The sequence below is a fragment of the Sarcophilus harrisii genome, chromosome 1, assembly GCF_902635505.1.
Source record: "Sarcophilus harrisii chromosome 1, mSarHar1.11, whole genome shotgun sequence".
Taxonomy (NCBI): Eukaryota; Metazoa; Chordata; class Mammalia; order Dasyuromorphia; family Dasyuridae; genus Sarcophilus; species Sarcophilus harrisii.
Window position 1 is genome coordinate 437,572,917 of NC_045426.1, and position 144,179 is coordinate 437,717,095.

General features: G+C 34.6%; 1 protein-coding gene across 2 annotated transcripts; it reads right to left on the reverse strand.

Annotated features, from left to right (window-relative positions):
• Window positions 1-63,265: 63,265 nt before the first annotated feature.
• Window positions 63,266-107,293, reverse strand: ZBTB10 (zinc finger and BTB domain containing 10). 2 transcript variants are annotated; one of them, XM_031946230.1, is made up of 6 exons: window positions 106,182-107,293; window positions 97,465-98,383; window positions 79,032-79,130; window positions 65,987-66,163; window positions 65,050-65,222; window positions 63,266-64,760 (listed from the first exon to the last, which is right to left on the reverse strand). In XM_031946230.1, the coding sequence occupies exons 1-6, from the start codon at window positions 107,187-107,189 to the stop codon at window positions 64,455-64,457; spliced, it is 2,682 nt and encodes an 893-aa protein (XP_031802090.1). In that variant the 5' UTR covers window positions 107,190-107,293; the 3' UTR covers window positions 63,266-64,454. The 2 variants fall into 2 exon arrangements, with proteins under 2 accessions (XP_031802090.1, XP_023351723.2); XM_023495955.2 differs by lacking the exon at window positions 106,182-107,293 and adding an exon at window positions 100,107-100,351.
• Between the last annotated feature and the right edge of the window lie 36,886 nt (window positions 107,294-144,179).

Here is a 144,179-nt window from a genome sequence, read left to right on the forward strand (position 1 = left end):
ATTTTAAGCCAGTCACAGGAAGAAATAGGCAGCAAGATTATACTAGTGGGGGACCTCAATTTTTCCCCACTCAGAATCAGACAAATATAACCACAAAATAAACAAGAAAGAAGCTAGAGAGGTTAACAGAATCCTAGAAAACCTAGATATGATAGACCTCTGGAGGACAGAAAGGAAGACACATTTTTCTCGGCAGTACATGGTATCTTCATAAAAACTGACCATGTATTAGGGCATAAAAACCTTATAATCAAATGCAGAAAGGCAGAAATAATAAATGCTTTCTTTTCAGGCCATTATGCAATAAAAATTATAGTCAATAAAGGAACAGGGAAAGATAGACTAAAAATCAATTGGAAATTAAATAATCTAATTCTAAAAAAATGAGTGAATCAAACAACTAATCACAAAAACAATCCATAATTTCATCCAAGAGAATGATAATAATGAAACAACATACTAAAATCTATGGAATGCAGCCAAAGCAGTTCCTAGGGAAAATTTTTTATCTCTAAATAGTTACATGAATAAAATAGAGAAAGAGGAGATCAATAAATTGGTTAGGCAACTTTAAAAAAAGCTAGAAAAAGAACAAATTAAAAATCCCTGATTAAAATATCAAATTAGAAATTCTGAAACTCAAAGGAGAGATTAATAAAATTGAAATTAAGAAAACTATTGAACTAATAAATGAAACTAAGAGATGGTTTTATGAAATAACCAAGAAAATAGATAAACCTTTGGTTAATTTGATTAGAAAAAAGAAAGAAAAAAAAAAAAACAAATCATCAGAGTCAAAAATGAAAAGGGTAGACTTACCACCAATGATAAAGAAATTGAAGTAATAATGAGGAGCTATTTTGCCCAATTATATAGCAGAAAGTCTGACAATCTAACTGAAATGGATGAATATTTACAAAAATGCAAATTGTCCTGATTAACAGAAGAGGAAATAAATTACTTAAATAGTCCCATTTTAGAAAAAGAAATTGAACAAGTCATTAATGAACTCCCTAGGAAAAAATCTCCAAGGCCAGATGGATGCATAAGTGAATTTTATCGAATATTTAAAGAACAATTAATTCCAATACTATATAAATATTTGGGAAAATAGGAAAAGAAGGAATCCTGCCAAGTTTCTTCTATGTGGTACCAATAACTAAACCAGGAAGAGCTAACACAGAGAAAGAAAATTACAGACCTATCTTCCTAATGTCTATTGATGCAAATATTTTTATAAAATATTAGCAAAGAGATTACAACAACCTATTAACAGGATAATGCATTATGAACAAATGGGATTTACACCAGGAATGCAGGGCTAGTTCAATACCAGGAAAACTATTAACATAATCAACCATATCAGTAACAAAACCAACAGAAATCATATAATAATCTCAATAGATGCAAAAAAAAAAAAAAAGCTTTTGGCAAAATATAGCACCCATTCCTATTAAAAACACTATGGAGCACAGGGACAAAGTGAGCTTTCCTTAAAATGATAAGCAGCATCTATCTAAAACCAACAACAAGCATTATTTGTAATGGAGAATTTGTAATTTGTAATGTAATGAACCCATTCCCAATAAGATCAGGAGTAAGACAAGAATACCCATTATCACCACTATTATTCAACATTGTACTAAAAATGTTGGTTTTAGCAATAAGAAAAGAAAAAGAAATTTTAAAAATTAGAATACGTAATGAGGAAATAAAACTATCATTCTTTACAGATGATATGATGTATTATATATTAGGACATAAAAACCTTAAAAGAATTCTAGAAAATATCCAAAAATCTACTGGAAACAATTAACAACTTTAGCAAAGTTGCAGGATAGAAAATTAACCAACACAAATTATCAGCATTTCTATATGTTACTGAGAAAGCCCATTAGCAAGAGACAGAGAAAGTCCATTTAAAATAACTGTAGATAAAATAAAATACTTTGGAGTCTACTTACCAAGACAAACCCAAGAACTAAATGAACACAATTACAAAACACTTAAAACACAAATAAAGTCAATTTATATTAACTTTAATACAAAAATAAATAAAAGTTTTCAGAGCTAAACAATTGTAAAAATACCAATTGCTCATGGATAGGCTGAGGTAATAAAATAAAAATGACAATTCTGCTTAAATTGATCTACTTTTTCAGTGCTATAATAATCAAAATGCCAAAAAATTATTTTATAGAACTAGAAAAAATAACAAAATTCATCTTCAAGAAAAAAGGTCAAGAATATTAAGGAAATTAATGAAAAAAAAAATACAAAGGACGGTAGCTTAATAGTACCAACCCTAAAACTATATTATAAAACAGCAGTCATCAAAACCATTTGATACTGGCTAAGAAATAAGAGTTTTAGGAAAATATAGTTAAATAATTACTCATTCACATAATGGCTGATCAAACCAATCAAAATGCTCTAACCAGGTTAATCACAAATAATCCATGTGAACATTGGGAGGTGGATTCTCTAAATTTGCACATCTCACATTTCTTTTGAACTGCTGAAATTCTGCCTTGCTCATAGAGCACAGTGCGTTCTGGGCAGGCTATGCTGGGCAGTACTATGCCAGTGTCTCCCATCTCTCATAATCAATTCCAGTTATTCAAGAGACCTTGAGTGTATCCTTGTATCACTTCTTCTGACCACCATGTTATGTGGGAGTGTCCCCATAAAACAGTCTTTTAGACAAACATAGTTTGGGCATCCCAACAATGGGGCTAACCTATCAGAATTGGGCTCTCTACATTGGAGTTTGAATGGTTAGCAGTTTAGTTCAAGATAAGACCTCCAGGTTTAATACTTTATTCTGCTAACTGATCTTCAGAATCTTCCTATTAAAATTCAAATGAAAGTGATTCAGCTTCCTGCAGTGAGGTCAGAATAATATCTCTGTAGACCTTCAGTTTGTCAGTCAGTCCGTCCTCTCCCACACTTTCCTTCAGAGGTAAGTTGAACTTTCCTACAGTATTCACAATTCCTCCATTCCCAATTCATGCACAAGATATCACCCTAGTGTAATTCAAATGTGAGTCAAGACAGCATACTTTTTGCGTGAGCAAAGGAAAAATATTAACTTTTAACCTCTGGACCCAAGATTCTTCCTCTGGAAAATGAAAAAGATTAATTAACTAAATGACCTTTACAAACTTTTATGATTTTGTGTTTTTGTTGTAATACTCTACCCACAATAATTAAGTTCATTTTGTTCCTTCCTCTTCAACTTATTTCTTATATCTTCAATTTATCTAAGATCAAAAGTTCTGAATTTAGTCACCATCCCTGAGTCCCTAACATTTAGATTCTTTGCCGGACTTTACATTTATATTTGTCTCTTGTTACCTCTTGCAGCACAGGCAAAATTTAGTTTACTGGAAATGGTTGGATAATGAAAGAATAGATTATGTTATAATGTCTGGACAAAGAGAAGACTAGAACAGATGGGTCCAACTCCAAGCTGAATGCTTTCTAAACCAGAGTAAAATGTAACTGAGAAATTTTTAACACAATAAATTAAAATGCAATCAATCAACATTTGTTGTTCAGTTGTGTCTAACTCGTCATGACCCCATTTCAGATTTCCTTAGGAAAAATACTGGAATAGTTTGTCATGTCCTTCTCTACAGTTCATTTTTACAGCTGAGGAAACTGAGGAAAACAAGTTTAAGTGTGCCCAGGGTCACTCAACTACTAAGTGTCTGAAGCCAGATTTGAACTCAGGAAAATGAGTCCTCTTGACTTCAGGCCCAATGGTCTTTGCACTATGGCACCAGCTAGCTGCCCTCAACAAGTCAACATACAGCATAGGTTTAGGTACAAACCTAAGTGTTAACATCTATCACTTCTCTAGAATACCTTTTGAGCAGTGACAACAAATTCAAAAATCTCAAAGCCCAGGATACCTCTGGAGCAATGGTGTTAAACTCAAATAGAAACATATCACTCTGGCTAACACACTGAGTTAGAAAAGTATAAATTAACATTGTCAAGGTTGTATTTTTATTTATTTTGTTAAACATTTTCCAACCACATTTGAATCCTGGGGCTCTCCAGAGTTTTGTTGCCTGCCTATGGGGCCTGGGCCTGCTGGCTGCAAGTTTGACATCTCTGCTCTGCAGGAAAGAGAAGTAGCAGGAAGAGCTGACTTTTCCTTTAGGACTTCCTGAAATACCAAGTTTTGTCTAATCTCACAAATTCAGACTCAGAATTGCTGCTTCCAGTTCTGAGATAGTTTTTTCCTTTTTGTACAAATTGCTTAGGACTTGACACAGTCTCTCATACAATGGCTTAGGATGATTCAGGGAGATTTTACAATTGCTGTTCACATTCAGATCTGATTGTTTTATTCAATAAAAAATTGTTCTTTCCTAATTAAGGAGTCACACCTAAATTGATGTGGTTTTAACTCCACCCTCACAGTACAATGGTCTCAGTCTTCTTAAAGGCACTTTTTGCTATACTCTGCTGAAAGGAAACTGAACATGAAACACAAAGATAGAAACAATAATTGAATTCATGAAAAAAAAATTACTATTTGCCAAGCACTCTGACTCTGAGAATATAGATACAAAAAAGAGTACTTTCCCTCAGAGCTTTGAGTCACATAATCAGTAAATTTCTGAGGCTGAATTTGAACTGATTTTCTCCTTAACTCCAGGGCCAGTGCTCTATACATTTCACCAACTAGCTGCCTATTTGATAAATTATAAGAATAGTGAGTGGAACCATGTTGGAAACAGATTGATAAAACACTTTCAAGTAGTAATAGTTGATTTGGTTATAGCAGCATAAAGGGGTTGAGAGGAAGGGCAAGCCACAGTGACATGGTGACTTGTGGAGAGATGACCAGGAGTGAGCTGAAATTTGGCTGCTGCCCAGACCTACACATATTTCACGGCTACAGAAACAACTGTCATTGTGGGGAAGGGCAATCTATCTAGGTGTAGAAGGGTTAAATTCTCCAGGGCTTGGTAGATTTAATTTCCAAAGGCAACAACAGATTCAAAGATAATATAATTTGTTATAACCTTCCTAAAAGTTGATGTGAGGGAAGAGGAAATCAATTAATGAGAATGATATTTATACATTAACTTATCAATTCCATCTTCTTTTTCTATAAATGATCCACAAGTGGGGAGTTTACAAGAGTAGTATGTGCATCTTACCATAGAGATTCCATTGACTTAGTTAGCAGTCATCAGACAGTGGGAAAAATCTATTGATAATAAAAAACGTTTCACTTTTCTATGATTTAAAGCTTATAAAGCACTTTTCTCATTCTTGGAAATCATCCTATTTTATTCTTAGTGGGTAATGATGGCATATGAACCTATGGTTTCATTTGATAAATGTGGAGAAGTCCCAAATAAGAAAACTTCCTGTACCAATACTAATTAGTATCTACTCTGGAATTTAAGAGTCTTAGGAAGTTGCCCAGAGTACTAGAGATTAATTGACTTGCCAAGGATCACAGGGGCAGCATGTATCAGACTGGATTTGTGGATTTGATCCCAGGTGTTCTTGACTATAACTCAGTGGCTTATTCCATGACTTTTATTATTCCCATTTTACAGGTATACTTTGAGATACAAAAAGGGTAACTTTCCCACAATTATAGTTAGCTAACTGACAAAGCTAGAGACCAAATTCAATGAGTCTGATTCTTTGTCCCCAGTTCCTTCTTTTTTGAGAAAGAGAAGGGGAAGAAGGGGGGAGGAAGAAAAGGAGGAGAGAGGGAAGGAAGGGAGGGAAGGAGGAAAAAAGAAAGAGTAAATGGGAGAGAAATTTAGTGTGGTATAGTGGGTAAATAAAGTGATATGACAAAAGGCATAAATGTTATAAATGATAAAGTTGTCAAACTGTGCATACCCTTTGATCCAGCAGTGTTTCTATTGGAATTGTATCCCAAAGAAATATTAAAGAAGGGAAAGAGACCTGTGTGTGCAAAAGTGTTTGTGGCAGCCCTGTTTGTAGTGGCTAGAAACTGGAAACTGAGTGGATGCCCATCAATTGGAAAATGGCTGGGTAAATTATGGTATATGAATGTTATGGAATAGTATTGTTCTGTAAGAAATGACCAGCAGGATGAATACAAAGAGGCTTGAAGAGACTTACATGAACTGATGCTAAGTGAAATGAGCAGGACCAGGAGATCATTATACACTTTAACAACAATACTCTATGAGGATCAATTCTGATGGAAGTGGCTATCTTCAGCAATGAGAGGATCCAAAACAGTTTCAATTGATCAGGGATGAACAGAACTAGCTAGATCCAGCAAAAGAACACTAGGAAATGAGTGTGGACCACAACATAGCATTTGCACTCTTTCTGCTGCTGTTTGCTTACATTTTTGTTTTTCCTAATACCTAAACCTAACCTAAAAAGGTTATTTTTACCTTCTTTCTAAATCCGATTTTTCTTGTGCAACAAGATAACTATAAATATGTATACATATATTGTATTTAACATATACTTAAAAAAAACTCTTAAGTGATGCATAAATGTAGGTATTACTAACAATATCCCACATGAAATGTTGCATTACTTAATAAACATTTTTTCCTGTGTTTCTGAATTATTAGAACCAAATCACGAAGTATTGTGAGGAGTGAAGTTTAAGATTATGGATCTTTCTATTAGTTTCCAATAGGTTGGGCTTTAGTGACTATGTCAAAACTGCTCACATCTGATTCTGTCTGGTTAATACCAGTTTCACCTGGTCCTAATCAGTTCAATTCAGTTTAATCCAGTCCAAACTGGTTTAATCTGATTCAGATCCAGTCCAAACTGGTTTAATCTGATTCAGATCCAGGGCAAACTGGTTAAACCCTTCCCAAAATGATTTTATATACTGAAAGAAATACTAAAATTCAGTTAGATGCTAGTGAAAATTAAGATATAATTTTTTTCCCTCATCTAAATTCATAGACCTCCTTAGGTCTATCCATATAATCTTTCTTGTTGATTCATAGACCTCAGATTAAGCACCATTGTTTTAGGCCTTACCTCTTTTAGGAATCTGAGAAAGTCCAGAGGATTAGTAGGGACTTGGTTCACTTAATTTTCATAATAATTAGAGAAAACTTTGTCAAATTTATGACCTACTCTATCCCTGAAGCTCAATATTAGCTTTACCAGATAGCACTGTCTTTTTCTTTTTCTTTTTTTTAATTGAAGAGATTAGGAAAACTAAAGGACCAATATTTAAATTATACCATAACTGCTTCCTCAAATTTTTTAAAGTTATCTTCTTCAGGTCTTCAGTTCTGCTTAACAAAAAACAAAAATAAAAAATCAAAACATTTAAAAACACCAGGTGGTTCAATGAGCTTGCTAATGCATTGCTTCCCTTGTCACAGAATTCACATCTAGTCATTTGAGGTCAGGTTTCTTTTTTTTCCTACCAAGTTCTTCGCAAGTACTCAACTCTTGATTTTCTAAATGTTCTTTGTCTTTCATGACACTTAATCTTTTGATGGATGTGTAAACGTCATCAGTGTGAGTGTTTCCTTCATTTTCTTAAACTGGAAAGATCAAAATGCCTGCATGCTGTGGAGGTGGAAATAGCAAGCTGTCTTTCTTCTTCACGGGATGGGGAGAAATACACATTTTAGCATTGTATAATCCTGAAAAGTATGTCCATTTGTTGCCTATCAATGGTAAAAATTCTGTAGAAAATCTGATTCCCTCCCTGAGGAATTTGGGTTTCGAATTTGGGGCCCAGAGATCCTGGATTTCTTTTCCCAGAGAGTGGCCAGAAAGGGTTTAGAGGTGCCAAATAGATCCGTGGACAATAAAACAATGGCAAGCCTGTCTTCCAGCTCCCGACCGTGCGTTGGGAGGAAGTATTCGGAGCAGAAGGGAGATCCCATCCTTAGATAAACAAGGTAATTTTACAAGAAGCAACGGCCTATTGGGAACTTGTTTTATGATCACGCTAGGCTTGATGAGGTCAAGGTAATTTACAGAATGAACAACATCCAAAAAAAAAAAAAAAAAGTTCAGCAAAACTATTTCCCCCTCAAACCCAAAAGTTTTTTAGAATGCTGAGAATTCCGATATAAACCGAAAAAAATGCAGATAGGTTTTGTTCCTCTTTTATCTACCTCCTCCCTTCGCTTTCTGCCCTGGGGCCGAATGGATGCCCAGACTGCCAGTTTGGAAGTCTCTAACTGGAAAGGAGAGTCTTTCGTCCAATTCGGTCAAACTTTCCTCCTACCCCCATCGCAGGGCCAGGTGAAAGCTTAATTAGCTCAACAAGTTCTCTACAAGTTATTAGCACCTTGTTAAGTAGAACAGCTCTCTTTTCTGGAGGAAATGAAGTTTCTTTGTGATGTTTTAAAAGTAAGAAACTACTTGCTTTCTTATGTTGTTATCGGTAATTGACTGTAAGTTACTCGAGGGCAATTTTCCTCCACACCCCACCTCGCTAACCTCCCAAGAAGAAACCTTGCAAATTATTGGGGGTGGGGTGTAAGCAAGGGAGAGGGAGGTGACTCGAAATCTCTTGAGTAAAGAAATCCTGGCTTATGGAAACGCCCTTCCGGAATTCCGATCACTCATTTACAATCTTTGGACTCTAAGAGATTAAATCACTTAAGTGTCCGGGGTCTTCAGGCTTGTGTCTAACTCAAACTTCCTTTTTTCGTACACATTTTAGATAGCCTAGTGTAGTCTCTTTTTAAATGTTTTACTTGTGAATTTCAACAAACATTGCACTATACAAAAAAGAACAAGAGACTTGCATAAGGCTAAATAGAATAAAATATATATCATATATAAAATTCTTGCAAACTTTAAAGTGCTAATATAAGTGCTAAGTGAAATTTTGTTATGTGCAATTTAAGTTCAATATATATGGTATATAAATGCATTTATAAATATGCAGCATGTCCCAAAAAGCTTAATGTAATTTTAAGCTATGAAAATTTCATATATATATGCATGCATATATATTCAGTTTAACAAAGTAGTAACACAACTTATATTTGTTTCTCCTACAAATTTTTACCTGTAAAATGTTTCTCAAAGTTTTGGAGTCTGGAAATTTTCAGATGTTTTACCCTTACTTTTTCCATCCCCCCCCCCCCTCCTCTTTATCTCCATCCTCCCCCCTTCCACTGATACCAGTGATTCCTAACTTATTCAGAATTTTAATGGCACATTTGTAAAGAGTGGGTGGTGGTGAAGTTTTTCGATCTCTAAAGCAGTAAAGTTAGAAAGGGAGGAAAAGGATTGAGTTTTTGGAGAGGATTTTTTGGAATTTTAAAAGTAATTAAATGATTACTGAGTTTCAATCTATAAAATGTTTCTTTTCAATCACTATGGCTTAAAATACTTTATTGTGGCTTCATAAACTTTTTCTTTTTAATTTGAAGTTATCTTCATTGAAGTTTGTAATTTGGATTTCTGAAATAATTAATTCTGTGCTGGTAGCAAAGTTCATACTGAGGTGGCTTTTAAAATTCAGCAGATTGTCTTCTTTTTATTATTATTATTTTTTAAATGTTAGGGTTGCTTTTAACATCAGTCTTACTTTTTGCCTAGTGCATATAAGTTCAGCCAATGTTTTATTGTTCATTGTTGAATATCTCTTCATTAAGAGATTTTTGGAAAATTCATCAAATCCAATAATGAATTATTTCTTCATAATCCACTTGAAATGACTCCTGCTAAAATATAAGAAAATGTAAAGTTGACAGTGATTCACATCTCAGTTTCTAAAGTATTCTTTTCTGAAGTTACAGAGACCAGAGACACAGAGACAAAAAGAGAGACAGACACCGAGATAGAGACAGAGACAGAGACAAGCAAAGGAGTAGGCTGAATTTGGGGGGATTTTCATAGAGTTAAAGGGGGAGAAGTAGGATAGATGATACAGAGAGAAGGTAATGTTAACTTCAGAAATCTCTCAGAAAGCCTCCTACTTGGTTTTCTCAACTCCATTCTGTCCTGTCTCTGATAATCATTCTCCTATACAGTTTTCTATCATATTCCAAACTAACATCTTAAGAGTGGCTCCTGATTCTTGCTTGGGAGTTTAAAACTAAACTCCTTGGTCAGACTTAGTGCCCTCAAACTCTTCCTCCAATTCTGCATCCAGGCAACTAAATGTCACAGTGCATATGAATAATGGACTTTGGGTCAGGAAGACCTGGCCTAAATCCAGCTTCAGACACTCATTAGCTGTGTGAAACTCTGAGCAAGTGATTTTACTTCTGTCTGATTCAGTTTCCTCATCTACAGGAGAAATAACAACAGCACCTATCTCATAGGATTAAAATGCTATAGAAATACTATTAATAATAACAACTATGTTGATGCAACTAAGTCTGCACCAAAGACTTAAAGACTTTTTTTGGGGGGGGAGGGGGGCTGAGGCAATGGGGTTACGTGACTTGCCCAGGGTCACACAGCTAGGAAGTATTAAATGCCTGAAGTCAGATTTGATCCTCCTGAGTTCAGGACTAGTGCTCTATTTATTATACCACCTAGCTGCCCTTTGCACCAAAGACTTGTAAGTCAGCCTCATCTTGCTGCCACAACTGGAAAAAGAGTAGTACGGGTCATTGCCTTTGTGATGACACTCTCTTACCCCTACTCCAGCCAAAGGTACTACAGACCTATCAAATACAGACCTTGTGAGTACTTGTGAGTAACTTGTGAGTAATTGTTTCTTTGGCTTGTGATTTTTTTCATCCATTGTAGTTCTTTTATTTTTAATACCTATCAACTCTCTGTCCATCCAGCTCAGGGGATGTAGACAAATAAGGATACAGAAGCATCCTGATTCCTAATCTTTTATAAATGTCACAAATCCCTTTGGCAGTCTGAAATTCAGAATAATATTTTTAAATGCATAAAATACACAGGATCCCAAAGGAAACTAGTTACATCACAATATATTTAACAAAAAACAAAAAAAATTATTAAAAAATTAAAATCCACAGACCCCAGATTAAGCATTTTCTCCACATAAAAGTAAATTTCTTGAAGGCAAGGAACAGTTTCAATTTTTTCCGATTTGTATTCTGTGTGCTCCCCTCCACCCACCATACTGGAACAGAGTAGACATTTAATAAATGCTTGTTAATTTAATTTAATAATATTGTTAATATTATCTTTTGTTAGAGGTTATTCCATACTTAGAAAATCGGGGGTGGGGGGGTGGGGAGGGAGGCAAGCAGGAACCTTTTTCAGATTATATAGTAATCTCTTTAGGAGATGGAGTGAGCCATGGAGCTACAGTAGAATTTGAGAAGAGGCCAGCAGAATTTGTTTTCTGTTGTTACCCATGGGCTATCTTTATGCACAAATGCAAATCATATCCATACCTGTGCCTTAGAGGGAGCTTGGATAAGGATCATTTTAATCTTTTCTTGCTTAAGAAGTCCAATGGTTGGGCAGCTAGGTGGCGAAGTGGGTAGAGCACCAACCTGGAAGTCAGGAGGACCTGAGTTCAAATACGACCTCAGACACTTAACACGTCCTAGTTATGTGACCCTGGGCAAGTCACTTAACCCCAATATGCCTCAGCCAAAACAAAACAAAACAAAAGAAGAAACCCAATGGTTTTAGGCTTACATTGTCATTTTTCTTCTCCCCAGCTCCCAATGCTCTCCCTACCTTTTTCTCATCCATCACCTTTTTCATAACTATCTTAAGACTCATTTCCTCTAGGATACCCTCTTGCCTAACCTCTTATTCATTCCTCTCATGCACTGACGTATAAATGGGAATGGGAATACATTTCCCATAAAGACAAAATTGAAAACCATCTGTGCCCCATGGAGCTTCTATTCTACTGGGGTAGAAGAAAACAAGATAGATAGATGCTAATTATATTCAATGAAGTAGGAAATAGTTATTTTCCCCATTTAATAGATGAGGAAATTGAAGCAGATATGGATGAAATGACTGGCCCAAGTTTATATAGCTAATAAGTGTCTGAGATCATTTGAACTTAGAATTTCCTGACTTCAGGCCCAATAATTTCACCACCCTGCTGACTCCCTAAAGAAGAGAATTTAGACATCAATTTACAGGTGAAAAAATTTAGGGGAAGGAAATAAAGTGACTTATTCAAGAACAGACACCAAATAAAAGAATTAGGACTTGAATCCAAGTTCTGATTTCAAATCCAGTACTTTTCTGCTTATATTTGAATCTAACGACTAGCACAGTACCAGCTGAAGAAGTTCCCTCTATGTCAGAAAGCCTTCCCTAATCCGACATCCAGCCAAGGACAAGGCAAGTAAATGCAGAGAAGCTCAGCACCACAAGTTGTATATCTAGTGGTTAATTTTGGCCACAAGCAACTCACAATAGTCTATTAGGGTGTAGAAGGGATTGAGATCAGTACCAATGGAGGGAGTAGCATATAAATGAAAGCACAAATCCCTGAAGGAAAGTTAATTATTGCTTAAACAATTTTGAAAGACACAAGAAGTCTGACTGGGTGCTATGACCAACTGTTAATCTAAGGGACTAGAGATGAAACATGCTATTTATCATCTGACGGAGCAGTGATAGTCTCAATATACAGAATAATGAACACACATTTTTGGACATGGGCAATTGACTATGCTTATTTGTTAGAATTATAGTTTTTCTTTTTTTTTCTCATAGGGGAGAGGGAGTTTTACATGAATAGAAGAGAACAGAACGATGGTCAGAAAGAAATAGACAAACAGGACTAGTCAAAGTAACATATTGAATTTATTACATTCGTTTTTCAGAGAGCAAGTTGTACATAATTGAGTGGTGATTTCTCCTCTATTCCTTTTTATGTTCTCCTTTGTATATAGATGTTCTAAGTATATGTATATTTGGAAAGTAATATATAATATATACACACATATATATAGATAGATATAATTACTTTAAAATGTTTATCTAGGAAAAAATGTTTTTCCTAGAAGAACATGCTTTTTTAGCTCCTTTAGTAGATAATAGACTTCTTGAGGAGAAAACTTTTGTCTTTTATCTTTGTAGCTCCCAGAGTACATAACCCAGGGCTTCAAATATAGCAAGTAATCAACAAATATATGTTGAGCTATATTATCTGATTGTGTTCCTTAAGGATATGGTACACAGTTTGAATGACTTCATCAGGATTGGTTTGACTTGTTACTTGTTTTATGTATTTGTATCTTGCCTTTTAAATTAATCATTAAGCACCTAGAGGCAGTGGATTATAGCTTCTATTAATTAAATAACACACTTATGGAGCACTAAGATTTACAAGAAATTCAGCTCATCATGTAAGACTAGTTTTGGATTCTATATGGCTTGAACTCAATTACACCTGCCTCTGACACTTGACAGCTGTATGATCTTTGGAAAGCAACTTGAAGAATCCCTGCAGTTGACAGTTCTGTAAGACTTTGAATTGGAAATGAGGTAACAAGAATAACTAACAGGGAGTGATACCCAAAGTAAGGAATAGTAAGAGAACACCTAGTTACTTATATTAAATTCAAGTCACCTGTCCCAGATCAACTACATTCTCAAGTACTAAGAGAGATATGACTCATGAGCCACTGTGGGTGACATTTGAAAGATTTTCGAAAATGGATGGAGAAAGGCAAATGTCCCAACTTTCAAAAAAGGGAACAGAACAGAAACTAAAGTGTTGGGTTTGATTACTTGATGAAATTTCAGAATGGATCATTAAAGAAATGGTTGGCAAAGGATCTATCTACAAAGGGAAATATTGATTACAGAGAGCCAACATAGTTTCATCAAAATTAGGTCTTGTCAAATTTATCTCATGGCTCTTTTAAACTAACAGATGAGTCAGTCAGTGAACAAGAATTTATTATACACTTACTGAATGCCAGGTACTGGGTGAAGCTGGGTACAATATATATATATTAAAGGAAATTACATTGTAATGGGAGAAAACACATAATAAGTAGCTGAGAAATGAGAGTGATCAGGAGGGAAAGAGAATAAGTGGCAAAGTGGGGGCAAGAATACAGATTGTGGCCTCCTGAGAAAAGAAGATATGGCTTACCTGGCCACCTTTCTTGGAAAAGTGGAAGTTTTGGGAGGAGCCATCCAACCAGAGGGTAGTGCATAGGCAAAGGGTACTTCGGATGGGTGAATTCCAGTGTTGAAAAATCTTCTGGAGTTGATAGATGAATCCAGATTGAAGCCTGGTAATAAATTAAGGTGAGAATGCTGAAAACACAATTTACCAAGATTTTAGCAAAGCTTTCATCAAGTTTTTTATAATATCTCATACTATCTTTGTGGAGAGAAGATAGAGATGTGTACTAAATAATAATACAATTAGATGAATTCAAAACTAATTGCCTGGGCAGACTCAAAGAGTAGTTGCCAATGATTCAGTTTCAATGAGTCAGAGGTCTTCAGTGGAGGGTTCTAGGGATAAGTGCTTGGCCCCAAGCTATTTAACATTTTTATCATTAACTTAAAATAAAAATATGGCATTTTTTTAAACTCAGAAAATTTGCAGATTATACAAAGTTTGGAGGGATAGCTAAAATATTAGATAATAGAAACATGATCCCCAAAGGTCTTTACAGGTTAAAGTATTGGGCTGAATCTATTAAGATGTAATTCAATAGGAATATAAAGCCACATTAAAAAAAAAAAAAAAAAAAAAACCTTACAAGTATAAGATATGGAAAGCACATATATTAATTTTTTTTTCCTCAATAGTATTGTATTTTTCTAATTGCATGTAAAGATAATTTTCAACATTCATTTTTATAAGATTTTGAATTCCAAATTTTTTTCTCTCTTCTTTTCCTTATCTTTCCCCTCCCTCAGATAGCAAGCAATATGATATAGGTTATACATGCACAATCATTTTAAATGTGTTCCCATATTTATCCAATTGTGAACAAAATCAGAAAAAAGAGGGGAAAAAAAGCAAATTGCATAAAACAAAGTGAAAATATTATGCCTCGATTCATATTCAGACTCCATAATTCTCTCTGGATACAAATAACATTTTCCATCCCAAGTCAACTGGAATTGTCTATTGAATGCATTCCTGAGAACTTAGTTTATCATAGTTGATTATCACATAATCTTGCTGTTACTGTGCAGTGTTCTCTTGGTTTTACTCATTTCACTCAACTTTAGCTCATATAAGTCTTTCCAGGTTTCTCTGAAGTCAACCTGCTTATTGTTTCTTTCTTTCTTTTTATTAATTAAAGCTTTTTGTTTTCTTTCTTTTTTTTTTTTGTAAGCAATCTTTGGATGAACATTTTTTTTTTTTTTTTTTGGTTTTTGTTTTTTTTTTAATTTAATAGCCTTTTATTTACAGGATATATACATGGGTAACTTTACAGCATTAACAATTGCCAAACCTCTTGTTCCAATTTTTCACCTCTTACCCCCCCACCCCCTCCCCTAGATGGCAGGATGACCAGTAGATGTTAAATATATTAAAATATAAATTAGATACACAATCAGTATACATGACCAAAACGTTATTTTGCTGTACAAAAAGAATCAGACTCTGAAATATTGTACAATTAGCTTGTGAAGGAAATAAAAAATGCAGGTGTGCATAAATATAGGGATTGGGAATTCAATGTAATGGTTTTTAGTCATCTCCCAGAGTTCTTTTTCTGGGCATAGCTAGTTCAGTTCATTACTGCTCCATTAGAAATGATTTTGTTGATCTCGGTGCTGAGGATGGCCTGATCCATCAGAACTGGTCATCATATAGTATTGTTGTTGAAGTATATAATGATCTCCTGGTCCTGCTCATTTCACTCAAGCTTTTTGTTTTCAAAACACATACATGGATAATGTTTCAACATTAACCCTTGCAAAACCTTGTATTCTAATTTTCCTCTGCTCCCTCCCCCTCACCTAGATGGCAAGTAATCTATGTTAAACATGATAAAAATATATGTTAAATCCAATAGATGCATACATATTTATACAATTTATACAATTCTTGATGCACAAGAAAAATCAAATCAAAAAGGAAAAAAAAAACTGAGAAAGAAATCAAAATGCAAGCAAACAACAATAGAAAGAGTGAAAATATTATGTTGTGATCTACACTCAGTTCCCACAGGCCTCTCTAGTTGTAGATGGCTCTCTTCATCACAAGATCACTGGAACTGGCCTGAATCATCTCATTGTTGAAAAGAGCCACATCCATTAGAATTGATCATCACATAATCTTCTTGTTGCCGTGTACAATGATCTCCTGGTCCTGCTCATTTCACTCAGCATCAGTTCATGTAAGTCTCTCCAGGCCTTTCTGAAATCATCCTGCTGATTATTTCTTACAGAAGAATAATATTCCATAATATTCATATACCACAATTTACTCAGCTATTCTCTAATTGACGAGCCTCTACTCAGTTTCTGATTCCTTGCCAACAAAAAAAGACTTGCTACAATTGTTTTTGCATATGTGGGTCCTTTCTCCTCTTTTACGATCTTTTTGGCGTACAAACCCAATAATGGCACTCGTGGATCAAAGGGTATACACAGTTTGATAGTTCCCCAAGTTATTCCCCAACAAGCTGGATCAGTTCACAACTCCACCAACAATGCATAAGTGTCCCATTTAGGGAAAACACATTTTGACAGTATTGTTTCAAGGGGAAAAGAGGGAAGCAGTGGTTTTTAGTGGGCCACAAGTCAACATCATGGTCTGGCAGTCATAAAAGCTAAGGTGATCTTGGGTAGAATTAATAAGGACATGGGCTCCCAAGCATACTTCTGTGTAATATTGGACAAGTCATTTAACCTCTGTTTGCCTTAATTTCCTCATCTGTAAAATAGGGAAAATAACAGTGTCTTCATTTACTCACAAGGTTGTTGTGAAGATCAAATGCTGTAATATTTATAAGTGCTTGGCACAATGCCTGACACAGAATAGATATTCTATAAATGTTTATTCTCTTCCCCCTAATTCAAGAAATGGTAGATCGTCTTCCTTAGAGGTCTTTCAAGCATAAGCTAGATGGCCATCTGTCACATGATTTTAGTAGGGATTGTGTTAGAATTCTTACAAGGTGCTAAGTCACTAGAATTGATAGAGACAATAATTATCTAATTTAATATGGTACTTAACAGTTCTCTAGTTCACTAATGAACTTAGTACTTATTAGAGTTCACACCTTTCACACCTTTAAGATTCACACCTTTAAGAGAGCATATATAAACTAGGAGCCTCAACCAGGATTGAGTCCAGGAGATTCACAAGTCTAAGAAACAAGTCCACTCTCAGAGACAGAGTCAGATTCATTCCATATTCCACCATTGTGCTGGCTGGAGACTTGGAGGGAGCTAGAGGCTGAAGCTGGAGAGGCAAAGGACTAGCAGCAGGAGCTCTCAGAACCAAGGAGAAAGAAAGGCCTCTATTAAAGTTAACCAGGCTATTTTGAAGGAGAAAATAAAGGATTATCCTTTAACTACTGGCTGCATTCAGGGTGATTACACTGAACTGCAACTAAGGCTGCCTTTAGAAGCCCCCCCAAGAAACTGCTCCCAGAGAACATTATAATTTAGAGAAGAACATTATAGGATTGCTTTTAGTATGGCTTGAACTAGAGACCCAATGTAGTCTCTTTCATCTCAGATTCTATGAGGTACAAATAGATAGTTCCCTAAAGGTAGTTACACTTCAAGGAAGTCACAGATTCTGACCAAAAAAAAAAAAAAATCTCCACAATAAGACTCTGAGGTACATCCTACAGATATCGTAATTATTACCCCCATTTTATTAATGAAGAAAATGAGGCTGAGACAGACCAATTTTTGTATAGTTACATAATTAGTGTTTTCCCTGTTTCTCCTGACTTTGAACTTTCAAAGAATTTCAGCCTTTTGAGGATGTCTTTTTTATCCCCCAGAGGGTAATAGGCATTTAGTCAATTCCTTAGGCTTTGACAACAAAACCTGTTTTGAAACTTCAGGCTTTGGCTTTATCTTTCTTTGTAAGGGAGCATAACTTGACTGATGCATAAGAAATAATAACTAGCATAACTTATAGGCTTACAGGTTATAGATGGTTTAGTTTTGCATGAATACAGTATAATTTCACAGAGACAAAAAAAAAGCCTGAAATATTTTCATGTAAAAAATCATGACTATTCTCCTTAATAATGATAGCATAAAATTCCATATATTGATCATGTCAGCCTTTGGCCCACCCTAAGAGTACATCTAATTATGTTTGAAGGAATCATAGCATACTCAAAAGAAGTCTCAAAACAAGGGGGACTTTCTGACTCTAGCCCAGCCCCCTATCCACTACTCCCACTGAGCTGCCTGCAGAGCAGAGAGCTCCTTCTAAGCTTCTATTTAAGACTAGCCTAGTGCCTAGTATATAGAATGGATAGCTAGGTGACATAATGGATAAAATGCCAGGCCTTAAGTCACCAAAATTCATCTTCCTTGGGTCCAAATCTGGCATCAGATCCAGTCGTGTGACCCTGCACAAATCACTCAACCTTGTTTGCCTCAGTTTCCTCAGCTGTAAAATAAGCTGGAGAAGGAAACAGCAAACCATTTCAGTGTCCTTCCCAAGAAAACCCCAAATGAGTCATAGAGTCAGACTAAAAAAGACTAAAATGATTGAACAACTCATGCTCTTCCCCTCAACCCCCAAAGAATTTATCATGCACTGAGGCAGAAGGTGAAGGGATAAAACATGGAAATATTTAACAGGGAGCTGCTGCTTTTAATGGAATCTCTCCAGTGAAGCTTCTGGCACTGTGATGAGGTGAGATACATTCTATTCATTGGAGACAATTCCAAAACATGAGACTCCTATGGAGCTTTGACTGAAATCAGGTGGTAAAAATTTGGAAAAGAAAGAAGAGAATGGTAGAGGTGGTAGGAAAAGTTAAATTAGTTAGAAAGGGGAAGAAGGATGGAGAGGCAACTGGCATGAGGTATTAGATAATAATAAGTTCATATTTATTTAGAATTGCTTTTGCTCTTAGCAATGAATAACAATAATAACTCACATTTATTTAGCATGTTAAGGTTCAAAAAGTACTACACATTTATAAATAGTATTTCATTTGATCTTTATCAAATCCTGCATAGTGTGGAGGGACTTGGAGTCCTCACCTCAGTTCAAATCTTTCCTCTAACACTATTAATTATGTCAATAATGGCAGTCAATTAGCCTCTATTAACTTGTTTTCTCATCTATAAAATGTGGGTAATGCCTGTTGAACTGATTTAGAAAATGCTATATAAAACACATTGCAAAATATGTAAACTTCTCGCTAAATATCAGTTATTATTAGTGAGCCTGTCATGAGAGGACATGCAAGTTACAAACTGTAGTTGAAGCAAAAATACAGAAAACACTCATTCTATGTTTCCAATGAACAGAATGGATATCTTACCTCAACCCAAACCTAGACAAAATCCTGAAGACTTTGCAGACTTGTTAAGAGGCTTTAGTATATGACAGCCTGACATGAGAAGTTAATAGTTTACATGAATTATTAAGAGGTGGGGAAACCAAACAGTAATTTTCTCACCCTTTACACAAATGCTAATAAGATAGTTACCTTATAGTTTTTCTATGGTATTCCATAAAGGGTCTCTGGAAATATAGTTCATTTGTTCATGGTAGGCAGATAATTATTCTACTACTTGTTATTTACATTGATTTTATGTCAATGCTTTTGTTATTGGATTTATGGTCTTATAATAGATTATGGTAAAGGATAGGGGCTCAAGTCATAATATAAAACCAAAAAACTAAAACACCCACATTGAACCTGAGAAAAGTAGCAAAATTATAGTCACTTATAACTTTTATCCAAGTTAATATGTTAAGTGCATCTGAGAGAAATGAGAGATTTGGGCATTTCTTCTTACTGGAGCACCCAGGATGATTTCATGGAAGAGAATGTGGGTCTTTAAGGCAAGCTAGTACAGCGTAGGACCAGATCAGAGAATGATAAATAACTCCATTTTGTTAAAAACTGAAGGAAGGGAAGTAATATAAGTAGTGAGCTCACTGCCACTGGACATAGTCAAGCTGAAGGTAAAATCATGTCAGATTATATATATATTTTGGTATTGGCAAGAATGTTGACCTAAATAACCATGGAAATATCTTGCTACTCTAAGGGCCCAGGAATATCCCAAAATTAAAGAAGGATAGGGCATCATAATCCTGCCCCCAAAGAAGTTGTCTATCCCTATACCGTCATCCTTTAATGAGTCAGAATTAGCAATGAAGTGCATAAAACAATCAGGAGGTCTAATAAGGAGTTTATATGTTAGAATCATAGGATTATGAAGTTGGAGTTGAAAGGAAACATAGAAGTCAGAGTTCTAACCAATGAATAAATCTCTCACCTAGGAAGGAAAATGATGTCAACTAATTCCTGCCATTCCTTTTTCCCTAAGTTTTGTTTTTAGAGGAAATAATTGAAGTCTGTAAATCCTTTGACATGCAAATGACATGAAAGAGTTCTGAAGGATAAAATGTCAATTTTCAATAAATTGCATTATATAGTACAATAGGCTGTCTTTCATACTTGGAATATAATTCTCCCTGGTCTCTGTCTCTTAGAATTCCTAACTCCTTTCAAGAGTTAGCTCATGTGTACAAAATCCTAACTGTGTCAGTTAACCTTTTCTCCCTCCTCATTTTGGATTATAATGAGCTGTAGTCCTGACACTAATACTAACAATATGGCATATAACAAGAGGGATGAGGAAAAAAATTAAAATGGTATACTCAGCCCTCATCTGGAATCTTGGGAAAGCTGTCTCATCTGGATATCAGCTGCTTCTGGATCCATACTAGACAAACCTTGAGGTACCTGAGGGAACCTGCTCAGGAGCAGGAGTTTTCTTCAGTTTGGCAGCTATAAGATTAATCAACAGGTCCTGGGTGGGGTCCTTAAAAAAAAAAAAAAAAAACTCCTTGCATCACTTTGGATCTGAATTTCTAGTCAGTATAACATAGGTCTATAATTAAGAGTCTCCAAACAACACATGGGGATGATCGGTTTTTCAGCCCCAAGGACTAAATTCAAACAATGCAATAAAGTTTTCCCCATAATTGCATCATAATTACATTAAGTATAGATCAAATGATTTAGAGATCTCATAATGGATTAGTTCTGAGAAGGGAGATTTGCATTTCACCAAGGTAACCAAAAAAACTTAAACATCACCAGTATTAACTGACATTGTCTCTTTGTATCCTCATAACCCATTTTCAGTGTCTATTTAACCAGCACATTTTGAATCTTCATGCAGTTATCAGGTCTCTAAGTACCTTTTCTTAAATAATATGCTTGTTTTCAAGACAGGTTTAAAAAGGATCTAGTTCTTTAATTCCAAATTTAGAGGTTAGTACAATAATTTAAATTTGGTTCTCCAATTTTGAAACTTAAGAGAATTTCAGTTTATATACTATTTGCTGTTTCTATACTTACCTAAATCCTGTATCTGATATAAGAATCTTTTTAAAAAAAAATTATGATCTACCTTTCTATTTCTATAGTTCATGTGTTTGTTTTGGCAAATACACTTGTGGTATTTCATACTATCTTGAGTTATATGAAATGGTACATCTCTTAGTACCTCTTCTTGCAGAGTTGTGTTTGTGATACACACACACACACACACACACACACACACACATACACATTGTCTGCAAAAAAAAATGGTTTTATTACTGCATTCCTATTTTGATTCCTTCTATTTCTTTTTCTTCTCTTATTCTAGGATTTCCTTTCTTTTCTTTTCTTTTCCCTGAAGCAATTGGGATTAAGTGACTTGCCTGTCAAGGTAAGGAAGTATTGTCTGAGGCTGGATTTGAACGCAGGTCCTCCTGACTTCAAGGCCAGCACTCTATCCACTGCACTATCTAGCTGCCCCTATTCTAGGATTTCAATACAATACTGAATAATACTTAGGCATCCTTGTTTTACATCTGATCTTACTAGGAAGGCTTTTAGATTATCCCAATTACAAATAATTCTTGCTGATAGTTTTAGATAAATATGCTCTTTATCTAAGGTTAAGGAAAAACCCATTTATACTTATATTTTCAAATGTTTTTAATAGAGATATATGTATTTTATCAAAAGCTTTTTCTGCATTTATTGATATAATTCTATGTATTATTATTATTGATATAATCAATTGTTAATAGTTTTAAACCATCTCTGAATTCCTGGTATAAATCCCACTTGGTCATACAATATTATCTTTGTAATATATTGTGATCTTTTGGCTAGTGTTTTATTTAGGATTTTTGTTTCCATATTCATTAATTGGGCTATAATTTTCTTTCTCTGTTTTTACTTTTCATGGTTTTAGGTATCAATACAACATTTTGTTTTATAAAAGGAGATTAGTAGGATCCTTTCTTTGCCTATTATTCCAAATAATTTATTTAATATTGGAATTATTTGGTCTTTAAATGTTAGATAGAATTCATTCATAAATCTTCTGGTTCTATTGCCTTTATTAAGGAAGCTCATTGAAAATTATCAGTTATTTAAAAATGAAAAAATAATTTCACTTCCTTTACTATTATCAATACAATTTATGTGTAAAATCCTTAATTATTAAATCTTAATTCAATTTTTAGAACTTATTACTAAAACATATTCAAAGCCTGAATTTCCATGACTGATAAATTTGGAAGCCAATCATCTACATCTGTATATAGCTCTTAAAGAAAACAATCTAATCCTGTCATTTTTTCAAAATTTACAACTCCATTTAATTAAAAATCTTTTACATTACATCTTTGCCTTATTATCTTGTCCAATCATTTTCCCCTTAGGTGGACATAATCCCTGTATTATAATTTGACCATAAATATAAGATGAAATTGTAAGATTTTCACACTTGCATTGTAATTATAGTAATTCAGAGATGTTCTGGTATCAATCTATTATTTAGTAGATTTAGTATTACACTTATAAATCAAGAATTTTTCTATTAAAAATCAAGAAATTTTATATAAAAAGAGGGACATACCACTTGCATTTTTGTTTTCCTTCTCAGGTTATTTTTACCTTATTTCTAAATCTGATTTTTCTTGTGCAGCAAGATACCTATATAAATATGTATACATATATTGAATTTAACATATACTTTAACATATTTTACTTGTATTAGTCTACCTGACAACTGGGGGGAGGGAGAGAACCCAAATTCTCCCATTTGGGGAGAAAGAAGGGAAAAGTTGGAACAGAAGGTTTTGCAAGGGTCAATGCTGAAAAATTACCCATGCATATATCTTATAAATAAAAAGCTATAATTAAAAAAAGGGATATAGTTATAGCAATGTCATATATTATAACAGAGGAAAAACTCCCTTAGCTCTGTTTGATTCAAGGCATGAGTCATATCTGACCGCCAATAATATAGTCACAGAGTGCTAAAAGCAAAGCTCAGGATTAACCAAATGGGACTTTTCTTTTTCAGAAAGAAAATAAACAGAGTCATGAGGATTGTACCTAAGTTGTGCCTAAGTCATTCTCCAAACTTTTCCCAGGCACAAACATTCATCTTTGGCAGTTCCCAGACTGCAGCATATGCCATTTTCTACTCTTAGCTGCATGACAATTCATACAGCTATTCCTAGTTCAGACAACTAAAGCTCAAACAAGAGTAAATTACAATCCCAAGAATGTTTACCTCAAATAGCAAAATTTAACTAATCACAACTTAAAGTTTGAATATCTTTCCTGATGTTTCCCTAACAGTTTCATTAATTCTTTACTTATAAATTAAAACTACTCATAATCTGGGATTTCAGGCATATGGTAAATACCTGATAGTTGACTTATCATTAATATGCTGAAGTTACAGCTTTAAACCACCTTTATACACATTAATAATAGCCAAGAATTTTCAAATAAAAATTCACTAATGTAGTAAACTTATTATTTTATTATCATTATTATGCATTTTATGACAAAGTAAACCTCATTAAATATTTAATAGTTTTCAAACATCTATTTTTTAATCACATCCTTTTAAAAGCCTAATTCAAAATCTAATAGCATCCTTTTTGTCTAACAGCATTTCTGTTACAATGGTCTTTCAAATTTACAATATAAGAAAGTTTAAAAATATAATAATAAAACAAACAATAAACTTCAGATGACATCAATCGCATTTCCAAATTATCATGTATAAAAAATCATTAATCTTTATTTTAATGCCTTTAACATTTTAAAACAACTTTAGAGTTATCAGGTATAGAACAATATTCAATTAAAAAATAATAATAACATAGTGCTTAGCAAATGCCAGCCACTTTTATAATTATATCATTTTGATCCTCACAACAACCCTGGGAGGTTATTATTTTTCTTTTTATAGATCAGGAAACTGGGGCAAACAGAGATAAAACAACTTGTTATATAGCTAATAAGTTTCTGCAACTGAAAAAGCTAACCTGGCTGCCTTTCCTCCTTCCTCCATACTTCATATACTTGCAGGTGTTGCCAGAGGTTCAGGACCTTCCCAGACAGCAACTAGCTGAGCCTGCACTGGAGGCCCTGGAGCTTTGAATTTCATGGTTGAAAGGACAGAATGTAATTCAAGTTTACTACATCTTTCCAGCATTTTAAAATCACCTTTATTTGGGAATTTGATCTGGGATAAAAAGGGTTAACAGAGAAAGAGGGACTCTGACATGGATGAATTACAGGAGTTCTCTGGTTTAATCCATTATTCAAGTTAACAAAATGTTGCTATAAAGTGCAAACTGTTTCTCTCTTTTTTTTTTTTCCTTTTTTCACTCTGATATTACTTCCAAATAGTCGTTTTCCTTCATTTCCTTAGAACAATGAAGCTATTAATCTCATCGTTTACTTTCAAAACTTTTAAAAATGTAGTCCTTCTTTTTCCTTAAAACAAATTTTATAGAGTCTATCCCAAAATTTGCTAAGATATTTCAGAAGAAAGTGAGTTCCTGGAATTGCTCAAAGCCTCAGAGCATTCTCCTGCAATTTTAAAACTCCTTAATCTGCTAAAATGTTTTTAATGGTTCTACAAACTTTGACAATCTGACTTTATTTCTATAATTCCAACTTGGCCAATGTCAAAATGACAGGGGAAAAAGTGTCTTATGTTTTTTTCTCTTTCCTTATAATCTAATCTCCCACTAAAAGGCTAAAGTTAGGAGTTAGTCCTGCTTGCTGGGACTTTTGTTGCAAGTATTAAAGTTCATTTATCTTTTCCAGTGTTCCAAATTCTCTGGCTATATATAACCCTTAGACATTTTTCTGGCTGATTGCATTTTAAATCTTTCAGGATAACAGAATCTAGCTCACAACACAAACATGACCCAGACATTTTATAAAGACAAGAGACAGAATGACAAGACAGAACTGGTTCGGCTAAGCCATATGAGTTACTGAAGCATATAGTCAGATACACAATTACAATTTTACAGAAGCTCTTAGAGAGGCCCCAAATTCACCGAGGCAGGCAGAGAGACCAAGTAACAGAGGTATGCATTTAAAGGATATCCTTACCAGGGAGACCCTGGATGAACCAGGTCATGGGAAGGGCCGTACTTTTTTTGCTCACAAAGAATGTCAAGCTCAACCAAAATGGGAGCCCAGGAAATTGGAGCAGGATGAAGGGCAGAAGACTCATGGGAGGAAGGATTATGGAAAAATAAATCTCCGATGGCACCTCAAACATTTCCACTGGTATCAGAGAGTCCAATGACCCACTTCCATGTCCAATCCTACTTGGGATATCAATTAAAATGTCAAGCAGACCAGAACGAGCCTCTAACCTGTAGATGGCTGAAGGTGAACAGAACAAGCCAGAGATAGGCGAGTCAGGACACAAACAGAAGTTTAATTTCAAAGTGAGAAAAATGGTTTACAAGCAAACATACAGGTACCAGAGCCCTGCCCCTAATAGGAGACAGTGTAGGGATATTCCAATACTCACATCTATGGATACACAGTGAGCTATGACCTTGATAGTGAGGGATAACAACAATTTGATTCATAACAGGGCATTGTGATCAGAAACAATTTTGGAATTTTGCTGTGGCTGAAATCATCCAGAGTGACTGCAAAGAATTACTGTTATGTCGAGCTCAAGACAGCCTATAACTCAGGAAAGCAGGGTAACCCCTAATATCTTGACACTTTTTATCCCTACCATATACCGTAGTGCCATGAGTGTAATAAGTGACTCCTTATTGGATTCGATTGGATTTTGTCACATGTCATGGGGGGAGAGGAAGAGAAATGCACCTAGTGCTTTTTGTTGCTGTTGGTGGTCATGCTTTGGGGGGAGTATGGGCTGTTCAGGGAGGGCTAGCACCTCTGGTGTATGGGCTATGGAGCCCTTTTCTAGGGGTGAGCATACCTGTTGCTCTCACCTGTTGCTCAGAGAAGCTGCAATATATACATAGCCACCACACCCCACTAAGAATAAAATTTCAGGAGATGGGCTAAATCAGGTTGAGGGTAACCAAAAGTCTTCCAATCTGTAGAATGGATAGATGAGAAGAGTTCGTTCCAAAAGTCTTAGAGCTGAAGCAGCATTGTGAGTATAGAGCTTAGTCAGATCATCCATCGCAGCCCTGATCGTCTTCAGTTGTCTTGATTTTTGTATTGTCTTTGATGACTCTGGAAGAGAGAGTTAGGCTGATGATTTTGTGCAACTCTGCCTCACTTCAATCCAATTCACACTCATCAAGACATCACCCCATGATGTCATTAGTCCACTTAAAAGCAAAGGACAAACAATAATCCTGCCCATGTGGGGTAAAATTAAATCAGGTGTTTTGTTTTTGTTTTTTTTTTGGGGGGGTGATTTTTGATTCAGTGACCCATCTCATAGGCTGTATGTATGTAGATAGAAAGATCCACAATTTGGTGAAGAGGATATTGGGCTTTAGAGGCAAAGGGTGGGAGTTCAAAACCCAGGAATGATTTCTACTGCCTGGGGAATGCTGGCCAAGTTACTTAGTCTACCTTGGTTTCAGTTTCTTCCTCTGTAAAATGAGAAGGTTGGAGTAGACAGTCTCTTACATTCCTTTATCTTCTGGTTCTGTGCTCCTCCGATCTGAGAAAGAATGAGGCTGACAACCTTCTAATGAAAGTCCCCACAGAGCCCAGCTACTTAGAACATAAACAGCTAGATACAGGCACTCTCTCAGTGTACCCCTGCCTGCCATGTGCTAGTGTCTTCCCTCCCTACCTCTATTTCACTCCTTTGTGTTTATTTTATTTTGATTCTATATAGATTTAGATATGCACTTCTCTCCCTTTTTGAATGTAAGCTCCTCAAAAACAGGGCCTGGTTTGATTCTGTTGTTCTGTGCCCAGTTACCTACCACAGTGCCTGAGCTGCCTAATAAATGTATGTTGATGAACTGATGGTTTTAGGTTTTAGGCAACTTCTTCAGTAAAGTCCAAACAAGTCTAGTAGGAATAAGTAAAGGGAGGGATTAATGGAAAATGGAAATTTTCCACACTCTGGGACCGGGATGCATGATAATGCATTATCCACAAGGAAAATGAAAGCCAGCCCAACCCAACAGTTCTTTGATAATCCACTCATCATAAAAGATACATAGCAGGCTATGCACCAGATTCAGTTCCACTGGCTATCATAAGAACTAATGATAAATAGCTACTTCCAGGAGGAAGCAGCAGCTCTTAAAAGCAGGTATGACCAAGCTCAAAAAGCTGGAGAGAATTCCAGTACAGGAATTTTTTGCAGAGAAGCAGAGTTGCCCCAAATCCAGGCAGATACCCAGAAAATGGTGAATTTGGGAACAAAGTACATATGATTTGGCTTCTGGAGTCTGAGTGATAGGAGATGAATCTAGCACAGATGATAGACATCATTTTCCATATAAGGACTCTGTTTTACAAATCGGCTTGACTTCTACATGGTGTACAGAAAATTAAGATCTGGTAATGAGAAAAGAATAAAGTGAGAAGACCAGAAATTTAGCTCTTAATAATGATTTCCCTCTGCATTTATATAGTGATTAAATTAGAAAACATAAAGTTCTTTACAGATCTTAAAGTGCAATATAAATGCTACATTTCTTTTAAAATATTCAATAATTCAAATTATCACCAATTTGTATTCGTCTTCTATTTAGTTCTACTGAGTGTTTTTATTCTACTCTAGCTCATAGCAATATCTCAATTGAGGATTATGAGCTCTTTAACTATTTTTAAGATATGAAATACACTATATAGTGACAACATACACATAGGTAGTATCCCTTCCTAAGGATTTCCCAGCTATCTGGGACTTATTCCCTTTTACAGATGATTTATAACAAAATAAAGTGGTATAAAGTATCATCCAGTAAAGGTTTGAAAGCTTTCACAAAACTCCAAGTCTCCTAATTCCCAATTCACCCAACACATCTCTCCCACTATTTAGAGCAACTGTTTGAACTGACAACATGAAGAATGTGGAGGGAGTCTGAAAATACAAGAGCTATTTAGAAGTGTAAACAAACAAGCATAAATATATGGTCTTATTAATAAGAACATGGAGTCATTCATGTTTCCAGAAGGGTTTCCAAGTATCCTGAGCCAAAGCAAAAAATTCCATAGCCTTGACTCTTTAGCCACAAAGAGAAAGGGAAAACACCTTCTGTTTCATACATATGCTTATTTTAAGTTTCTGTTAATGTCTACTATTAGCTACTGAATTATTATACTGCTGTTCCACTTAACTGATACAAATATTACCTATCTTTCAAGAGTCAGATTAAATCCTACCTATTCTATGAATACTGGCCTTAGTCTATACTCATTCCAAAGAGTTCTATCAACTATCCACATAGGAAATACTATGTGGATGAAAAATGCCTATTGTTGAAACCATGGGCAACTCACAGACTTGATCTATCAGTAAATACATATATATATATATGTGTGTGTGTGTGTGTGTGTGTGTGTGTATGTATGAATATATATATACATACATATAATATATCAGTAAATACTTATGTGTAATATATTCATATGCATGTATATATACATGCAAAATATAAAACATATATATGTCATGTATACACATATATAACAGCAACAGACTTTACACATAACTAATAAACTGGATGCAGATTTAGGATGGTAATGGAATCAAATTAGGGAAATTACACAGTACTTTTTATCAATGATCCAAAGCTTCTCCTGGAACCAAAGGGCTGTAGTTTAACATTTTTTATTATTTTCCCAATGAACAAACATTTATTTTCTCTCCCTTCCACTTGCCCATTTCAATGAATAAATTTTAAGAAAAATAAAATCCTAATTTTTTTTAAATTGCTTTTTTTTTTTTTAACTAGTCTTGAATTTTATGTTAAAGTTGAATTATGCTCACCTGGGGATGGGGAAGAAGAATTGTCCCAAGCTTCAGGCTTTTTTTATACTGTTGTTTCAGAGCTAGTTCTGGGGATCTGAAAGTTTTCAGTGTTTCCAACAGAGTATGATTCTGGGAGAGGTTTAGTCACTGCTCTCCTGATCCACACTCTCAGTCTTTACTTAGAAAGATCTCCTACTACCTTTTGGCCACAAGTGCCTTGGAATTGCAACTAAGGCCCACGTTCCCTTGTGAAGGATCCCCAGAGTATATCTTCTTAGAACTGTAACCTGGAACTGAAACCCAGAATTGCATATAGCCAAGAGAGTTGCCAATTAGTGCCAGTTGAACCCAGTGCCAGCAAAAGGTTCCCTGTAATCTCTGACCAGTTATCCACCCTCTAAACATCTCTGGGCTGAGAGCTCTTGAAGCTACTACTACTACTGCTGCTGCATATAGGCTCCAGACAGGCTGGCACCCCTGTACCATCCTTCCAGCTTTCAAAGTTTTCTTAGGCCAGAAAAATATCTCACCCTGACCTTTGGTTGGCTCTGCTATTCCAGAATTTGATTTGAGAAGTTAAAAAAAAAATTTAGGGGGGGGGGGGGGGGGGGGGGGGGATGGGATGGGGAGAAGGGTGGAATGTTGAGAGAATTCATCTGGGTTGCCTCTACTCTGCCATCTTTTCCTGTAATTCACAATCTCTTCGTGGTGGCAAAGAATTGAAAATTGAGGGAATACTTGTCAATTGGGGAATGACTGAACAAGTTTTAGTGTATGATTGTGATGAAGTACTATTGCCTTGTGGAAAATGATGATGGGAGGGATGGTTTCAGAAAAACATGGCAAAATCTATACAAACTGAAGTGAAAAGAACTGGGAGATAGATGATTATGCATAGTAACAGCAATGTTGTACTGATGATCAACTGTGAAAGACTTGGCTACTTTAATGAATGCAATGATCCAAGACAATTCCAAAAGACTCATGATGAATGCTATCCATCTCCAGAGAGTTTGCTTACTCTGAATATAAACTGAGGTATAATTTTTTCACTTTCTATTTTTTAAAAAAAATATAGGGGCAGCTAGGTAGTGCATTGGATAGAGCATCAGCCCTGAAGTCAGAAGAATTTGAGTTCAAATTTGGCTTCAGGCACTTAACTCTTCCTAGCTGTGTGACCCTGGGCAAGTCACTTAATCCCATTTGTGTCAGAAAAAAAAAAAAGACTAATACGGAAATATGTTTTGCACAATTTCACATGTAGTATTGATCTCATATTGCTTGCCTGCTCAGTAGGTGGAGGAGGGAAGAGGGAAGAAAATATTTTGGACCTTGAAATTTAAAAAGAAAAAAATTTAAACAAAAAACACAAATATTTGTTATAGCAATCATACTACACAAAATCTTTAAAACTTTAATGAATGCAATTACAAACCATGATTCCAGAGGATCAAAGCTGAACATGCTATCTATCTACTGATGGTTAACAGACTTAAGATTCAAAAAGAAACATATACTTTTGATTATGCCAATGTGAGAATTTGTTCTGCTCAACTATGACTTGTCATTGAATTGATTCTACAGTCATTAAAGTTGCTTTTTCTTTATACTGTTGTCATTATATAAATTATCCTCCTAGTTCTTTTAGTGCAGCTATAAAAATATTAATCAGGAATTCTCTTTTGCTCTCCTGAAGTTCCCATCTAGGAAAGTCTCAGAGATTAGAGTATCTCTCTTTTTTGGTAACAACATATCTCAATTCAAAATTTCCTATTTCTTCTTTGTGTTTTACTACCTCTTAATTGCTTTTGAGTAAAATGAAACATACAGATCATCAATTTAAATGGTTAATTAAGCATTTGTCATTAATACTGACTTAAAAGACTATGTGAGCAGAGGATTTTTTTTTTTTTAATTCACTTTAACAAAGCAGAAATAGCTTTGGAATAAGCTCATGCTTTCCCAGGGAAGGAAAAAGAGGGAAAATGTCATTATCTTGGATCTGACCCTCTGGGTAAGTTCAGCAAAGATCTATTCAGATAAGCCTCAATCTGAAGGCAGATATAATAATGAGATACCTCATTGTGATAGTGTTCTCTGCTCTTGCCTCCATGGTAGCTATTTGCCACAGTTTTTGCCTTCCTTGTCTCCCTACTGTGAACTATTTCCTTGGATAACTTGTTTTTGCTCACTACTCCTCAATATGGGTGGTGGTGGGAGAACTTCTGCTTGCTTATCCTAGAGGACATGTAATCTTGGGTCTCCAACACAGCTGTCAATAGCAATGGCAGCTATCTCTCTGGACTCCAACCTGCTCAGCCAGTCTCTCTTCTTTGTCCTCTCCCCAAGTCACCCCATCTGGAGTTGTTTTTTACTCCTCCCTCTTTCCTCTCCTATCTCTTCTCCTTAAGGAATGGGAGGAGATCAGTTCACCTGGGGCTCAAGAGATAAATAAATTCACAGGAATACATGGAAAGGGTTTTGCAAATTTACGCCTCTCTAAACATGTTATAAATTATGAAAGGATGCTTCTTGCTGTAGTAGATAAAAGGCTAGACTTGGAGTCAGGAAAAAATGAGTTTGAAAACCATCCAGATACTTGATAGTTATGTAATTGTATGAGCCTTGCTTGACAAGTCATTTAATATCCCTAAGCCTCAATTTCCTCATCTGTAAAATGGGGAAAAAAATAACTTATCTTATAGGATTATTGTGAAGATCAAATGAGAGAATATTGTAATTATTAGACAGTAAACTCCTGGAAGGCAGAGATTGCCTTTTGCCTTGTGTATGGCACAGTGTCTGGCACCTAGTAAATACTTCATACCTGCTTATTGATTGATTAAAATGCTTTGCAAAACTTAAAGGGCTATCCGGAATGATAGTTGTTATTATTAGTAGTAGTATTACAAGATATTCCACATTTTCACAATCCTCAGTTTACTCTTTTGTAAAATGAGAGGGTTGGACTAAATACTTTCTAAAGTTCCTTCAATCTTTGAAGCCCATGGAATCTTATAGAACATAGACATTGGTTGCATTTAATTTTCTGATGAAAGGGAATCTGACAACTGAAATGATCACCATTTATTTCACTGGGGGAGGGGGAAGGGAAGAAGAAAATTAGGGAGTGAAGGTAATGAAAAAAAAAAAAGGAAAAGAAATTAAAAGAAAAATAAGAGGGTTTTTGGGACATATTTAAATGTCCACAGAGGAGTCCAGAAGGAAATATACAAGGAAGTACTGACTAGCAGCAGGGCAGGTTTGAAAGTAATGGGTTGTTTGTTATATGCAATTTTTTTTTAAAGCAAATAGTACATAATAGAAAGTCACAATTTTCAGGTGCAAACCCCTTTTTGTGTGTATTCTACTTTGTATATAAAAATGCTTCTTTTGGATGGTTTAAATACTTCAAACTTAAATATATAAAGAAGAATATGGTCAAAAGATATATGAACAGAGAATTCTCAGATAAAGAAATTAAAACCTATAGCCATATGAAAAAATACTCTAAGTCACTATTGATTAGAGAAATGCAAATTAAAACAACTCTGAAGTGCCACCTCATTCCTATCAAATTGGCTAAGATGACAAGAAAAGAAAATGATAAATGTTGGAGGGGATGTGAGAAAGCTGAGACACTAATGCATTGTTGATAAAGTTGTGAACTAATCCAAGCATTCTGGAGAGCAATTTGGAACTATACCCAAAGGTATAGACTGTGCATATCTTTTAATCCCTTTGATATTCGGTTTATATTCCAAAGAAATCATAAAAAAGAGAAGAGGACCCATATGTGCAAAAATGTTTGAACTAGCTCTTTTTGTGGTGGCAAAGAATTGAAAAATGAGCAGATGTTCATCAAGTGGAGAATGGCTGAATAAATTATGGCATATGAAGTAATGAAATATTATTCTATAAAAAATGATAAGCTAATTTTAGAAAAATCTGGAAAGAGTTATATGAACTGATGCTAAATGAAACAAATAGAACCAGGGATATACATCCTGTACACAGGGTGTACACAGCACCAGCTGTGCGATAATCAACTATGATAAACTTGGTTCTTCTCAATGATCCAAGGCAATCCCAATAAACTTTGGATGGCAAACACTAGCTACATCGAGAAAGAGAACTTATGGAGATGAATGCAGATCAACACATACTATTTTCACCTTTCTTATCCCTTGGGGTTTTTTCTTCTTCATGGTTTTCTCCTTTTATTATGATTTTTCTCTCCCGATCATGGAAATATGTAAAAAAAAAAAAAAAAAAAAAAAAAAAAAAAAAGTACATGTTTAATCTAAAAAATATATTTTTACATGTAATTGTGGAAAATAAAAACAAATAAAGAAGGAAATGGATCACCAGACTCCATTTATAGAAGAAAAAAAGGCTTTTAGCCCTTAAAGCTTAAAACTGCATTAAGACTTTTGGGGCACGCGCGCGCGCACACACACACACAACTTTGCAAATCAAGTGTTAGGTAAATATTACATTTTAAATTACTATAAATTGATTCATGGTACATACTGGGTAAATCTGTAATAAAAATGTCTTTACTATTAGTCCAATGGCTGCACAGATGTGTGAAACAGGCAACTTAAGATATTTCTTTATTACCCCCTACCCTACTTTATTGAGTAAAAATAAAAATGAAGACTTCACAGCTTCTGAAATTATAGGGCAGGGCAACAGGGAATGCTCTTTTGAGAAATAGGTCTAAAATTTTGATTATTTTGTTGAAATCAATAGAAATTAATTCTGTAACTTAAATTTTATAAGAATAGGATATTTCTGTAACACTACAATTTATGTAATTTTCCACTAGTATTCATCCTATCTTCTTTCCTGAATTAATCAATGAACATTTATTAAAGGCCTACTATACCCTAAGTGCTGTGGATACAAATAGAGGCAAAAGACAGTTCTTATCCTCAGCAGTTTACAATCAAATGGAAGAGACAACATGCAAACAATTGTATACAAAACAAGCTATATACATGGGATCAATAGGATGTAATTAACAGAGGGAAAGTGCTAAGAATTAAGAGGAGTTGAAGAAATCTTCCAGTTTAAGCCAAGATTTTAATTAGGATTTAAAGGAAGGGAATAACAAGAGTATTCAGCCACAAGAAAAACTAACAAAGAGAAAAGTAAAACCTGTGATTAGCCCAATAGTCCTCGCGGACTTTAAACTCACACAGATTTGATCCAGATGGTAACAATGGACCTATAAGAACCAATTTCTCTCTGGCTCGTTGTCCAAACTTGGAGTTGACTCTTAGATTAACAGGATCTTCACCCCCTCTTTGGAAGCACTCAAGGTAGTAAAATATATATGGTTAGAGGATAGCCTCTATTTAATCCTACACAAAAAATATGCAAAAGATTCACACAAACCTATAAACAGGAAAAACAAACAAAACAAACAAACCCAACACTCAAAACTCTCAAAGAACTCAGAATAGTCCATAAACGGTTTCAGTAAACAAATAAATTATTTAAAGGGGCCCATGAATTTCTTTCAGAAAGGAACTATGTAATGGGCTGAGGCTTGAGTTGATGCACTGAGGTCCCAAGCATGTGAGGCTAAATAGTAATTGGGTGGAGGCAGAGAGAGAGACAGGAAAAGAAGCGGAGAGAGATTGGCCTGGGTTCCATGCTAGCAGCTGCTGGTCGTGTGGCTACTGGTCTAGCTAGCTTCTTGACTCAGCTACACACATTGCTATCGCCGATTCTCTTCCACCTCCCATCCTTCTTCACCCACCAAAATCGTCATTTCCTATACAACACATCAGGACTTGCACAGAGAGTGGGCGGGGGCCATTCTTTATCCAATCGTGTATATTAATAGACTATAGTCCAATTACTATTTAGCCTCATGTTCTTGGGACCTCAGTGCATCAACTCAAGCCTCAGCCCATTACAGAACTTGAACTTGGATTTGCTCAGTGGGGCAATTCCTTGATGTTGTTGAATTGTTTCTCACAAGATCCATGATCCAGTTCCTCACAGATTCAAAACTTGGACTCTTCCTACAAGACAAATACACCTTAATCCTGTTGGAACAGGCAGTGTCTTTCCCATTGGGCCCATGTTGTCCTAATCTCTCACAGCAATAGCAAGCTACAAAACAGCAGTCTTTTGCTCTTCCATCCCACAACTTTATTTTAATAAGCCAGTTAAGTCAACAAATACTAATTCAGGATATACTGTCTATCCATTCTGGGAGATTTATATGTATGTGTGTGTGTATGTGTGTGTGTGTGTGTGTGTATATATATATATATATATATATACATATATATATATATATACATATATATATATATGTATATATATATATATATATGAGAAGACTTTGTATATAAAAAAGAGAAGACTTTTCCTGTCCTTAGATCATGCTGCCAGGAAACAATTGAATTGATAAGGCAAATCAGGTGATTTTTTAAATAAGAAACAAGATTGACAAGGCATTAGCTAATATAATTTTTTAAAAAAAGGAAAATGCAAATCCTAATCAGCAAAATTTCTCATGAGAAAGAAGCGATCACAAGAAACATTAAAAAACTAAGAATATTAGGGAATGCTACACATAGATGTAGAGAATTGGAGAATTTATAATAAATAGATCATCTCAAAATATAGCCAAAAGTAAAATAATTTAATTTGGCCAATCTCAGAGAAGAAATAAGACGAAACATCAAAAAATTCTCCAGTAAATAAATATCTAGTCCAGGCATAATACAAAGCAGAATTTTGTTTCTGTTCAAAGATTCTCATAGTAGCATTACATCTAATTACAAAAAAAAAAAAAACAAAAAAAAAAACCTGGAAACAAACTAGAAGTCAATTTTTTGAGGTAATTTTTTATCTCAATAATTTTATCTTGAGAGTTTTCTATGTGTCGGGCGCCATGGTAAATGTTAGGAATACAAAGATGGGTAAAGAATGGTCCCTCACTAGCCGCAATTAATTCATATTCTAAAGGAGGGCACAACCTGCAAATAACTATATAAGTGCAGATATGTTGTGCAAATGGAAAGTAATTGAAAAGAGAGGATATTAGCATTAGAAGAAAGTGGGATTTGAGTATTTTTTTAAAAAATCAAGTCATGGAGGAAAGGAGAAAGAACTCTCCAGACATGGGAGATAGTCCGTGAAAAAGTATTGAACTGGGAGATCAGAATTGTTTATTAGGAATAGAAAGTAATGTGGTGTAGTTGGATAATAGAGGGTGTGGAGGGCAGTCAATGAGAAGATTGAAAAAGTAGGAAGGACCCAGCTTGTAAAGTGTTTTAAATGCCCAACAGAGGACTTTATATTTGATCTCAAAGGAAACTGTATTGAGTTAGGATTGTGGCATATTTAAGCTTGCTTTTTAGGAAAATTACTTTGGTAGTTGAGTGGAAGATAGACTAGAGCAGGAACGGTCAGTTAAAAGGAAGGAAAAAAGGATTAAGCACCTACTATGTGCCAGGAACTATGTTAAGTATTTTACAAATGTTATGTCATTTGAACCTTAATGAGATTCTGGGAGTTAGGTATTTATTATCCCCATTTTAGTTAAGGAAATGAGGTTGAAAGAGGATACATGGCTTGCCCAAAGTCACATACCTATTATCTGAAGCAGGATTTGAAATCAAATCTCCTAGGTTCCAGGGCCATTGCATTATACAGCTACCTTAACTAAAAGGCTTTTACAATTGTTTGGCTAAGGTGTTCCAACACCCAGTATTAGGGATAGTGGCTGTCTTAGTGAGCCCAAAAGAGAGGAGGCAGTAAATTCAGAAAAGAAATTAGGGCTAGAAATCATTTGCATAGATATAATAAACTGAACCCTTAGGAACTAATCAGATCACCAAGTCAAATAGAAGAAAGGTAAAAGAGTAGAGGAGGACCCGGCACAGAACCTTGAGGAAACACTCACAGCTACCAAGCATGACCAACCTGGGGCAGTCAGAAAAGTAGGAGAACCAAGAGATCGAGATTTGGAAAACAGAGTTGGTGTCAAAGCTGCAAAAGTCAAGAAGGATCAACTTTGAGAAAAAGTGTGAGGGGGAGGATTCTGGGAAGATGGCAGAGTAGGTTGGTAAATTTCAAGCTCTCCAGATTTCCCCCACAAACGGAACAAATTTGCGTCTCAGGGTGAACAGACTGTGAAAAATCAAGAAGAAAAAAAAAAGAAAAAGAATATTGCTCTTTCCATGGGGGGAATAAAATGTGATATGTAGTAGAAGTTTAATAAATATTTATTGATTAATTGATCATGGAGAATAGGAGATTTAGCAAAACATTGGGAATGAAGAAGTGTTTGGATTTTCCAAAAAAGAAAACAGAATGGAAATTGCAAGCAAGAGAACAATAAAATTGACTGATTCCTAGAGAAAAAAAAAAAAAAAAAAGAAGAAAGAAAAATCAAGAAGACCTGGGACAAAAGAAGGGTCCTCTTCATACAACCCCAGAAAATCAGAATTAAGACCCGGGGCCGGTATTAACCCTAGTGAAGTGCAAACACCTCCGGGCTAGCTCCCCAGAAACACCAAATAGGGAGCCCTGGAGGCAACTGGCTGTGGCTGAAGCCTCTGCAGCAATCAGAGATTTTCACCTCCATCTCTCCCGATCCTGTGGAATCCAGGTCTGATTCTGGGAAGGCTGAGGGAACCTCGGCTGATTAGGAACGCCCGGTCCAGCTGTGCTACAGAAACATGGCTCTGGGTGATAAGGAACCACCAAACCTGGTAACTGCAGAGGCGGGGGGGGGAGGGACGCTGTGGGCTGTGGGCACTTGCTGGAGGGTGGACTTCTTAGTTTGGGGATCCTAGTCAGTCTCCCCTACCCCAGAATTAGAAGTGCTTACATTAATACTTTTTATTTTAAAAAAAAAATGAACTAGCAAAAAGGAAAGAACCCAATTATAGAAACTTATTATAGGAACAGGTAAGACCAGGGTTCATCTTCAGAGGAGAACACTGAAGTAAAAACAAAACAAAAAAAAAAACCTTCTACCCCTTAGAGTAACATGAAATTGCTTCCTACCCAGAGAGAATTTATAGAACTCAAAAAAGAATTTAATAACCAAATGAGAGGACACGAGGAAAAACTTTGAAAAAATAAAAATAAAAACCATCCATGAAAAACAAGAAGATTGTGGGGGGAAAAAAAAGTTAACCAACTGGAAAAGGAGATACAGAATCTCAAAGATGAAAATAACTCTTTGAAAATTAGAACTGGGCAAGGGGAAACCAGTGAAGCTATGAGAGACCAAGAAATAACAAAACAGATTATAAAAAAATGAAAAATGTGAACATTTTGTGAATGTGAAACTTAAGAAAAATGACAAATCTGGAGAATAGATCAAGAAGAAAAAATAATAATTTTGACTGAAAGATGTGACCAAAAAAAGGACCCTGGCACAATAATTCAAGAATCCAAGAAAATTGTCTTGGAGTGATAGAACATGAAGGGAAAGTTGAAATAGGAAAAAAAACAATCCACCAATCATCACCTCAATGAGATCCTTTATGGAAAAAACATAGGAACATTATTGCCAAATTTTGAAATCTCCAGATCAAAGAGAAAATTTTGCAAGAAACAAGGGGAAAAAAAAAAAAAACCACACTAGAATTGTATAGGATTTATCATCAGCCAAACAAAAGATTGAAGGTACTGGAATCATATCTACCAACAATCAAAAGAAGATCTGTGGCAAAAAAAAATCATATCCAGTAAAATTATCTATAATATTGAATGAGAAAAAAATGGACATTCAATGACCTTACAGATTTTTAGGACTTTCTATCAACCAAACCCAAACTTAATAGAAAATTTAACATTATAAGAGTCACTATCAAAGATCAATTTCAAAAATCTTAACATGGACAAATTGTTTTTTTTTTTTTAACATGGAAAATGTATAATATATATTTAAGATTGACATCAACAATAGGGCAGCTCAAAAGAAAGATTAGGGCAGAGTTAAGGTAAAAATAGTAATTATATCATACAAATGAGGTACAGAGAAAGAATTAGAGGGGGAAGGAGGGGGCTCATAAGTTCTGAAAACCTACTCCCATTAGGAATGGGTTAAATAGGCAAGAGTACATACATACTATGATATCTACACATATATACTATGAAGGGTATAGCAACCTCCAAAATCTATAAAGAAATAAGGGGGGAAGGATGGACGGATAGGGAAAAGACAAGGGAGTGATCCACCAGTGGGGGGAGGTTAAGTAATAGCTAGGCAAGTTAAGGAGCAGATTTAAAGCAAATAGTTGATAGGGAAAAGAAAGATATGTGTGTGTATGTGGGGAAGAGGGGGCTCAGGGTGTGGGGCATGTGTATGTATACATAAATATATCTTTTCTTAACTATATCCTGATTGAGGGAGAGAATGAGGAGGGGGGGAAAAGAATAAAGTAAAAAAGGGGCAGCTAGACAGAGCAATGGATAGAGCACCAGCCCTGAAGTCAGGAGGACCTGAGTTCAAATTTGACTTCAGACATAATACTTCTTGGCTGTGTGATCCTGAGCAAGTCACTTAACCTTTTTACCTCAGAAAAAACAAAGTGAAAAAGATACACAACAGAGAACAAAAGAACAATATACAAAGAAGAAAAGACGGACACTCATGAACACAATTTCTTCTATTAATATACTTTTTTGATCTGATATTTGTTGTTATATATTTTGAATCCTCCCTGATGTTCTACTAGGCACATGACAATGTTCCCTCTTTTGTTTTGTTTCCTTTTCTGTTTTTCTTATTCTCTTTCTTTAAATAAATTTTTGAGGAAAAAAAGAGAAAAAGTCAGTGTACTGGGCAATTAAGCGATCATTTGATCACTAAATGGTGAGGTCAGAAGCCAGACTGCAGAGGATTTAGAAGAATCAAGCACAAAAAGACATAGGTAGCTTTCACTGTAGTGTACTTTCATATCAAAAGAGGGTTGGGATTCCTTTTGGTAGAGTAAAAACAAGACTTAGTTGCTCTGTTTCTCTCATCCAGAGGTATTCCTTCTACTCTGCTGCCTGATGGTGTGTTTTCCTAAACATGACTTCCTCCAGATTGTCTCCCTCACACTTTTCTAAGTTGGATTTCCTTTTATTTCCCTATCTCCATTTATAAACTATCTTATTCTCTGGGTACCAGTTAGTTCACTGCTCACCAGTGCCTGAAATTCCCCACAGTTAAATCCTTGCTCTCTGAAGATTTAGTTAGTATGCTTTCTAACACATTTGTCAAGACCCTTAATAACAATGTTAAAGATGATGCAGTCTAATACTAAACTTTATGGTACCCTATGAGATACTCTTAATCTCACTGCTCAATATGATTCTTCTTCAGTATCCCTGCAGTCTGCAACCTTCAGTGAGCTCTTCACCTTTTGATAGATGATCATATGTGTTGTGGAGTCCACGTGGTAGGAATCTTTATATTAGGCCCTATTAAAGCCTAATGTTTAACCATGACTCTTAGAAAAGGCTGCCTCATAAGACAGTATTTTCTATGGTAGGTGAATTCAGTCATTAGAGAAAGGCTCACTTGACAGCACTCCTTCAAAAGGGAGGTTTTAATTGCTTCCTTTAATTTAAGGCATTGATCCCAGTTAAAAAATCCCTTTGGGAGAGCTGGATAATATTTCAAGCTCTTATTAGACATTAATACTTCATTGTGAATAAATTCGGGGCAGTTCTTGTGAGCACCCTAGAGCTGTTTAAATCCTGCTTTTGACACAACACAAGCTGTTACCCTGGGCAAGTCATGTAACTTCTCAGTAGCTCAGGCAACTCTCTAAGATGATAAATCACAGAGGTGCTACTAATATGTTAGAGGGTTCCTCAGTAGGAATTCTCTATATTCTTGAAATCATAGGTCGAGCCCAAAATCAAAATTAAAAATTTTTGCAAGTTTAGCTATAAAGAAAGTCTAGACATTGGGTATTGAGGGGAAAGGAAGAAAGAAAAAGAGAAGAATGAGAATCTGGAAAATCAGAAACCTTATTTCACAATTTTGCCTGAAGCTGCAGCTGCCTATTAAAACTCTGTAGAAAACATTTACCTTGGTATTCAAGGCCTTCCTCCTTATCTTTTCAACATAATTTCTTATACACATATCCTCTGCTCCAGCCAAATTATTCCAAAGCCTTATTTTCCTTAGAAGCAATATATAAATTTTCTCTTTCACTTTGCTCAAGACATTTCTTAGAAAACTCTTTCTCCCTTCTTTCTACCTAGCCAAATCCTATTCTCCCAGTGACTCAAGTCAAGATTCCCATTTGCTTCATGAGGCCTCCTCTGAACTTATCTGTGGCTTTTCATCACATGCAGCCTTGTGATGTTTTTGGTTTTGAGTTATTGAAAAAATCAGTATGCTACAGTGGAGAGTGCTATGTGAAAGCCTGATTTCAAATGGGCAAATTATTCAGACTCTCCAAGTTTTAGTTTCCTCATGTGTAAGATAAAGATAATAATGCTAGTGGTACCTACCCCACAGTATTTGAAATGCTATACAGATATCAGATACTCTTACACTTTCAACTCATATTATTATATAACTTTTCTTGATCCACAAAAAGCTGCTAAGCAATGAATGTATAAGTAATTTCTTTCTACTCCTCCTCTTCCTTCTCTTCCCTCCTCACCTGGAGTCAGTAAGATAAAAATTCAAATCCAGCCTCAGACATTTATTGGACACACACAAACTCTAATTGCCTCAAGTTTCTTCAGCTTCAAAATGGAGATAACACCTACCTCTCAGTTATTAAGAATATAAAATGAGATAATATTTGTAAAACTGTTTTGTAAACCTCAGAGCACCATGTAAATGCTAGCATTATTATTACTGTAGTTATTATTAACTTATAGCTTCAGACAGTTGCTTAGAGCACTGAGACTGTAAGTGATGTGTCTGTGTCACACAGCCAAGATCCCCATTCTGAGGCAGGCTCCTAATTCTCCAATATACTGCCTCTCTTGGATTTCATAAGACATTTGATTTTCTTAAGCTTTTTTATTTTATGCCCAGGACATAAAAAGCCCAGGCTCAGAAAATAAGACTCATGATTTGTATGTATGTGTGCATTAACAAATATCCCCTTGTTTACATAATAAAAAAAATAGTACTAACAATTTGGCAAAAAGCAAAAACAAAACATAATTCATGAATTTGGTCATTTTTCTTCCCTCGCTGGACTTTAGCCAGAAAAACTTCAAAAGTGAATTTGGATTGAGCCAATTCGTTTTTTGGCTTTCAAGAAACCTGCATTCTGGTGCCTGAGTGACATATTTCATGGAGAAGGAGGCTGAGCTCCCAGAGAAGTGAATTACTTTTCTAGGATCACACAAGAAGTAAGTTGCAGAACTGATTCCAATTCAGGTCCTTTACGACTGTTAATCTAGTACTCATTTCCCATTAGCATACTGCCTTCTATAACGTATATGATTACTTGTTTTTGTTTATGAGAGCAAATGGCAAAGAAGTGAACAGCTTCTGAAGAGACCAGACGATGACAATTCAACAAGTACCTACTGTACCAGCCACAGGGATATGACAAAATGAAAACAGTCCCTGTCCTCAAGGAGGTTATATTCTACTGGAAGTAAAATATGTACATAATTAAACAAATTACAAATATACTCATTCATATACAAAGTAAATATAAGTAAACTCCAAATAACTTTGGAGTACAGGGTATTAATACCTGGGGAAATGAGAAAAGGCTTCCTTAAGAAGGTAGTACTTGAACTAAAATGCCCAGGCCTGAATCTAAGGAATTAATAGTTTTAGGGCCAAGCAAGAGAAGTTATTCCTTATGAAAAGTTTGAGAGAATACAACAGGCTTCTAGGTCATGAGCAGAGCTTACTGGGATAGATCTGAAGCTTGAGTGTTTGTGTCAAGAGAAAGAGTAGGCCTGTTAGAGAAGAGCTGGAAAGATGAATAGGATCACAGAATTTAAAGCTGGAAGGAAAGTTTAAAAGGTCATTTAGTCTAACCCCTTCACTTTACAGATGTATAAACCCAAATAGAAAGACAAAGTCATTTGCTCAAGGTTATCCAAGGTAGAAAAAAGATTTGAACACAGATCTTCTGATTCAAAATCCAGCACATTTTACATTATACTATACTGCCTCTGTGCCATAGATCCAGTGGCATTTCTAATATCTAGGCTGGCATAGAACTCAAGCTAAGTTCCTAGGAAAAAAAAAGATGAACATGTAGAGAGATACCTTACAATCTTGAGGTAAAATACTAGGATTTTGATAGGAAGAAATAATGCTGATTAGAAAGAAGAAATTGCCTAAAAAAGCCAATGTGGATGAATCAGGGCCTCTCTGATCAATTCATATTTAGAAAGAAAAAAGCACCTGAACAAGATGGAAGCAAGGATAAGTATGAAGACAATAGAATAGCATGATCTTATAAGATTGAAGTCAAGATTAAAATATCATACCCTATTGAAGAGATCCCATTTCTAGGCACCCATACAAGGAGGGCAGAGATATACCAGAATATTAATTGTAGCACTTTTTGTTGGAACAAAGACCTGAAAGTATAGTAAGTGCTTGGCAATTGGAAAATAGCTAACAAACTGTGTTACAACATTAATGTAATCGAATACTACTGTGTTATAAAAAATGATAACTGAAGAATTCAGAAAAACATGTGAAGACATATGAACTGATGAAGAATGAAGTCAACAGAACCAGGAACAGTATACATAATGACAACAATGTAAATTGAAAGAACAAAACTAAATGGCATTTAGCACAGTGCCCAACAAAGATTATAAGATGCCTGATAAATGCTAATTTATTTAACTGCTGCACAATTTTAGTGAATTGAGATTTGAGAAAATGCTAAGAAGTCTTCAGCTGAGTTCTGGTGGAATGACTCCTTTATACACGGTATCTACTGAGAGACTATGTTTTAAAGGAAGAAGCCTAGAGTTAGGTCATTTAACTCAATTCCTTGATTTCATAAATGAGGAAGTTGAAGCCCATGGAGATTAAGTATTTGTTCAAGATCATCTAAGCAGAACAACTGGCATTTGAATTTAGAACCTGAATTCCAAGTTTAGAATTCTTTCTACTATTGGAAATGATTTCCAGTCACTACACAGAATATTTATCAAATAATTCTAAATATTTTTAAAGAGACTTAATGACATTTTATGTTAAACAAGAGAAAAAGATAAAATTACATCACAGAAAAGGGGCTTTTTATTTAAGACTATTCTAAGTTATGGCAACAAGATGGCAGAGTAGCAGAATGCAGTACAGTGAGGTTTCTTCCCCTCCCCAAGTCTTTCAGATAGATCCAGAAAATGCAACAGATCAAACCCTGATTGGGGAAGTCCAAAAAAAAAAAAGTCAAGAGTCATTTTTCCAGGACAGGTTTGCAGAGAAAGAAAAGTCTGTGGACAATGGATATCAGGATTGGCCAGGAGTGAGACACAAGGAATCTTTCAGCATCTAGAGCAAGGAACTGTACCAAAATAAAAGAGATGCTAGACCCATTCTGGTATACCTCCAAATCACTACCAGGGCACTATAATTGGAAATTATAGGTGTCAACTAGCAGCACTATTGCCCACAACTCAAAAAATTGAAAAAAAATGTGTTTGAAGCCTAAAGAGGAATAACCAGGGCAGAAATCAAAAAAGCAGCTTGCATTTCTATAATTCTGAACCAGCAGAACTTCTTAACTGGCTGATAGGGACTGAGCCTACCAGCAGTCTACTATTCTTCAGATCCAAAACCAAGTCAGGTATTTGAAGACCTCAGATCTGAGAGATATCAATCAGACTTTATCCCTCACCACATTACTTTGAGAGCACTGAAAGTTTACAAGTCCCTAGAACATCCAATTCTCTGAGAAAGCTACAGTAAAACCAGACCAGATGCATAGAGATTAGTCCTAAAATCAAATCTGAAGCTAGGAAATAGGCTGGAAGAATGAGCAAACCAAGAAAAATCTCACTATAAAAAGTTACTGTGGTAATAGACAATACAAACCTAGAAAAAGGGAGTAACTCCAAAATCTCTACAAAGAAAAATAGTTTAGGAACAAATTTGACAATTCTTGGAGAAATGAATTAAGAGTTAAAAAAAAGTCAACAGCATTTTTATCAATGAAATGAGAGTGCTAGAGGGGGGAAAAATAGAAAAGAAATGAGAACTATGAAAGAAAAAATTGGAAAGAGAACACACAAGCTTGTACAAAACCTTGCCCAACCAACAAACTCTCTAAAATTCAAAATAGACAAATAAAAGTTGATGATTCCATAAGATAAGAAATGTTAAAAGTCAAAAAGCTGGAAAAAAAATAGAAGAAAACGTAAGGTATTCCATAGCAATGACAATTGACCTGGAAAACAGAATGAAGAGAAACAAATTTAAGAATCATAGGACTACCCAAGCACCTAATCAAAATAAGAGCCCAGGCATAATATTTCAAGAACTCTCAAAAGAAACTGTCCAGACCTCTAAGAACCAGAAGTCAAAGTGGAGATATCTACCGATCACCTTCTGAAACTCCCAAATGAAAACTCCCAGGAGTATTATAGCTAAAATCCAGAGCTTCTAAGTCAAAGAAAAAATATTGCAAGCAGACAGAAAGAAAAAAAAAATTCAAGAACTGTGAAGTTAATCAGATTCACACAGGACTTAGATGCCAGCATGATAAAGAGACAGAGAGCTTGGAATATGATATTCCAGGAAGCAAAGGATATACATTTATAGCCAAAAATAACTTACTGAGCAAAACTGAATATAATGTTATAAGGAAAAAATATATTTTAAAAGAAATAAAGAACTTCCAAGCATTTCTAGTGAAAAGCCCAGAGATACATAGAAATGTTAAAGTTCAAACAAGGAAGTTAGGAAAAACATTTTTAAAAAGTAAAGATGGATAAACAATCATAAAGGACTAAACAAGGATAAACCATTTATATTCTAATAAGCGGAGATGATATACATGTGTCCCCCCTCAACTCTATCATTATTAGTGATCAGATGATAGAATCAGATAGAAGGTCTGGAAGTGGTACTAATATTTTGTAATGATCTTGAAAAAGGAAAAAAAAGAAAGAGGGATACAATGGGGGAAATTATAGAAAATTATATCATATAACACAATTAGACATTTTATAAAAAATAAGGGAGATGGGAGGAATGGTTAACACTTGAATTTTTCATCTGAACTGCTCAAAGGAGGGAAGAACGTATACACAGATTGGGTACAAAAATGCATTTTATTCAACAGGGAAATAGGAGGAAGAGGCGAGAAGGGAAATTAGAAGGTTAAATTAAAGAAGGGGTTAGTCAGGCTGTATCAAAAGATGTATAGCTCTATTTGAGCTTGAGTAAAGAATGACAATCTGAAATGTCTAAAGATTGGGGAATGGTTGAATAAGTTACAGGGTGTGTGTGTGAGAGAGAGAGAGAGAGAGATGGATTACTGTTGTTTAGTAAGAAATAATGGAAATAATTTCAGAGACCTGGGAAGATTTACTGAATTGAAATAGAGTAAATGGGAAATTTATTTATCAACAATATGGGGTAAAGACAAGTTTGAAAGAAGTAAAAACTGTGATTAATGTAATCACCAATCATGATTCCAGAGAACTTATGAAATATACAACCTACTACTTTATAGAGAAGTGAAGCATTTAAAGTGAATTTTTTTTTTTTTTTTTTGAGGAGGGGAGGCACAAGGTCAATGTATAAATTTGTTCTGCTTGACTATGATATATGTAACAGAAGTTTTGCTTTTTTCCCTCATTATCAGTTGGTGGTGGTGGGGTAGGTTGGGGAGTGAAGAAAGAGAGTATACTGATTGAAAATGTAAAAAAGAATTTTGCATAGAGAAGCAGCAGGGAATAGTGGTTAGAGAACTCACTATGCTGATGAAATCACAGGTCTAGTTAAAAAAAAATGTTATGTTTATATTAAAAGGAATCTTAAAATTTAAAATTGAGTTTTTAACCAGTTTGGATACATAAGCATTACTTGTTGAACTTGGATCTCTCTTTATACTGTGTTGGAAAAACTGGTTGGAACTGACCATGAAATTAGTAGCAGGTACTTTTATAACAAGTTCCTAAATATAGCCTTGGGGCCATCTTGAACAAGAATTAGTATGAGTCATTTAAAGAGTCTTGCACCTAACAGGAAGAAATTAACATGGTCTTTTCCTGGTAAGGGCAGAATGAAGGACTATGGTTTACATCCATGGCAAGAACAATTGAAAAATCAGCTGAGAGATAGGTATTAGCATGTGTGTGTGTTTTTAAGTGTTTTGGGCATTCACCCAGACTTGTGGCTTTATATCATTCCAGGACTGGGTATGTTCATAGTGGAAACAAAGAAAGGTATTCAAAGTCACTGAAATCTCCACAATACAGAACTGGGAGTTTTCTCTTAAATGCTGCCCCACCCACCTCCACATTTGAAATAACAGCTCCCAGCCAATAAAATACTTTAGAACTGTACTCCTTTGGACCCTTAAAGAGAAGCTGTGTAGAGACTAAAAATGAGACATTATTTAAATTTATCATCACTTGTCAGGATAAGATCTGCATTTCAAGTTTAATCAGAGATAGCACAATCTTTTAGAACTGAGTCCTGAAGTCAAAGCCTCTTTTATCAATCACTGTAATATAATCTTATATGGGCAGGTTGACATAAAAATTAACTTGGTTCAAGGATTATTTTATAACATTATCACTTTTCCCAGGAGGTATTTCTTCTTACTAAAGATAATCTTTCTGCTTGAGCTTTTGATCTCATTCTCTCCAATCTCCTCTAGCACCAGCTCTAGACACATCTCCCCCCGCCCCCCCTCCCATCACTGGCTATTTTCAATATCTGCAAACATGACCAAGTCTCCTCAGAAAAAAAAATTTTCCCTTGTTCATAATACCTAGATATGTCACCTTAATTATATTATTTTTCTCTTCTTAATTGCTAAACAGCTTGAAAAAAATATCTCAAAGATCTAGAGGGATTGAGGTAAGGCATGTAACCTTGAAAAGTGAAGGTATCAGTTCAGGTACCCAAGAAACTGAGGGTGAGACCTAGAAACACTTGATCATCCCACCCCAAAATCTAACAAGTGTGCAGAGCCTGGAAGCTTTAAAACAAAGTCCCAATTTTGGAACAAACTTGAGAAATGAGTAAACCAAATTAATTTTTAAAAATTTGTATCTATATCTTCTTCCTGACTACTTATTACATGGAATATTCTATGACCTTGGTGGTCTTTTCACTCTGTATACTTTTTTTCTTGCAAATTCATTTACCATTAAAGCTGCATCTCCCATCTCAAAGCATATAGACTAAAAATACTTTCTCCTTACTCCTGATTTTATCAAAGCTCCAAAATCTGAATCTCAAACTTTATACAGGCAAGAGTATTAAGTTTGGAATCAGAGGACCCAAGTTCAAATCTTAATGCTACTACTTCCTACTTTTCTGATCTTATGAAAGTCACAATCTCTCTCTGGAACTGTTTCCTCATCTAAAAAAGTCAGACTATATGACACTCTTAAGGTTCTTCCACCAATTATGATCAAATGATCACCTGGATGTTCCACCAATATCTCAAACAATGTTTGAAATCAAATTTACCCTTTCTTTCTAAACTAGCTCCTTGTCCCAACTTTAAGCTAAATAACCATTGTTCAGCCCATTCCCAAAACCTGAAAGCTTTAGGGTCCTCTTTGACCCTTTCCCCACACATCCTATGGATTCTACCATCACATCTCTCCCATCTAGACATTTTTTTCTATTCCTACTGTCACCAATACCATCCTTCTCACCCAGCTCCCTACTGGAAAACTCAAGAGATGCTTCTTTTCTCTGCTCACTCCTCTCTCAAACTGATCCTTAATATTACCAACATTTTTTCCCTTCCTTCTGACAAATTAATATGACCTATAGGCATTTATGAATAAAACTACCTATGAATACAGGTTCCAGCCAAATTGTTTTACTAATTATTTGCCATTTGAAAACATTCCATCTTTGGACCTTTGTACATGGGTTTCTCTATGCCTAGTACATCTCTCTTCTTGACTTCACTTGAATTTTCATCTATTCATTAAAATTCAATTTCACTCAATACTCATTTATTAAGCACCTATAATATACAAAGTGTTGTACTAGATCTTGGATATACAAAAACAAGACATTTCTTGCTCTCTAGGAGCTATTCTAGGAATTAGGGGAGGGGTGGGAAGGAAATGTGCACATACAAGTATAATCCAAGGTAAACTAAGGAGGGAATGGGATGGCTTTAAGGATTCAAGTGGTCCTAAAGATAAAATGAGGAAGTAGTGTTTCTCAGGCATGGGGATGCTTCCCAAATCAAAGGCAGAATATGGACTGTATCACTTTAGCGAATATCAAATGGTACAGTGTCCTGAGAACAATTTTATAAAAGAGAATAGAATTAATATTTAACAGCCGCTGAGTCAAAGAAGATTCAAGAAATAACTGGAATGATGTGATGTCAACAGAAATGGGAAGTCTGGAAGAGGGGCAGACTGGTAGATGGGCCTGCATAGATTACACTGGCACTGTACTAAGCCCTAAAGGAGACAGGAAATGAAGAGGTTCTGATTGGGAATAACATGTCAAGTATGGGGAAAGGTTGTGTGTGGTGTGTGTATTGGGAGGGTGCAACTTGTGCAAAGGCAAAGAGATGGAAAATTATTATTTATGTAAAATAGGAAATCGGCCTATCAGGCTAAAATGGTTAATTTGTGAAAGGGAACAATTGTTAAATCAGTCTGGAAAAACAGATGGGACCCAGATTGTGAAGGGCTTTAAATGGCAGTTCAGAGTTTATCCTAGAGGTAATAAGGAACTACAGCTTTCTGAAAAGAATGATGAGTTCTGACCAGTGCTCAAAGAATGGGGGGAATACATATCTGGAAATGAAATTTTAAATTATATCTTAATTCAGTGATTATTTATTCTTCCTTCATAACAACTTTATTCAATCCAGGTCTAGGCTTGTCAATTTTACCTCCATGTGAAACCAGTCCCCTTGTCTTCTTCAGTTTATCTCTTCTTGCCAGTAGTTCCCACCCCGTTTTTTTTTGTTTTTTTTTTTTTTGCTAAGGCAATTGAGGTTAAGTGCTAGTGTCTGAGACCAGATTTGAACTCAGGTCCTCCTGACTCTCAGAGCTGTTACTCTAACCACTGCACCACTTCACTGCACTCCTTCCCCCCACTTCTTTAATCTATCTTCCCTTTGACTGCCAATTTAATCTTCTTAAAGCACAATTCTTGGTTCCCTATCATCACCATAGAAATTCCTCACTCTGCTATATAATAATCCTCATTGTGTCCAAAATTTGGTAGAATTGTTCCTACCTCCATAGCCCAGATCTTTCTTCCCCTACATCTAGAATGTCCACCCTAGAAATATTTCTTCATTATTATACTCATTTAGTCTTCTCCATACTCAAATCACCTTGCTTTTTATGTATTGCATCCTTCTGTAAAACGTCAATTTCTTGAGGCTGGGATTATTTTTCATTTTGTCTCTGTATCCCCTAAGTCAAGTGCAAGGCTTTGCATGTAGATGTTTAATATTTGTTGAATTAAAGGACTGGGGTAATAAACCTGAGTGACCTGGAGGATAACAGTACACCAAAATGAGAAATAGATTGTGGAATTATAGGAGATAATCAGTATCTGAGGCAATGCCACCTTTTCTATAAAATCTTTTCCTGATATTCCCTCTTGTAAAGAATCTTCCCTAAATTCTTCGTTTTGTATCTTTCTAATACACTAACCATACCAAGTCATTATCAGTTATCTATATAGGTTTGTGTTATCATTCCCTAAGGATAGAAATTGTCCTAAAATTCTTCTATATAATAATGTTTTGCACATAGCGGGCACCTGTTTAAATACTAGCAAGCCTTTAATGGATGCTTATTACCATGTGCAGGAAATAATCATTACCAAGACTGAGATTTGTTTTTCTAACAGGTTGCCCTTGGGCACTGGTATATTTTTTATATAAATTACTGAGAAATCTTATCAGTGGTACTAGCAAAAAAAAAATTTGTTTGGCAAAGCAATCTTCTCTGAGAGAGGAGAGTCACAATCAATACAGAGACAGACAAATTTGGAACAGTTTTAAACCAACACACAATAGGTACAGAAAGGAGTAGTTAAAAAAAAATAATTCCCCAAAAGGCAGGTATTATAATCACCTGACAAAATTTCTATAAAAAAAAAAATAATTCCCCAAAAGGCAGGTATTATAATCACCTGACAAATTTCTATAATCAACTTCAGCACAAAATCTTTTTTTTTTTTTAATAAATTAAATTATACTGAAACACAACATGGTTCTTTCAAATTACCTACATTTAAATTTCTAGATGCTTTGTACCTCAAACATAACTAGGTATGGTTTAAAGAACTGAGCTAAGAGTATCTGTTAAAGTTAGATCAACTGGAAAACGAATGCTGAATTAGTCACTTAAGAGTGGTTCTCAGCAGACAGATTTGAAAATGGGGAACCATCTCAAGTAGTGAAATTCTGGGAAAAAAAATCTTGAACTCCCCAAATAATTTATTCACATTTTTATTCAAAGTTTACAAATCTTAAACCAAATTACAAATATGAATACTGTTAGTAGTAACTGTCCTGTAAAGTATTTGTTTTTTAATCTTGAAATTGACATGTAAGTGTATTTTCATAGCTTATTCTACCCTAGGGACTATAGAATACAGCTGATATGCAGTGACAAATCATTTGTTTACCAGAGAGAAGATGAAGGGTTTCTAATACAGCAAAACAAATATGAGCTAAACTATCCCTAGGTGACTAAAGGATACAATTGTTCACCAAATTTACTGGCTTAAACAAATTAAGCTGGTTTTAGTGACATTCCACAACTTACACTGAAACAAACCAAACATCATGAAACTTATACTTCAACTGCTTATAGATCAGCTCAAAAAAAATTATTTCTTTCTACTTCATGGGATTTTCAGATTTTTATCTGTGTCTACTAACAGACCAATATATTAATAAAGTTTAGACTTACTGATCCATAAAACTTTTGTAAACTCCTGCTCCAAAACTGAAATGTAGATTCCATTTCATACAAAATAGAATTTTTAAACATATATTTAGAAGCTTTTAATTGTAAAGTTCAAAATTAATCAAATTGAATAAATGTTAGTAAATTACATAACATGTATCTAGTCTTTAATCTGCCTAAATCTTCATTTAGTTTTAAAGGTTATTACCAACTTTGGGTATCTATGTATATGAGTGTAGCTGAAAGAATCAAAGCCTTGCTAATATAATTCCTTAACTAGCTATCTCTAAACACATTAGTAAGTAATAAATATGGAGATCAAAGGTGCAAGAATGCTACATAAAAACAAAACATTCACAATGATGGTATAACTTGACTTGGAAGAATACCCAAACTTTAATTTTTAAGCCATTTCTGTCTCATATGCCCAAGTGGTCAAACAAAACAAATCAACACATGGAAATTTATTTTTTCTTCAAAATAAAAAAAGTGCATATATTATTCAGGTTCAGTTCCTAAACATGGTTATTTGAGTTCTGGAACTTAACAGTCACAGGGAATGAAAAGAAAGTGTTTTAAGTTTATGACCTATTGACCTGATGTCAGGGTGCAACTAAAATTTACTTGAATTGTTAAAACATTTCATTTTTTCTACATAGCTGGAAAATTCTGAGGCCACCTACAAATAATGATGTATATTTCAGCAGCCTAAGATTTTGAAATGGATACCAGTGTGGAAGCAAACTTGCTAAGGTTGTATAACAATTACAGTCACAAGAATTTTAAGACAGATGACCACCACTTAATTTAATATGAATCTTCTGAAAGAATAATAGTTTAGACTTTTCAGGGAGAATGAACTGGTGGCTCAATGAGGACATCATTTATATTATCTTTGTGACTCTATATCAGATTTCTAAAAATTTAAGAGTAGTCCTACTAATCCATTTAGAGGGTGATGATAGGCACATACCAAAATTCGTTTAGAACTTAATACAAAAGCTTAAAAATTATTTAACTTGAAAGTAACTTAAGAGTGATAATAAAGAAAAAAATTCTGATTGAATGTTTTTCCTCATTCATCCTGGCACATCTAAAGTAAAAGCATGAACTGCATTATTATGGTAAAATTATATTGCAACTAAGTTAATTAGCTTACAATTTTGAAGATCTGGAGTTAAGTAATAGGTTTTGGTGCCAAAGGACAAAATGAACTTAATATACCCATTGAAGTCATACAAGAATTGCTGTAGGGGCAATTAGCAAATATTCTGGTTGACATTAATTCTACACCTTCAAGTCTTAAAAAGGAAGTCATCAATTCATCTCTTAACTGTCAGATAATCTAGAGTAGACATTAAACAGGGGAAAGGTGATTCTTCTTGCTCCTCTCTTTAAAAATTAAGCAGTTATTTAAATGTAGAAGTTAATTTCCTACCTGTAACCTTGATCTAAGACACTGGTGGACTAGATCACTAATGGTTAACTGGAAAGTTCCTATATTACTCATGTAGAAATTGCCAAAGAATATATTAGACTCTATAAACTCCCCAACATTGGAATCTCATCTGACTTAAATTTAACTCGTCTTCCTGCCCATACAATGTTCTCTACATAGGAGAGGCTTTGGAGATGTTAAATGGCTTGTGGGTTTTTCCCTGTAACTATGTCTCAAGACTACACAAGATTATTTATCAAATATCAATTGTAAGGAGGAAATTTTGACCTAGGGGGTGGGGAGAGGTATAAGTTGCTATAATAAAGCTATTAATCTAGCATAGTGCTTCCCAGGCAGGTGAATTGGGCTGACATGACATAGTTTAAAAAACACTTTCATAGAAACAAAAAGGAGGCATCATGGTTTGATGGAAATAGCATTGGTGTCTGGAAACCAAGATCCAAGTACTGACACTGTGACTTTGGAGAAACTGCTTTACTGTGCAGAACATTAAGGGCTCCTCCTCTAACCTTATTTGTACTGTCAATTTTCTGGTTAAGATTGAAATAGTGGACCACAGGGAGAAAGATTTACCAAGAGAAGCAATCCTAAAGAAACCAAATCAATTCTAAACTGTTGATAAACCCCAGTCACATAATAGTGACTCATTAATGATCAGATTCTTCTATAGATTTTCCTTAAGATTACTATCCTCTCCACTTCAACCCTGGCCAAGTTACCATATGAACACTAAAACTGGTTGTGATCTTTTTGCCTGCATACAGTTGTGTTAGCATTTGGAGAGGCTTTAGCAAGTATGTGGTCAAAACCACTTGGTGACTAATTTAGAAAACAACCATCAAGTAAAAATTCTGAGCATATGGAAAAATAATGCTTAACATTATTCCTACATCATTTATCCATCTATTCATCTGTTAATTTATCTTTGGACTAGACATGATTTTATCAGTACAAGGAAGAATTTCTATCAATGTGGATGAGCATTTCTCTATAATTTGATTTTGGGCTAAATCTAATAACTATAAAGATCACAGTTCCAATTCCATCTCAAAGCAGAATTCAAATTGAGGCCAGGCCCATATTTCCTAAGTCATGCTGCTTCTGCTTCTAAGCTTGTACATATGTAGGTATGGTTATTTTCTTTTCCTGAGGCAATTGGGGTTGTGAGTTGCCAGGACCACACAGGTAGAAAGTGTTAAGTATCTGAGGTCAAATTTGAACTCGGGTCCTCCTGACTCTAGTGCTGGTACTCTACACACAGCGCCACCTAGCTGCCCCAGTATGGCTATTTTTTAGGGTGGCCAAGTAGGTTACAAAATCATGCTTAAAGCTGGAAGTTTTGTCCTTGGTACATACTAGTTGTACAAGTATGAGTATCTTGGGTCCTACCAGGAAATTCTCTAAAATTATTGGTGGATGGAGTTTCAATACCAGGAATTTCTTATTTGAAAAAAATGAACAAGACTATGCCACAATGCTTTTCAGTACCTGAATTGGATGGGAATTTTCTCAGATAGCTTGCTTTGGATGTTACTAATACGATTTTTACTATATATCCCAGATAAGAAATCTACTGTTAATTTACTGGTGACTTCTCTTTATTCTCATATATAAAACCCAGTTATCTTCAAGTGAAGAATGTGCTCAAAAGACTTTTAAGAAAGTGTATTTTGAAGAGTAAAGATAACCCATGAGGGTCCAGAATAGTTCCAAGTAGCAAGGATTTAATTTCCGAAGTTCTTTCACAACTATTGTTTCCGTTTTTCATAGTTTCTCTGATTTTTAGATTCATATTTAAGACACTTTTAGATTCTTGTTATTTGAACAGGTAGAGTAAAAAAGAAACATGCCAACAGGGAAGACGGTATGTACCTGTTTTTATTAAAAAGGGCATTTTTTAAATGTGGATGGCATATACTCCACTCTGAAAGTGGTGACAACTCCACTCAAGCAGTGGTGACAACAAAATAAATTGGAAAAGGGTTATTAGATTAAGGGGAAAAGGTATCCCAATACTTACTGCTTGATGAAAGATTAGTTTGAGTAGTCTTTCCAGTTTATACTACATGTAGCATCTTCTAGAGAAGGGGAAATTTGTCCATGACTTTTTTTCTTGCTTATTTCCAATAAGTAGTTTGATAAAGAAAAATTATGCCTTCTTTCTAAAATAAACTTTATATTTCTGCACAAGAAAAAAAAAATTTTCCATTTTGATATTTCATGTCACACAAAAACAGGTAACATGTTTCTGCCCCAAAAAAGATTACTCATATATTGTCCTTTCAATTATTTTGAGAATACTAGGCAAAATTACTAAAGGAATGAAATTGAATAGGGAAATCATTCTCTGTTATCTTAGGCACTTAGGGCATGATCATTTTTAAAGCCTCTTGAGAAACTTAATTCTTATCCCAAAAATCCCTTTCATCCCCAAGCATTCATAAATAGCAGGGTTGGTGCCAAACCATAAGATTAGGGGGGAGGGGGAGGGGAAGGGGAAGAAAGGAAATAGTTAAGTTTTTAACATAATGCCTGTCATATAATAGGTTGTAGATGCTTAATAAATGTTTCCTTCATTTGTACCTTGTCATTTTTACCTTTCCTTCATTGCACCATGTCAAGTTATTTAGAACTCAATTTCCTTTCTTTGGTCTTTATCTCCAGCACCTAGGTTGCTATTTAACATATCGGTGGTACTTAAAATTAGTATTTTTTGGTTGATATTGAACATCTTTTTTCCATACATAAAATACTCAAAAACAGAAGAGTTAAAAGCCTAGAGGATCATGCTGGAGAAAAGAAATCCCTGAGGTTTCTCTTCATTCATGGAATGACAGCAATGTGAACAAACAGCTAAAGGTTTGGTTGGGTACTAGATTTGTAAGAAATAGCAACAGCTATCAAGAAAAATAAGTGATTCAGCAACCAATAAAATAATTAGATTTTGAAAAACACTTCATTGGATTATGTGGAGATACCCATAGGTCTTAAGTATTAAACACTATTAATAAAAAGGGGGAGAAGGGGAAGAGAGAGTGGCAGTCAATAACAATATAATAGGATCTGAAAGTGCAGAAATGTATTTATATTTCTTTCCCAAAACTGTTAAAGGCCCTTAACTAAAGCACTAAGAAAGTCATTCTTTAAAGTCACATTTTTTCTATTAAAATTAAGAACCATGCTAAAGAAGCATCAGTTGAAGAAACAGGGAATGTTTAGCTTGAGGAAGGCATTTAGAAGAAATAGAGTATCTTCAAGTATTTGAAAGGCTATCATATTGAAGAACCATTGAGTCTTTCTCTGTTTGGCACCAAGAAAACAGAACTTGGAACAATGGTTAGATGTTGCTGAGAGGTGGAATGAGCTGCCAGTTGCTTTTCCCACAACTGGATCTTTTAAGTAGTTTGCATAGTTTTGGGCAATTATAGGGGCATAGATTGGAGATAGCTTCCAAGTCCCTTCAAACTGATTTTGTATGGTCAATTTACAAACAAGAAACAACTCAATAATTTATTAATTTCCTAAGACTGAAGTCTAATAATATAAAATATGATGGCATGAAAAATAAAATCCTGTTGGGAGAATTAGTGTTACTTCTACATATGTATCACAACAGTTTTAGGTTAAAATCATCCATGTAGACATCTTTCAATTGCCATGTGAAACTAGACTCAATCATTCTCAGTGTCAAAAAGTTTGATTAAGATATCAACAGATTTTAGGGTTAGAACTTACTAATAATAATCTATGAAAACATTGCTGTATATAGTGTTCCACATACCTAACCCTCTCATTTTCAATGATGAATAGTTTTTCATATTTCACCATATATAAAATATAAATACCAATGACTTAAACATTGAAGTTGTAATTATGAAGTCTCTAATCCAGTTCTGCTACAAATTGGTGGTCAAGGAAGTAATATAACACTCTGGAGGGACCTCAGTTTAAATATAAAACTGGGGATTACAGAATATAGGAACAGAGTCACAACTAAAGAGAACTCAAAAGCCATGAAATGGAATGCCTTCATTTTAGATATTAGGAAGTCAAGACCCAGGGACATTAAATTTGCCAAAACACATACAAATAAGCACTAGAGGCAGGATTTGAACTCGGGCTCTGGTTCTCGAGTCAATTTTTTCTCCATTATAGCACCCATCTTCTGATAGTCTCAGGTTACATAGATTTTCTTGCCCTAAATTATGTTTGTTTTCTTTTGCCACGTGTGTTTGCTGATGAGGTGGCCTAGGATTTTATCAATTGTAGGGTATGCTCAGGGAAGATACTCCTATTAATGTATCCGGTACGCATTATCTGTAAGTTAAGCCAAGATTTGAACCCAGGTCTTTCTGACTCTGCCCTCTCTCAACCTTGCTATTCAAACCAATTAAGTTTGAATAGTTATGCTTAAATTACTTAAAAACCCCAAAGACATTGTTGTACTGATATCCTGTACTAATAAAGAGCTTCATCTCTGAGGTCAAAATAAAAGTTCATTCTACATATTCAATCTGAAGAGAATACTGATTTCTAATAAAGGAAATTGCCTGAGAGAATTGAAAAGTGTTTTATCATAATCCAGCTTCTCTTGATCTACTGAGTTAGCCCAAATGTTAGATAGTCTTTTGTGTGTATAATCAATTGCAACATTAAAAACTGGCATGGAAAAGTTTAGAATTACATTGCTTTACTTCTGAATAAATTGTTTTAAAAAGTTAAAAAATTCCCCCAATTTAAAAATTTGATACATATTTAAGCAATTCACAATGTTGCTAGCAAAGAGCAAAGAAGAATTCATATGAGCTTTTTAAGACTCGATTCTGCTACTGATTTAAGTAAACTTGTGCAAGCTGCTTAAAGGCAAGTACCCTTTTAGGCCCCAATCTTTTTATTTGTGTAAGGAGGGAACATAGATAACCTTTCTATATCCCTGTTCTAGCTTTCAAATTGCTAATAAATCAGGAATCTGATGTGATCAGGAAAATGTTGGTTAATAAGACTTCATAAGTGCTTCCTCCCCCCCCCTTAGGTAATTAATATACTATAAAAAAGTAGATATTAGTTTCTACAATTAGTTTACAAACTTTAGTTTACAATGGATTTTCCTGAGCAACAAAACAACAACAAAAGGATCAGTTAAAAATAGGACTTGTTATTACCACAAAATTAAGTTCAAATATATGGCCAAACTTCATAAATCCCCAAATCTGTGTGTTTGGAATGGGGGTAATCAGAGGCTAGAATACATTTGGCATAGGAACCTTGTCTTCAGATAGTGAAACTGTTGCTGCTGTTAAACATTGGAGGAAATGGCTAACAAAACAAAAAACTATCTTTGAAAAATAAATTTCAAGTACTTTAAAAGTAATCATTAATAAATAACCTACATAGGGTTTTAAAAATCTTCTAAGTACTTTAACATGTTTAAATCCTCATAAATTACTCACTAGGAAATACACCAATATATACTTATGTACACCAAGTTATTCTTATTTTACATGTAAGAAAACTGAGATTTATTGAGATTGACAATTACAACTTCCCATTAAAATACGCCAATTGAGTCTTAGATTGTTAGAGGTAGAGAGGACCTGAGAGATCACTTTAATTAATCAATATATTAGGAAATACTGTTATCCTAATGAATTACTCATGCATTTAAATGTAATAAAAATTACTCAAAAATTAAGTTTTCCTCCTCAATGTATATAATGGGAGAAAAAACACCGAAATGTTAGTCAAAAAAAATTAAAATAAATTCACAAGGCAGGAAGGAGTTTAGTGCTCACAAGTTTGTATTTTAGGTTTGATCAAGAATATCGTGTATTTTCTAAATACACTGACAAAACAGTTTTGGAAGTTTACAAACATGTCTTAAGACACTAGGTAGGTAGATTACAACAAAAAGTTGATTTTTGTAAAAGATCTTCCAGAAGAACTTTTACAAACAATAGCATTTAAAAGAACATGTTTTTATGTTTACAGTGTTTAAAACAGATATTCCCCCATTTTAATAATTGCTCACACATCCATCCATCCTCCCCGCTCCAAAACTTTGTTGTTCAATTCATAAATTAAAGGACCCTGATAGTATAAAACTCAAGAGCTATTAAACAGTCCTTTTAAAAGTAGGCTTGTCCCTAACTTTGAAAATATTGGAATTATTCAAATGAAGAGAGGGACAAAGTTGAAATGAAGAGCATCACACATTAAATACTACAGAGACTAGTTTTTTTTTAAAAATTGTATTTATACCAATAATTATACCATAGTTAAGGATCTGGGTGACTGAATGGCACAGGAAAAAGTATCTCTGGTTCTCCAGTTGAAATCCAGCCTTCATAACATGAAAGTGGGGCATTTGATTAGTAATCAGTATTAATTGGGCCAGGTAACAAATACTTATCAGAAGAAAATAATGAAAATTGAAGTATTTGGGGTGAGAATGAATCTTCTACCCTCATAGCAAAGACTGATAGGATAGGAAGGGTTCACTGTTGTTTTGAAGTAAAATTGAGTCTTCAGGGCTTTTAATTTATCATCTTTCACTGAGAAAAATTCAGATAATATAGAGGGTAAATTAACTTTATGGGGGAAAGAGGGAAAGAGAAGTAAAAGCTAAATCCTTCATGTCACATTCAGAAATCACTACTACATTTAGACTTACTTCATGCACTTATATCAGCATGGGCTTATGGGTAACCAACTGAACAAAGTGAAAACTCTACAAGTCAGCCTTAACAAACAAAAAAAAATCATGATAGAATTGTTTTTAATATATAATTTTATAAAATATTAAACCTTTAAATAACTTTGCCAAGCATACATCATTGTAAATCTCTTTAAAACTGCGCTTACAGTTAATTGTTCTTTAACTAGGTGTAGATGAAAGTTCAAATTAACCTTAAAGATGTGTATCTCTTCTTCTTTGCAATTCATCTCACACCTCTCCTGCTCTTTTCAGGTCATCCTACAACTTTATTAATAGAAACTAATTTTACAGTGCTTAACATTTCCCCCTCACTCTTTATTTTCTGTTTCTTTCAATTCTCATAGCTATCCTTTCATTCTTCCTGGGTTCATTCCTAGTCTCTCCCTTACCAATGACTATTAGATATTTCCCAAAATTTCCAACTTCCCTTCTTTTTTTTTAGTAATCCTTTCCTAACAAAGGCATTTCATTTTTAGCTTAAAAGTAATATTACTAGAATGTGGAAAAATAGTATAATAACTGGCACATAATAATGATGACCGATGACTACAATAATGTTAAGACCAAAGTAGAAATAATTTTTGTGAAGTATGAACTGAACACTTGATCTTAATTTTTAGTAGATATTTTGTGGGTGTGTCCATTTCCTATGGAATGGATACATAATGTTTTATGCTCTTCACTCCATTAGATTATTTTTCTTTAATTTCAATAAAATTGAACCTTTTAATTTTGCTCTTGGCTCCTTAACAGACATAAATTACTATTCCATTGATAGTGCCTTATGGACAGAGAAGTTTTTAGAATTTTTGAACAAAAACAACTTCCTTAAATTGCACTGCAAGTTGATAAAGGAATACTTATCAAAATAGAATCCTCCAGTAGTATAACTTAGTACTAAGTGATTTAAAAAATGAGACCTAGAAAGGGAAAGGTGCCCCCTCTAAGATCAAAAGGTAAAATAAGTTAGGCAGTCAGCAAGTAGAAAAATCTGTCAATTCCATTTTCTGTTGTAAAATTATTACTTTTAAGAAATAATTTTTATAGGCTGTAGCTAATATATTCAGGAATATAAACACTTTTCCTTTGGATTACCTTTCTTGAAACAAATATTAAAAGTATCAAATGTCAACCTGACCAAGAATAAAGCCAATCTGTCATAACAGAAAAGGCAGTAGATAATCAATTATAAAATATTTAAATTATCAGTAACAATCCATCTATATTAAACCTCGCTTTCAAATTATAACCGAAACAAAAGCACAACAATTCTGTAGTGTACCAAGTGTATATTTCAATTTACTGTATGCAATCTAACAACAAATTTGGTCATAATTTACCAGATATACATAAATGATTTAAGTAGTAAAAGAAGATTCACTTTCAAGAGAATAAGTTCATACCTTGAGAAAAAAGTTAAAGTACATTAAGAATGAAAAGCCAGGTCCAGTTTCTATGCAGTAAGTGAGCTGTAGTCTAATAAAGCAGATTTAGGTGATTTTCAGATATATAGCTTTCTTTTTAATATATATATATATATTTATATATATAGACAGATCTACCAATTGTAAACTATGGTTTTTCTTTAAGAGGGGATAAATGGGATGGAAAAAAATCTTTATACTATTACTTACATATTCACAAAGCAGAACATTTACGTTTAAAATACTTTTTCATTCATATTATCTTTGCCCTACTAATTTCTACTTTGGACCCCACCAAAATTACACATTACTCATTTCAGTCTAGAACAATGAGAATAGGATGTATGCTTCAGATTAAAAGAAAAATGAAATCAAATCTAGCCATTTGTCAGGTATACAGTGATGCAGTAGCTACCAATGAAACAATTAGATGAAGGATGCATTTTAATAACCATATAACTGTAGTTTATCTCGGTTTCATCCAGCAGAAACATCAGTGTCTAACATTAAACCATCATTCTACTGAAATAAGGGACAATGATAAAGCTTGTCTCTTAAAATACACATCAACTTTGATCAGATGGAGCACCAAAAGATTATGACAGATTATGTCTGTCAAAGCATACTTCAAAACTTTTCCACACAACTAGCATAATTTAGTTACCCGATATTATAAAATAGGAAAATTGTCATTTTTATACTTAAAGTTGAAAATATGGTGACGTTCTTATTCTTATACAGTACTATCACAATGACCTAGCTAAGTGTTACTGGTAAATGCTGTGCATATTAATCTTGTGGCATATTAATCCATCATGTCAAATGTTCTTGGTGTCCAATGATCAGTTAATTCATCTGCTACTAGGCAACAATATGTTGATAAGTTTAACTTAATAATACAGTACCCTTTTCTATCCTGAGGAACCTTAAATCAAAAGTATACCACAATAAATTTGAAATTATGTTAATGGTTTTTCTTCTTAAAGATTCAATTTCAAATTTTCATGCTCCCCAAAGTGCCCCCTAACTGCAATATGCTGAAATAGGCACAGATTATGTGAATAAGTTACAGGTAGAAAGAATAAATACAATAGCAGAATGTGTCTTTTTCTTTTTAAAAAAGGTACTGAGAACTAAGTTAAAAATCAATCATTTACCATAATTCTAAAAACACTCAATGGCCCAGAAAATGTGAAACAAAAAAACAAAAAAACAAAAAAAAAAAAAGAAGAAAGCAATTTGTTGTGTTAATTTTAATGATGAAAAAGGGCACAGGAAGTAAAAATAACCTGATGTTTGACTTATACTGCTTATAACAAACTAACCAAATTGGACACACAGGATAAATTAAAAAACAAATCATGTGGCTTAATAATTCTATGACTCTCTATTAGAAATTTATGCCTTTTATAGAGGACTGAGGTATATACACTGGCCAGATAGGAAGGGTAGTACAGGAGGGAGAAAGAAAGGGAGGTGGGAAGAGGGTAGCTAACAAACAGTGCCAAGGTAACAGATACCAAAAACTAGACGGACATGTCAGAAAACGTCATATAGTAACCATTTATCAAATTAAACTAAAGCAGCAGGAGAAAGTTACTTATAATCAATCATTTTAGTGGTATTTTGTCAACTTCATTGGAAAACAAAGTTAACTTCAGCAACATCATTCCACATCTCATGAAGTAGTGAAGTTTTTGCAATTTAAACTGTCTGAAGGGAAGAAGGGAAAGGGGGAGTCAGTTAAGCTCATTCCAATAAATAACCTCTCCAGTTCTTGTAAAGGGACACACAGGAACAAAGAGCCGGGAAACCATAATATCAATACCAAAAGAAATGTTTTAAGTTATGTAGCAACTGAAATTGGACAACTGAAAAAAGTTGAACCACTGGGGGACCAGAGTCCCTCACAGAAAATGTTTTACTTTTTCTTTTTAAAAAATTTGTTTAAAAATAAAAAATAGAAACAAAACTCTACTAGCACAAACTAGCCTGAGTGGTTTGATGACAGTGTGATTGGGTCTGAGGAAGTTACTTCTGTACTTCCATATATTTTTTTCCCCATTCATGGTGACAAGTAAAACATGAATGTAAAAACACTACAAGGACAGTTACTATGCTTTTAATATGACTCAAATAGCTACTGTATATCCTATAAATAATAAAAAATATTTTTACTTTGATAACTGATTGGAGATGTGAGTACTCTGTATAATTCAACCAAAAGGTTGTTTGCTGTACAGTCCTGTGCAAATATAAAAATTTAGTAATATTTTTTGCTATAAGGCTTTGACCCTACAGTTTTCACAGCAACATAACTACCATCCAGCATGTACCATATTTTGCAAGCCTTCAGTTCAAGAATTCAAATTGTCAATTCATATTATGTCCAACTGCAGCATCCTTGAGGAGTATGCTAGGTCAGTTAATCATCTAATGACATACAAACATCCCCTGATTCGTCCCATCGAGATGGATCAGTCTGTTCTTCTCCATCATCAACCAACTCTTCATCAGCTTCTCCTGCTTCATTCTCCTCATACTCTTCATCTCTAGTGAAATCTGTGTCCTGCACCTGGTCTACACCTTCTTGACCTCCTGGTTGTGATTTATCAGTACATTCTACACATACTCCATAACGTCGAGATCCATGTCTTATTCCAACACTGGCTGCTAACATGAATATCTTCTTACACACCATACATTTATATTTTTTATCCTTTTTATGCACCTGATTAAGAAAAAAAGTTTAAAAAATATGTTGATGTACAGAAGAATATTTAAATAGGTAAGAGAATACTAATTATACATATTAAATTACATATCCAGGAAGTAGGCAAACACCATTGCTTGTAGTTCTACATAAAGTGGTCCAATTCTTATTTCAATTCTTATTCAAGACTACATAAATAAATCTATGGCAATTACTTTTCTCAGATGATTTAAAAATACTTCAAAAACCTCACAAATATTAAACAAATAATATTACATTTTTAAAATCAGTGTAAGAAATTACTTACCAGGGAATGTCTTTTTACATGTTCTCTTCGAGTAAACAATTTCCCACAGATATCACAGCTAAATGATCTCACTCCTGTATGAATGAGCAAGTGTCTTTTTAGTGTTCGTCTGTATTTGGCTACATAGTTGCAATGAGGGCATTTTAACTTGTTCATGATTATAGATGATTCACCTTTTAGGGAAAAAAAAAGACCAAACAGAGCCAACATGAAAGATATTAATGAGTTATTAACGCTAAAAAAGGAAAAAAAAAAAAAATCAGCCAAGTTCCAAACTTCTTTTCAAATCCACTTCTCAAATTACTAACAATAAGAAAAATGGGCAGACCACTTCTTCATTGCCCACTGCTGTTGCTGTGCACCATATGAATAGTGTAATGATCCCCAAAACAGGAAAGGAGGAGAAGGGCTATGTACTTAACTTCATACACATAGTAGGTAATCAGGTTTTAAAAAAAAAAGCAGTTGTTTACTTGCCTACCCCATTACTTTGATAAAGGATTCTTCTATACATGATTTATTTCAATGTTGCTGTCATTTTAAAACCGAAAAGGGTGTGTGTGTGTGTAAAATCCTCAAACCTTTTCTTTTGAGAAAATTTATCAAGAACCAGCTGCCCATTTTTCTATCATATTTGCTAACTTTATAAGGGACTTTACGAAAACAAAATGCCCTGTAAACTTCTAAGTACAAAAAATTTGAGACAAATTTCAATGTTCAGAATATTAAGGTTTTCTCCAGTAACTGAAATGATAAAGTCTACTATGCAAAGTGGTTCTCAGTTCTTAGAGTATGAGATTGTGTACAGGGGGAAGTGAAAATTGGGCAATTACATGCTAAGAGTTTAAGCAAAAATTTTATATGAAAAATTTCAGGACCTAAAAATGTGGCTGAAATAATTTTTAAAATTCTTGAAAATACTATTGGTTTTACTTGCCATTTTCCCAAGCTTCTTGTTTTGGCCAAGATTCCGGCAACAATCCATACTTGAAATCATTTGAAGTACCCGGCAACAATCCATACTTGAAATCATTTGAAGTACCCGGCAACAATCCATACTTGAAATCATTTGAAGTACCCGGCAACAATCCATACTTGAAATCATTTGAAGGACCTATTACAAATTAAAAGCTTTTTTTTAACCTTTAAATATTTTATTTGCAGTAAATTTTTTTATTGAAATTTTACTATTGTACACGAGTAAACAAAGCATCATAATTGTGATAGAGTAAGATGGGCTCTTGCAATTTTATTCCAAATGTTATATTTCTCTGAATTTATGTACCCATTATGTACCCATATGTACCCATGTTCTGAGTCAGTAATGTTAGAGAAATTCAAAAATATTGTTTGAAAAATAATTATCTCTGCATTTCAAACAACTTTTCAATCTAGCAGAGATCATAAGCTACTGTCTAGAGGTATAAATACAAAGTCCTAATAGGCTAGGGGATGGTATGTATCTTCAGAGAAATGCAATTATAAAAAGTCAATGATATCATTCTATTTAGAAACACAATGATGCTTATTGGCTTTTTGCTGGAGATTGAATATTGATAGCTGTGGCCATCTGACTCATTACTAGAATAATCTGTTCAATAAATGAAGAAAACTATATTCCTGAAATGATTCAGCAAACTCTCCTACAGTTGCACCACATAGGCGCATGTATTCTGCTTTTCTAGTGTACTCCATCACCAAAGAGGGCATATATTTAAGAAAACTGCCTAAGGATTTCAAATACATATTGCCAGGGAGGAGGGGGAGAGCAGGGGGAAAGAGGGAAAAAAAAAAAAAAAAAAAAAAAAAAAAGATATAATTTATAAGGCACCAAGAAATGGCTCACCAAGAATGAAATGAGATTTAACAAGCTCCAGTTTATCAGGGTGCTGTTAATTGATTTAAATTACAGTATGTTTGGGTTTAATCTATCTAGATTAATAGATGGCAGAGTGGCAAGGAATTCAAGCCTAAATGCAAGATACCATTTAAAACTAGTAGAATACTACTCCTACTATCAGTCTCATGTCACTAACATGAATGTAAGCTAGAAAGCTTAGTAGATTCCCAAGCACCGAGTCATAAAGCAAAGAACAGGGAGAAATTTTGACCTCCTAGTCTCTCAGGAGGGCAGTAATTATTTCTTCTATTTCTTGTGCTTTCTGCCACTGTTTGTCATGGGATGTTTTCAATGAATATAATACTGGATGATAGTGATACTTGAACTAAAGAATGATTTTTATGCTCTGCCTTTTATGATGACAGATATGTTTTCTTTTTTAAAGATAAGGGTAAAGTCCAAGATTTTATTTCATTCATGTGAGGAACTCCAGGAATGTATACTTGTCCACAAATGAATAGGGGCATCTTAGCTGATAAATCTCAGACTTGCCTAGGGCACTGAAAATAAGTGATTTGCCCATGGTCACATAGCTAATAAGTGTCAGAGGCAGAACTTGAATTCTAGTATTCTTCCTAACTCCAAGGTCAGTACTCAATATCCATAAAATTTTTAAATAAAATCATAAAATCAGTTAAAATTAGATACAATCTCTAGTAAGAAAATTTTAGAGGTCAATCTGCTGGCTACCCCTAGATTATAGAGAGGAAAACTAGATCAAGGCCCAAGCCCACTTCTGTTAGCTGCTCATCTTGGGCAAGAAAAGATTTGTAAGTAGTGATACAATTATATCAATCAAACTGAATGCTCTAAAATGAATTATAGTGACCAAACCTTTAATATCAAAAGATATAATAAAAAAAGAACATTAGTTCCTTTCCTTAAGTTTATGGACATGCAGTAAAAAAGATGTAACAATAAAATTGATTCAAAAACTGAATGTAAATATTACTGAGGGAGAAGCAAGGTCCTTTGTTACTGAACTATTTTCTTTAGAAAAATAGGTCCAAAAGAAGCAGAATTTCATAAACGTGTGTAAAGGGACAGAAAATACTATTATCTTTTAAAAAATATGCTTGTTTGTTGTCAATTCTTCTGATTCTATCTTGTCAAAGTTTCTGATCCCATGTTTTTCTATGTTTCAATGTTTCTGTTGGTGATTGAAAAAAAAAAAAGAACAAACTAATACCTTCCTTTTATGAACAGTATAAAGAATTGCGATATTATAAAGATATTCTTCTATCTATATCCTCTAGTTTCTCCCTCCCTTCACATCTTCCCAGTGTTTCACAAATTCCCATAAGTCATCTACAATAAGGGTATTGGTTTTATAAGAAAATATTCTTATTTTGTGAGTAAAGGGAGCGGACTAAATAAGGACACAAAAAATTAATTCAAGCATTGACCAGTAAAGAACTGGCATCAAATAACCCAAGCTGTTTTACAAGGCATGGAAAGTATGAAAATTTAAAAGTTGCTTATATTTTCCAATAACTTATTGCCAAGTAAACCAAATGAAATATTTATATTTTATCTAGTACTCTTTTTTCCCTCAACTTATGAATTATTATTGCCTCATCTCCTGTAAAGGACTATAGAATCCTCTATATGCTTTTGGAATTTAAAAAAATCGAAACAAAACAAACTGCTAAATTTAAATGGATTACAATCCCAATACTGACTTAGATCTGCATTCAGCTACTATTATAGAGTACCATTATAATGGTACCTTCTCCCCTTCCCCATTCTTTAATAGCAAAGATAACACTTTTTACCTTAAACTATACCACAAAAGAAAAACCACAAGAATGACGGAAACAAGCTAATATAAACTTAAAACACAGGACTCCAAGAAACTTTTAACAAGTTTAAAAATGATTAGATAGATTGGTAGATTAGAATATCTACTATACAAAAGAATTTGAAATGATATACTGGAATTTTTCAAAAAATGAAATCTGTTCTAAAGAGTAAGATATGATGCATAATTCTAAACATAGAATCCCAGTTTTCCATTGCCTCATTCCACTTGGGGGGAGATGAGCTCTAGCATTAAGATGGCTAATCCTTCTTTAGGGTTTCTTGGCTTGAGGGAATTTTCCATTTCTGCGTACCTTAATAAATACTTATTTGTATTACTTAAAAAAAAAGAAAAAAAAAACCCACTTTTCACTCTACAGTTTAATACTATGACTTAACAATGATAACTGTCTTCACTTGAGCTAATAATGGAACAAGTAAACCTGAAAATTAAAAATTCTTAGATGAAGTACACTTCATTTGCTACCTCTTAAATTAAACAGAGAGAGAGAGTGTGTGTGTGTGTGTCTGTCTGTCTGTCTTACACATTTATTATTAATTCACAGCAAAGTAACTGATTTTAAAATCCCTAACAAAAACCAAGTATCAATTTGACTCAGGAATGTCCTTATTTCACAGCCTTCCAGGTAATAAACAATGAACTGATGCCAAACCACTTAATACCACAAACTATTAAACTTTTCAAAAATACATCATTACTGGGAGTCTCTAGGCTAAAAATGCCAGATTTTACAACAGAACATTCCTTCACAAGGAACCAGAGAAGCAATGTCCTAATAAGTTTTAGAGGCAGATTAATCAGGTATTAAGACTACCTAGCTAATCTATTGTTTTGTTTTTTTTTAAACAATATCTGTATTATTATTATACCTCGCAGTACTTATATTCCAAATAATTTAAAAGAATTCTGATGATTTCCATTTTTCAATGTGATTGTATGACATTCCACCAATCACCCTTATACAGTAAAGTATACTAACAATTGTGACTTAGAAACTCTGACAATGGCCAACCAATATTCCAGGGGATGAAATATGGTGCCCACCCACTTCTAGAGGGGTCAAAGATTCAAGAATGTATTTTCAGGGTGGAAAAGTTATTGAGGTTATTGGATTTTTGTTTTTGGTCACAGCCAATGCAGGGGCTTTTCTTTCTTTCTCATAATTAAAGAAGTAGGGAGAGGAAGAATGGAATCGAAAAAGAAAAAAAACAAGATGTTTTCTATGGGCAAAAAAAAAAAAAAAAATTATAAAGCACCGGAGACTTCTAGATGGGTTGTCTCAAGAGGAGGCAGGAAGACCAACTTCCCCATACCTACCTTCAGGAACTTTAAGATATAGATGAGACTAAATAATGATAAAGAAAACCAAAGAGGAACTACAGTAAGTTATTTCTTCAACCCTACAACTATACCCAAAGGTCAGCTAGAAATCCAGCCAAAGAGAATTAGGAGAGTATCTACCCCAAGGCTTCCTCTTAGGATAGGAAATCTGAGCATCAGTACCAACAATTGATACAAAGTACAATAGACCTTTGAGACTCAGCACTCTATACCTTAAAAGACTGGGAAGAGGACAGGAGGAGAGAGAAAGAAAAAAAGGGAAAGGAAGAGGAGAAAAGAGAGTGGCACAGCTGAGGCACTAACCTTGGGAAGCAGAAGTAGCTGAAGTAATTTAAAAGACCCAGGATAAGATAAAGCAGAGCTGACCAACCTCACCAAAAGGCCAGGGTAGGACAGGTATTTCTTTCTTAGAAATTCAGTTAAAAGGCCAATATTGGAGAGATTGAGTAAATCAAAGAAAATACCATTATTTAAAAAAAAAAAAATCTATGCAAATCAAAAGGAGAGTAACTTCTTAATAAATGAAGCAGTCTGACTCAAAAAGGAAAAGCAGACTTTCTACAAGGACTGAAATAACAGCTATAGACTAAATAACAGAAGAAAAATTAGCTAAGAAAGTTATGCAGTAAATTTTACCAATGAAATAACTTGAAAACAGAAATAGACCAAATCAGTGTGAGACTTCAGAAATACTACAACAAAAGCAAGACTGAAAATCCATCCATCCATCATCCATTATCTAAATACCTGACTGAAAAACAGGTCAAAAACAACTGTCTTAAGAATTCAGAACTTCAAGAATCAATTGAAAAGCCATATATATTTTAAAATCCTACACAAAAACTAGAAGGCCAAAGAAAGAACCTTCTCCTGAAAGAAAGGAACATCAAATAAAATTCAAAGTTCGTGTTAAAAAACAAAATACTGCAAACCATCCAGAAAAAGTAGTTTAAATACTAAGGAATACAGGATCCTTTCTGCTTGGTTTTTGAATTCAGTATTCCAAGAATAATTTAGCAACACTGAAAAATGGAAACAAAACAATTCAGAAAAACCTAGAAAGTAAATTTAAGCAATTATATATAAATTATATATATATATATTATATAATTATAATTATGCATGCTGAAGTGTTAAGATTTCTAATAGGAAGAGAAAAAACAAGTGTCCCTTTTAAGACCTCAAACTAAAAACAAACGTAGCTGAGAGGCAAAGGTATAAGCATGTTAGTTTTTAAGAAGGGAAAGATAATAAAAGATAATAATTAGCGAACATAAGTACACAAACAAGGAGCAAGAAGGAATGGGCATCAGATGAACCTCATTTTTACCTGAAATAAATACAATACACAGAACATTAAGTAGAAATATATCAACCTGGGATCAAGCTAGGAAAACAAGTATGGATGGTGGATTGGTAAAAGGTGGTAACAATCAACAAACAAAACAAGCTGCTTGATGATGATGGGGATATTAAGAGGGGGAAAAAGAAGAGACCTTAGACATTTGGGGAATAGATGAATAAACTGGTTTATGAATCTAGTGGATTATCATCATGCAGCAGAATTCTGCATCAGTTGCAGTGACGTGAACAGGAGCAGAAGTATATACAAAGACAACAATTTAGTCCTATACTACAGTTCTAATCAATACTGTGACCAGTCATTTTCTCTAGAGGACCTGGAATTTCAAATTATTTTCCAGACAGCTGGACCAATTCACTACTCCAACAAATAGTGTATTAATGTGCTTGTTTGTTCCAGAGTTCTTTTATTTCATTTTCTCCTGCCAATGACTACAAAAAAATTGGAGCTCAGCAGACTATTAAAAGCTGTTAAAAGAATAATGGTGTTTGTGGGTTTGATTTTTTTTTTTGGTGGGGAATGGGGCAGAAAGAATGTATATGTATATGTTTATACACACATACACTCAAATATATATTTATGCATATATTTATGTATATGATTGTCTTCTTTGTCAAAACTTAACAGAATTAAGGCTTATTAAGACACTTTTTTTTCAATAAAATTCCATGAAACAACTTATATTAAAAAAAAAAAAAAAACTTCAGAGAAAGGAAGGACTGACTAATGAAAGCATGAAACTGCAACCAACTTTTTGTAAGGACAATGATGATCATTCCACCTGCTTATAAACTATCTAAAACTATAAAACTAGGATTCTTAGTAGCAAACCTGGGTTCCAGTGCAAACTTTGCTATTAACTGTAATGATAATTTGCTTGCTAATTTATCTCTGGGACATAGTTTTCTCATCTGCCAAAATGGACAAAATCTGATTCTATCACATACTTTTTCTCCAAAGACAGCACTAACACTCCTAGTCAAGGCCAAAGTTTTGATTCACTACAAAAAAGAAGTTAAAACTGTTGTCTCTACTGAATGATTGGTGCCAAAAATTCTCCTACAATGATTAAAATTCTAAAGGTAAAAGATTAAAAAAATATTAACTTCATTTACTTCCAAGTTTTCCTTTGAGTTTTTTCCTTTTCATCTAAGTTAACTTTGCCAACTCCAGTAAAATCAGGGAACACTCTGAGAGGGGATTACTCAAAATGGGAATGTGTAGATATGGCCAAAGTATTAATATTTATGGCCAAAGTGTTAATATTTATATCATATTGGGCACTTTCAATTGGGGGGTGGCAGGATGGGTATGTGGATAGATTTCAGGTGCAATGACTGCCCAAGAATCCAATCTCCCATTTAATAAATATTTTAATTTCCTCAAACTCACAATGCTATGATACAATAAAAAGAATTGATTTTGTTAATTTAAATACTACCAAAGATTTAAAAATGAAGTTTTATTTCTTAAATCTTAATCAAAAAACTTGTGTTTTAAGAGCTGCAGTTCTCTACTCTTCACTTAAATACCAGACTTAAAATATTCACCACCAGGATTCATATTGATAGTAGAATGTGAATCTCATACTTCAATTTCTGTCCTATTCCTGATTGGTTTTACTCAACTAGCAAAAACTTCACCTTTTTATTTACTAATTTTAACCCATTCCTTTATAGTCTAAGCTTTATGTTTTGTCATAGTGTAGAGTGACAGCAGTACACAGGAAAAGTTATCCACTATAGCAAAATATAAAATGAAAAGAACTATTTGCTAATTTGGATAACTTTCTAATTCCACTCTGTCTTTTCAGAAAGGTTAATGGATTCATTGGGTTCAGCAATGAAACCAGAAGTGCAATGTCAGGAAATAAAGTAGAACCCACAGAATTTAATTCACTCAACACACAAAAGATAAGGAAAAGTGAAAAAGAATGGTAAGCTTCACCTCAATTACCCATCACCAATGCTGTACAAGTGAAAAATCATGTTTTCTATATTAAGAACTGAATGTGCTAGAGAACATCCTTTCTTAGCACTGAATTCTTATTTTCTCTTTAACTTAAATTGAAACTGTAATTTTTACCTGTAGATAGATAGTGGATCCACTGATGCTTAGAAGTAGGTCTCTGAGAATGTTATTTGTTCCTGAAGGAACCACTTCATGTTTAGCTGTTTTAAGGTTTATACAAATGCTTTTCTTTATGACAGTCTTGTAATGTAGGGAGTACACACATATATGCTATGATTCACATTTTATTATAAGAAAACTGGAGTTCATAAAAGTCTAAATGAAGTAGCCAGTCATAAAACTATTGGTAGCACAGTTTACATGTTAAAGGGTTAAGAAATACATAAACAGTATAATATATAGTAGCCCAATCTGAGGCTACTCCTTTGCCTAAGGAGAAAATCAGGCAGGCCATAATTCCAGGCAATGGGTTGAGGTGGAGGTGGAGGTAGATAGGACTTTCTACTCAGTTTGTAGTATTGTAGCAAAAGATGTACAATAAAGATGACACTTTACTTGGTTGTCTGTTGAATTGGGATTTGAAGGGTTGCAACTAGTGTATTATCATGAAGTAATACAACATGTCAATTATATTTTCAAAACAAATATTGTAACTTGAAACACATGACTGACTGTACATGGTTCAGTTTACCTGAACCATTTTTTGTTCATTTTTCACCATGTCTATCATAATTCATCCCTTTCTCTGGAAGTCAGATTAAAATTATTTATCCATAGCAACTTATTTCTAAACAAGTTCTTTTTGATCACAATTAAAATTCCTTGTTTGTTTAATTGATCATTCCGAATTTTCTCCGAATCCTATCATTTAAGGCACTTCCTAGCACAGATTAATATGCAAAACTGTCTCAGAGAGTCAAGTCCCTTAACTATGATATGAATGAATTCTTAGTCCATAATATGAAAAGTTTTGCTTAACTGTACTATTACTACTTAATAAAAATAAAATCTACTATTAAGGAATGGTTAACTTGGGAGGGGAAGGAGAAAGGATATTTGGGGGTTACATGTGAGATATAAAAACAAAAAGTTATCAATAATAGATACCCTTAAAAATTATACAAAAGATTTTGGCTTTCTGAAGCAAAGCTTAAAATATAAAAATTATGGGCTTCTTGGCAAATATTGTTGTATAGAACTTTGCTTTTTGAAGCAAGAGGTTTGTTGATTTTTTTTAAAATCTGAAAACAGAGGAGCCAGGAAGAAAGTTATCCATATTGATCTGCTAAGAGAGCTTTAATATGGTAGCATAGAATTAACAGGAAGAAACACATTTAGGAGGCAGAAGATGAGGCTAAAAACACAGGCAAAACAGGTAGGAAGATTAAGCATCAATCAGCTAGGGCTCTATTCAAAAATTAACTATGGTAGTTATACTTTATCTTTGGAACTGTCTAGCTTCCATTTTAAATAAAATCAATTAATGAAAATCCAACTTACCTTCTCTCCCTCCTACCTCTTAACAGAAAAAAAACAAAACCTTTGTAACAAGCTTGCATAGTAAAATGAAACAAATCCCCACATTGGCCCAAGACCAAGAAATGTTCTAGTGTGTATTGAGACCATTATGTCAATGGGTTGCATGCTTCATCACAGCATCACTATTTTTAAAAAGCATTTTATTTTTAAATAAATATAGGTAAATATAGGTATAAATAAGATGAATCCTTGAAACTGAAACTCAGATCTAATTAACATGAGTAACATATCTGAGTGTCACAAGGGCTGATAAGAGAATAAATGTGTATTACTGGCTAAAAAGTCCTATCCAAGTTGTTATTTTAGCTGTTTCATACTACATTGGGTGTTTCAAGTTGTTTCTGGACTAAAGCTGAGATCTGCTCAGCTTTAATTTATACTACACTCAATTTAAAATCATAGTGGAAGGAGAACCTGAAAACAAGAGAGGGGACCAATAAATTCCCCAGCAGAGAAAACTCAAAAAGGAAGCAATTAAACCCACATTTTCAGTTTTATAGTATAGATACAAATCTGTAAAGTGAAGCTAATAGACACCCGACCACAAGGAAATACATAGATAATACAAGTAGTTCTAGAAGAGAATTTCTAATGTCTAAAATTAACAAAAGAGAACAAAGTAGTTAAAATCTCACAAGAGGAAGTTCTTAAACTAGAGAGGAGATAATTTAGGTAAAGACTGAGGGAGAAACAAGCAATATTATTGTGGGAATGAATAAGCTTGGATTAAAAGAACAAGTACAAAAAGAATTAAACAATAAACAATTCACAGAACAGAAACAAACTATAAATGAATCAAAGAAAAAAAATTTAAAAGTAAAATGAAATAAAGGCAAAAATTATGAGTTACATAAACTCTGTGCAAAAATAGAAGATATACTGCCCCTATTTGGCATAAATATAAAAAGCTTTCATCAAAATACAGCATGCATTTATATAAATTTTTAAAGAATTAAAAAGAACATTAAAATAATTAAAATTAAAAGAAACTAAAAGAAATGAGACAAAAAAAAAAAAAAAAAAAAAAAGAGCCAAACACTCCAACAAATTGTTTTCAAAAATAGAGATGAGTGGCACACTATCTCATTCCTATTCAGATGTTCTTGATATGATACTTGAACTAAGGGAAAATAAAGCAGAAAAAGAAAATTATACATCAATACCAGGAAATTTTATTTTAAAATATGGAATAAGATATTAGCCAATCACACTAAAGGAATATTGACCAGCTTATTCACTATCATCAGGTTGGACAGATAATCAGGAAATGTAGACATAGTTCAATTAAGGAAAACTATACTGTTAATGGACTATGTTGCTAAAAAAAAAAAAAAAAATCATATTATAATCCACACAGAAAGCCTTTTATCAAAATATATCATGCATTTATATTTATTCTTAAAATTTAAGGAACAAACTTACTGTGATAAAACAGTATTAGTTAAAATAAAAATAATAATAAACAGTAATTGTAACTGAAGATTAAAGCTAATGAAAGAAAATCCCTTTGTTACCTGTAAGATTTGATATAAAATTCAAGAAATGGTGGTGAGATGAGGGGAAAAAATACTTAAGCAATTAGATATAAGTAAAATTATCAGTATTTTCTAGAAGCAATACTGTGGTTTCCTTAAGAGAATCCCAAAGACACAATATAAAACAAGTTCTTAAGGAAATTTCAAAAACTGTTGGAAGTATCTCTCATGACCAAAACCTCCCTCAAAATAAAGAGAGCTGCCAAAATTGGGACTTGTCCAAGTCCTCTTAAAATTTCAGAGTCCATTTCAAAGGATTTGGAGAAAATGCTGAGATATATAGATATAGATATTTCCATATCATATAGATATGGAAGTCCCTTCCAAGAGAGATGTCAAACTCAAGAATGAAATTCTACCATCAAAAAATACAATCCCAATTAAGAAAAATATTATGTTCCTTCTTTATTTACAAGAAGAATGATCTTTGGACTGGGAAGGATATAATAAAAATGTCTCGAGTTAAAACCTAAGCTAAATGAGGTCAAACCTAGATGCCTTCAATGAATTTAACAACTCTCCAGGCCCAAACTCCATTCTAGCATACTGGGTGATGAAGAGGGGGGAAGGAGAAAGGGAACAAACAAACTGGTAGATAGACTACTGAAATGCAAGGATCTTTTTCTCAAAGTATGTTAAGGAACACTAGAATAAGCCAGTTTTAGAAAATATATACGGTTCAATTTGAAAGAGAAAGAGATGGGGAGGAGGGAGAAAGAAAAAAGAAAAGGGAAAGGAAAATGAGCCAACACATATGCCAATGATTATAGAGAGAGTCTGTGGATATTTAGAAAAGTTAAAAGTTATAAGTGCTAACACAGCTTCATCAAGAGGTACTTAATTAGTTAAGGGTCCAACAGAATTCTACATGTTAAAATAACAAAAGAAATGACCTTTTAAAGAATGTTAATCAAGTGTAAATAACTAATAATTTTCCCCCTGACAGATATCAGTATGTACCAGGTGGTCAAAAAAGCACTTTGACCAACAATTTTACTTCCAATTTTGCTCCTGTATGTAGCCCTAGAGGAAATCACTATCCCTGCCTCCCCTCCCTAACACTACTACAAAACTTCTATCGATATTCAAGAAATTCCAAGTACCCTGGAACAGCTGGAACCTCTATGACATATAGTATTATTGGCATGATCTAGTGGAAAGATTTCCACCAGAATGGAACTCCTCTAAAAGTAAGCAGAGAGCAATGATTTATCAAATTATGCACGAGAGCTATCCTATCAGATTCTTGTTCTGCCTTAAATTTCCTCCTTGGTTTTGAAAATAAAATAAAATAAGCATATAACTACTTCCACTACCAATCCTTCACAGGGTTATAAGTACTACAAAGAGATGGTACATGTAAATTGCTTTAGAACACTTAGTCAAAAAGCTTCTAAGCAAAAAAAAAAAAAAAAAAAAAAAAAAAAAAAAAAAGTCCCCAAAACAGGAACTACTATAAAGGAATAACCCTAATTGTAAGATGGCTCACAATTCTCAAAGTCAGCAGAGCACAAGGCATGATCATGACAGGTCTTACACCCAGATGAAAAGGATTCTATTTTGGACCTTACAATGGACTATATGGCAACTAATGGTGCTTATTCCAGTTGAAAGACTTTCATCAATAGGTGTTCATCACCAAGTAATGAATTTTTTGGCCAGAACAACTCTGGAAGAACTTGGAGTGTAAAGTCATATCACAACAGGTTGTAAAAAGCAACTTGGAAACTTATGCATATATCCTGCTCTATTAAAGCACTATAGTGCTTTATCATAGCATAGAGTTGACCTCTTGGTTCCTGAAGGGTGAGTTTGGCAAGCTCTAGGCAAGTGCTTTCTAAGCTAAAAATATATATTATGTCTTCTACTATCTGAAGTTCAAGGAGTTACATTAGAAGTTTTTACTCAGAATTTATTTTATTATACTAATGAAATTAGAAAAGCTGTATTTAAATACAATTTTTTTTTCTGGTATGATTGAAAAATTACTCCTGTCTAATCTACTTCTAGTTCATCTCTTTCAAAAACAATTTCTATAAAGTATTTCATTATAGTACAGTACTGCCTTTGCACAAAGCTTTTTTCTTATAAATCTGCATAACTACCAAAAACTGTTCTGGACACCTCATTGGATTTCAATGATTTAACACTGGTTGAGTCACCCTAACTTCTAGACAACATTTGATAAATCACTGACTCTGTAAACAAAATTACCTGCATCTAAAACAGCACAAAATTCAGAATGCTTTTAAATATTCAGAGAAATTAAATTGCTAAATATAACAGTGACTCTATATAGTAAAATATTATATGACCACCTGCAAATATAGTTATAGTTATAAGGATGACTAGGATTATAAAGGTAAAAAAAAAAAAAAAGCAAACATATCACAGATCAGAGACATATCCAAGTTATTTAATCTCCCTTCCTCTCTGATCTATATGATTCTTATCTTTCAAATTCTCTTCAAAATTCATCTTCAAAATATTCCATCAGCACCTAGTACCTACCAGCATCACCTCCGTCTTGACTTGAGTTAGCTTCAGCCAGCAAACCTGAATTCATGTTTCTATCACAGTCAGGCCCTGAAAGTAGAGCACCATCCAAATCTGTAAAGAACATATAGAATATACTATTATTCACAAAATTCACAAAATCTATTATACTCAACACTTTGGAAAGCAACAGGATGGGAGAAGGACCTTGCTGAGGAAGGAAGATTGACATAAATTGAACAATCAATGCCTAAAGACTTATTAAACTCATAGATTGACTGCAACTGGTGTTGACAGGAGAGGTGGATCAGAAGAGTTTATGGATATTACAAAGTCAAAACTGAGCATTATTAGAAGCAATGTATTTTGAACCATGGAAACACACATGACTGTAGGTTGCATTACTATGTATGGCTGAAAAGGTAGATTAGTTTTGAAAGCTAGGCAAAATTGAGAATTACAGAGGCAGCAAGTATTGAAATGTTTAAAACAAAATTCAAAGAAAAAAGAAAAAAATTGAAATTCTTTTAAGGAACTTGGATATGAAAAATTCTAATTCATAACCTTACACAAGAAACTCAGGGACTTCTTCTGGAAGGGACTGTTAAAGCTAAATGTTATTTTATAAGGGAATGTTCCCTAAGTGGAGCAGTGGGAATAAGAATGTAATAAAACATTTATAATATTACCTAATGTGGACTAGACACTGGGTGGTTTTTTTTTTTTGTTTTGTTTTACTTTAACAAATCTCAACATGATTCACAAAGCAATGTACATTAAAATTTTAAAAAGAAAAACTCAAAACATCTCATTTGATCCTTAAATCAACCCTATAAAGTAGGTGCTATTATTATCCTCATTTAACCTTTGAAGAAACTGAGGCAGAGGTTAAATGACTCATCCAGGGCATACAGCTAAATGTTTCAGGCCACCTTTGAACTCAAGGTCTTACTCATTCCAGATATAGTATCCACTGTGCCACCAGCTGCCTCTGGTAGACAAATGTAGTTCTAAGATTTTAGATGTTTAGAGGAAACAGAGGGAAGGAATAGAGAAACAGTTTAACAAATATCTATTAATTAAAGTCTGCATACTATAAATTGCTCATTCTGTGATGATAGAAATTTATTTTTCAAAGATAAAAAACTCAAATTGCTATTTTACAAATACTTAACTAGTAATTGACCCTAAGACTTGTGGTCATATTAAGGCCTGGGTAGAATACAATTAAGTCTTTCAATTCTAAAGATTATAGGCTACTTTTGGTTGATCTTCAGACTTTATGAATAAAATCTATTTCCTTGGGATTGAAGTGCTTAATTATATTCTATTAAAGAGATGGGAAGTTAAGGGTGACAAAAGAAAAAAGGGAAAGGAAAAAGTAAGAGCAATATGCCTATTCGCTTAAAATTTTTTTATTTGCTTAAATGTTTAATAATTTGCTTAAAATAAATTTGCTTAAATGTTAAATAATTTGCTTAAATGTAAATAATTTGCTTAAATGTTAAATAATTATTTGCTTAAAATGTTTAGTTTTTTCAATGACTAATGTATTATATATATATATATCACTACAATTAAACTACAATTAAACTATTTTATAATATGAATTATATAATGTATTAATAATTTATTAATATATCACTGTAACGGCTATACATTTATTTTACTTGGTCTTTCATCTATCCTAATCTCCAAGACTGAATATAACAAAGACAACAACTACCCATCTTATGGACAGTATAAAATCCATAAATTAACTTGTTTATTCTCCTAATTGTTGAAAATGGTGAATCCAATAAAATGTTTATTACAAGCATGGCATTGTTTAATAACGGGTCCGATTCTTGCTTTAATATAACTGTAGAAAAGATTACAGGAAGTTTCAAAGAAACTGTAGAAAGAAAACCAAAATATATTCTAAAGATGCTTAGGGGTATGAGAATTAAATTTATCCTTTATTATCATATATTTCCTTTGTATCATAAGCTATTTCAAAACATTGTACCTCATCTTTCTCCACTCCAGTACATACAACACTCAGCTCTCAGAATGATCTTCCTAAAAGTCTAGGTTTGTCCACATCAACACCTTCCCTAGTTCTATCTTACATTTTATTCACTCCTATTTTACACTTGGTTAGTGACACTAGCTTGTTCTTCATTATTTAAGATATTCATCTCCTGACTCCCAGGCATTTTTATTGGCTGCCCCAAATGCCTGGTATCCTCTCATCTCTGCTTTTCTAATCCCATGCTAAAATCTCACTTTCTACAAAAAGTCTTTCCTATTTTTCCTTAAAATGCTAGTATCTTCCCTGACAATTAAGTCCTATTGATTCTGTGTATACAGTCAATTTCCAGCACTTGAGTCTTAACTTTAAAGCAAGCATTCTTGTGATTTTTATAAGTCACTGTTTTCACTTTTACTTTGGCAACTTCCAGAGTTCAAAGCTATGCACAGTAGAAGAGAGGGAGAAAAAAGGCTCATGTTTGTGGAGCTGCTGGTACCCCATTAGGCATATTCATTTAGTCTTGTTTACCCCACTGTGCATTTACTGCATATTTTCATTATTTGCTTTTAAAACTCAAGTTTTGGGGACAGCTAGGTGGCACAATGGATAGAGCACCAGCCCTGAAGTCAGTAGGACCTGAGTTCATGTCTGGCATCAGACACTTAACACTTCCTAGCTATGTGACCCTGAGCAAATCACTTAACCTCAAGTGCCTCAGCAAAAAAAAACAAAAAACAAAAAGAAAACAAACAAACAAAAAAAAAAACGTAAAGGAAAAATAGCAGTAACTGTTGACAATATAAAACACTTGGGAGTTTATCCAAGTAGTCTATCCAAAAAAATAACATTGTAATTATGACTCCAAACAGTGCAAGTTCTTTGAGCCTTAAGCCCAAAGGTGCAAAGTCAGTGATGTGGCTTAATAAGAAATAAACATGTTAGATAAACTGGAATGTCTTTAGTCACTGTAGGCCCATGAGTTTGGAATCAAGTCATAATTTGGTGTATCTGCAAAAAAGAGTCAAGTATAAAGTATGAAATGAATTTAATTGAGATCTTAGCACAATTTATCTCAAGGGACACAATTCTAGAGAATTACTAGCAAGAAAAAATGTTTTGCATGTTGCCAGTTTTATTTTATGTACTGGATTTTATGGGTGATTTCATGATTACTGTGTTAGGCAATAAAGAATTGAATGCATAAAAGTATTTTCAACAACATTGAACCCAAAACTCCTACTTCCCTTAAGTTCAATGTAACAATATTTAAGTTTTTGACCTTCATGTAATTTTCTATTAATATTAATTAAATTTATATATTATATATATATAAATAAATATAAATATAAATTAAAATTAATAACTCAAGAAAGTTGAGGATTGACTCAGGGATTTGACATGGGGTTGGGATGGGATGGGGGTACATAGACAACTATAATTTAAGGAATTAAAAGAGGGCAAAGGAGATATACTAAGCACTCTAGGATAGAGAATACTCATGGCCTGCAAAAGTCCAGTAGATTGGAAACAGATTAAAAATGTCGGTTGGAAATGTTAAAATAAAATAAAAATACCTTATGACATAGATAATGTTAATTTGAGGTTTTCTGAAGTAATAAATAGCTCTGACATAGCTGTTCTAGGAAAACCTAACTTTTAGCTAGGGAGTAGAGGGGCTAGAAGAGAATAGAAAACTTTATAGGATTCACAATGTCTCAAAGAGGTTCCCAAGAATAACCTTGAAAATAGAGCTGGAGCTCTAGAAGCCTTGAGTGTGAAATCCAGATCCACCAATTATTATCTACTTTTATCAAATGAAATAATAGCTGTGAATTGCTTTTGAAAACCTTAAAATGTCACATAAATGAGCTATATTACCACCTGTATAAACTTGAGGGAAATCATTGACTCCCTGAATTCTTTGTACACTGAGAGTATTGAACTAATCAACCCCTTTTAAAGCTCCCTTCCAGTTCTAAATCTATGATCTTATAATTGATAGTAAGGAAAAGAGGGATTATATTCTAGACATGAAAAGACCATACCTGAAGGCAGCCATACCCAAAGGCAACCACTTCCCATTTTTTTTTTTGAAAACATGGCCTTATGATCCAATTATCATTAAGATCATAGGATTTAAGCTGAAAGGGAGTTTCAAAATCTTTTTGTGTAAGATATGGAGAAATGAAATCAAGATTCAAACCTTGGTACTGCAGTTCAAAACCTACTGCTCTACCACTGACTCTTGACCTGCCAGTAGATTGGACAGATTAAAATGTCAGTTGAAAATGTTAAATAAAATAAAAATACCATATGACATACATAATGTCATTCTTCAGATGTCAGGATCCTTCTTAAAAATATATTAGCCAGAAAACAACATATCCTAGATCTACCAGAACAGACAATATATCCTAAAATTTAATCACATCATATTGATCTGACAGGCAATTAAACCACTAAGACTTTTCCTAGTGGTCAAATTTGTAAAGATAATTTATCTATTATTTCCCACTGAGTCATCTGCAAGGCTGATTAAGCATGCTTTCTATTCTGTCATGCAAATCACAAACCAAAATTAAAGAGTTTTTGTGACAACTCCCCCTCCTCCACTATCAGCAAGACTCAGAACCCTTAATCAGCTCTCTTGGGTGATTCTATTTACATGGCCATCTAATGGTATTTATTAAACAGTTTATGTTTCAGTACATTTACCATATGAATTACCAAATACTTTGTTATGATCAAGATATAAAACATGTAAATCATAGCAGTACTAAATATCTGAAATATAGTATTTCTTTTGATCTCAATATTTTGAGGTAATATTACCATTTTAATGGGGAAACTAAAGCTGAAAGACTGATTTGTTTATTATAATATTTTAATATTAATTGTAAAAAGTGCTCAGCACCTGTAAAAAAATATGATACCTAGTGCCATATAAATGCTTATTACATTCTCTTCTCTGCCCCTCTTCCCACAACCAGAATGTAATGTAATGTAATGTAGCTCATCTCACAAGTGATATTAAAACGCAGGTCCAATGCTTTCCACTATACCACTGTGCTACGTAATACATTGCTCTCATCTGGAAATCTATCCAGCTTCTCAAGAAGCTCAGGTTCATTCTGAAGGAATAAATTCATGATAAACTTCTACTTTAAATTGCTGCATCATTAATAACAGACATGGGTTCAAATTCTGATGTGTGATCTTGCTAGTTATACCCTCCACTAGATTTCAGTTTCTGCAGTTATTTCTAAGAGACAAGTCTTTAGGTGAACTCTAGTTCTAGATCTATGATCCTATGAACAACCACATGTTTAGCAGAGAAGTATCCGTACTAATCATGTCAAGCAGCAACAATGATACTGTCTCAATTCAAATTCTATCTATATGTTAATCAAAAAAAAAAAAAAAAAAGTTCTCAGAACTTAAAACCCAAAGGCAAATTCAGATGGCTTTTCAGCAGAGAGAGATAAAGTTTTTTTTTTTTTTTTGGGGGGGGGGAGGTAGGAGGAGAAATATCATTGATTTTACTAAGTCCTAGATTTCCTAATGATTTAAAAAATTGGGAGTTGGGAATCTTCTGGTACAATGAAAAAAAAAAAAAAAAAACCACTGGGCTCTAATTTCTGGGGGTTCAAACCTCAAGACATCTTACTTGTGGGACCTTGGGCAAATCACTAATCACTAATCAGTAAAGTGGAGAGGTTGAATTAGATTGGTCCTTAGTTCGAACTGTCCAAGTCAGTTGAATGGTTTGCATATATTAGTAAGATGCAAATTCTACAAACTATAGTTATTTTTCTGAGACAATATAGTCTCGTTGAAATGTACAAATATTTGAGTGTAAACTAAATAAGCATATATAAACTAAACAAATGGACAATCCCCACAATTTTTCACAAATACTATTAATTACGGAATATTTTGTCCTAAATGTAGTATTTTGGCAAGACAAGGGTGGATGGGGTGGTTTAAGTTCAATGTCAAAGAAATACAGAATTTAGTTTTAACCATATTTATCCCACCACAATACATTGAGGTTAGTAATTCTAACAAAAGGTAGAATTTGCAAAGTGTAAGCCAATACTTAGTATCCCCAGCAGATAGCCAATCCTGTCTGTATACAGTAAGCTTCTTTTTAAAAACTAAAATCTTGATCAAAGTTGGAGACAAGTAAACATGGTATAGGACTGAACTGGCAGTCCCAGTCCACACTTGGCTACTTGATATATGTGCGACTTGTCTAGTGTTTTACAAGAGTGATAATCCCAACCTATCCCACAAGACTGAGGGAAGGATTACAGTTAAGACACAAAGGAAAGAGCTTAAAAAATTGTTATATATTATAGAAATTGATCTATATTACTACTACATAATTTCGAATCCTAACAATTCACCTAAAATTTACAACTCCCTAAATACTATTTTAGGTAAAGACTACAAAAAGCAGTAAAACTAAACTATCGTTGTCAACAAGTTCAGTCTCAACTAACCCCCATGAATACCAATACTGCTAAGTCTCTAATACAGCACTTCTGCATTTATAAAATCATAAATTCATTTCAGATTCAAACACACTGATGCATCTAACAGAAGTGATTAGGTAACCAATCATTCACCTAACAAAGGAGTGATATTTGGGTTGTGTTTTTTTAAAAACTGCTGTTGATTAGATGCTCCAACTTGACATAAGAATGAAAGGATAAACAGTATCCAATATAAAACCTGTTTTTATGATATAATCTTCAAGTGATGGAAAATGAAGGTAGAGATAATAATACATCTACTGGACATTTATAAATGACCATAGATATAAAGCTGAAAAAAAGCCTTTTAGGTCATCAAGTTCAACTTTTCTCATTTTATAGATGAGAAAATGAAAATAGCTGGCAAGTGACTGAGGCAGAATACAAACTCAGGTTTAAGAGTTTGCAGGGCAGAATGCAAACCCTAGCACTATCAGCAAATAGCCACTAGCTATTTGAGAAGGGATATTTCTACTTCCCATGAGGACTTTAATTCCACTTCTCTAGATGCTAGTGCATCTCCAAGTTGATTCCTTACTAGGAAGGAAAATCCAAATCTCTAAAAATTTTCTTCTATAAAGAAATCATCAACAAACTAAACATCCAAAACAACAAAAACCAAAAACAAAACCCAAAAAACAAAAATACCTCAGAACAATGCCCAACTTCACCTCCCAGCAAAACATCAAAATATAAATCCTGAATAAAATTAACAAAAACTAAAAACAAACAAACAAACAAAAATACTCCAAATGAATAAGCAAAAAGCTATGAAGTAGCATAAAACAAAACCAAAAAAAGCCACTAGCTAACAACTTGATTAAAAAAAGTTACCAATAGCAAAAATAAGTTAATAATCCAAGAGTCAGAATGAAAAGTTAGGCAGAAAGAAATCAGTGAAATGATCATACAAAGAAAATTAGTAAACAAAAATTAAATACCAAAATAGAGATCTTAAAAAAATTCAAGGCAAAACCCAAAAACAATGGATTTATAAATAAAAGCCAGGTTTTTTTTTTAAACCTTATAATCAGTACCAAATGAAAAAAGATAATTTTACAACCAATAAAGAATTAAGATAAATTTATTTAAAAGTTTATGCCAACAAAACTTAAATTACTTATTAAAAGAATGGGAAATAGTTGTACTATTAGTCCTACTCAAATTTCTATGACACAAATATGAACTTGGTACTTAAGCCGAAAACAGACAACTAAAAACTAATAAACATCCCAATAGAAGCCAAATTTTTAAATAAGGATAGTCACAAAAGATTACACACACACACACACGTGTGTGTGTGTGTGTATACTGTGACCAGACTAGATTTATATATACCATCTCAGTAACTAGCTGATTTTTAGACAAACTATGAATATTAAAAAATAGTCATATCAATAGATATAGAAAAAACTTCTGACAATATATAGCACTCATTCCAGTTAAAAACACTAGAATACAAGAAAACAGTAAAAGTACAACTTATTAATTAGGTATTTAGGTTAAAACCACAAGTCAGTATTATCAGTGACAATAAGCTATACATATGCCCTTTCCAATACGATCAGTGTAGATCTAGGATGTCCGGTTTCACCATTACTATTCAATATAATGCTAGAAATGCTAGCTGTAACAATAAGAAATGTAAAGAATAAGCATACTAAAAGTAAATACAAACATCACTTTTTCTGCATGAGATGATAATTTTGGCAAAGTTGAAGGATAGAATATAAAGCCACATAAATCATAATACAACTACTACCATATGAATACAATTACAAAATACTCTTTACACACATGCAGATCAAAATAATTGGATTAGTATTATTGTTCAATGATATGAATATCCAATATTAGTAAAAATGACATTATCTAAATTAATTTACTTATTCAGTGCCACAGAAACCAAAACCATCAAAAAAATTACTTGACAAAACTAGAAAATTCACATAAAAAACAGATCAAAAATCTTAAAGAGGGGAGCATGGAAGAAGGAAAGAGGCCTTTCAAAGCATCACATCTCATACTATACTATTACTAGTAGTAATTATCAAAACAATCTGGCAATACAAGAAAAATCAACGGAACAGATTAGGCACACAATGTACAGAGGCAAACAACTAATATAGCCTAATAAGGTCTGATAATCCAAAGATCCCAGTTTCTAAGGCAAAAGCTTATTCGATAAAAACTGTTGGGAAAACTAGGAAACAGTCTGGCAGAAAGGTTTAGAACTTCCCATTATTTTTTATATGAACATAAAGGGTAACATTATAATCAAATTAGAAAAGCATAGAAGAAATTACCTGTCACATTTATGGATAAGGAGAGTTCATAACCAAAAATGTTAGAGCGGCTCACAGGCTAGGTAAGATAGACAACCTCAAGTAAAATTCAAAAGCTTGTACATAAGCAAAACCAAATTCATTATGTTATAAGAGGAAAACTGGCAGAAAATTTCTCCGAGTTCTCATTTCTAAGATATTTAGAAAACTGATAAAAAACAGGTAACATGTATATAAAACTATGGTGTAGTTAAAAAGAGATTTTCTTTGGACATGATAATTTAAAAAGGCTTTCTTTTTTCTCCTAATATTTAACAACCTTTCTAAAGCAAAAATATAAAAGTAAGAGGACCATCTCAGCCTATCTTAAGGCAGAAAAAGGATCAGGGAAAATAAAAACGAAACACAGCAGTCCTGATTTCAGCAGTCCAGAAATCAAAATATGCCTTGAAGAGGTGACGAACAGTTAATTTTCATATTAAAATACAAGTATCTTGGTTTTCATTTTAATGAACCTATTTAGTGAATTTAAAGAGACACCAGGAAGCAATGTCAGAGAAGAAAAGAAAAAGATAAAACTGGAATCCAAAACATTTTAAGTGCATTTCATAGTTTTACCCAGGTTCTAGCCTCCACATAGCCTATGCTATTACGTTTGTGGACCTTCTATAAAATAAAATACTCTCATTAGTCTCAGATTATTCTCCTTCAAAACTAAGGGGGGGGGGGGGAGAGAGAAATCAATTTATCTGTTATTTTCAATTGTGGCTTTTACATAGAAAAATTTACTGCTACCACTTTTTGCCCACGCAAAAATACAATCTATTATCTCAGTGTTATTCATATCATAAAGATTTTCAAACTGTTGAAATTTCATATTGGATATATTATACTGAACACTTAATGATTATAGAAATAATGGAGTGTTTGGGTTAATGATTGTAAATGTGACCACATTTACAGTCTAACTATACCAAATATTTTCCACTCTTAAAAAAGAGTTTAGAAAGTGGGTTAAGTTACACCAGCTGTATACAAAGGACCAGAGCCTCAGCAGAGGCCAGGATGGTAAATTTGAATTTTTATCTCTCTAAGCAGTTAACAAGGATGCTTTATCTTTAAAGACACCCTTTCACAGTAAGCTAAGTGAAACCAAGATTTTTCACTGCTTAAGGAGACTTATTAAGCATCATTTTATTATCTACCATGTCAGGGTAGATTTTTTTAAATGAATTGTTGAAACAATTATTTTGTTTAAAGTGTGGCTTAAGTGCTTTTTATTTTTTTAAAATTATATAGGAATATGAATTATAATTATTTTTGCCAATACATTTATAACCATAAAATAACAGTATACACTGAAAATGCATATCCATGTTTTTCTGTGACACATAAAACCATCTTAAAAATTTTTTTTTTCTGGTGATACTATAAGACTAAGAATTAGGGAATATCGTAAATCTTCAAGATTTAAAACTGACAAAAGGCATAGAGAAATGGTTAGTGAGTTTAAATGAGCTGTAACATTACCAACAATGTTTAGCAGGTAAGAAATACTAAGTATCATACAGGAAATCTATGATCAGAAAAAGATGATCCCACTCAGATGAACCGTGAGACAACAGTTGAATAAAAGTCCTGCAGAGAAGAACCATGTTGGCTAAGAGAAGAGAGGTAACAATCACAAGGTGTGGGAAAGGGTTGAGTTATATACAACTGTAGAGAAAAACCATAGCTACAAAATATGTGTCCACTTGGCTTAATTTGGAAGCTGGTGACTGATTCACTATATCTACAGGCTTTTTTAAGTAAATTACTTTCTCCATAGTTCCTATCTTACAGGTACAGAGCTGTGTTATTTTGATCTTAGTGCAGATAATTTCAGAGGGGAACAAAACACATAGGATTTATTTAACTTAAGCATGAAGAAATGTCACCATATTTAAGAATTACTTGTTCATTATTTTCTAAATTTTGCTTTAACCTTTTTTAACATTCACCCCAAAATGGCAAAATCTAAACATAAAATTCTTTCCCTACTCAGATTAAATTTTCTTCTCTCAGCCCAACTATGTCAACGCTCAGGAAAGGATATATATTTTCCTCAGTAACTCGGCAACATTTTATATTCCAGACTACTATATCCCCCATGAAGGTAGTCTCTCCATTCTCCCACTCACCCCATATGTGTTTATATAGATCACCCTAAAATAGAATCTAGTACAGAGTAGCCACTTTAAATGCCTTTTTATTCATTTATTCCTACAAATGGGCTCTTGGTAAGGCTCACTTAAAAACACTAATAAAAAAAAAATCTAATTACATCTAGCCCTAGAGTACAAAGACTCCTTGGTGAATAAATTAATATTTAGGTAAGGTTTACAAACTTTACATAAGCGAAGTATTGTTGGTATTATTTACAGATGAGGAGGAAAAAAGATCAAAACTATCCCAAAGCTAATATAAAAGGTAGAATTTGAATTTAATTCCAAGTCGAGTTTATTCCACTACTACAAAGAGCTGTCAACACAGGAACACAAACAGTCCTGAGGCAGTCTGCTTCAAGCAGCAAATCGATAAAGTCCCCAAGCCTACCTAGCCTCCAGCTATTCTCTCCACACAGTCAGAGCTATTATTTCAGTGTGGAAGAAAAATACAGTCAACAAGCATCTATTAAATATTTTCCAAGTGCCAAATGCAATATAACAAGCAATGAAAATGACAGAAAAAAAAATCAAAACATTCCTATCCTTGAGGAGCTTCACATAGAATAGGTATGAATGCAAAGTAGCCTTAAAAAAGCAAGGCCTCAGTACCTGTGGATCAGGAAAGGCTTCCTGTAAGGGGTGGCGTATGAGCTAGGAAAGATAGGAATCCTAAAGGGGGTGGGAGGGGGAGAGAGGATAAGGAAAGAGGATTTCAGGCATTGAGATAATAGCAAGTGGAACAGTACTGACAGCTAGGTAGCTCAGTCTATGGATTGTTGGACTTGAATCAGGAACATCTGAATTTAATCTGCCTGAGATGCTATAACCCTGCCTGACAAGTTCTCTCTCTCAGCTTCCTCATTCTGTAAAATGAGGATAACAGCAGCATCTATCAACCAGGAATGCGATGAAGGATCAAATGAGATGGTGTTTGCAATCCATAGAAATGCTGTTATTTATTGTTGCTGGATTGTACAGTGCAAAAGGGAAGTAATATACAAGAAAGGAAAGACAGGAAAGGGTAAATTGAGAACTTTAAATGCCAAACACAGGAGTTTATTTGAACTTAGAGTAGTAAAAGGGAACCATTGAATTTTATTGGTCATATCTTTGCTTTAAACACTTTGGTAAGACTGGAAAGGTAAAATGAATTGTGGAAAAGCCTTGAGAGAAGGAAATTAGATAAGGGAATATAATGCTATAATTTAGGCAAAAGTTACATTTAGATGTAGAATAACACAAATTAAAGTTATATCAAGTCCACTAATGACTTATTTAATCAAGGCATAAACACAAATAACTTAACCAAAACAAATATTCTAGCCAATCTGATAGGTCCAAACGGGAAAGTCTTTTGAGGATGTGTTCAGCAATGGATTATTTGTCTTATGTGTTCTTTATCAAACAGTACCAGGTGACACTTTCTGGTCTTCAGAAACTCAAAAGATGTTCTTTATTAAGGGAAAAAGGATCCACAATGTTGAAATGAGACTTCATCAAATTAAATATAATCAAAGAACAATGCAGAATTTAATTTTAAAAATTCAAGTCAACTTTGAATTAGGTAGTTTCTTTAATCTTTCTAAACAAGGTAGCCATCAAGCCAATTATATGTATTCATTACCACTTACAGCAAGCAGGCAACATAGAACTTATGTATCAGTCAGCTTCCTGATGTGTTTCAGGTAAGGCTTTCTCTAGCTTGACTCTTGGCTCAGGCCCAAATCTCAGCTCCTCTTCTAGGCCATCTCACATCAATGCTCCCAAGCAAAATTGATAGCTTGGGGCTAATGGCACAAATGTGGTAAAGGAAGATTTTTTTTTTTTAAAGTAGAGAAAATGAGGAGGAATAAAAAGGGTAGGTGACCATGAGAGCATGTCCTGTGCCTAAAGACAAGACTGATAGGTTAGTGTGGCTGATAAAATAGCTCTGAAGGAATTTCAAAAATGTTTTAAGTGGCTACTTGAAGGACAACACTTTTTGGTGTATTTCTAACATGTCCTGTTATGAGAAAAAAATTAATATTAATTTTATGATCCCAATCCATGTTTTAAAAATGCTCTAAAGCATCACTGTTAAGTCATTTCAATCATATGGGACAATTCATGACTCCATTTTGGGGTTTTCTTGGCATTTTCTTTTCTAGCTCACTTTACAGATGAGGCAATGAGGCAAATTGGGTTAAGTGACTTGCCCAGAATCACAAAGCTAGTTAAGTGTCCAAGTCTGGATTTGAACTCAGGAAGAGTCTTTCTGACCACAAGCCCAGTGTTGTAACTACTGTGCCACCTACATGATCCAAGGTACTATTACTCTAATCATATTTTTACTCCACTGTTAAAATCTTGTACATTAAGGATTCTATCAAGCAGAGAGAAAGGAGTGTATATAACCCAGCCACATGGAACTTTTGGGGTAAAGTCAGTCAGGAAATGAAATGTTATTTCTAAGAGCAGGTAGCAAGCCAATTTGATTTGGAGATAGTGAGTATGAAGAACACACCAAAGAAAATTAACCAATGAAGTAATTTAAATGTCAGAAAAGGATTTCCTATTTCTCCAAGGAAAAAAAAGGAGTCCCAAAATGTTGTAACAAGGTTATTCTGTTTTTCAGGAATACTGATTCACTTAGGAAACATAGTTTGGAAAATGAAGAGCCTGTAGAAAAGGAAACCAATTAGGTTATTGCAAATATCCTGGCTAAAAGATATGGGAGCCTGAACTGTAACAGAGGATAAGGGAGTGGAGAGATGTGACAGATACTGCAGAGAAGTTTAAAACTGTAGGAATAAATATGAAAATTAAAGAAAAGGAAATGAGCCAAACAATATAAGATTGTGAACTTGCATGTGAATGGAGAGATCTTGGTATAGTAAATGGTAAATTCAATGCTATATAAAGTTAAACTTGACCACCAATTCAAACCAAAGTTTTGAGACAAATACTTAATAATTAGCACCTACCTTCATCAAATAAAAAAAAAAAGTGCTGAACAATGCTGATGAAATAGCAATTAAAAACAAAACAAAACAAAACAGTATGTTTCTGCTTTCTGTATACCTGATATATGCAACTGTTAATATTTGCTATAGAGTTTAGATTATTAATCTATTTAGATTATTATTTAAATGGATTAACAAGCTTTAGCTAAATGGGAGGAGAGAACATTTTATTAAGAATCTATTATGTGCCAGTTTCTGTGCTACAAAGTATTTTACACATTTTTTATTTGATGAAGGTAGGTGCTAATTATGCCCATTTTACAGTTGGGCAAGAGGCCTTGCCCAAGATCATCAATCTAATATGTAGCTGAGATCAGATATAGGTCTTTCAATAATAGGTCCAGGGCTCTATCCACTATTTCTCCACTCTCTTTACCAAGGTGGAAGGGGAAGGGGAAGAGACCTATGTAACTACATTAACCAATTTTTAGAGTAGTAAAACATAACAAAGATCAATTAAACACAGTTTACTCTAGTAAAAAACCATACTCCTAGAGACATTCTCTTGCCTCAACAAGTACACTATGAGATTGAGGTAGGCAGCAGTTTAATCACTAGCTCTGTCCCACCCTCTCTAACATATCTAGCCACAGAAGACTGAGGAATGGGGAGGGCGTGGCAAAGCCTCACCAAGATAATTTCAATTCTGTCTAATGCAGCTTCCCTTTTTTAAAAAAATTTTCTTAATTTATTGATTTAATTTTTAAAACTGAGTTCCAAAATCTCCTTAATGTTTCCCATATTCATCAAGAAGGCAGTGATAACTATACATCGTGAAATGTTGCACTTCAAAAGGATGAAAAAATTTATATACATATAGACCACCCAAACAATATTGCTGTTACTGTATACAACAATTACCTGCGTCTCCTCACTTTATTCCCCAACTGATGGGCATCCCCCTCAATTTACAATTCTTTCCCATCACAAAAAGAGCTGCTACACCTGCATCTTTGATTTCCTTCACAAGCTAATTGTACAATAATTCAGAGTCTGATTCTTTTTGTACAGCAAAATAATGTTTTGGTCATGTATACTTATTGTGTATCTAAGTTATATTTTAATATATTTAACATCTACTGGTCATCCTGCCATTTAGGGGAGGGGGTGGGGGGGGTAAGAGGTGAAAAATTGGAACAAGAGGTTTGGCAATTGTTAATGCTGTAAAGTTACCCATGTATATATCCTGTAAATTAAAGGCTATTAAATAAAAAAAAAAAAAAAAAAGAAAAAAAAAAAAAAAGAGCTGCTATAAATATTTTTGTACATAGTTATTTTTTCCTTTTTATTTTATCTTTTTAGTGATATTGCTGGGTCAAAAAGTAAACACAACTTTATAGCTCTTTGGCATAGTTCCAAAACATTCTTAAGAATGGTTATACCAATTCACAATTCCAGTAACAGTGCATCAGTGTCCCCATTTTTACACATTTCCTCCATCGTGTCTTTTTCCTTTTTTCTACCATGTTTGCCCATCTGATGGATGTGAGGTGGTTATCTCAAGAGTTGTTTTAATTTGCATTTTTCTAATCAATAGTGATAGGACACTTTTTAATATAATTCTAGATAGCTTTGTACCATTTTTACTTTACAAATACTTATTTGTCCACTAAAATCCCTTTAAAATAACTTTACAAAAATTCTATTTCTCAAAGTTTTAAAATAATAAACCCCCCTTTTTCATTAACCTAAGAGTAATGTATATACTGTAGAGGTAGAGCTTAATCTAAAAATGTTCACCTCTACTTGTAATAAGTGAAAAAATTTAAGAGCAGTTTAAAGAAAACCAATATGTAAAAGTAAAATTCCAAATCTTCCAATTTCTATATCAATAATTCATCTGTAATTGTTCTCTCAAATATATCAAGGTAGATTTTAACTATAATTAGGAAATTTTAGAATTCCAAAAAAATCCAGTCTTTAAATAGAAAGACACTTAAAACTTTTCTATTTTTAATGCCTATAATTATCCTTAGTTCTAGAAGGGACCTCCCCCCCCCCAAAAAAAAAAAATACAACCTCCTCAAAGTATTTTTCCCCCCTGGTTGTTAGCACCTACAGAGATAAAAAGAGTAGCAAATTCACCAATTTGTGTATCTATTAAAAGGATAAAGCTCATAAACAGAATAAAGTCTCATTTGGAAGCCAAATGCTGGTCAGATCATGTCTGAAATGCTATATTCAATTATGGAAGCCACATTCTAAGAATACTGACAGCAGCATGGTGAGATAAAAAGAATCCTAAATATGGTGCCCCAAAGTCTAGCTTTCTATTTTGCTCATTGGTCTGGATATCTGTCTGAAACTGAGGGGTCAAGGATTTCCAGCTATATGGAAGCTTAAAGAACATAGTGGAACCCCCTCATTATTTAACAGATGTAACAAAATGCTCTGATCAAAGTTACATAAGAGTCAGAATCTGAAATTTATCCCAGACTCTTCTTCCTCCAAATTCATCATTTTTTTAGAGTAGATGGAACTCTAGGTCCCTTTCAGCTCAAAAATCTAGGCTACTAAGAACCTAGTGAACTTTCAAATTTACAACTATCATTTTGAAAACTTTATTTTGGGTTTAGCTATGGGATAACAGAGGGCTGAAAATAAATGTAACCCCAGTTATGCCTATTTAAGAACCAAATGTAGGAATTAATGCTGTTTAGCATTAATCAATTAATAAATTGATAAAATTTGATAAATTGATAAACTGAAAGAAATCATGTGGAAGACCACTTTTCTTTTTTTGCTTATTGCTTAGGTATTGGAAGAAGAAAGGAGACACCAGGATTCCAATTCTAATCTTCTGTCCCTAAGCAAGTCTCTGACTCACTGGGCTCAGTTTACGATTCTTTGATCTTCATCTAAAAAATATGTATGGGGGAAGGAGGAGACCAAATAACATGTAAGATTCATCTAAATTAAACCACTTAACAGAAAGCCAGTAATAACAAAAAATTATAATAGCTATAATTTAACACTTATTTTATTTGATCACCATAAAAGATGTTACCATTGTTGCTATTCCTACCTCAGATTTAGAGATTAAATGGATTGCCTATGTCCACATAGTTTATAAGCACTAGAATATCTAGCTCTTTCCTTATTTCAAAACCAACTTTTTTAAAACACTGGGCACAATGCCTGACAGAGCAAGTGATATAAATGCTTACTGCCATCATCAATACCAGCAAAGTCACTTTTTTATCTTTCTACCATTAATACACTTCTAATTGTCAAGACTGCCTATATTAGGCTGGTGGAAAAAATTTCACTTTCTTTTGAAAAAAACAAAAAACTATAGGTTTCTATTGCTCAAAATAGCACCTAAAAATTAGTTCATACCCTTAACAAAACAGAAAGTTGTAGAGCAGAAAGTATTTGTTATATATAGTCAATGCAAAGTACAAAAGAAAAACAACCATTTCACAAAAAATGGTGTTTTGCCCCTTGGGGAAACTAAAGAGCAAGCCTCTTTACTAATAGAAAGACAATATTAGCATGGTCACTGCAGGTATGTTAATGTTGCCACTGGCAACCAGATTTCTCAAGCCTATCATACATGCAGCAAGTCACAATTCTTTGAGGCAACATAAGCATTAAATCATATCTGACAGTGGTGGACAACTCTGAGGCATACATAGGAAACCTCAAAGCCACTGGGCTGCTTCTTCAAATAAACCGGAATTAGGAACAGATAGTGTTGCAAAGGAAACTCAACCAAAAATCTTTCTATAGAAAAGGCTTTGCTCTTGCTTCACACCTCACACCTCTCTCCTTACTTCCCTACAAAAAAGGAATAAAAATCCCACTCTACAATTTGCTAATTTCTATCCAGAAGGCAAGAAAATGTTGCCCATATGGCCCTAAAAAATTTCAAGCCTAAGACATACCTGGGAGGAAAAGTAGGAGAGACATCTAGATCTTCTAATTCTATGAAGTACTGAGTTTAAACAAACTCAATTTAATTTCTAATCTTCCTATCATATATACTGCAGTTAACAAATTTCTAAAGTGGTCTAAAGATAATTGAAGTAATTTCAACAGAAAAGTCAAATTATTTATATTAGTTGTTAAATATGTATTAGCATTGGCTGATAGCTCTGGATCAAGTTGGAAGAATTAACTAAGGGAAATCCAAAACTCAATATAAACTACATTTCTACTTCCATATTAAACTGTCTAAAAGCACAAAAGCAAACAGGGAGGAAAGGGAGGAAAGTCTTTCTAGAATACTTTTTAAAAATTTAACCAAATAAGTCATTTACAGATGCATTTACAATAGTATACTAATACTCAATTCACAACTTCATTAAAATACACAATATAAACAATATATTTTTCAATTAAAAATAGAATAAAAAAAGCTTTCAAAATTCAGAAATCCAAAGAATTAGAAGATAGTTACCTGGCTCTTCCTTAATAAATTGCAAATCCTCTTCTTGGTAAGAAGCAGATGTCTGCATCACTGAGCAATCTTCCAAGTTCTCTTCATTATTAGGTGGTATATTATAAATAAATCTTTTTGTAGTTTGGTTTTTTCTCCTTGCTTTGCCAGTTTCTTGAATTCCTTGTGATCCCATGTCATTCCAAACAAATACTTTTGATTGACCATGGGATTCACTCTCAGCCGTTTCAGGTGAACTATCCTGGACCCAACTACAGTCATTCATTTGGTAGTTTTCTATTTGGCCCTCATCAATACTGCAACCATCATTTTCACTTTTTATACTACTTGCCAAATTCGTAAGATTTCGAGTTGCCCAAAATCTGGCAACCTTCTGATCCCTTGATGAAGGCAGACCATCTCTACTAATAGATCTTCGGTTATAGTCCACAACTACAGACTCTGGAGCTTCTGATTTTATGCTTATATTTAAGGCATCTTTAATAAAATTGCGGCAAGATTGAACAACTTCAGTCATCTGAAGGTAGCTGGCCACTGACATTACTTCAATGGCATTTTGGCTAGTAAGCACCAGATTACCAGAATATAAGAAGTCCAAGATGACTGAAAAACCTTGAACTGCAGCAACATCTAAATGGGTAACAGTGGTTTGGTTACGGTTTTCTTTGTTTGGAAGGTTTTCTTTGTTTGTAAAGCAATATAGAGTCTTGAAATAACGGCTGCCTGCAACCAGGATGTTCTTGTGAGCTCTGAAAACTCGTCCGCTCACCACAATGTCGACATCACAAAGAATGCCTTTCTTCCTCTGCTCATTCAGTTCTTGAAGAAGTTGATAACAGTAAGAGTTCTCATTTGGCCGACTGTTATAATCACAGTATCCCTCTTCATTAGTCGATTCTGATGGTATACCTTCTGATTCCTGTAATAAGAAAAACAAATATGAATGATATTAATTTCCTAAAGTTCCAATGCTACCTTGAATAAAATGAATAATCTGCAGTGCTGCTAATCTTTTTAAAGAAAAACTGACCAACTTGTTCATAGTAACCACACTTGGAAAGTGGAATGGAAATTCTTTCAGAAGGAAGTGAGGAAGAAAAGGGAAAAAAAAAAGATATTCTCTCCCTAAGGAAAAACAAAACAAAAAACAAAAAACAAAATCCGAGTTCCAATATTCCTAATAACGCTGAATATGGGCCTAATTTCAGGAAACTACTAGAAAGGAGCATATCAAGCTTCAGATACAGTAGGGCATTTTAAGGAACTCAATTCATGATTTTAAATTCTTTTACCATTCACAAAGATTATGAACCAGTTGTCCAAAGGTATTCTTTTTTCCATTTCAACACCCCCTCCCCCCATTTTTTTCCTCAAGGCAATCCTATACAGTAGCTTAAATAGCATTATCCATGTTTTACAGGTGTGGAAACTAAGCTAAGTATCAGAGCTAAAAACCCAACCCAAGAATCCTAACTTTAATCCTAGTATTTTTTTCTATTATACCCACTTGACAAATGGAATTTCTTTATTTTTATTTTTCCCCATTTGTAAACTTGCTTTAATCTGAGAATAAGATTTAAACTTGTATTTCTGGATGAACAGCCAGCACAAATAAACCTTACACCATTTAAAAAATTCTCAGCATTTAGAACAGCATTCTAATACCTAATTCACAGCTTTTCCTAATTAATAGATATAAAAGAATGAGAAAACTTTTGCTGCCTATTATAAACCTTATAAATTCTCTTTACATTGTTATTCTCCATTTAAGAGGCATACTGTCAAAGTGGAAAGAAAGAATTTAAATCAGAACAGAAGTGGGTTCAAAATCTCATGTATCTACAAGTCAAATCACAGCTGAGTTTCAGTTGCCTCATCTAAGAAACAGGAATAATATCTGTAGTACTTGATACAGATAGGTCAGATAATATTAAAGCACTTTTATAACTCCTTCAAGTATTATATAATAGATTGATGTACTTAATCTGAAATCAATAATTCTTAGCTTCAGTTAAAAACTTTTGCATAGCTTTTGATAAAACTGACCTCCCTCCCAAAATAGAACTTTACTCATAAGAATTCATCTTCTTTTTCAAAAAGAATTAAAAAAAAAAAAAAAAACTAGAAAGATGAAGAAAAAAATGCTATCTCATTTTAAACTAGAAAAAATATTTTTTCTTTTAGCAATATTTTTAGATGTTTACTACGAGGATGAGGAAAGCAATGTTACCAATCCATAAAGGCTGGCCTTGCAATCACAGACTACCAAAATGACTAGAAGGGACCGTCACTGGATCTCTTAGCACCTCTAGCAAGTGCCCAAGACTCCAAGTTAAAAGGTGGAGAGAACCCTCACTCACCAAATAAGTTTTTTATACTAAGACCTGACCCCCCCCCCCTCCAAAAAATCTTGGGGAAAGAAGAACATGAGTTCTAGCATTTCTTCTATGCTCTACATATAAAGGTAAGAATTACTGTCATTCACAGCTAAAAAAAATTGTGCCATATATTTTGGCACATCAAATAGACACAAAGGAAAGTATTCCTGAAGTAAAATTATTTTTTTCATTATCTGGAATAGTTGGTTATCAACAGTTTTAAAGAAGTTTTCATTGCTTTTGTGTTCAATACCTCCTACTCACATTTGAATAGTAGCACTGTGCCATATGTTTGTTATTAGCAGCTGTTAAACATGCCCTTCAATTGAAGCTTGTCAAGTCAAGATGTGTACTCTTGAGGACAAAAACTGGAAGTGCTTTTCCTTTAAATCACGTGTCCCCAAAGAGAAATTTTGAGGATTATATTAAAAGCAAGAATCAGCAATTACATAGCACTATTAAAAAGTGACATTACTTAATAAAAAGAGCACAAATTATCAAATTCTTGATGGAACCTAGAAGAAATTAGAAAATAGACCAATAAATTTTAAAAGGTCAACCAAGCTTTATATTTGTTTTTCATAAAAATTCATGTTAAAGGGGATAAATTCTGAGTAGGAGGATTCTTCTTTAGCCTAAAGTCATCAGTAGGCAGAAGTGGGATTGTGAAAATAATTTTAAGCACAAATATGCCCATGATTAGCCTGTTTCAAGTTTCAAAATAGTTAAAAGAAACATTTATCTAAATTAGATGAACAAGAGCAATGTGAAGACTCAGTTCAGGACTTTCACAAGTGGGCAGAGTATTAGTTTTTAACTTTCTGAGACAAGTATAGTCATGAAAAGAACTAAAAGGAAGAGAGAACAACCCCCCCATCTATCTATATATATATATAAAACATCTATAATATTTCTTACATGTGGTGATCCAGCCTCTGCCAGAACACCATCAGTGCCAAGGATAAGAATAAAGATTACTGAGGTTAAGAGATTAGGTTAATTTATTTGCCTGAAGCCACACAGAAACATTTTGCAATGTCCTTTCACAAGCTTCAAATCCAATGCTATTTCCAATAAATTTTTAGATAACTCAAATTGTTATAAAGTTCTTCCCTATACTAAACTGAAATCTATCTCCTTGCAACTTTTTCACCCAACTGGTTCTATTTCTCCTCTGAAATCAAGCAGGTTTGTCCTAATAGTCCTCTTGTGGTTTGTTTTTGTTTTTTAAAAGCACACAGAGTTCTGTGAATAGATCAACTAATTTAAAGATCCATTTTTAGAAAATTGTGTTAGTTAATTTAAGAAAACCTAGGTTCATAAAGTTTGTGACCTTTTATCATGAGGCCCCTCACAATTAATCTAATATTTACTTCTTATTTTAATGTGGTATTCCAATTAGTAGTTTTGTAATCTGAAATTAATCACAAGAAACTACAAAAGAGTTGCTATTTATGGTAGAAAGACAAGTTTGGGATGTACTTGACTCTGATCTTGGGCTTGCCATTTAGTGTCAATTTCTTCATCTATAAAATGAGGATATTGGACTACATAGACTCTTAAAAGATCTCTTCTACTTCTAGATCCATTTCTTTATTATCTAAGACTTCTTAGGAAATAGGCTTGATGTGGAATTATACCTTTCTATATTTGTTTTGTAATTCTTGAATTTATTGGACAAGCAAATTATTTTGCCTTTCCCAGCTGGGGTCTCTTCAACAGTAAAATGAGGATATACTTGCTTAGTCTAACTCACAGGATTGTAGAAAAAGAACATTATAAAATCTTAAAGCATTATGTAAATGGATGGTACTATCAATTACCTAACCTCACAGGGGTGGTATAAAAATCAAATGAGAAGTACTTTGGAAGTTAGAATCATTACAGAATATCACTAACTATATATCAACTATATGTTTTGCACTATTTTTTGCTTTAAAAATCTAATTTAAACTTTTATCACTTAATTATTATTACTTCTGTGACTGGGAGTAACCAAAGGAAGGAATAGCCAATGGTAAGAATCTAACAGAGTTCCTACAACTCACCCACTTAAAAGCATCTTAATAAAACTAAAACCTGAGAATGCATATGAAAGGTAAAGAAATAATTCCCTAAGAATTATGTTACATAAACAAAACAATCTGTAGCAGCAATCTGAAGAAACACATACACACAACCCCCTACCTCTGAAACTAAACTACGTGCATGCTGTCCTTATGCCCAGTAGAGACAATGTCTTGCAAACAGGTGCTATGAGGGTTCCAGCTATATAGTACTATTTTTCTGCAACAAAACCATAAAGTGTCTTTTGATTTCTAACTAATCAAAACTAAAATTTCCCCACCATCCAAAAAACCCAAGACCACATCATTCCAACTGTTTACCCAATTTGTATCCAAATAATTTGGGCAACAGAGTAGAAAGATCACAAATTCTGCTCTCCCTCCCACCCCCCCAATCCTGGCTAAAATAAAATTTAGGTTAGATTCTGCTTCCTCCCACAAAGGAAGGAGAATCCAAATAGCAAAACTGAGTTTTTGTTTTGTTTTCTCTTCCTACAAACTAAAGGTAGTGATGGCCAGGAAAATCCTTAAAATATGGAGTGATATAAAGTAGGTCTAAATCCTGAAAAATTAATTACACTAAATAATCATGGAATGATTTAATGACTGCTTTAAGTTCAATGAAAATAAGTTTAAAGCAAGCCTTCCAGCACATTTATTTATTTGATGGCAAACTTTTCTAATAGGTATTATCTATACTTGCCAAAGAATAACTTCAAACTACATATTCCAAGTTAAAAATATTGTTTGTTTCATAGTTGTTTAAAGGTTTTTTTATAGATTACAAAAAGTTAGATACTTTATTGTCCTCAACCTAGATTTCTAAGCATAAGCATATTTGCAATGTATAGTAATAGACCCTTTTAAAAATCATAACTGAAGACACCCTTTGGTTTCAAATGTTGACAAGTAACAATAAATTCCCCCAAACCAGATGGATGCATAGTATAGTATGTCAGTGTATGTATATGGTGTATCAATTGAAGACTTTAGAAGTCAAACAACTTGCCCAAGATCACAGTGCTACTTAATGGTACCTCTCAATTAGGAGTCTCTCAGTCTTCCTTTCTACACTACACAGCTATAAAATAAAGAGAACACTGCTTACACATACAGAAATTATGTTCTAATATTTCCAAAATTCAAAAAATTAACTGGAGAAATTTTCAGTCCTAAGTTAGAAGGCAGGAGATAAAACCTTAATAGTAATCATGTTCCTACCACCTGTATCTTCCAATGCCTTATTATGAACTTGAAAGCAGCAGAGGCTTGAGTAGCATTAACAGGAAAGACTAAATACTAGGAAATACTAAAAATTATTTTTAAAAAATTATTTCAGTCTGAATAAATACATAAATACGACGCTGGGGCTAGAAAATTTAAATAGTCAAATAGGCTTTTTAAGCAAGCTACAACTTTTAACTCTTTCTCCCTCTTACTCCCTGGGTAAGGATCTAGGGATCTCTCACTTTGTTTCAAATTTGTACAGTTCAAGGGTTGGGAACCATTTATGACAAATGAAAGGGAAAAGCTGACATCTGCTTTGCTTCAACCACCATTCAGCTCTGATTCTGATGTAATATTAACAAAAGCAAATAGGAGAAGAATCACTGGTCTGATCTGTCAATTAAATGTCTGAAAATACTAACTAAATTTGACTGTTTTGTCAATTATTTGTAATAAACATAAAAGGAAACTGCCTTAATTTCCACTTTCAAAATTTTCAAACTAAAAAACTTGCCAAAGTTATATAAAAACTTTTTGCTATTTTCAAACAATCATTTTACCTCATAAAATCCTTCAAAATACATACTAAGAATTAACTTTGGCCTTTATGAAAATAGTCACCTATGGGCAAGCACAATACTGCATATGATGTGTAGGGATGGAAAAACTACTCAGAAGTTTAGGATAAGAAATGAAGCCAATTTAAACACCTGGAAAAACCTGGAGTAACATGAATAGACTCGGACCTCCCACAATAACCAGTTCTCACTTTTGACTACAGTACTGCCTTATAAAGAAGCAATTAGCAGCCCAATTTTGCATTTAACCTAAAATAATGGTGTGAAACCTGTCAGAAGTTTGCAATTTGTTAACAATAAATTATTTAGGTGAATTCTGACAACCCAAGCAGTCTTTAGGCATGAGGATAGGCATTCTATCCTATAAAGGGGCAACATTCCCTGGTTCTGGTACAGGAATAAAATAGGTCACAGCCAGAAGCAATCAAGAATTAGACAAGGAAGCACTAATTCAAGACTGATAAGACTATACCCCCCAAAAGTACATTCTATGGAAAACAAAGTACTAAGAATGCATTGTACTCGAGAACAATACAGGGCTACATACACTCTACCACACAAATGTGTGGTACATAAAAGTATGCCAAAATGTAGATGTATGAGCTCCCAAGATCTTAAAAAGTGAAAAGGAGCATCTAGTTACTCCCTCAGGGGGTTGGTCCAAGGGTTCTTAACGTTTTTTTTTGGGGGGGGGGGGGGGGAGGCAGAGAGAGGTCACAGATCCCTTTTCAAAATGTTAAGGATATAAAATAGCATTTCAAGCAAACAAGACTTAAATTAGTTTTTAAATTACTAGTTCCTAGAGCCTGTCAAGAACTCCTGATTTAGCTCAACCCCATCATTTTATAAATGAAGACTAAGATCCAGAAAAATTCAGTGATTTGCCCAAGGTTACAAAAGTACCCGAGACAAAAATTTGAACCTTCTTTTCCCTATCTCCAAATTCAATTCTGTACCATATCAAGTACTAAAAAATTTTAATTTTGAAGTATTAGACTAGGAGTGTTGGGAGACCCGATATTAGTTTTCTGATTCTGAGCTCTGTGATCTTGAGCAGATCATCTCGGTTTAACTTCAGTAAAATAAAGAAATTGGACAATATTTTCTCGGTTTAACTTCAGTAAAATAAAGAAATTGGACAATATTTTCTATAATCTACTAAGGCCTCTTAATAAAAAAAGAATGAATTTCAAGGTTTTGATTCTATACAGAGGTTCACCAGAGCCAACTAATATTTCTGTCAACATTATATGCCATCTCTTGGTAAAAAGCTTAGTAACTCTACTACAGTTAGGCTACACTAACTTATTTGGTTACTTAAAGACTACACAGTAAGTAGAAATTTTTACTTCTGATTGACTCCTGTGCTGTTATCATTAAGAGCCTCAGAAACTACAAAATGAGATCTCTAAATCACTTCAATTCACTGCACTGACAAGAATAATTACATCTGAGAGAGTAGTACATTTGTATAATTTAGTGACGTTTTGACAACCGCCTCTAAAGATGAATTCTACCTACTAAGTGAAACACATGGGTTATACCAGATCAAGATGACATGTCAGAACTTCCAAATGTCTATACTGTACTGTTTTGACTCCTGTAATAATTTCATGCAGCTCAATACCACACAAAACTGGTCTATACATGAATTATGTCCATTAGCAAATTATTAATTACTTTGAAAACGAAAATGTTGAAGTCAATAGCTATTGACTTCATCTGCTCATACCATCCAACTGGGATATCTAATAGGCAATGTTTAAAAGCTATTTTACAACAAGTTTAAGAAAAAGAACATCGCCCAGAGATAAAGCCTGTAAACAAGATTTCTTTAAAGCAAAGGAGATGAGTGGGGGAAAAAAAAAATTCACTAGTCAGAAACAAAGTACTTTAGTCGAAAGAACCCCTAATACAATCTGTTCAAAATTTCAAATGATCCGGAATACAAAATTACTGAACGGAACATCCTCAAAGTAGAAGCAAAGGCTACCCTTCTCAAATCGGTTACTAAGCTTCAGACATGGCTCAGCATTCAATCTTAATATTAACATTAGTCAGGACCCATAAAGTTACAGGTATATTTTAAATGGGTTGTCAGTGCTGATAAGCTTAGATGAATAAAAATTGCAACTTTTTAAGTGAGAAACTGCAACCTTTAATATGCCTAAGGAAACCTAATCTTGATCCAATCAGATAAGATGCAGCAAAGCAATCTGCTTATTAGTCACAGAAGGTAAAACTGGTCTTTAACGCTAATTCTGCATAACAATTAGAATGGTCAGTCATCCAACAAAGATTGCAAAAACTATTCCAACACCGCTCCCCGAATCCCCAACCCAAAATGGTTCCCCCTCAAAGCCTACAATCAGAAAGACCCTTACACGGAAAACGGGGAGTTCCTGGGGAGAAGAAACCTTCCTGGGTTAAAGGGTCCGCAAAAGTAGAGGGTATGCGCTGTACTGTACCTGCGTGTTGGATTCGTGGAGTCTGTGCTCGGCGGAGAGATGGTGCCTGAGAAGGAGGGCTCTCTTGTAGTTACGAGTCCCCCTCGAAAGCTCATCATGGCCCACTAGGGGCAAGTCCCCACTGCCCCCATCCTCGGGAGTCTTTTGGCACCAGGAGCAGGACATGAGGCCAGTGTCCTGGCAATACTGCAGCCAGGAAAACTCCTTCAGCCAGGAGGTTTGGAAAGAACAGTGCAGCTTCTGCAGGAGGGACTTGGGCCGGGCCAGCGGGAAGTGCTGGACGCTCTCTCCTTCCCCGGCTCCCACGCTGCTGCCCTCCGCCTCATCCCCCCCATCGCCTCCCGACCGCCTGCTGCTGCTGCAGCTGCCGCCTTCCGCCCCGCTGCCGTCGCCCAGACTCGCCCCCTCCTCCTCGTCCTCGCTGCTGTCGCTCAGGGACGCCCCGTCCTGCACCAACTCTTTCCCCTCCAGCACATCCAGCTCGAGGTCCTCGTCCGCCGTCCCCCGCCCATTGAAGTGCCTCGGGGGCCACGCCGAGGCCTCCGCGCTGCCGCCGCTGCCATTGTTATTGAGACCCCCACCACCGCCTCCACGAAAGGCCAGAGTCCGGCGGTTCCTCTCGGGGATCATGGGGCCCCCGGCGCCGCCGCCGCTGCTGCCGCCGCCGCCGCCACCGCCCAGCGAGGCGGGGCCGCCCCCGTCCTGCGCGAGAAGCAAGTCCTTCCCTTCCTCGGCGACGGCGGCGGCGGCGGCGGCGGGGGCAGGGGCGGCCGTGGCGGCGGCGGCCTCCAGGTCTTCGGGTTCCAGGCCCTCCAGTTCCACTTCCTCGTCCGCCCCCCGCCCATTGAGCTGCTGTTGCTGCCGCGGCTGTTGCTGTGGCGGCCAGGCCGAGGCCTCCCCGCCGCCACCGTTATTGTTCGTGGAGCCGCCGCCGCCGCCGCCGCTGCTGGCGGTGACCAGCCCGCCTCCTCGGAACGCCAGCGTCCTGCGGTTCATCTCAGCGAACATGGCGCGCGCCGCCGCAGCCGCCCGGTGCCCCCGGCTCGCGCCCGGTCTCGAGCTCCGTCTCGCGCTCGCTCCGTGCCCCGTCTCGCGCGCTCCCTCTCTTTGCCTCCCCTCCTCCTCCTCCTCCTCCTCTTCCTCCTCCTCCTCCTCCTTCTCCCCCGCCCCCCTCCCACCCACCCACCCACCCCTACCCCCGCCCCTCACGCCCGGGTCTCGCGCTCCTCTTCTCTCCCCCCTCCCTTCCCTCCGGTCTCGCGCTCACGGTCCCTCTCACGCGTCTGGCGCTCGCCTGGCTTCTTCCTTGGGCCGTTCTCCTCCTCCGCCCCCCTCCGTGGCGATTTCGAAAAGCGCTTCGCGGGAAAGGTTAGGGGGCGGGGGGAGGTGGCGGAGGCAGCGGCGGCGGCGGCGGCGGTGACGGTGGTGGTGGCGGCGGCAGTGAAGGAGGAGGCAGTCAAGGGTGCGTGGGGCCTTCAAAGTTGAGAGGCGGAGAATAAGGAGACCCTCCCTTGCCCTCTTCGGCAGGCCAGGGAAAAGAGAGAGCCTTCTCCCGGAGCGCACGAGTCCGGACCCCTCCGCCAGCCTCCGGAGCCGAGAGGACCCACGGCGCGCCGGGCGGCCGGCTTCCACCATATAAAAAACCGACAATGAACCCGGCGGAGCGTTTCCGTCCGACCAGGCCCTGGCGGAGGTCGAATGGCAAATGAACAACGGACTGTGCGCCCACAATGCACCGGGGTAGCAGTAACCGCTGGAGGGGGAGAGGGTGGGGGCCGGGCTGGGGAGGGGGGCTGGGCTTGGGGGGGGGGGGCGCCTGGGGAACGGGAAAGGGGCTGGGCTGGGCCTGTGGGGGGAGCGGAAAGGAAGCCGGACCTGGGGGGGTGGGGTAGGGGCGGGGGTGGAGGAGGTGAGTGGGGCGTGGGAGGTGTCACCCAAGAAGGTGAGAGGATTATTGGGGGCTTGGAGGGAAGGGGGCCTGGTCTGTGAGAAGAGGAGAAAGGCCGGGCTGGGCTCGAGGAACAGCTGGCGAGTGTCAGGTTATGGTGTGTTTTCTCTAGACCAGTCGCACCTCTTCGCCCCGGACTCGCCTCCCTGCAAGCCCATTTCTCCTTTTCTTAAGCCGCGAGCTAAACACCCTAGGACGAAGTGTTTTGAAAATAAATCTCCGCGTAGGGAACCGAGTTAAACAGCCTTTGGCTTTTGGCCCTTAGTGGGTGGGAGTACCCTAAGTAACTGAACTTATTTTCGTCCTTTCACAAAGGCTGGACCGGGCCATGAATTTGGAGTGAGATGATTGCACCATGGACACCTCCTCCTCTGATGCATTGTGTCTGTGTGTGTCTGCGTGTGAGGGAGTGAGGGAGGCAGCACCCCGGGCCCAAGGCAATAATCATTTCACAGAAATGCACCGCCCCGAGTGTCTTATTGCTGTGATGAAATGGAAATTTAAATAAAAGGTCGAACACGTGCGTTCACTGGGAAGTATTGACATGGGTGTTACATCACCGGCAGCCAATCAGATAACTCCAGTTGTGTTTATACTTCTACAACCACCTTGTGAGTATTACAGTATGTCATAACGTTATAAATATTAGGCAGGGTTTTCCCCGGAGTGGGGAGGAGTCAGCTTCTACGGTGTGTGGCACAGAAGATTTTGCATTTAAGATAACAGTCTGCATTTTTAAAAAAAATAACCGCTTGAATGGTTTCACATTACAATCATTCAGAAGTGATTAGAGGGACATATTTGAGATGAAAATAAAGTTACCTTAATATAATATTAGAAAAAGTTTTCCAACTTTATACTCAATTGAGGAATATTATTATAGGTAAAAGTGCTTGTTTAATGTCTAATGTTTAATAAATCGAACTGTGTTTTTAAATGTGAACGCGTTAATTTCACAAAATTTTTTCAAGTAAAATTCTTGTTTCAAATATGAAGTTTGTGGGGTTTTTTTAATCATTTCAAAATGTTGATGTTTTTACTGTTACATTGGCTTAGGGAACTCCCTCTGTAAGTACAGCTCCTACAACTCTTCTGCATTGGCATGTAAGTGTAAGAGTCTTAGCTGGGGTATTAAGAGGTTAATCACTTGTCCTATGTCATCTAGCTAGTAGTTGCTAGCTACTTGAAACTTGAATCTAGGCCTTTTAAAGTTTTAAGTATTTTATCATTGTGGTTGTGAGATTCTTGTCCCATGGCTAGTGTCTTTTTTTTTTTTTTTTTTTTTTTTTTTTTTTTTTTTTTGCAATTTAATTTTTTTGTATTCCCATTTAAAAAATTAAAACAACCTTGTATTATTGAAGTATTTATGAAACATAAAACAATATATTACAAATTTGCTGAAAGAAATTTTATGAATTAGCATTGTTAACTAGCATGTCATTTTCATTGGTTTAGGAAGTCATCTACTAAAAGCAATTTTCGTTTAATACAATGCAATTTCAAGTAGAATGTTTAAATGATATCCATTTTTATTTGGGTCACCTGCTGATCAATAATAAAGATGATTGGTTTAAGAATATAATTTGTGATCGTGGAATTTGAGAGCGTTTTTGGTTCTTGTTTTCCCTTTCTGAATTGGTTAACTGGTTTTTTAAGGTTGACTCCTTGGCATTATCACCATATTCTAGAAATAAACTACATTTTAAGACTATCTGTTTTCATTATTTCGCATGGACAACCATTTAATTTATTAATAGTACATTTCTTTTTCCTTTATTTAAAAAAAATGGCATTTTGCAAAGAAATAGATTGTCTTAAATTTTGTAACTTTTGTCCTTTAGTAACTTTTCCAGAGGCAGGATAATAAGATGAAATTTTGGTTTTATATTTAGTGTGTTCGATGATGAATTTTCCTTTTTTTTTCCCCCAAAAGAAAAAATTTTAGACACTTCTGTGATGTTTTTCGCTGGTAAAAACACCAAAACTTTGATGTTTTTGTAACATGTACATTGCCTTCTACGTATTAAACTTGGATATTTTAGCTAGTCATATGTGATTATCCAGTTGATAGAATGCAAAATCCCCGACTCCTTAGCATCCAGATAGCTCCCCAACACCTTATAAATTTGTTTATATAGAGAGCCAAAAAAGATAATTGTTAATGTTTTTCATTTTGGAAGACCGTGATGAGGTGATGCCAAGACATTCAAGTGAATTTGATTTGGGGGATTGGAGGGAGGGGGACTCTGCAAAGTTACTCCTCCAGAGCCATCGTACTCCAGTGTAAGATACAGTCAGGGCTACCGGAGATGGTTCTGGATGCTATCTGAGAGACCTTGGCCTTTTTTAAGAAGCTAAGGTCTTTAACAGGTCTCAAATTGACTGAGTTAATACCCAATCAGTGGTTAAGGCTAGGTAAGAAAAGAGCCTGAGAATAGTCTGTTTTACCTATTTTAAAAACAAACAAAAATCCATCTGGGAAGGAAGACCCTCAGGGTTTTTGGCCGAAACCGAAACCTTTGCTATTAGCATTCACTCTGAGCCAATCTGGATCCAAACAATGACTAAGTGGGATTTGGCCTAGGACCTATTGTTGATCAATCCACTTGAGAGCCGGAGTGATTGGGACCTAGCCTTTCTGAGTTTGATTTTTAGAAAGGATGATAGAAATGGAGCAAAGGAGGGGTGACATGACATACTCAGTATCTTCTAGTGAGAGAAATCTGATAAGCAAATGGGGATCTCCTGTTCTCTAAGTGGGCACACAGGAATTTCCCCACCTTTTCCAAATTCCTACTAGCAAATAGAGAGCCTCTCTTCTAACCCTTAACCTACATTTCCCTTTGGGGTTCTACCAGATTAAGGAAATTCCCTCTCTACTGGGGAACCCCAGGAAGCTGGGGGAGCCCCACTTTAGATCTAGATGCAAACCACTGGACCCTACTTAAAAACAGTAGATAATGTCAGTAGTTATGGTTCACTGGATGTTTTTTCACATTAAATTTGAGTCTGTTTTGTGTGGTAACTTACTCCACTGCTACACAACTTATATTCACCATTGTTTCTGAATACATTTTAAACTGTAAACCTTTTGGAACTAAATAGCTAAATGCCTTTAAATCTTTTTGAGGTCCCCAAGATCCATTCCTGGGTTTTCTTATCACCATCTTCTTTCACTACAAATAGACACCCTATAGACACAAGCTTACTTGAATCAGAGTGACACTGAATTTTTTCATAATTAATGCTTTTAAGTTTTTTTTTTCTGATAAACTTTGTAGGGCACAGAGTGGTTTATAGAGAGAAAAACTTGTAGAAGTCCTTCATTGTTTAAGATGACAAATTGAAAATCAAACTAAGAAAGGGCAAAGTCTTCTAATAATGGCTTTTATTTGTATAGTATATTATAGATTTCCAAATAATTCTTTCATATATATTATTTGTTCCTCATAGCCCTCTGAAATATAGTAATTTTAATTATTCTCCTTTTTAAAATGAAGAAACAAACTCAGAGATAAGCAATTTAGTCCACAGGAAAAAAACTAATAAGTGGCAGACTCAAAGCTGTGTCTTCTCATGTCTACCTCCCTTTCTACTGTGCCACACTGTATACAAGTAAGTTAGTGGTTAGCACGGTACCTGGCATCTGTTAGATGCTTAATAAATGTTTATTGATTGTTGATTAAATTAGTATAAGTAGAAAACATTTGCATCTCCCAGTTTATAATATGCTTAGCTTTTTCCTTCTTCTTACCTTGCATTATATTAAAATACAGTTAGAAACTTAATACCTTAAAAGTATTTTTCTAAAGCAAATGATGAAGACAGATTGGGGGCCTGATTTGAATACCTAATTGGGCTCCCAAATATATTGGACTAAGGTATCAAAACCATTCACTTTGATGGTGTCCCCTAATTTCCTGTCCTCAGTTGATCTTCCAGTGGACTATTTAAAGCAGCCATAGGTCACCTTGATCCTGCACCGCTATTGCTCAGAATCAACTGGACTGAGCTGTGGTAGCAAGCCCTAGTTTCACTGTTGACCTCCCCATATCTAACCAAACTATCTACAGCTACCATTGCCCTGAAAATTGTCCAGGTACAGGGTAGCACAGAAAGAAAAATCAATTATTAAGTATTGACTAATACACTTCAGAGACAACACAGAGTAACCAGTGACTTTGTCCATAGAATTACTTGCCTTGTCTACTGGGATCCTGTTCTTTGTTGTGAAATTAGGCATTTTTTTCTCTTTTGATTAAAGAGAACAAGGAAAAAGTATATCTTAAACTACTGAATTAAAATGTGTGCTAAATTTTGGTACTATGTATATAACTTTTTGCTGACCAGATTTGTGATTTCATTGGTGTAAGAGAAGCATCGGTTACCAGTAAAGATCTTGCCATTGCTATTCAGCTTTCAGTATTAGAGAGTTGCATGGGGACACTGAGAGATTAGTTGATTTACCCTGGGTCAAACAGCTATTATGTGCCAGAGAGAAAGACTTGTACCTTAATCATCCTGACTCCCAGGCCAGCTTTTTTTTTCTGCTAAGGCCTCATTATGTAATTAAAATATATTAGTAATACTTTGTTACTAATGTCTTTGAGCCACTTCAAGTGAATTACTGACATTATTTAATTCTCACAACAATCACATGAATTATATAAGAGATGGCAATTATCCTCATTTAACAAATTAAGAAACAAAAGCATAGACAGGTTAAGTTAAATGACTTGCCTAAGGTCATTCAATGAGTCAGAAGAGATAAATAGTATATTTATAATGGCTCCAGGTTGCCATTTCAGTGCATCATGTACTAGTGTAAATTGCCTTAGCAATTAAATTACATATTGTATGTTTAAAAGTGTTGCATAATACATGGTTGCTTGCTATATTTTAAATTGCAGAATATCTAAATGTATAATCCTAATTTTCTAAAATTAACACTGTCAGTTTTAGTATCTTGAAATATTTTTTCCTGATCATAATTTAATAAAAAGCTATTTTTTTCTGTTGATATTAATGGGTTTTTGTCAAGTACTTCAGGATCATCTGTTTGTCATCTTAGGGTATGAGAATTCCAGGTATCATTGTTTAAGCTTCATTTTTCAGCTAAATTTTGTCTTTATTCCCTAATTTTAATACACAAAATCTTGAAAAAATTCACCTATGAATTAAAGTTTTGGATTGATTCTGGAATTGAAGGAGGCTATCTTCCAAGATTTTATGTGCCATTCATAATCATCAGATCACAGTTTTAGAATTGGAAGGCATATCAAAGGTTGTGGGAACTAATGAATTAATTTATATTAAGCTACTCAGAAATTCTAAAATCATATGGTAATTTTATTTTTATTATATTTTACAGGAACTCTGCAAAAGCTTTATTTTAGTGGTTATGAAATTAAAAGTAGGAAACACCCTCAAGTTTGATCTCAAGACTACCTCCACATTTTAACCCATCCCAATCTGACTCCATCGTCCATTTCCCTTTTCACCTATTATTGCTTGGAACATTTTAAGAGTCTCCTAACTGATCTTCTAGCTCCTGTTTCTCCTTTGTCTAGTCCATCCTGCCCAAATAATCTCCTTAATAGTAAAAGCTTAATAATGTTACTATCTTGCTCTAAAGCCTTCAGTGCCTCACTCTTCTTACCCACCCCCATTGCCTGCCAATAAAAGTAGAGTCTCCATAACCTGATAATAAAGACCTCCACTATTTTGCATCTGCATTTCTGCCTTCCTTTCAATTTGTTGTATATTACTTTACATATATGTTGTTCATTAAACAAATATAGATTAATAAAACAAATCAGATTATTTTCTTTGTAAAAGTACTTTCAAAATACCTTTTAGCAGCAAGCTTACTTAAACTATAGTTCTCTTTACTGTTTTACATGCAGCATTTATTTAAATTTTGGCTTAAAAAAGTAACTTCATAATAACAAGGTAAGAGAAGTATGTAACTAGATGGTGTATCTGAAAAAGGTCTTATGGTTTTAGTGGACTGCCAATTCAATTAAAGTCAAGAATGGGAAAGAAGATCCAAAAAAGATACTTCAGTCTGAGGCCAAATTGAGAGAGGCATATCAAAAAATAAGAAATCAGTGTGCTGCACTGCTTTGCTAAGGTCAGGCTACAGTTGGAGTACTGTCTTCAATTGTTCATGATTCCTTTTAGGAATCTAGATAACTTGCAGGGAAGGACAATCAGATTAGTTAAGAAATCATACATTCATGCCATAAGAATTACCTTTTAAAAAGTAGCAGTGTTTAATCTGGGTAAGAGAAGGTTTGAGGAGAGGAGGACATGGTGGCTTTATTCTCTTGCTTCTGAGAGCATTGGGTATTACACATATGCTTATATAGCCTATAAAGATACACTTTAATTCTATTCAGTAAACATTTATTAAATTTTTTGTGCTGTTTGACCCCAGCATTGCAGAACTAGGTGTAATTAGTGAGAGTCACAAAAAGCAATTTTGGGCTGAATGCAGGGGAAAACTTGGTGATCACTGGAGTTAGCCAAAAGTCAGTTTCCTTGGCAAGTAGTTAGATTGTTCAGTAGAGGCCTCAAAGACTGGATGATCACTTTTAAGAATTTTTCAGGTTTGCATTAAAGGTTAACCTCAGAGTAAAATAACTCTTCAACCTGCCGTTTAACCCTTCAATTTGGACTCCTTCTCTGGCCCTCCCACTCTCTGAATAGAATATTAGCTCTTTAAGGGTTTGTAGGATTGTAAATTTACAGCTGAAAAAAACTTTTAAGAAGTCATTTAGGCCACCCCTTTCAGTTTATAGGAGAGGAACTGATGCTGGAAGAGGTTAAGTTATTGGCCCAAGATCAAACAGGTAATGAGCAAAGCTAAGATTCAAGGATTGTCTTATTTTTGTCTCTAACTCCAGAGCTTAGCCTAGTTCTTTATGCTGGAAGAAAAGTAATATTTGTTGAATAGAAGTACATCTTTGTAGTGCTCATATGTGTAACTCCCATGTACTCTTTGAAGGAGAAATGTGTGTGTGTGTGTGTGTGTGTGTGTGTGTGTGTGTGTGTATATATATATATATACAATAGGAAAAATAAACTGACAAATCACTTGACAGAAATGTATAAATGTATGTATGTTTGTAAGTATGCTTGCCCATAATAAAGTCTAGGGCTATGAGGATGTATTTTTAAATCTCTTCACTTCTTTAAACAGGACTATCCTAATCTGACTGCTTGTTGTACAAGTTTAAAAAAAAAAATCAAAATCACAGTAGTACATTAAAACATTTTAGGATTTCTCTTTCTGTTGGAATCTTTACAAAGTGTTAAGCCATTGGAGTTGATTTAATCTTTAGAAAGAGTTATTTTTGTCCAGAACTTGAAACAAGGTACTAAGTGGAACTGATTGAACAATGCTTGTGTTCACACCTTTAGAGAGCTCATAAGTATCTAAGTACTCAATGGAGTTCACACATGTAGGGCTTAGTCCGAATTCACACCTCCCTTGAAGTTCTTAGGACCAGAGCGCACTCTCTGGGAGATAACCCAGAATCCCTCTCCCTCCAGAAGGCATAGTTAACCTTTGGGAGATCACATAAATAGTGTGGGAGCTTTTGAAACTTGGGTTTAGTTCTTCTTGTGGGACCTAAGACCTTTCTGTTTTCTGGTTAAAAACTACTCTAACATGACTTTGCTCATTGATTTATTCTCTAATAGTAGATAAAGTGGAAATCAAATTAGCCTCTTCCTTGTATGTAAATTCTGTGCTAAAATTTTTCATTTTTTAGATAATTATAAAGTAGAAGAAACAATAATGGAGATTTAATGTTTAGATTTTTATTAAATTGCATTTTATAACATCACATAACATTTTAAAAATTTATTTTAGTGGGTCTACTGTAAATATTTAGTCTGTGGCTGCTTAGCTCACTTAGTTAAAGCACTGTGCTAATGAGGCCAAGGTCATGGGTTTTATTCCCCCTGTGGGTGAGTTAACTTTGCTTTGTTCCATAGCTGGGGCCTTAACCCTTGCCAGCTGTCTCACAAATGTAAACTCTTGACCATAAAGAGGACCACGTGTGAAATGTGAAAGGACTATGCAGAACCATTTCAAACAGAAATTGTTACTATATTGTAGTAGATAGAGTGCTGGATTTGGAGTGAAAAAATCTTGGACTCTTGCTTATCCTTTTCTCCTTTTTGACATTACTTGATTTTCCTCTTCTTTCTGTTCATTCTCCATCTCCTTTTCTGTTTGTATTGTATCATCCCCTCCATTTTCTGTTCTGTTTGGGGCTTTCTTTTCTCATCAATTGCCATGAGTTCAGTTATCCTACCTATCTATTCTATGCAAGGAAACTATACAGCCTTTATCTCCCTCTTAAATTCCAGGCTCTTTTCTCCAATGTCTGCTAGACATTTCCACTTAGATGTTTCATAGACACTTCAAAACACAATTCATTATCTTTTCCCCCAAAACCGCTTCTGCCCCAGGTTTTCTTATATTTCTGTTGGGAGCATTGTTATCCTTAGGATTATTACTCAAGTGCATGGCTTTAGAGCCATGCTTGAATCTTCACTCTCCTACAGACCAAATCAATTGCCAAAATCCTCTTCATTTTACCTTTCCAATCATCACTCATCCATTGCCACTATTCTTATATGCCATTACCTATTTTATGCCCTTATAACTTCATCTTGACCATAGCAATAGCCTTCTGTTAGTCTCTTCTCCATTTTTCAATCTGTCTTCACACACCTATTCTTAAAACATATTTCTAACTACCTAGTCATATGACCATATCACTTCCATACTTAAATCTTCAATTACTTTGAGAAAATACAAACCCTCTAGCCTGGTTTTTAAAGCCTTTTGCAATCTGGCTTCTATCTTCCTTTTTAACCATACTTCACTTTGCTCAATTCTGCCTCTTAAAATCTCAACTCGGATACTATCTCCTACATGAACTCTTTCCTGATTCAAACCTACTTCATTTCATGCTTTCTCTTCAGAGTGTTTTAAGGGTGTTTTTTATTAACATGTTGTATTACCCCTTTAGAATCAAAGCCCTTGAAGATGACTATTGTCATTTTTGTCTTTTTTTATCCTCAAAGTTCCAGATAGAATCAAGCAGTTAATAGATGGTAGTTGAGTTGAATTACTACTTGTGTGACTTTGAGAAAGTCATTTTACCTCTGTAGACCTCAAGTTTCTTATTTTTGCAAAACGAGGGAAGGTTTTATCTGGAAACACTGTGGTATCAAAACAGATATTAATTAAACTTTTTAAAATGGAGGAGTGGCCTTACTCATTTCAAAGGTTCCTTTTAGCTCTAAATCTATGATCCTAATTTTCTATTGCTCTGAAGATTTTTTTAGATGGTCACATTCTCATATCAGAAAAATAATTCTACAGTGATGCCATCCTACTTGCACCACTAAAGATGAAGTTTTACCAAGTGGGCACAATTAAGAAAATACAATAACTGACACTTCTACTACAGTTTTTGAAGAAATCACCACTGATCTCAGACATAAAGGAGGAATAGCTGTTATAAATATTCCACTGGGCAGAAAAGTATGGAAGGATAAGCATATTGTAAACATATGCCCTATATACAGCTCAGACTGTGGTATCTTCATGTTTTTTAAATACAGTGGGAAAGTCGCTTTTTTTTCTACTAGAGTGGGGTGATAATTTAGAGTTTAGGAGTTCCTGACCAGCTAGGCCAGTCACACTTTTGGTGTGTTGTGCAAAGTTATGCCTCCAGGCCATTAGAATAATGAGGCTCACTGAACAATTCATGTGCATGGAACATTTCCCTATCACCACTCCAATTTTGTAATCCGTCAAAATGTTGATTTTTTTTTAAAGCATCTCAGGATTTTCAGTTCCAACTGGAAGATTGAATAACCAGATTTATATTGCTTTACATCACATACTCAGGCTTACATTTATCTAAACAACTGTTGAGAAAAAATGAGAGCATAACAAGCGAGGGCTATGGTATGGATTTTATGATATGGGAGACATTGGCACAGGACTGCCCAGCATGTCATGCCCTCATCAGAGAAGATGCTGTGCTCTATGAGCAAAGCAGAATTGAATTAACTTATAAAAATATGAGGTGTGCAAAATTAGAGAATCCACTCCAAATGTTCATAGGCTCTATTTGTGTCTGACCTGAACTCATATTGGTATGGTCAGTCATAGATACAAGAACTTGATTCTAACATAATGTCATTTTGATGAGAATAAAGGACAACAACCACTTGTATTGATAGGTGTATTTATGAACCTATAACTACAATATGATATTGGGTGTCACAGAATAAAAGAGTTGGGATAATGGTCCTTATTGCTGAATTAAGTATGAAGACTTACTATGAGTCACTACAGTTAAGGCATACTGAAAAATTGCAAAGGTGGCCTACAACAAACTTTTTGATGTCAAAGCTCTGAGATGGATACAGCCAATACTTGAAAGAAAAACAGGTTAACAATTTATCTGAAAGAACATCAGGTTTTCTTTAGACACAATGCAACACAAATCAACAGTTTGATGTGGTAGCCAAGATAGCTAATTGGATCTTGAGTCATATTAATAAACTATAATGTGCAGAATGACAAAATTCTTCAGTTTCTCCTTGTTCAACAACAGTAATTCACAATTCCTGTAGCATTGACTAAACATTTTAGAAAAAACGTTTTAAACTACCCAGAGAAAAAATTTTACAACATTCTTAATAGTCTTGACAATCCTCACTGTCAAGTTCTTATGTACATCTAACTTAATTCTTTCATGCTGCAATTTTCATTTTGTTGAGTTAAAGAACAGCTGGTTGATAGCCTCCATATAATAACCTTCATGTACTTGAGTACTGTTATTAAGTCTCCTTTTAGTGTTCTGTAATCCAGGCTAAAAAATCGCAGCTCCTATTTTCTAATTCCTTAATCAACTTTGTGATTCTGTTTTGAACACCATCCAGCTTCTACGAATCACTTAAATTGTGAAACCCATTTCTGGAAACTGCTTTGGTAAAATAATTTGCAGTTTAAAAAAAGCTATTTTCTCCATATTATATGTCTATATTGTTCATCTATTCAGCTTTTGCTTTTTCTCTTTTATGGAAGGGAATCCATAAGGAATCACAAAATTTTAATAAACCAAGTTAATTATTCCAGTTTGATATTAGTAAGCTTTTAAGCATACATTTGTATGTTCCTGTTGAATGAGATGTCTGGCACTCCTGAGTTACTGAAATAAGTGCTGCTGTTTTACTTGATGCTAGATGAATTTCAGTTGCTGTAAGATCTGTTCCCTGGCTCTAATCCATCTTTTAGCTTTATAAAACACATTACTTTCCTTTTTGCACAGTATAGTCAACTCAAATTGGCATTCCTCTTCCTCAGCTCCCTGTTTTTGTACTGGCTAACTTTAAAGCTTAGATTGTACTCCCTCACCTCTCCTGTAATCTTCAGTTAACTTCAAAACCCAAATGTCATCCTCTCCAGGAAGCCTTTCCTGAAATTTCCCCAGTTACCATTGGCTTTCTCTGGAAATTATTTTGATCCCTTTTTGTTTAATGTATGTATGTATCTATCCATACACACACACACACACAGGGATTTATCTATATCCGTGTTAATTGACTCCCTCGACACTTTTTTGTCAATTGTCTGGATTATACTTGTTATACTGTTCCTCCCCACTCCCTTCCAGTTCTGTAATTGTGATCAAATAACTTTGGGTGGGTTCTAGAAGTTTTGTTGATGTACTCCCCAGTTCCAATCAAAAGCTAAGTTTCCAAACAAAATACTCATCCCTGGCCACCACATTCTTTTATGTTTTGTCTTTCTCTCCCTATCCTCCTCCCTCCCAATTAGAAAGTCAGTTTCTTAAGAGCAGGGACTGATTTACTATTTGTCTTCAATCTCAGCTCTTGGAATAGTGCATAGCAAAAATAGTAGGTGCTTATTAAGGATTTACTGATTGAGGGTGAAGTAGAGAACGAGATTAAACTCAACTGAACATTTACTAAGTGCATATTCTATATAGAAAAGTTTAAAAAAACATTTTATAGGAAGGCATTGCATACAAAAATAGCTAATACAAAATACATAAAAAATGCATAAGAACATGTGAAAGTGTTATGAGGGAAGGCAAAAGTGATTATGTGGGGAGTCAGTAAAGACCCTGAAAAAGAAGTTTTAATTGGGCTTTAAAGGCTAACTAGCTGACAATTCAAATAGAATAATTAGGGATAGGTAGTGTAGTTTCTTGCCATTTTGGAAAGCATTTTAGAACATATGAATCACTATACCCGTGTCTACTCTTTGACCCAGCAATAACTGCAACTAAGGCAAAAAATTGGAGAAGAATCCATATTTGCAAAAATAATTGTTAGCAATACCTTTTGTGATAACAAAGAACAAGAAACAAAATGAGTACCTATGAATTGTAAACTGTTATGGGCCAGAACTCTGAACTCGAAACAAAGGCTTCTGACAAGGTGCTAACTTAGTGGAATTGATAAAGACAATGGTTGTTTAGCATGATACTTAATAAGTTCTCTAGTTCAGTACATGTACTTAGTACTTACTATAGTTCTACAAGATTCACACCTATGATAACAGAGCATATAAGCTCAGACAAACTCAGCCAGAATCAGAACTGAAGACAAGAGAAGTGGTGGTGCTTCTCCTGCCTCCCCCACAGAAACCAAGACACATTCAGGAGAACCTCAAGAAAGCTGGCCTGGACTTTTAACACCTGGCTGTTCGTGTGGTGATTACATAGAACTGAAATGAAGACTGCTTCCAGAAACCCCAAGGAAACCCAACGAGAGAACATTACAGTAAATCTTTGAACAAAAATTACATATTGGAATAGTATGCCATAAAAAATGACAAGCTACAAATTCAAAGAAGCCTTGGAAGAAGTATAAGAACTGATACAGAATGAAATCAGCAAAACCAGGGAAACAATGTATACAATTGACATCAATAAAATTAAACAGCTTTGAAGGACTTCTGAACTCTTGATTAATTCAATGACTAATCATGGAACTTCAGAAAACTGATTATGAAATAGCTTTCCCACTTGTCAGTGTACTAGAAATGCAGAATGTGACATAGATTTTTAGACATAATGTATGTTTTTTCTTGGCAAAGTTGTATAGGCGAGGGAAGAAGGGAGAACTTGTATGTAATGATGATGCAAAAAAGTAGAACTAAAAAATATCAATGGGATGTATTTTTTTTAATCCATAGAAGAGAAAAAAAAATTCAGAATGTGGCCCAGATAAGCAGGACAGTTTTATTATATTAAATTTGATATTCACTTAAAATTGCTAATTGTGTATAGAATAATAAGTAGTGAAGGGGTGTAGCATGATAAAAAGACTGAGAAAGGAGGGTAGTCCAGATTGTGTAAGATAAATAATTTGAATTTAGTTGGCAATATGCAACTATTGAAAAGTTCCAAGCAGAGGAATGAAAATGTGACCAGCATGATTTTAGACAATGATATTAGATGATGGTGGTAGTAATAGAGAGTATGAATACTAAAGATATGAAGGTAAAATAAAAATGATTAGCTAGTGAGATAAAAATTATTCATATTTTCAAGCATAGAAAGTTGAGTGAAATGGTGCAATACTGAAGTCAGGAGGAAATGCTGGTATGGAGGAAACGATACTGTTCTGGTTAGGACATTCATTTGAAGAGTCAATGGAATATTCAGAAAAACATCAATGGAGGTCTATAATCCAAGAGAATTTAGGGCAGAAGATAGTGTATTTGGAATGATCAGTACAAGGTGATAGTTGAAGAAAGGAGCAAAATGGAATTACCAAAGGAATAAGTATAAAGAGAGAGTGGAAGGATTGAAGATCCTCTAGAACCTTACCATAGAAAGTTGGGAGGGGAATGGACCAGAGGAAACGGAGAAGAAACTCTTAGAAATATAGAACCAAATAAGTGTAATGGCTGTAATCAAGGTTGTAATCAATCTTGCAAGAGAAAATTGTGTAAAAAAAATGTCCAATGTTGCAGAGAGAAAAGATGATCAAGACAAAAAAATACTGTTGAATATAGCAACTAGGTAACCTTAGTTTCAGTCAAATAAGGATGGGAAACATATTGCAAAAAATTGCAGAGAAAGTGAGTGATAAGAAAGCAGAAGCATCTGATATGATTTTCTCAAGAATTTTTCTAATTTAAAGATAGTTAGGGAATAAACATTTGTTGTTTAGTTGTACCAAATTCTTTGTGACCCCACTTGGGGTTTTCTTGGCAAAAATACTGAAATGGTTTGCCATTTCCTTGGGCTTGTTTTGCAGATGAGGACACTGAGACAAACAGGGTTATGTACCAAGGGTCACATGGCTAGTAGAATTTGGGTTTTTCTGACTTCCTGACTTCAGACCTGTCAACCTATTCACTGTGCCACCTAGCTGCCCCTGAACAAGCACTTACGGACCTCCATGTACCAAGCACTATAATAAGGGATTAGATAGGACATTGGGATCTAGGGAAGACCTTTTTATGATTAGAAAGATACAAATATATTTTAAGGCCAAATGAATGCATGAAAAGGGGGTGAACTCATTATTTTTAGTTACTCTTGGTACTTAGGTGTCTGTTAATTTTGCAGAACTGCCATATCAGTTTTGCTTCATGTTGATACCTAAAAAAAGTGCTCAGAGTGCAACTTCAGTATGACTTCAAAGTCAACTAAAATAATGGAAATTGTTGAAATAATGGACAGAAGATAGGAACCACTGAAAAAACCCATTCCACAAAAGATAGCACTTATCTTGCAGCACTGTTACAAAACTCTTGCCTTGACAGCATATTGTCAAATGTTGCATTCATGGATGAAAAAACTAAAACACTGAAAAGACAGTGACAGATTGGAAAAACTTATAGCTGGGTTTCATATAAATGAAAGACCAGAAAATAGAAGAGAGTAAAGACTAAGGGAGGAGAGGGGAGATTTGGTTAGGGAAGATAAGGGGAGCAGCAACTGTCTAAATAGTGTCTGGCATGTCACAGTCCTGCAGTAACATCTACATCAGATATTGTTCAACAGGTTTATTATTGCTATGTCTATATCTTGTGCAAGACAAAAGCCTTCAGATCTGCATTTTAGAGTACTATCATTACAAAGATGTAAAAACAGTGTTGATTGCAACTCAGGTGTACTGAATCAATCAATCATGTAAATAGTATCGTAACTACAAATCTTCCAGATCAGCACACCAAATTAAATATTTCACAGTTTGCTAAAGGGAAGAAATAATAAGGAAGAGAAATATCAAAGCATGCAGTGAAACACAATTAGAATCAAAGGTGTTAGGTTGGCAACAGACTGTTGACATGAATATCTGGTGACTATAGAAGTTATTATAAACTTTTAGTAAAGAAAGGAACGTTTATATGGCACCTGTCAAATGCTTTTTTCAAATGTTATCTCATTTGATCATTACAATAATCCTAGGAAGGAGATACTATTTTTATCTCCATGTTACAACTGAGACAACTGAAGGAAAGTAAGATTTCACACAGCTAGTATCTTGAGGATGGATTTGAACTCAAATCTTCCTAACTCCAGGCCTACCACTCTACCCAGTTAAACTACCAGTTACCTCATTTTTTTAAAATTTACAACCAATAGTCATCCAACAAATCTTTTCTGTATTTCTATTGTTCCTTCATGCTTTCTATTTCTAATTTCAAACTTGAAGCTTGAATAACAGTAATTACTAAAGATGAGAAATCATGAAAAATGTCCAAATAATGAAATTATAGGTTGATAGTCTAATAAGGATTGCTGTGGAGGAGCAAGATTTTTAAAAATTAAAAATTTTTTTTTGCTTTTTTTTCGCTGAGGCAATTGGGGTCATGTGACTTGCCCAGGATTACACAGCTAGGAAGTGATAAGTGAGGCCAGATTTTAATTCAGGTCCTCCTGACTTCAGGGCTGGAGCTAATATTTCTTAAAATGTTTTTTCAATTACATGTAAAATTTTTTAATATTTTGTTATGGAATATTATTGTTCTGTAAAAAATGACCAACAGGATGATTTCAGAAAGGCCTGGAGAGACAGGAACTGATGCTGAGTGAAATGAGCAGGACCAGGAGATCATTATATACTTCAACAATAATACTATGTGATGATCAATTCTGATGGACATGGCTCTCTTAAACAATGAGATGAACCAAATCAGTTCCAATAGAGCAGTAATGAGTTGAACCAGATACACCCAGCAAAAGAACTTTGGGAGATGACTATGAACCACTACATAGAATTTCCAATCCCTCTATTTTTGTCCAGCTGCATTTTTTATTTCCTTCACAGGTTAATTGTACACTATTTCAAAATCCAATTCTTTTTGTACAGCAAAATAACTGTATGGACATGTATACATATATTGTATTTAACATATACTTTAACATATATAACATATATTGGTCAACCTGCCATCTGGGGGAGAAGGGAGAGGGAAGGAGGGAAAAATTGTAACAAAAGGTTTTGCAGTTGTCAATGCTGAAAAATTATCCACGTATATATCTTGTAAATAAAAAGTTATAATAAAAAAAATTTTTTAACATTTTAAAAAATTTTAACTTCCAACTATACATCCTCCCTCCCTTTCGTGCCCCCTCAATTGAGAAGGCAAGCAATTTAATATAGATAATAGTTATGCAGTCATGTAAAACCAATTAACATATTAGTCATGTTGCAAAACAAAACACAGATCAAAACCAAGAAAAATAAAGTTTTAAAAAAATGCTTTGATCTATAATCAGATTCCATTACTTCTATCTCTGGAGGTAGATAATATTTTTTTCATTATGAGACCTTTGGAATTGTATCATTGTAATGCTAGGAACAGCTAAGTCATTCACAATTCATGCAATATTTCTGTTACCATGTAGAGTGTTCTGCTGGTTCTGTTCCTTTTACTTTGTATTAATTCATGTAAGTCTTTTCAGATTTTTCTCCTGCTTATCATTTACTATAGCACATTTTGTTACATTCAAATACTACAATTTGTCTAGTCATTCCCCAATTAATATCCCCTCAATTTCCAATTCTTTGTCACTTCAAAAAGAGCTTCTATGAATATCTTTGTACAAAAAGGTCTTTTTCTTTTTTCTTTTTTAGCATCTGAAATATAGACCTAATTATACTATTGCTGGGCCAAAGGATTTGCACATTTTTATAGCCCTATGGTCATAGTTCCAAATTGCTCTACAGAATAGTTGGATCAGTTCACAATTCCATCAATTGTGCATTAGTGGAGAATGATTAATATTTAACCCACTTTAATCAGATCACAATTTTTTTATTATGATCCTAATAATACTATAAGCCTCTCAAGAAAACAATTTATTTGAGCTTCTTCACTTTATGTGTAGTTGCTATAATTTGTGATAAAAGGCAGCAGTGGCTATTTTTGAAAGATAGGTAATGCTTTGGGCATTACTAGCTTACTAACTCCCTTTAAAAAAAAAATAGAATATATGCAAAGATAGTTTTCAACATTTACCCTTGCAAAATCTTATGTTCCAAATTCTTTTCCCTCTCCTCTATTCTCCCTGCTAGACAGCGAGTAATCCAATATATGTTAAATATGTGCAATTCTAATATACATATTTCTACTTTTATCTTGATGCACAAGAAAAATCAAATCAAAAAGGGAAAAAAGAGAAAGAAAACAAAAAAAAAAAAACAGTGTTCTCTGCGTACAGATGGCTGTCTCTGTCACAAGACTATTGGAACTAGCCTGAATAACCTTGCTGTTGGAAAGAACCACATCCATCAGAATCGATTATCACATTATCTTCTTGTTGCTTGGTTCTACAATGTTCTCTTGGTTCTACTCACTTCAATGTAATATCAGTTCATGTAAGTCTTTCCAGGCCTTTCTGAAATCATCCTGCTGGTTGTTTCTTATAAAATAATAATATTCCATAACATTCATATACCATATAAGTCCCAGTCTTTCAACCATTCTTGTAAAGAATTACATTTCTTGCAGGAAAATAGTAATTCAGTAATACAATCCTCCAAATAAGACTGTCCCATTAATACTGTATGTACTGCAGATACAGCTAAAATTCTTTAAGAAAAAATGAGTTGAAAATGATAAAAGAATTATCTTGCCATACTTTCTAATATAGCAGGTGTCTTTCAATGGACATTAACTATGGGGTCCTAAATTTAATTAGCAGTATTTTGTTCTGCCAAATCAAGAGCACAGTGATATCTTATGTGCTGTATATCTTTCAATTGATTGTGAGGTGGTAAAGATGTAATGCATTGTTGAACATCTTCCTTGCAATCTCAATCTATTATCCCCTCCTTCAGCTAACTTCATCCATAATTCCTTTGATGCTCTCACAATTATGTCATCTACAGTATGGACCTTCTCTCATATATTTGGCCCAAAACAGTTGCTCTCCCAATCTCTGTTTTCAGTAGTGCCATTTTACTTTCACTATAGGCACTTGGTGACTGTGATGTTAGAGTCCATGTGTAGAAGTTTTGCTGTTCTTAATGGAATGAATAACTCATTGAAGTTACTTTTGCAAATCTTACCTATTTTTCTAATGTCCTCTTCCATTGCTGATCCATTTCTTTAGTGAAATCATTGTTTTCACAGCATTTCCAACTTCCAGGCTCTAGAGATTTCTCCTTATTTAGTAGAAATATATACTAATTTCTTTTTTTGTTAATTATTAAAGCTTTTTATTTTCAAAACATATGCACGGATATTTTTTCAACATTGATCCTTACATAGCCATCTGTTCCAAATTTTCCCCTCCTTCCCCCCCACCCCCTCCCCTAGATGGCAAGTAATCCAATATATGTTATACATATTGAAATATATGTTAAATCTAATATATATAAACATATTTGCACAATGATCTTGTTGTACAAGAAAGATCAGATCAAAAAGGAAAGAAAATGAATAACAAAATGCAACTAAACAACAAAAAAAGTGAGAATGTTATGTTATGATCCACATTCAGTTCCCACAGTCCTCTCTCTGGGTGTAGATGGCTCTCTTCATCACAAGATCATTGGAAAAAAGTCACGTCCATCAGAATTGATCATTTTATAATATTATTGTTGCTGTTCTACTAGGTTTTCATCCTTTGTATAATCTTATTTATTCTTAGATAGGTGTGGTTACCCAAAATTCTATTTTTCCATTTGACTTGCCACATTTTGTACCAATATCTTCCACAAATGCACATTACCTCTCCTTACTGTTTCAAAAGACTTTTAATTGGTGTCTCTTCTTCAAGTAAGTCCCTGCTTTAATCCATCCTCTACATCAATGCCAAAGTAATATTCCTAAAATGTAGGTCTGACCACATTACTACCCAAAAGAAGAAATTCCAGTAACCTAATATATTTGGCATTTTGCCATATGTCTCTAGGTTACATTTCCAGATTTTTATATGTTACTATACTTTTTACACTATAAATTCTGATTAAATTGTCATTTACATCTCCTATCTCTATACCACTGCACAGACTCTTAGTTATAGTCAGGGCATGCTGGAGCCAGCTCCATCCAGCTTCCAAGACCAGCTGTTAAATTTTAGTATCTGAGCATTTGCATGGGCTACAAATCAGGGCTTGAATTTTTTGTTGTTGTTGTTGTTGATTGTCTAGATATAAGAGAAAGCAATATAGAAATATTAATAATTAATGTTATAATAATGATGCAGATTACATATAACTTAGGTCAGATTGTTTACCATTTTAGGGACGGGGAACAATATGAAAGAAGAGGAATGAGGGAGAGGGAAGGAGAAATTTTGGAACTCAAAATTTTTTTTATAAAAAATGATGTTAAAATATATATAATTGAAAAAATAAAATACTATTTTAAAAAAATAATGCAGATAAAATTAAAAAGTCATACATATCTCCTATCAGAGAGCTGGTTGTTAAATGTTTGCCATTACTCCTCTGGGACTTACAGGCTTTTCTCCCAGCTTCTGTTATGGATCCTAAGGAATTATTGCATTTTCTTCATCTTAAAATCTTTTTTGAATTGAGGTTCTGTTCCTTAAAATCTTTTATCAGCTGAGTATATGTTTCTGGAAGTGGCCAGGAGGAACTGTTGTGAGCAGCTTTCATTACATTTGTATCCTGGGTACTTAGCATACTTTACACAGTCATCATTTAATAAATGTTTGATTGATTGAAAGGGAATTTAAGTATTATCTAACCCAACTCCTTTATTCTACAGATAAGGAAATTAAAGCCTCAGAAAAGAGAAGTAACTCATTCAAAGTCCCAAAAGGAGGTTTATTGTACTCTTTGTAATTGAGACACAGTCCAATAGAACCCACATCTCATAGATTCACAGACCATTACCACAAGAAGCTGTGTTGTCCAGCTTCTGATTTTACAGAGGAGGAAACAGATACCAGAGTTAGTGTCAGAGAAGAGCCTAGAATCAGTCCTCTTGATTTCTAGGACAGTGCTCATTTAGCCAGATTGCTGAAATTTAGCCTTTTGGGATATGGTCAGGGATTACTTGAAAGCATCATCTTTTCTTGGGTGCCCTTACAGTTTTCATGATTTGGAACTAACAGATGAATGCCTCAGTTTTTTGGTTCCTGTATCCTTTTATTTTGCTTCAAAGCTCCCCCAACCATCTAGGACAGCCTAGCAGCTTTCTCCAATGGGTATTGGGGGTTTGCATCTGCCCCAGCTCCTGATGAAGTTGGATGTGTATGAAAAGCATTCCATTGCTCAAGCTGGCAGTGGTTCTCAAACTTTTGTTCTCAGTATCTTCATGTTGTTAAAAAAAAAAACAAACTATCGAGGATCTGTTCAAAGAGTTTTTGTTCACATGGATTATATTATAGCTATTTACTATATTAGAAATAAAAAATAATTTTGAATTTGTAGACCCTCTGAAAGGGTTTCAGAGACCCCAACAATTCTTTGGACTACACTTTGAGGACCACTGCAAGAGTCTGGGCTACCAGTAGTTACTCTGGGTTGTAATTGGGAAGGTGCCAGGCCTCTGACTCCATTGCCTAGGTAAGAGTTTAGTCACGTTTCCAATGCTCCCATCCTTTTCCCCTCCTTGTCTGGGGAACTTTTATAGCAAGAGCTAAAGCCACAGTGAGTGAAATTTGGGTAGGAGTGCTGCCTTTTGGGCTGTTTTCAGAACATCTACAAAAAGAGAAAAGTTGAAAGAAATACAACAAAGACAGTGTGGTGTGATTGGAAGATAAACTGGCTCTAGGCCCTAGCTTGGCTGCTCACTGCTTTTGTGAATTTAAGGTCTCTGAGTCTTGATTTCCTCATCTGTAAAGTGAGATTTGAACTAGATAATGTCTGTCTGCCAGATTATCTACCTAATGCATTTTATACAATACTACTAACATTAGTCTGTTTAAATTGTATCGACATTTTCTTGCCAGTTATCTTCCTAGCTGGAACAGAGACTTAGCCCTTTTTTGCTCTGTAACTTCTTCCCTTGAGCCCCCACATGCAGATGAAAAACTGCCTACTATATCTAGCCAAGTGTCACTTTCAATCACCTTTGCCTAGCCACCTTGCTACTACATGAGTATCCTCCTCATTATTCCTTTTTTCTCTCCCTTACAATTCTGGAAACGTTCAGATCAATATTATATCGACACAGAAAAGGGCATATTGTATCAATCTACTTCCTGATGATACTTTCACCAAACCTGTAACTTGCCAAACCAAAATACCCATCCCTGGCAACAGCTCCCCTGTAAGTGTCTTACATTACATTACATTAGAATGACAACCATGAACATTGTCTAGTCACACTGGTGATATTCAGAATTGTAGAGACTTTTGATGCCTTTACAAAGACTATAGTTTAGCAGAAGCTTAACTTTTTTCCTATTTTGGTCACATTCTTAGAGAACCAAATGATTCAATTCAATAAATATTTACTAAATACCTACCAGGTGTTAGGTTGGGCACACTGCTAGAATAATTGGAAGGGGATAATTACTACTTTTTGTTTATATTGTTTTCTAGTTTTAAAAAAATCTTGAGAAATTTTTTGTTTGTTTTTAGTGATGTGGTATATTTTTAAAAAGAGTTTTTCTTTTACTTTGTGGCCTGGAATGGGATTGAAAAGGATTTTACAATCCAGAGAAGCTAAGCTTCTTCCAGGCGTGAGGGTAGGGGTGTGTGGAAAGACAGTCATACTCTGTAATGGAGGCGAGAGAAATGGATTCAGGATAGAAATACCTAGGTCCCAGAGGATAATGGAAGATAGAAAAGAAAGATCATAGACTTAAAGACCATATTTTCAGAAATAAAAATTATATAATTTGTCAAAGGATTTTTGTTATTGTTATAATTTATTTATTACAATCAATTTCTATCTTACATATAAGGTAAGTTCCTTAATAGCAGTCTGAAACAATGGCTCTTTTAAAGTATATTTATTTTAAAAAATTTTTTTAAAGAATTGGAGTCAACATTAAGTTGTGCTGGAGTAGAGTAGAATGTTAAAAGTGATTCAGAAAGGGAGAATGATCTATTAGTGCTTTCCCTTTATAAATTAAAGGTAGGGGATAGATAATGCCTAGAAAAACCCTTGGGGGAAACAGAGGGAAGATTCCCCCAAACCCAAACTACTCCTTGTTGACATCCAGAGAAAGAATTTCTACTAAGCCCCACCCAATCACTGATTGTACTTCCTAGAGCTCTAAGCTCATCAATATCCTTTGTGTTTCCCTAAAGGAAAACCATAGATAAGTGACTGAATAGTCTTTGTGTTGTTCTCTTCCCACTCCCTTAATCCACCCCTCAAAAAAAAAAACCCAAAAAAACACAAAGCTTTTACTATTGCTACAATTTAATTAGCTTCTGACAGGATTCTTGGGCTTCTGAAAACCAAGTGAAATTTTCCTTGGTTTTGAAAACAAAAACAAAAACAAATAAATAAACAACTCCCCCCCTCCCCCCCAATAAGACTCTGCCTTCTCTGGAATCTTGTATGTGCAGGTAAAATGATGAGCCTGGATTTTTGTTGGGGCCCTGTAGGTCAAAGGGCTGCTCTAGCCAAACTTGTTTTCCTTATAACAAGCACATAAAATACTAGAGGTCTGTTAAAGGTATAGTTTAGGTTATATCTAAAAGAAAATTCACACCAACAAAGTAAGACTACTGTTGATACAAAAGGTTTCCCCTTGGTATAAGATTCCATTCTACTAAAGGGATTCACACAGGTAAAGGATCAAATGCTATTCTGAAGCTGAAGAGGATTTCAGGAGACATTATTTTATGAGAGAGAAGTAAATATATCTTCCCCCATATAGTTATAGGATCATAAGAGCACAAATTTAGAAGGGAAACAGTTAACCCTAAAGGTCCAAAGGTCACATTAGAGGTAGTAAGTTACAGAGTCAGCATTTGACTCCAAATCCAGGAATTGTCGATTGACTCAATGAATCATAAAAAAAGTCCCACCTTCTTTTCTTAACAATCTTGATTAATTTAACTTGGAAAAATGATTATTAAAACTATTTTAGACCTGGCTAAAAATTTAACATAGTACAATAGAAGTTTAAAAATAGAAGAATCCCCCTGTATGTATATTTTATCATGTATATTTTAGCCTATATTTCTTTCGCTTGTTTGATTATAAAATTTTAAAGATCACTTTTATTCCTTATTCCCATTGTATCTTTACAATTTGTTAGTGCATTTATTAATTTAGTACATATATGTATCTATGTATAATATGAGCATCTATTATTTGCTAAAAACAGAGACTTCAGTTAAATAGTTTACAGTCTAACAGGTCAGGTAACAAATACATAGATAATTTTAATACAAAGTAGAATGGAATGATTAATCAACAAACATTTATTATCTACTATGTGAACTGTCACTGTATTAAGCACTAGGTTTTTATATGTATTTGATATATAAGTATATATTTATTTTTACGTGATGTATGTAAATAAATATGTATACATACATGAGACATTCCTGCCCTCAAGGAACTTAACATTCTAATGTGATGACTAAGGAAGGAAGTTTTAGCCTAAATTAGAGGGACAATAAGCAAAGATATTTCCAGTAGCAGTGGTAAATAATTTCATTATTATTTACTTAGCAAAAAGCAATGTGGGAGAAGGGAATGGTTGTGATGTGGGTCAGTGGCAAGGAGGTTGATAATATATGCATATTGGGTACTCCCTGTTGACTTTTATGGGATGTGAGGCATGGTCTGGAGTTGAATAAATTTAGCTCAATCTCTAAGCAAGAGGACCCAAATCTGAGTGGATTACCTAACTCTGGGGAAGTGTAGTGCCCCAGGGAGAGCAGTAAATGTTTTAAAAAATGTTTATTCCAAATCTTTTCACCCCTTCTATAAGCCATCCAGTGCTTCTCCACTTTCTCAGCTGAGAACCTTGACTCAGACTTCCTTGAAAAAATTAGGTTCTTAGCAAAATAACTATTATGGACATGTATACATATATTGTATTTAACTTATACTTTAACATATTTAATATGTATTGGTCTACCTGCCATCTGGGGGAAGGAGTGAGGGGAAGGAGGGGAAAAGTTGGAACAAAAGGTTTTGCAACTGTCAGTGCTGAAAAATTACCCATGCATATATCTTGTAAATAAAAAGCTACAATAATAAAAAGAAAAAGAAAAAAGAAAAAAATTAGGTTCTTCTCTAAGAGCTTCTACCTCATCATTTCACATCACTTAGGGCTTCCCTGTCTATTTTTCTGCTTTACCCTTGCTTCATGAAGAAGCAGCCCTTTTCCTTGCTAATCTTTGTACATGCATTTTTTATCTATCCCTTTCTGTTTTCCTCATTCTCTCTCTAATCTTTATTCTGTTCCTGTCTACTGTTTACTGTCTGTGACTTTCCATCCTCAAAAAAACCCTCACTTGATCTCACCATTTCTGCTAGCAGTTGATCTTCCTGTATCTCTCTTCCCTTCTTTTCTTAACTCCTGGAGAAGGTGGTTTACACTAGATGTCTCCACTTCCTTGTTTCTCAAATTGATTCTAAACTTTCTTTAATCTTGTTTGCATTTTCATGAGTCAACTAAAACAGATTTCTCCAGAGTCACTAGGAATCTCTTAATTGCTGAAGCTAATGACCTCAAATTACTCTTCCAGTCTTTGACAAGGTTGATCATGATTCTTCTTCTGCATACTCTCTCCTTCCTAGGTGACTTTGTTTGTTCTCAGCCTCCTTTTTGGGTTCTTTCTCAAGATCACACTAACTGTCGGTATCCCCCAAGGCTCTATCCTGGTCTCTCTTGTCTTCTTCCTTTTTCTTAAGTCATTTTGTGATGTCATCAGCTCCTATGGTTTTGGTGATGATCTCTACATATTATTCTCAGATCTTATATGTCCAGCCCTAACCTCCTGTCTTGGCTTGCCAAGTCTCTTTTGAACATCTTGAGCTAGATATGCTGTAGGCACTTGGAACTAAACATAACAAACTAAACTCATTATCTCTTCTGCCCCATCTCAGCCTTTCCCTCTTCCAATTTCCCAATTACTATTGAGAGGCCACTATCCTCCTAGGCACCTGGCCAGGCTTGCTATTTAGGTGTCATCTTGAATTCATTCTCTCTAACTTCTCTTATCCAATCTGTGCCAAATCCTGTTGATATTATCTCTGTAATATTTCTTGTATGTATCTTTCTTCTGACAGTGTCTCCATCTGGGTGCAGGCCCTCATATTTCATGCCTAGACTATTGCAGTAGTCCTGTAGTTAATTTCCCTGCCTCAAACTTCTCCCCACTCTAGTCCATATATTCCATTTATTTAATAAAGTGATCTCTTCCTAAAATGCAGGTCTATCAACTCCTTCCCCTTTTGACCTTTCTAGTCCTTTTATACTTTATTCCCCTCTACTTTCCAATCCACAGACTGGTAATTCCTTTTCACTGGCCATTCCCCATGCTTAGAATTTCTCTCTCTTTGTCTCTGTCTCTCTTTCTCTCTGACTGTGTCTATCTGTCTGTCTGTCTCTCTCTTTTCAGACTTAATTCTACTTTCTATATGAAGCCTTTCGCAGTCTTGCTTGTTCTTTGGGATTACTTCCTCTTTACACAGTATGTCACATATCTATATCTATATGTGTATATGTGTGTATATGTGTGTGTGTGTATATATATATATATATATATATATACACATATATATGTATATATATATGTTCCAGTCCACAAACTATATATATATTTTTTGCATGATTTATTGATATACTAGAATATGCTAGAATAAACTTACCTCTCCTTCTAACTTCTAATTACTGTCGAGGGGAAGGAAATGTATTTAATATGTGCCAGGTACTATATTAAGCACCTTATTAATAAGGTCTGAAAGCATATGAATATAATGGAATATTATTGAACTGCTGCTGATGAGCAAGCAAATTTCAGAAAAATCTGGAAAGACTTACATGAACTGATGCTAAGTGAAGTGAGCAGAACCAAGAGATCATTGTCTACAGTAATAGCAACAATGTATGATGATCAATTATGACTGACTTAGCTTTGTAGTATCATACAATGATTCAAGATAATTCCAAAAGACTCTTGACAGAAAATGCTATCTATATCCAGAAAAAGAACTAATAGAATCTGAATGTATACTGAAGCATATTATTTTCACTTTCTTTGGAGTTTTTGTGCTTTTTTTTCTTTTGTTCTCTTTCTTATTTCATAACATGATGAATGTGGAAATTTGTTTTACATGATTACCCTTGTCTAACCTATATCAGAATGCCATCTTGGAGAGGAAGAAGAAGAAGGAGGGAGAGAAAAAAAAATTGGAACTCAAAAATATTACAAAAAATAAATGTTGAAAATTGTCTTTATATGTAATTGAAAAAAATAAAATATTATTTACAAAAAAAATAAATATATGGAGTCTCAATTTAGGGGTTATCTGTGCTTCTTTATTTACTTTAATTCTACACATCTGCTCTGCTCAGATCACCTCTTCAATACTTTTCACATACATTTCCTTCTCTCAAGGGAACCTCTCTGATTTAGCTAGTCAAAGAAGAATTTATTTTTATAATTTACATATTATATACTAAATTTTATATAATTGAATTTAATTTTATGAACCCATTTTATGTGTCAGGCACTATGCTAAGCATTGGGGATACAAAGAAAGCTAAAAATCTGATCCCTACAACTTACCCTTAAGGAATTCTCATTCTAATGAAGGAGATAACAATCAAATAACTATGTATTTAAAAGGTATAAAATGAGGAAAGGGAAGGTAATATCACCAGGAAGGCTAAACCAGTGAGGAGCTTGGAAAGAAATCTTGTGGAAGGTGGGATTTGAGCTAATTTATTTTTCTTTCATACCTTTCCCCCCACCAAAGAATGTATTTTTTTTCTCTCTCTCTCATGTTCCCCTATGAGGAAAACAAGAAAAATAAAAGTCTTGTTATACATGTGTGTAGTCTAGCAAAACAGATTTCTGAATCGACCTTGTTCAAAAATATATATTTCATTCTGTATCCTGACTCCATCTGCTTTCTATTAGGATGTTGGTATCATGCTTCATCATCAGTTCTCTGGAATCATGGTTAATCAGTGTGATGATTAGAGTTCAGAAATTTTTTAAAGTTGGTTTTCTTACAATGTTGTTAGTATTTAAAGTATTCTGCTTTGGGTCTTCACTCTGTATCAGTTCATACAAGTCTTTCTAGGTTTCTCCAAAATGATTTCTTTCATAATTTCTTATGGTATAGTATTCATATGCTATAATTAACTTAGCTGTTCCCCAATTATGGGTACTCCCCATTTTAAGTTCAAAAAGAGCTAATATAAATATTTTTGTACATAAAAATTCTTGTTCTCTTTGAAATTAGAGGTTTGTTTTAAAATAAGCCTGGAAAGCAAAAGGCAAAAGTGAGGAAAGAGGACATTATAGATGTGGGAAATACCTAGTGAAAAGGCATGCAGCCATGCAAATCAAATTAAAAGCATGATACTTTGTATAACTCAAGATCATAATACAATTGACTTAAAAATACAAAATATCTACAATATCAAGAGAAATAATTAAAAGAAATAGTGCTAAAGGGAGAATAGCACTTCTATTTACCAAATTACATTATAAAACAGATCATCTTAGTTGTTTCTTGAGGAATTTGTATGCAGGTCAAGAAGCAACAGTTAGAACTGAATGTAGAACAACTGATTAATTCAAGATTGGTAAGGAAGTACAAGTCTATATACTGTCACCGTATTTATTTAATTTATATGCAGAAAACGTCATATGAAATGCCAAATTGCTATGAATCAAAATTTGCCAGGGAAAATATAAAAAATCTCAGATGTACAGATGATACCATTCTGATAACAGAAAGTGAAGAAGAATTAAGCCTCTTGATAAAGGTTAAAAGGGAGAGTATAAAATCTAGTATTTTTAAAACAGAGAGGTAAGATCAATGAAACAAATTAGACAAAAGAGAATTAGAAACAATGGGATTCAATAATCCAGTCATATATTGGAAAACATGAAGCACAATAAAAATTGTAGGAAAAATGTAAGACCGTCTGACAGAAATTTGGCTTAGTTCAATACTTTTACCATATTCCACAATATATTCTACATGCATGCATGACTTACCATTAATAGTTATTCTATTGGGCAGCTATATATGGATAGGGAACCAGCTCTGAAGACAGGAGGACCTGAGTTCAAATTAGATCTCAGGCATTTAACTCTTCCTAGCTCTATGGCCCTGGGCAAGTCACTTACCCCCAATTGTCTCGGCAAAAAATAATAATAATAATAATTATACTATTAAAAAAATTAGAAGATCAATAGATTAAATGCCTTTTACAGATATGGACAGAAGATGTATTTTTAGTCAAACAAGGGATTTGAGGCAATTACAGATGATAAAATTGATAACTTCAATTACCTGAAACTGAAAACCTCTATAGAAACAAATGAATTCACCTAAAATAATAAGGAAAGTAGTTATATGGGAAATTTTTGCACTTAATTTCTCTCAGGATTTATTCAACATATATCACAATTACTGTATACACACACACACACACACACACACATGCACACACACACACATATGCACACACACATATACTCAACAATGACCACTGGTTTTGAAAAAGTCATTTTATGCTCAATGCTAAAAAAAGGGCAAGGCCAAGGAATGTTTAAATTAACAAATAATTGTATTCAGCCCACATGCTAGCAAGGCTATGTTTAAGATTTTACAAACTAGGCTTCAGCAATAAGTAAACTAATAATTACCAAAAGTGCAAACTGGTTTTCAAAGAGCAAAGGAACTAGAAACCAAATTGCCAACATTTGCTGCATTATGGAGAAAGCGGGAGAATTCCAGGGGAGGGAAGGGGAACACATTTATTTTTGCTTCATTGACTGTACAAAAGCTTTTGACTATGTGCATCATAAAAAATTGTGGCAAATTTTCAAAGAGATGAGAGTATCAGATCATCTTAGTTGTTTCTTGAGGAATTTGTATGCAGGTCAAGAAGCAACAGTTAGAACCGAATGTAGAGCAACTGATTAGTTCAAGATTGGTAAGGAAGTACAAGTAAAAATTACTGTCACCATATTTATTTAATTTATATGCAGAGAACGTCATATGAAATGCCAAATTGGATGAATCAAAAGCTAGAAATAAATTTGCCAGGGAAAATATAAAAAAATCTCAGATGTACAGATGATACCATTCTGATAGAAGAAAGTGAAGAAGAATTAAGCCTCTTGATAAGGGTTTAAAGTGAGAGTATAAAATCTGGCTTGAAGCTTAATATTAAAAAAAAAAAAAAGAAAAAAAAAAGAAAGAAAACTAAAATCATGGTATCTTGTTTCATCATTTCCTGGCAATTAGAGAAGAAATGGAAGCAGTAGCCAATTTAAATTCTTGGACTCAAAAATCCCTGCAGACAGCAAATGCAGCCCTGAAATCAAAAAGATGGTTGCTCCTTTAGAAGGAAAGCTTTGGCAAATCTTTAGCATACTAAAGGGTAGAAACATTATCTTACTTCCAAAGGTCCATATAATTAATGCTATGGTTTTTCTAGTAGTAATATATAGCTATGAGAGTTGGACTAAGAGGAAAACTGAGTACCATAGAACTGACACTTTCAAATTGTGGTGCTGAAGATTTTAGAGAGTTTCTTGGATAGTAAGGAGATCAAGTCAATACTTAAAGGAACTAATTCTGACTATTCATTGGAAGGACAAATATTAAAGCTGATAACTTATTTTGGCCACCTAATGAGAAGAAAGGATTCATTGGAAAAAGACTGTTGCAGGGAAAATTAAAGGCAAAAGAAGGGGACAGCAGAGGATTAAATATTAATAGTATCAGGGAAGCAACAAATATGCTCTTGGACAGACTTCAGGAATTAGTGGAGGACAGAAAGAGCCTGGAGTGATATGGTCCACAGGATCACAGAGCTGGGCATGACTGAACGACTGAACAACACACATATATATATGATTTTTTTTTTTCCTGAGACAATTGGGATTAAGTGATTTACCCAGGGTCACACAGTTAGGAAGTGTTAAGTGTCAGAGGCCAGATTTGAACTCACATCCTCCTGACTTCAGGGCTCCATATAATGATGAAAAGCCATTTCCTGATAGGGGTAAAAGCATATGAAAAGTTCTCAAAAGAAAAATTGCAAGCTATTATTAACCACATTAAAGAATGCTCTCAATCACTAATAATAAGAGAAATACAAATCAAAACAATCTTGATAATTGACAGATATGCCTAAAGATGGTAAGACTCAATGATGGGCTGTCGGAAGATAGCACAATAATGTGTTGATGAAGTTGTGAATCAACACAACCATTTTGGAAAGCAATTTGGAATTATACATATATATACATACATCTTAAGGAGCTCATTGATAAGAAGAAAGTCTTCATATACAACAAAATATTTATCATAACTTTTTTGTGTGATTGCAAAGAATTGGAAATAAGACTCATCAATTAGGGAATAGCAAATTGTGCTACCTTCGTGTAATTAAATATTATTGTGCTATAAGAAATAACACATGTGATGAATGCAGAGAAGCATGGATAAATCAACTGAGGCAGAGTGAAATAAGGAGAGCCAAGAAAACAATACACACTATGACCACAGCAATGTAAATCAAAAGAAAGAGTCACAAATGCATTTTTAAAAATCAGAAATAAATGTAGCAAAATTATAAAAAATAAGCATGACTCAAAAGAGATATGAAAAGACATTCCCATCTAACCCCTTTGCAGAGGTGAGAGGTCTACAAGTTTTATATACTGTGCATATTTTCAGACTTTTCTGAAAAGTTTAGGTGATTATTTTTCCTTTTTTTTTTTGCTTAAAAATACTATTTCTTATATGGGATGGCTCTCTGGAAAGGAGGAGAGAAAAATATAAGTTAAAAATGACTTATACTTAAAGTATAGAAATAGATAAGACTGGGCTTGAATGGGTCTCCATCTGTACCCACACCAATGAAACAACAGATTTATTGAAATATTGAAGAGAAGTAGTTTCTTGACAATTTTGATGACTGAAAACGTGTCACTTCTAGAAATAGCTTACTCTTCCAAGTATTCTGCATGAGTCACCCTTTGCTTACATTTTTCAAACCTCAGATATGCTAGACTAGAAGTAAGCAATCAAAGCAACTGTGCCAGTGAGTTCTCTCTTCACCATATGCACTTTTCACTCTGACTCGTGTTTGTTTCTTTGCTGGGGTAGATCAGGTAATGGAGTGATGAAAGTGGCTGCAAGAGAGCTTCCATTCTACTAAAGCACATATTTCCTAGGGTGGGACGGTCCAGCGATAAAAGTAGGGAGTGGCATTTTCCTCACCTCCAGTGGACCGTGGAGAAAGCAAGAAGACCTGGTTGGAAATATGATAAGCTGTTCGGTAAGGCAAAAGAAGGCACTTCAAAGTGCCCACAAGGGGCATGGGTTGGGCTATCCCAGAAAAAGCGAAATATTGAGAGTTGTACCAAATGGTCTTTATGGTCCTGGTTAGCTTTGTTAATGTGTCATTTCACTCATGTTGGACTCTTCACAACCCATCTTGGGTTTTTCTAGGCAAAGATACTGTATTGATTAGCCATTTCCTTCTCCAGCTCATTTTACAGATGAGGAAACTGAGGCAAACGGGATTAAGTGATTTGCTCAGGATCACACAGCTAGCAAGTGTATGAAGCTGGATTTGAATTCACAGATTTACTCATTCCACACTCTGTGCACTATTTACTGGACCACCTAGCTGCTCTTGAGTTTTGTTGTCCAGTTATTTCTGACTCTTGATGACTCCATTTCAGGTTTTCCATTTCCTTCTCCAGGTTATTTTACAGATAAAGAAACTGAGGGAAATAGGATTGAGTGACTCACACCGGGTAACACAAATAGTAAGTATCTGAGGTGGGATTTGAGCTCAAGTCTTCCTGACTCCAGATCTTGTGTTCCATCCATTGTGTCACCTTCTATAAATCTATAAATATAAGATTTTTGGCTCCATCTGGTTCCATGTCAGTTCAGGCTCAATTTCCAGAAAATTTGGATATACCTTTTTATGTGACTTTGGACAAATTCCTTTCCCACTTTGGAACATCACTTTCCTCCTCTGTAAAATGTGCATATTGTACTAGATCAAGGTTTTGTAATCTGGGATCCAAATTTTTTTTCTTTTTTTTTTTTTGCTGAGGCAATTGGGGTTAAGTGACTTGCCCAGGATCACACAACTAGGAAGTGCTAAGTGTCTGAGCTCAGATTTGAACTCAGTGCTGGTACCACCTAGCTGCCCCCAATCCACATTTGTGGTTCCTATTTTTTAAAAAAATATTTTGATTTGTATTCTGATATAATTGGTTTTTCTTTATTATTTGCATTTTGTGTATTTGAAAATATGATTCCCCAGACTGCCCACGGAGTCCATGACACACAAAAGACAAAGAACTCTTGAGCTAGATAATTTCTGAGATCCTCTCCATGTATAGCCATAAAGGTTACCATTCCTTCTTCACCCCCAGGCTCCCCATTTAGGTTTGTAAAAAGAAACAATTGACTTTAAAACCTATTTGTCATTAAAAGAAGTTTCTAAGTCCTCAGAGTGTCACACAGAGGTCTTCAGAGATCAAAACATATGCATAGATAATTCTGTAACATTAGTCTTTGCAAAACCTTGTGTTCCAGTTTTTCCCCCCTTCTTCCACCCTTTTCCCCTAGATGGAAAGTAGGCCAACCTATGTTAAACATGGTAGAAATATATATTGAATAAAATATATGCACACATATTTATATAATTATCTTGTTGTACAAAAAAAATCAAACCAGAAAAGAAAATGATGGAGAAAAATGCAAGCAAACAATATAATTTGACAAGAATGACCCTTGCATAAACCAGATTTTCTTCTTCTCCCCAGTCCCTCCCCTAGATGGCAAGCAATTCAGTATATGTTAAACATGTTAAAATATATGTTAAGTCCAATATATATAAACATTTATATAGTTCTCTTGCACAAGAGAAATCAGATCAAAAAAAGAAAGTAGATGAGTAAGAAAACTAAATGCAAGTGAACAACAACAAAAAGAATGAGAATGTTATGTTGTGATCCATATTCAGTTCCTACAGTCCTCTCTCTGGATGTAGATGGCTCTCTTTATCATAAGATCATTGGAACTGGAATCAATCATCTCATTATTGGAAAGAGTCATGTTCCTCAGATTTGATTATCATTGTGTAGTCATGTTCCTCAGATTTGATTGTCATTGTGTATAGTGATCTCCTTAGCATCATTTCACTTAGCATCAGTAAGTCTCTCCAGGCCTCTCTAAAATCATCCTCCTGATCATTTCTTATAGAACAATAATATTCCATATGCCATAACTTATTCAGTCATACTCCGGCTGGAGAATGGCAGGTGTCCATTCAATTCTGGATGCAATTTTCACTTAATTAATTGAAGTTATTGAATTCTGACTTTATTTTGAAGTTTTATAGGTAACAACCTTACTGATTTGCTAATTAAATCCCAATATTCCATAATAGAGACAAAAGCTTGTATTCAACTGAGTCACACTTTATTAGGACTTTATATACAAGGTATTATGTTAAGTACAAAAATAATGATACTCAAAAACCTTCATCTGGTTAGGACCTCAAAATGCATTAAATGATACAGTTAACATGAACATTTATACAAGTCATAGACAATGCATCTAGAAATTGAAGAGAAAAAGATCAATGTTAAGCATACTTAAGACTTCTAGAAGAATTTAAGTTAGATTTCAAAGGAATTTGCAGTGTAGTTGTACAAACTAGCATTGTACAAAGGAAGAAGAACAGGAATAGATGGAGGAGAAAAAAATTAGTCATTCATTGAAGGGGATTCAACTTGTAGAGGGCTTAAAATCTACCATCTTTGGGGATTTGTTAGAACATCCTTTGGATAGAGTTGTTGGTTTCTAAAGAGTAGATAGAAATGAAAAACCAGTTTTAGTGAAATGGTTCTTTTTAGTATATATAATAAGAATGAACTGTGGGGTATGATTGGAAGACAGGACCAAACTAGGATCTAACATAGTACACAATGGATAAGCAGTTATTAAGTGCCAGATATATACAAGATGGAAATCATGATAATGAAGACACGAGTATATGTCAGATAGTGACTGTGGAAGATCAAAGATAATAGATACATCAAAATTTGCCATATAATAAAGGATTTTACCTTTAATATATATATTCTTCCAAAGGAGTGCTTCTGAGAGATCAGGTGAGTTGATCAGAGCCAGAAGCCCACATTGTCAGCTGGTACTAGATGAAAACAAGGTTATAGTACCCTTAGAATATCATAGCCCATTAACTTGGCAAACAAATCATACCATTTGTTCTTTGAGTTTGGAAGAACATGCAGCAAATAGCAAAATATGTCCTTTACATTTACTAAGTATGTTCAGCTAAATTTTTTTTTAAACGATATATCCTTGTAGACCATTTGCATACAAGAAGTACTGCATTTGAAAAATGTAACATTTACTTTTATCTAGTACAGGCACTAAATTTAAAGGTTATGATGATTGATCTACTTACCTTTTTGTAACTTCATTGTAGATTCTTGAAATGAAGGAATTAGCATTAAGAATTTACTTTATCCATTGTTCCAGGCAATACATGCTGCTTACATATAGTAATCATTCATAATTAATTAATGTTTTTTATTAAAAGCAGATGCCTTTGTAACTCAGAGAGCTCTCACTTAACTATAACATAGTATGTTCTCCAAATGATTCTTCTGTTTTGACCCTGGAGAGGAGATGCCCTGTCTAGACAAAGTAGCTCTTCATTACAACACTCTATCTGGACCATCCCACATCATGTTTTAGTTCCTACTCTATCTCCCTTTCCCAAAATCAATTTATCATCCTAAAGCTCTACTCAAAATCTGTTATTTCCTAAACCAAAGTTCCCTTACTTTGTCATCTCTCATCTCTAAGTGTTTTATCTGTATCACCCTAATAGAATAGAAGTTACTTATGATCAAATACTGTCTTTCTTTTTTCTAAGCCCAAATCCATCTATGGTCTTTGGAACAAAGCATGTGCTTATTAAATGTTTGTTGACTGATTGAGCTCTGAACCATAGTATTTCATTTGTATTTGCTCTTTTTGTATTTTGCTGTGGCAATTGGGGTTAAGTGACTTGCCCAGGGTCACACAGCTAGGAAGTGTTAAGTGTCTGAGACCAAATTTGGTCTCACTCCAGGTCCTCCTGACTTCAAGGCTGGTGCTCTATCCACTGCATCATCTAACTGCCCCGCACTGTGCCACCTAGCTGCCCCATTTGTTCTTTTATTTAATATCTTTTAGTTCTTTTCTTTTTTACATATTAAAAAATAATATTTTATTTCCCCTCAGTTACATTTTAAAATAATTTATAACATTCATATTTAAAATTTTTTAAATTCCAAAATCTTTTCCTCTCTTCTCTCTC

What these genes read in the sequence shown, in the direction of transcription:
- ZBTB10 (XM_031946230.1), bottom strand. Translation starts at nt 107,189, where the DNA reads ATGTTCGCTGAGATGAACCGCAGGACGCTGGCGTTCCGAGGAGGCGGG. An exon ending in TCCACGAATCCAACACGCAG is followed by an intron (nt 98,384 to 106,181) that starts GTACAGTACAGC and finishes TTCTTATTACAG; the next exon opens with GAATCAGAAGGTATACCATC. An exon ending in ATTTATTAAGGAAGAGCCAG is followed by an intron (nt 79,131 to 97,464) that starts GTAACTATCTTC and finishes TGTTCTTTACAG; the next exon opens with ATTTGGATGGTGCTCTACTT.